General features: G+C 47.2%; 3 protein-coding genes and 1 long non-coding RNA gene across 6 annotated transcripts; 2 read left to right on the forward strand and 2 right to left on the reverse strand.

Annotated features, from left to right (window-relative positions):
- Positions 1 to 38,218: 38,218 nt before the first annotated feature.
- Positions 38,219 to 76,227, forward strand: AHCYL1 (adenosylhomocysteinase like 1). Of its 3 annotated transcripts, none has more exons than XM_044238866.1 (17): positions 38,219 to 38,361; positions 62,192 to 62,303; positions 64,576 to 64,719; positions 65,680 to 65,780; positions 66,200 to 66,302; positions 67,469 to 67,563; positions 68,145 to 68,251; positions 69,066 to 69,182; positions 69,456 to 69,519; positions 70,316 to 70,404; positions 70,771 to 70,841; positions 71,201 to 71,295; positions 71,383 to 71,481; positions 71,860 to 71,928; positions 72,365 to 72,443; positions 73,536 to 73,656; positions 74,162 to 76,227. In XM_044238866.1, exons 1-17 carry the CDS (start codon positions 38,242 to 38,244, stop codon positions 74,166 to 74,168), a joined length of 1,593 nt encoding a protein of 530 aa, XP_044094801.1. In that variant the 5' UTR covers positions 38,219 to 38,241; the 3' UTR covers positions 74,169 to 76,227. The 3 variants fall into 3 exon arrangements, with proteins under 3 accessions (XP_044094801.1, XP_044094802.1, XP_044094804.1); XM_044238869.1 differs by lacking the exon at positions 38,219 to 38,361 and adding an exon at positions 38,936 to 38,999; XM_044238867.1 differs by lacking the exon at positions 74,162 to 76,227 and having other exon boundaries at positions 73,536 to 73,660.
- On the reverse strand, positions 56,546 to 88,564 carry LOC122900304. Its single transcript, XR_006383212.1, has 3 exons — positions 88,342 to 88,564; positions 87,486 to 87,565; positions 56,546 to 56,648 (listed from the first exon to the last, which is right to left on the reverse strand). It is a non-coding gene; the product is annotated as an uncharacterized LOC122900304 (long non-coding RNA).
- Positions 88,565 to 89,130: 566 nt separating this feature from the next.
- On the forward strand, positions 89,131 to 106,539 carry STRIP1 (striatin interacting protein 1). Its single transcript, XM_044238870.1, has 21 exons — positions 89,131 to 89,314; positions 91,831 to 91,900; positions 92,702 to 92,776; positions 93,199 to 93,333; positions 93,432 to 93,552; positions 93,828 to 93,896; positions 94,867 to 94,973; positions 95,086 to 95,213; positions 96,261 to 96,443; positions 96,810 to 97,027; positions 98,173 to 98,238; positions 98,363 to 98,426; positions 99,483 to 99,554; positions 100,048 to 100,122; positions 100,313 to 100,410; positions 101,628 to 101,754; positions 101,967 to 102,067; positions 103,002 to 103,068; positions 103,606 to 103,710; positions 104,288 to 104,492; positions 105,567 to 106,539. Exons 1-21 carry the CDS (start codon positions 89,135 to 89,137, stop codon positions 105,812 to 105,814), a joined length of 2,514 nt encoding a protein of 837 aa, XP_044094805.1. The 5' UTR covers positions 89,131 to 89,134; the 3' UTR covers positions 105,815 to 106,539.
- A 6,191-nt stretch (positions 106,540 to 112,730) lies between these two features.
- On the reverse strand, positions 112,731 to 121,917 carry ALX3 (ALX homeobox 3). Its single transcript, XM_044238871.1, has 4 exons — positions 121,641 to 121,917; positions 116,216 to 116,532; positions 113,426 to 113,554; positions 112,731 to 113,089 (listed from the first exon to the last, which is right to left on the reverse strand). Exons 1-4 carry the CDS (start codon positions 121,915 to 121,917, stop codon positions 112,781 to 112,783), a joined length of 1,032 nt encoding a protein of 343 aa, XP_044094806.1. The 3' UTR covers positions 112,731 to 112,780.
- Positions 121,918 to 141,146: the final 19,229 nt, after the last annotated feature.

Here is a 141,146-nt window from a genome sequence, read left to right on the forward strand (position 1 = left end):
TCTCTAAATAAACAAACAAACGAAAAAACAAATAAATAAATGAAATCATTTAAAAAAAATATTTTATTTATTTATTTGACAAAGAGAGATCACAAGTAGGCAGAGAGGTAGGCGGGGTGGGGGGAAGCAGGCTCCATGCTGAGCAGAGAGCGTGATGCGGGGCTTGATCCCAGGACCCTGAGATCATGACCTGAGCCGAAGGCAGAGGCTTAACCCACTGAGCCACCCAGACACCCCATGAAATCATTTTAAAAACCCACTGTGCAGTCTCAGAAACCTGCTGCAGGTTCATTCCATGGGAACAGAACCCAAATCATTTATGAATTGACCATTTTCAAGGTAAGATGACAGCTGCGTGGGAGTTGGTTTTCATCTAATCTATGCTGTTGCAGATTTTTGAAAATTTTCAGAACAACATTTTAATAAATAGTGTACTCAATTCACTGTTCGTGGCACAATGCTTGAGAAAAAGTAAACATCACAAATATTTTAAAAATTAAGTTTGTGTAATCTAAGCCAGATTGTTCTAAAATGCTGATGGTAATCCTTAGGACAACCACCAAGAAAACAATTCAAAACACACACACACACACACACAACCAAACAAAACAAAATAATTCAACTCCCCCAATAAACAAAAAGAAAATTATTCAAAAGTGTATAATAAAAGAAATAACAAGGGAATTAAAATGGTGCACCTGAGTGTTTTTCTATGAAAGACTCACTCTCAGCTGTCAATGAAAAACTGAGGAGCCTTAACTCCCTGAGGAGGGTAAAGGGGCAGATTCTCCTGGACCTTATGCTCTACTCATCGCTTGAGATAAAATACTCAAATGTTACTTAGGTTTCCAAGCACTTTCTCAGATAAGATCATGTTTCCTCCTCACGACAACCTTATGAGGCAGACTTTATAACATCAGTTTTATAAGTGATGGCTCTGGGGCTCAGAGAGGTTAAGTAAACGTCCAGGGACACACAGCCAGTGTGTGAAAGGTAGGACTAAATGAAGTCTGTCTCATTCAAGCACAGGGCAGTTTCCTCCAGAGCTCAGCTCAGCACTTGGCCTTCAGAGATGCTGGCTTCCTTTTCCTTGGTTCTCCTTTCTAACTTTTAATTCTAGAAAATATCAAACATACACTAAAGTGAAGAGACAGTAAAATGAATCTTCACACACCCATCATTCAGCTTCAACAACTATGGCAAATCTGGACCCACCTCTACCCCATTCACCATCTCCTGCCCCCTTCCCATTATTTTAAAGCAAATCCCAAATACATCCTTTCAAATGTAAAACACTTAGCATGCGTCTTTAAGAGGTAAGGATTGGTTTTTAAAACATAACCACAAAAACTTCTTATCACCTCTGAAAAATTAATAATTCCTTAATATTATCAAATATCTAAGTTGGTGTTTCAATTTTCAGTCTCGTAAAATTTTTTCGGAGTTTGTTTGCATGTGAACCCAAATGTCATTCATACACTGTGAGTGACTGACATGCCTCTGATTTCCTAGATTTCCCTTCGCTCATCTCTTCCCCCACCCCCACCCTGGCAGTTTCAGTCCCTAAAAATCTGGTTCATTTGTCCTATAGTTTCCCTGGAATCCAGATTTTTCTGAATGCGTTGTCAGTGTCACTAATGTGTTTCTCTTTCACTTGTTTCTTATATATTAGAGGTGCTGGTGTGTACTTTGGTCAGGAGATACCCAGGGTTGATGGTCTCTCTTTTTTTTAAAGACATTTAAAATTTTTATTTTATTCTTTTTTCTTTTCTTTTTTTTTTTTAAGATTTTATTTATTTAACAGAGAGAGACACAGTGAGAGAGGGAATACAAGGAGGGAGCTGAGATGGGAGAGGGAGAAGCAGGCTTCCTGCCAAGCAGAGAGCCCAACTTGGGGCTCCATCCTTGGACCCTGGGATCATGACCTGAACCGAAGGCAGATGCTTAACCGACTGAGGCACCCAGGCATCACAACTTTTTTATTTTTAAAACACAGAAACAGTTTCAATGCCTGATACCAGAATGGTTACATAGTGATGGCTTATTGTTACCATGGAATTTTATGCAGTCCTTTGCGATCAAAGTTTTCAAAATATTGAGAGATACGGGGAAAGCTTATCATATTATTTTAAGGGAAAGAAGCAGGAATAAAATATACATACAGTACGTGATGTATCTATACAGAGGGAAAAGGTTAGGAGGAACCACCAATTACAAGAACAGTTATGTTAATAGAGGCTATCACTAAAGTTAGGATTATGGGGGATTTCTTTTCTCTCTTTTTTCTGCGTTTTCTAATTTTTAATAAAATGTTCATATTGCTTTTATAATCGGAAAAAAATGATTCAAAATATTTTGTGAAACTTCTACTTCCATGTGCAAAGTCATGATCTTCCTGAAGCCATCCTTCCCACCACAAAATGTTACCTTCTGAGCCGAAACCTAAACAAACAAAGGCAGTTTGACCAATTGAGCAAATTACTGGTCAGTTGCTGGTTGGTCATAGGTTGTTTGATGTCTCTGAGTGGTCATTTTGGTCACAGACAGCAGTCTGCTGATGTGCACAGGCCTAGAAAAGAGTAGAGAACATATCAGAAAGGCTAACTGAGCTGGACCAATGCAGTAGCCCACCACCAAAGGTGAGCCTGAGCGGCCCTCAGCCAGGACGGCAGGACCAAGCTGCAGGGTTGACCCAGATAGAGCAAGAAGTGAGAATTCCACCTATGATTTCGACCTTCTCCTTCCTGTTGAGATTAACCCACATCAAGTCCCTGAACAAAGTTGGCAATCTACTCTCTTCTAGGACCAGTTTCCTCCAAAGCCCATGGGCCATTTGATCTATATTAAAGGGAGAAATCTTTCACTTTCTCATTCATAAGTAATCATTTACACTATGTTCTCCCGTGTATACCATCAGATTGTAACACAGATGTCACACACACACACACACAAACACACACGCACTCACAAACAGATGCTGTGAAATCCATACCACAACCTAAATTCCACTCAACCCCCGAGGGAGACCACAGATCACCGGGGCAAGCTTCCAGTCATGTTGTTCTTGCTCTCCTTTAAGTGGATGATATATTTGCAAACTTTCATTTTTTTGTTTATGAAGTTCCCATAAGCCAATGATGCATAAATGGAAAAAGACAAAAAGTATACATAAGAAAATAAAAATTTACTCTTAGCTGCACCATTCTGTGACAACTACTATCAACATTCTTCTGTATTTCCTTCCAGTTCAAAATAAAGTACAATGTTTATATTTTTATATGGTTAATATCATGATGTATATTCAGTTTTTTAAATAAGAATTATGTGCTTTTTATTTTTTTATTTTTTTTTAAGATTTTATTTATTCATTTGACAGGCGGAGATCACAAGTAGGCAGAGAGGCAGGCAGAGAGAGAGGAGGAAGCAGGCTCCCTGCTGAACAGAGAGTCCGATGCAGGGCTCCATCCCAGGACCCTGGGATCATGACCTGAGCCAAAGGCAGAGGCTTTAACCCACTGAGCCACCCAGGCGCCCCTATATTCAGTTTTATAGCAATTTTATACTTAATATTATAATCGTGAAATGCCTCCCACATCATTACAACTTTTACAGATTTTCTTTTATTCTTCTAGCTTCTGTATTTTTCTGAGCCAATTCACCTAATCCACAATTATCTACTGAGCATCTGCTATGTACAAGATAGGCAAGGAGGAGCGTTCAAAGGGATGAGCCCATAACGGCACGTGTGTCCATGATGACACAGACGTGCAAAACTTTCAGACAAGGCCAGGGAGAATGGAAGAGACAGAATGCGTGACTGTGAAGACCACATTTTCTGAGCTGGAAATTGGTCCACAAGATCTGTCCAAGGAGACCTGGGTAAGTCATCGAATAGCCCAGTTTCCTCATCTGTAAAGTAGGGATGATAATAGTACCTATCTCTAAACTGTCCTGGGAAATAGCACTATGCCAGTGTTTGCTGTTTTTGTTATTTGGGGGATACAAAAGTATTTCAGAAGCTGTTGCTTAGTTGTCAAAATATTTGCATTTCTAGCACATTCTAACGTAGGGATTGTGGAGGAAATATTTGAACTATGAAGTGTCCTGGGAGATGCAGAGTAAAGGCCATCCTTGGAGAAAAGGGGATGGGGAAGGGAGGGAGAGACAGAGAGAGAGACATAAAGAGACAGAGGCAGAGAAAAAGAGACACAGAGAGACAGAGTTGTTTCAGCTAAGGATCAGTGAAGCTACACAGAGGGAGCAAGATCTGAAATGGGCTCTAGAATCTTCCCGAAAAATTATACCCCTTTGAGTTAAAAGTCCAAATACTGAGGTAGAGGAATCACACCTGATCCATAGCCTCCCCAGGTGTGAATTCCACCCCCAGAGCCTGCCCTTCGCCCAGCACATGGCCGGGCAGAGGAAACACTCGGTTCGCCTCTATGGAGCAGAAAGGAACCAAACAGGAAGTGACGACACATGCAACTTCTAAACTGATGATTTCCCTCTTCAGTTTTCACCAGGAGCCAAACCCTGAGCTGGGACTTTTGTTCCACTGCAAACATTCGTCACCAATTTTTCAGCACGGTATCATCTGATAGGAGAATATCAGCAGAGGGCCAAACAGCATACTTTACACAGCATTTGACTTTCTGGCTTACAGTTACAGATCATCTTTCCCAGAAACTATTCTCTTCATCCTTTCACATATTTGACAATGAGCAACTTCCTCATTTAAAAAAAAAAAAAAAAAAGGGAGAGAGATTTCACCTGAGCAGTATTTTTTATTTATTTTATTTTATTATTTATTATTATTATTTTTTAAGATTTTATTTATTTATTTGAGAGAGAGACAGTGAGAGAGAACATGAGCGAGGAGAAGGTCAGAGGGAGAAGCAGACTTCCCTTGGAGCTGGGAGCCTGATGTGGGACTCGATTCTGGGACTCCAGGATCATGACCTGAGCCGAAGGCAGTCATCCAACCAACTGAGCCACCCAGGCGCCCCTGAGCAGTATTTTTTAAAAGGAAGAAAAAAAAAGTGACTGAAACCCAGTGCTTAAGTCTGCGCCTGTGGTTTAGACGGCTCTGATCGTGAGGTGAGCCCTGATTGCTGTCCCCCAGCCAGGATTCAACTCTGAAGGCCTTATGGAGGAGCTGGGAGCCTCTCTAAGGCGAAGGTGGTGGAAGCAGGGAGATCTGCAGACCCGGAAGGGTAATGGAGAGCCTGGTATTCAGCCCTGCAATATGATTCATAGGTTACAAAACAGCTTTACCCATATTTTATTACTTGGTCCTCACAACATCTGGTGAAGTAGCTCTTTTTATGATTTACCCAGAAAGAACCGAACCCAGAGACTTGAGGGAACTGGTCCACGGTAAGGACACCCCAGGGCTTTCGTGCCAGGTTTTCCTCTGCTGGACCGGAAACTCCTTGAGGACAAGAACTCTGCTATATGTATCCTCAGATCCCCATCGAACTCAACACAAGACCTAGCTCGGAGCAGATAATAAATGTGTACTTGAGGAATGCGCCTGTATAGGCCTAGGCTGATTCCGTCATTTCTCCACACCTCAGAGTGCTGGCTGAATGGTCCTTCTCCACTCGGAAGCATCCGTGGCCAATGCCTCTCCTCTTGGAATTCCCTTCGGACACCTGTATGCTCTGTGTCGACAGCATGATGCAGCCCCCGTTCCGTTCTGTGCTCCTTACTGCCCTGAACCCTGGTGTGTCCATTTCCCATTGCTGTTGTACCAGATTACCACAAACTCGGTGGCTTAGAACAGCACAAACTAATCTTCGTACAGTTTTGGAAAACATTAGTCAGAAATCAGTTTCCAGTTTCAATGGCCTAAAATTCAGTTGTCTTGATTGGGGCTGCTTCCTTCTGGAGCCTCTGAAGGGAGAATCTTTTTCCTGGCTTTCTTCAGTTTCCAGAGGTCCCCCACATTCCTAGCCCTGTCACCCCGCATTCAAAGCACATCCCTCGGCCTCTGCTTCTCCCCTCACATGGCCCTCTTCTCTTTTGGGGTCACATTTCCACCTGCTTCTTTCTTGTAGGGCACCCATGATTCCATTTAGGTTCACCTGGATCAGGTAATATCCTCAGGGAAGACCTTTCATGTGTTGTTAGGAAGTATTATTCAGGCTGCCACTTTTATCATTATTTAATACTGACCATTCTTCACCTTTTAATTTTATATATGCCTGTCTCTCTAGGGTACTGGGAGCAACTTGAGAGCGAGGACTGTACCCTGCTTACCTCCATATTTACAGCTCCTAGTACAGTGCCTCATATCCCATACAGACTTCATAAATGCTTCTGTGAATAAATAATCCCATATCTGGGGATTGCTTCTGCCCTCAGATCATCACAGGACAACATTCCGAAGAAATCTAAATCTGACTTCAAAAAGCCTTAAAAGATGAGTCAGTCTTTAGCAAAATTCTCTTGGGGACAGAGAGGAGGAGGTCACACAGCGCAGTACATAGCAAAGCTTCCTTTAAAAAAATGCCCCGGAGACATTTCTCCCTCCCCTCCAGACCCCTTCACTCAGTCTCTCCCTTCTTCTGCCCATCTGCTGCCCCAAGCAGCAGCCAAATTTGTCATTGTTCCCAGGGAAAATGCAGGAGCATCAGGATTTAATTTTGACACTACCCATGCTCAACCAATGGGCAGGCTCTCACTAGAAGAAGAAGAAGGAAAAAAAAAAACCAAACAAACAAAACACTATCCACTTCCTAAATTCCTGGGTGTGTTCCTGGATCTGTCTTCCCCACAGCAGAGTCTGTGAGGCATTGTGTCTCCTTCCCAGTGATCCCATTTGGACCATATTCGGGACCAGCCCTCTGTCCCAGGAAGAAATTCAAGCAGAAGAGCCTGCAGCCAGGGCCCAGAGGCTGACTCCTAGGGGTGAGGAAGTGAGCTGCCCAGCGGCCTATCTGGCCCCAAGGTTCTGGAACGTGCAACCTGGCCAAGGCAGCCCAGCATCTCCAGTGTGAACGCCTTGAAAGCCTTCCTTCTTCCTCCTTCCAAATTAAAGTCAAAAACCAAAAAATGAGTCTGAGTAAAATCTCACTTGGTTTAGTAACTCTGGGCTATAAATTCCCGATGCTGTCACACGATCTAGCCCGGCCTGATTCTCCAACCAACCCCTGCTTCCAGGCACTTCACTCACGTGGGCAGGTCACTCCAAGGGCATAATAATGACAAGAGCCTCGGTGTTTCATTTACTTCCTTGTGGGTCAGCTTCCGAAAATGGAATAAATAGTCCGGGAGATATGACCAGACAGTATGAAAATTTTTATAGCTTTTGGTACATATCATTTGATTGTTTAAGGAATTACCCGAACATAACATCACCAGCAACATGTAGGTACATACGGCCTTGTAGTCCTGTTAACACGAGATTTATCATTTTTATTTGTTTTTACTAGCTTAATAGTTCCAGAATATTATCTTAAAGTTGTTTAGATATATTTTTCTTTATTGCTTTCAAGGCCGTATATTTTCTATGTGATGTTTTTCTTCCTTTTTATTTGTTAATAAACTACTCGTCTCTGGAAACTTACAAACTGGAATCCAGACACAACTATATATGCACCCATTCTTTCCTATTTTGGGATAAGCTTCCAATAATTATATTTTCACATCTATTTTTTCTATAGCCCATGTCTACCATAAGTTTTTAAATAATCTTTGTTTTTTAAGAATTATCTCTATATATTCCTATTTCTCTATCTCGTCCTCAATATTTGTCATCTCTTCAGTAGTCTGACCTTTATCACTCCTTCAAATACAAGATTTTTTCCTTATTCTTAAAAATACTAGTGCACATTTTACTCTGAAATTTGTTATTTAATGTGATATAAAGTATTTCTCTAAAGTAATACATGGCATAAAGTAATGAACTTCCTTTCTATTATCCCATTGCCTGAACAATTAGTGAGCAATGAATTCTTTCTACATTTTTGTATTGTTTCTCATTTGTTTTAAATTAAGTATATAAAGTAGGACATCTGAGCCACAGGAATTTGTTTTGTTTCATTCACTTGACAAAAACAAAAAAAATTTTTTTGAGCACCTACAATGTGCCAGGCACTGTTCTAGGTGCTAAGAACAAAACAAGCATTTCTACCCTCACGGAGCCAACATTCTGGTGAAGGATTAGGAAGGAGGGAAATAAATTCTTTAAAAATGCATGATAGGCTCCTATGTGGCTCAGTCAGTTAAGCAGCTGCTTTCGGCTCAGGTCATGAGCCCAGGGTCCTGGGATCGAGCCCCATGTCCGGTTCTCTGCTCAGCAGGGAGCCTGCTTCCCCCTCTCTTTCTGCCTGCCTCTCTGCCTACTTGTGATCTTTGTCAAATAAATAAATAAAATCTTTAAATAAATACACGATAGATGGATAAATATATAACAAGTAAGGTAGGAAAAATGTTAAGGAGACTGGCATGGGGTTGAAATTTCCAAAGGGGAACTTAACGACCTCACTGAAAAGATGACATTTGAGCAAAGACAAGAAGGAAGGGGAGGAACAAGCATGCATATATGGGGGCAGGGGGTGGGTACCACCTGTGTGGCTCAGTCCATTGAGCGACTTTGGTTTCTGCTCAGGTCATGACCTCAGCGTGATGGGATTGATGCCCTACTCAGGCTCTATGCTGAGTGTGGAGTGTGCTTGGAGATTCTCTCCCTCTGCCCCACGCATGGACGTGCTGGCTCGAACTCTCTCTCTCAGGTACATAAATAAATCTTTAACACACACACACATATCTGGGGGAAAGCAGGCGCAAGAAGAGAGCAACAGTTGTAAAGGAACATCAAGTTCCTGACGTGCTTTGGCTGGGGTGCTAGAAAGCCCACAAGAGAGAAGGGAAACCAGTGGGTCTGTGAGGAGGCTTCAAGCTATGGTAAGGACAGAAGGCCCGGGGGCCTCCTTCAGGGGCACAGGTGGTGGGCCAGTGAGAACTGGCGGGTTCTGGATTTATTTTTGACTTGAAATAAAGAAGGTCAAAGATGACTTCACTTATTTTGGCCAGACCATTGGAAGGGTGGGTTTATTTGCTTGTTTTTTAAAGATTTTATTTACTTACTTGACAGACAGAGATCACAAGTAGGCCGAGAGGCAGGCAGAGAGAGAAGGGGAAGCAGACTCCCTGCTGAGCAGAGAGCCCGATGTGGGCCTCAATCCCAGGACCCTGAGATCATGACCTGAGCCAGAGGCAGAGGCTTTAACCCAGTGAGCCACCCAGGCACCCCTGGAAGGGTGGTTTTGCCTATACTGAGATGGAAACAGACTGAAGAAGGAACAGTGGGAATTTGGAACTGGTTCTGAACTGGTTCTGCTTTAAGCTTAAGATGCTATACCACGTGGAGGTGTTCCACTGATTTTTTTTTTTTAACTGTTTGGGGACCTCATTTTGATAAATGTGCTTTTTACAATGCATTTTCAATCCTGTGAGAGAGTCCTTGTTTTTTCCCACCGTTCTCTAAGATGGACATCAATTATTCAGCTTCTATAAGTATTTTATAAAACCTTAAACTAATATTGCATTAAATCTATCAACTTTGAAAACACTGTCACATTTATTAGATTTTGTTTTTCAGTAATGATCCAGTATATCTCTCCATTTGTTCACATCCTCCTTTCCTTTTCCTGTTATGGTTTAATAATCTTCTTGGAATATATATTGTGGCTCAAAGAAAACCCTCAACCAAATTTATTTTTGGTTTGTGGTTATAAATGGAATCTTTCTCTCTTCTTTATTTTATCTTTTTATTAATACATGGCTGTATTTCACTAACAGCTCGAAATACAATTGTTCTGTATGGGTTTCTTTTGGCTACATCTTTGCTGGATTCATTTATTATTTCTAGTAATTTAGGCGTTGCTTTTCTTGGAACTTTCAGGTATAGAATCATGTCAACTACAAAAAGTACTATTTTTTTTTTTAAATCTCTGTATTTTTATGTCCTGCGCAAATAGCTATTTCCAGCAATTCCAATACCATGTTGAAAGAACAGCACTGGGTGACACTTCTGCTCCTGTTTTCAACGGGAGGAAACATCCTCAATCGCTAGTAAGTGTGACCTTGACCCTTCAGAAAGAGTACATGGTTCTTCTCCTCAAAGAATAAAAATCTCCACATCTTATTTCAAAGCTTCAATGAGGAATAAATATTAAACTTTATCGACTCTCTTTTCATCAACTGTTAGATAGACGAGTACACACTTAAAAAAATTGGTTTTCTTTTTCACTTCTGATTTAATTTGCTACATTTTCTCTCTTTCTAAAATGGAAATTAAAAATAAATATATAAAAAAAATGGAAATTAACTAATGTAGTGCCAAGGAATCCAGATGCAACTATATTTTTCTTTCCTTCTCTTTAATTTTTACCAGCTTTTGGCTTATGTCTCTACTGTATTATTTAGGACCCAAAACTTGAGAATTGTTAGGCAATTGTTAGTTCGATGTATGTTGTCACCCTTAATGTTTGTGTGTAAAATCTACTTTATTTGACATTCTGCTTTTTACATAGTCAGAACTTAGAATACGCCCATCATTTTGGTCTTTTTTTTTTTGAAAAGTCTTTTTTTAAAAGATTTTATTTATTTATTTGACAGACAGATCACAAGCAGGCAGAGAGGCAGGCAGAGAGAGAGAGGAAGGGAAGCAGGCTTCCTCTGGAGCAGAGAGAAAGCCCAATTTGGGGCTCCATCCCAGGACCCTGGGATCATGACCTGAGCCAAAGGCAGAGGCTTTAACCCACTGAATCACCCAGGTGCCCCAAGTCTTTTGGTTTTAATTAGTTTTCTTATAGGTAAGGAATAGTTGTATTTATTTTATAACCCAGACTTTAAATTTATTTTCTCCTCAAAGGGAGGTTTACTCCCTTGACGTATAATAGAAATTATATACTTGTATGATCTTTTCTTGCCCTTTACATTTATCATTATTTCTTCTTATTTTTACTTGCCTATTTTCTTTTACTTGTCTCTGTGGAGAAACAGAAGCACCAACATTTGTGGTAATATTTTGACAGTCTGGAATCCTTTTTGAGATTCTAGGTTTTTCGGGTAGGATTTGGCAGATATTGGAAAGCAGGTTTTTTTATTTTTTGTTTTTTGCTTTTTTCCCCAGCAGTGTCTCACTGACATGTGGTAATAGATCTGGGAAGCAGGTATTATAATCCTCAATTTGCAGACGTTGAGGCCCAAGGAAGTTAAGTGATGTGTCAATGTTTTACATCTAGTAAGTGATAGAACCATAAAGAAAACTTCCTTATATTGCCAGTGGGTTTTACTTTGATTTGTTAGCCTTGACTTTTAGCAATGTCCTTATAGACTATTTTGTCTTTGGGGTTTCTCTACTTCCTGGTCTTCTTTGTCCCTGGCCGTGGTCTTTGCCTCTGTAGGGCTCCGCTGGTAAGTAGTACCCAGCTCTCCTTCAGTCTTCAAGAAGGAAAGATGGAATTGGCCAATGTCACCGGCTTATGGGCAAAGGGGAGGCTCAGATTCAAGTGTGCTCCCTCGAAAGCCGTGAACTAACCTCCATGACGGCGTTTCTGTAGGTGTGGCCTGGGGACCACCCACTTCAAACATATCTGAGACCTTAACTGCTCACTAAGAAAACACATTCCCGGGCGCCTGGGTGGCTCAGTTGGTTAAGTGATTGCTTTCGGCTCTGGTCATGATCCTGGAATCCCAGGATGGAGTCCCACATTGGGCTCCCTGCTCAGTTCGGAGCGCTGCTTCTCCCTCTGACCCTCCCCCTCTCATGCTCTCTCTCAAATAAATAAATAAAATCTTTAAAAAAACAAACACACACATTCCTAGGCCCCAGCTCAGACTGATAGAGGCAGAAACCCTGCAGATATAGCCCAGGAATCTTAACTTCATCTTAATTGAATGGGCCCCTCTGGGGGTTCTCATACTCACTCAAATCGGATAACCACTGCCTAAGTCTGACACATATGTCAAACAGACGTAGATGTCCCCCTATGCATCCTGTCCCTGTGTAAGCCTCTCCCTTGAGTGTGGGCAGAATGTGTGTGGCAAAGGTAGTGGTAGTGATACTTCTGTGATTATGGTAGGTTTGATAAGACTGTCTTATTAGAGGACTGGAGAGAGAAAGTGTTTCCTACTGGCCTTCAAGGTATGCCGCCATGTTGTGGAAGCCTAGGAGAGGGCCACATGCCAGGAAATGTGGGTGACTTCTGGACGCTAAAAGCAGGCCCCAGATGACAGCCAGCAAGAAATCAGGGAGCTCAGTCCTACAATCAGTGGAACTGAATTCTGCCAACAGCCATGTCTGAAGAGGACTCCAAGCTCCATAAAAGAATGTAGCCCCAGCCAAAACCTTGATTGTAGCCTTGTGTGACCCTGAGCAGAAGGCCCAGCAAAGCCATGCTTGGACTCCTGACCCAGAGAGACTGTGAAATAATAAATGTAGGTTGTTTTTAAGCCAGTATATTGTGGTAATTGGTTACACATCAATAGAAAACTAATACACCTCCCTTCTCAAAATTTCAATACCCGCCTTTCTTATCTCATTATTTATAGATTTGAAGGTAGAGGCTATAAGCTGTTATCTATCTGTTTATTTTAATCTTAAGTGTATCTTTTAAAATAGGTAAAGAGCACCTGGGTGGCTCAGTCAGTTTAGCATCTGACTCTTTCTTGATTTTGGCTCAGGTCACGATCTCAGGGTCATGAGATCGAGCCCCACATCGGGTTCTGCACTGGGCTTGGAGCCTACTTAGGACTCTCTCTCCTCCCTTTGCCCCTCCCTCTCTCTCTCTCTCTCTAATAAAACAATGTTTTAAATTAAGTAAAATAGGTAATACCATTCTACATACATCATAACATTTAAAAGACCAAAGATGCCAAATATTGGCAAGGATGTGGAGCAGTTGGAATTCATGCCCTGGTAGTGGAAATGGAGAAGGGTCCAATCGCTTTGGAAAACCGGCATTTCTTATGAAATTGACATATACACACCTACAATCTAACCTTTCCACTCTGAGGTATTTACTCAAAAGAAAAGAAAACATATTTTCACCCAAGGACGTACAGGTAAAGGTTCACGGCAGCCTTATTCGTGTAACCCAAATCTGCAAACAACCCAAATGTTCACCAACGGTGGCTGGGTAAACAAAATGTGGTACAACCATACAACAAAATACTATTTGGGAACAAGCTCTTAAATACACTAAATAACATGAATAAATCTCTAAGCCATCCTACAGTGTGCGAGAGCCAGATATGAAAGAGATACGGCTCGATTCCCCTTATATAAAATGCAGACCAGCCTCTAGTGACAGAAGGCTCGTCAGGGGTTGCAAGGGACCAGGGTGGGGAGAGAGAGACAGCAAAGGGCATAAGGAATCCGTGGGGGATGACCTAAATGTTCTGTATCCAGCTTGGGATGGTGGTTTCACAAGTGTATACAATTAAATGGATATGGCTTACCTATGCAATAAACAGTAAACTCGGCAAGGAAAGATCCATGTGGTTTAAAATTCAAAAGGTACAAAAGGTGCAAAGTGGCCCTTTTGTTAGTGGCTCTAACAGAGGCAACCTTCTTGGGTAGCTTTTTGCAGATATTTTTACTTAATATGAGGTGAAGATCTTTACATATCAGTACATTAAAAAAAAAAACCTCCTCTTTCTTCTTTATAATAGCTGTATAACTGTCCCTTTATGGTTATACCATAATTTGCTGAACAAGGTTCTAACGAATGGGTGTTAGGTTATTTCCAGACTTTTCACAAAGAAAACAACAATGAGCTCAAACTGGTAGGTTCCAGAGTATGTGAGTTTTCTTTTACTTTTTATTTTTTTGAATTTTCTTTTATTTTTAAAGGTATTACTAAATTACTCTCCAGAGGTCATAGCAATACCTATTTCCATAGTCTCGCTAGCGTACTATGTTATCAAAGTGTTCCACGGGATAGATAAAAAAGTATAGATCATTATAGTTTTACTTCGTATTTCTCTTATCATGAGTAGGGTTGAGGGTCTTTTCAGGTTTTTAAAGAGTTATTTATAGTTGCCTTTGCAGTTACTTTTTTGTGAACTAGTTATTTTTATCTGCCTATTTTTCCTTATCATTGTTGGGCTTTTTCATACTGCCTTCCAATAGTTCTTTATATGTGGTCTTGACTCAGATGGCCTAGGAAACTGGCTGAGACAAAGCTCACATGAAAGTGCTTTATTGGGGGATTGCAATCCCAGGACAGCAAGAATGAAGGGAGAAATGGGAGTGAGGCCAGAGAGTAGGGAAAGCAAATACCAGGTGGGCCATTACCAAGCTGCTCACAGCTTCACAAAGAAACAGACTATCACTCGGTTGTGTGAATATCAGGGGCCAGGCCTGATGAGAATGGGGAGAATGGGATATCCTCTGTCAGTTACCTCCCATCTGCCATCTCTCAGAGGTAATGTTTACCCCACAGGGTGTCCTGCGGCATGGTGTTTTCTAAGTCCAGAAGAGGGGAGAGGCATATCTCCCAGATCTGGGCACTAATGCAATTGTGGCCCTTGCCCAGGCTTCATGTTGGTGGAGGACAAACCAGGCAGTGTGTTGGGGACAAGATAATGAAGACAGTGGCCAAGGGACTCCACTGAGCAAGCAGCTGAGGTCCTGGAGAGCCCCAGGGAGATCCTAGCAATTCTGGAGAAAATTTAATATGTTTACTATATAAAATTATAAATTTTATAGATATATTTCCCCTCTAATTGATTAGATCTACCTGCAATATGAAACAGGATAATTTTATATTTATATGATAAGGACATTATATTTTATTGTATATATAATCTATTACATATAAACAATATTAATATAAATAAATATATATTAATATATATATGATATATTATTATATGTGCTATCCTTTGTGCCATATTCTAAGTTTTGGATACTCCCCCCTGCCCAGTTTGTTATTTGATTTTGACTATTTATGGTGATTTTTTTGCTATGCAGAGAAGTTTTATTTTTATGTGTCTGAATTTATCAGTACTTTCTCTTATGGCTTCAATCCTCTCCTACTTTAAGATTATGAAAGTTAAAAAAGAAAAAAAAACCTTCCCATGTTTTCTTCTGGCACTTTTAGGATTTCATTTTTCAAAGTTGAGATATCTCAGATTCGTCTTGATTTTATTTTCGTATAAAGGCATATAGTATGGCTCCAAGTTTACTTTTGTTCTAAATGGCCATACAGTTGACCGTGATATAAAAGGACAGCTTTATCATCTATTGCATTTCCTTACTTTGGAAGACTTTTTATTGAACCTGCTTTTGCCTACAGGGTCTGAGACTCACTAGGTGGAAGGAATGATTTAGGAGATGAGAGTCACACAGTTAACGGACCTCTACTTTGTACCCCACCATGGTCCACTCCAGAGAGGGCAACCATGGGCAAAGAGCAGGCGGTTTTGGTTTTTTTTTTTTTTAGGATTTTATTTATTTATTTGACAGACAGAGATCACATGTAGTCAGAGAGGCAGGCAGAGAAAGAGGGGGAAGCAGGCTCCCCGCTGAGCAAAGGGCCCGATGCGGGGTTCTATCCCAGGACCCTGAGATAGTGACCTGAGCCGAAGGCAGAGGCTTAACCCACTGAGCCACCCAGGTGCCCCCAGTTATTGTTTTATTATGTTATTTTTTAACATACCTAATACTGCATTTTGTGATATTGCATGTAATAATTTGAACTATGATACATCAAAATGGGCGCTATCTCTATAACTAACAACATCTCGGTTAAACGACATTGGTGGAACTTTGAATTATGGCTTCTTCCCCTGGAGAATGTCGTAAAACATAAATGTAGTTTGGGATATGCTATTTTTACTTGGCATGGTCTGTGGGATATCCTCAAAGGTGTTTAAAGTGCCAAAAGACCAGACAGGAAAAAGGGGGGAAAAAAAACCCAACAACAATTCTTTTAAAAGAAACTTGGCCTCTGTAGCCACCCTTGGCCTAGAGCATTAATTCTTTCCTTGTGCCCCGCAATGCAATTTCAGTGAAGTCAGAGATTTATGATCCATCCCTCCTGGCTAGGCATACATTTCTTAGGGGCGTAGACTGAACCCAGCCCCAGCTATATTTAATCCCAGGGTTTAGCCTAAAGCCTGAACCATAGTTATTGCTTAAAATGTGTTTCTGGGATGAATGAGATAAAGAGCAGGATAATGAATGAACCCAGATCACCTCCTGTGAAAGTTTTCCTGATGCCATCACTGTTCCCTTGAACCCTCCCCCTGGACTCTGGGGGTCCACTGGGCCTTCTTCTTTAATCGCTGACTTCCCCTCTTCTCCTTTTATGGATCCCTCTTCCCCATCACAATATGAACTCTTTAGATCTGTGAACGGTCTTAATCAATTTTACATCCCTAGCACTTAGTAAACACTCAATTAATGTTTGTGGAGTGAATGAGTGAATGGTCTGTAGGCAGACTGTTAGGAAAGGTCTGAAGGGTGCTAAGGGCTAGCCGCTATCTCTGGTCTTCGTGTCCAGAAAGGAGATTATCTTTCCAGAGGAGAAAATAAGGTCAAGTGGGACGAGTATAGACTTTGGACAGAGAACACCTGAGTTATAGACTTTGGACAGAGAACACCTGAGTTCTGAGCCCATCTATCTCCTTTGGACGAGTCAATCTCTCATTTCTCAGCTTCAGGGGCTTGCTCTGAAGCAAGGGGCTATTGAGGATTGGAGATGAGGTTTGCCAAGTGTCCCCCACCCTGCCCGGGGCATGGCATGTCGTAGGCCCACTCTAACAGCTGTTAGGGTTTGTTGCTGTTGTTATTATTTACCACTATGGCTACTTAGAGGTGTGAGGAGAGCACGGAGGAAGCTGTTACATGTGTAGCTTAGGCAGCTTTGGAGGGGAGAGTCTGGGGACAGGATGGTGTGCGGGGAGATGTCTGATAATTGCTATGGTGATAATAACCAGCAGATAATAACCAGCAATTCTGGTAGGCATTCCACACCCAATCTTTCATTAAATCCTCACAACAACCCTTAACCTAGGTGGTATCACCCCATTTGTCAAAAAGAGGAAGTAAAACCACAAAGCCCTTCTCTGAGGTTCAAGGTCATAGGGATAGTAGACGGTTGAACTGGGTTCAACCCAAATCCTTTTCAAAAGCTTTGCTTTAGGTTTGAGCTCCTACCCTATCCTGCGTTACTCAGGAGCTAAGAACATTTTGGGAATAAAACCTAGGTTACAGACCTGCCAAGAACTTTGATATTGAGTTAACTTATGTAGAATTACAAGAACATACACACCCAGGGGCACCTGGGTGGCTCAGTGGTTAAACGTCTGCCTTCGACTCGGGTCATGATCCAGGGTCCTGGGATGGAGCACCGCATTGGGTTCCCTGCTCACAGGGGAGCCTGCTTCCCCATCTCCCTCTCCCTCTTCCCCTGCTTGTGCTCATTCTCTCTTTCTTTCTCAGATAAATAAATAAAAACCAATTTAAAAAAGAGAGAACTTATATACCCATTTGTTTATGAACCCCTGCTTATCACTCCTGCTATCATTAATGATGTCTTAGCATTTAAACAATGGAGCTTCCCTGGACCAAATGGACTGCACTGGGTGTGGGGAGGTGGACTTTGGGGGGGAAAAAAAAAACCCTTCACCTGCACCTGTTCCTTTAGCAGCAGCAAGGTACCAGTGGTTTTAGGGTATCTGCCTTTTAAGAAACTGCCCTGGGCGTGGCTCATCCTCTAATGGAAAATGTCATTGGTTTGCATTTCCCTGGCACACATCAGCTGTTTGCCTTAGCATACCATACATTCTCCAAGCACAGGGGACATGAAGACCCACCCCAGTCATGGCTGTCACAAAGCTTCCTTCTCTGTAGCCTCTTTATCCCCTTCTCTTGTGCACAAGTTCATCCTGGTGAGACTTCTCTTGAGCATCACAGAGTTTAGAACTGGATTCTGGATTCCCAATTGCTGGTGGCCATCTTTGTGTCGGCCTTGTCTCCATCAGCAAGATGGTCTTAAATGTGCTCTGATCCGCCCCCCCCCACTGTCCCCAGTAAGTTGCACCTTGTAGGTACTCAATAAATATGCCCTGATTGGAGAGGTTAGCTGGGCAAGAAGAGTTGAGCAATACCCTCTCTCGGCATTGGTTTCATGTGGCGTCAGGATTCAGGAGGGGTTGAGGGGATGTGGAACAGGACTGACTTGTTTAAAACCTCTTCGTTTGTATATATGTCTCTCCCACAGAGAGGCCTGCTGAAAATAAACAGAGCCTGCCCTGTGTGTCTCCACCACAGGAGGGCTATACAGCACAGATTAGAACGGTCTTCTCTAGGGGAGCTTTTCCAAAGGACGCTATCTATTTACTCAGCAAATATTTACCAAGCAAGATGGGAGGAGGGAGGGCATTCCAGGGAGAGAGAACAGTTTGAACAAAGCTAAAGAGAGGGGAAACCAGGGGGATGCGTTGGGTCCAGTGAGTAGTGAAATTTAGGAAGGAACATTTGAAAGGTAGGAAGGAACAGATCAAGAGCTTTGAATGTTTGGCACAAGAGTTTAGACATATTTCAACAGGCAGGAGGGAGTCAGAGAAAGATTCTGAGCAAGAAGGACGTAATCGAAAGTGCTCATTAGGGAAATTAATTTGACAGTAGTGTCTAAAATGGACTGAGATGAAAGATAATCATACAGAGCAGCCAGCAATGACTGGATACTTACTCTGTACCCAGCACCATGCCAAGATCTTTATACACATTGTCTCATTCGATGAAAGTAACAGATAAGGCATTGAAGACCCAGTGCCTGGCTCCTAGGCTTTTCCAATCTTCACCCTATAGACCTGGGAATTGAGTATTATTCTCGCCTCAATTTTACAGATGATGCCTGAGGAGCAAAGAGATTAAGTATATTACACCCAAGGTCAGAAGTGTTAGGTGCCGGGTGGGGCGGGGGTGGGGAGATTCGGTCCTTGAGCGTCAGACTCTTTTTCTTTTTTTTTAAGATTTTATTTATTTATTTGACAGAGAGATCGCAAGTAGGCAGAGAGGCAGGCAGAGAGAGGGGAGAAGCAGGCTCCCCGCTGAGCAGAAAGCTCCCTGCGGGACTCCCAGGATTCTGAGATCATGACCTGAGCAGAAGGGAGAGGCCCAACCCACTGAGCCACCCAGGCACCCTGAGTGTCAGACTCTTGGTTTCAGCTCAGTGGTGATCTCAGGATCTCAGGGTCATGGAAAGGAGCCCTGCCTAGGGCTCTGTGCTCATCTGGGAGTCTGCTTGGACTTCTCTTTCCCTCTGTTTCTGTCCCTCCCTTTTGCTCCACCACACTTGCTTGCTCACTCTCTCTTCAATAAATAAATTAAAAAAAATTTTTTTAAGTGTTAAAAGCAGTGCCAGGGTTTAAGCTCAGATCAGTTTGACTCTAAAATAAATTCTTAAGGAAGGACATGTTGGAAAGTAATTGCAAAACTGGGACCAGTGGTGATAAACCAGAAGAGGGGCAAGAGGGAAGGAAAAGAGAAAATGGATGTACAACTGAGTTGTGGAAACATAATAGACATGACGTAGCAACTGAATGACTTTTGGAGAGACAGAGTGGTCCAAGATGGCCCAAGGTTTAGAGAAAGGCCCAACAGAAAGGTCGCCATGTAATTGAAAATTAAGAACATGGGAAGTAAAGCAAATTAAAGCAGTTCAAACCATGTCGAGTCAGATGTGTTGATGGCATTATCACGTAGTAGTATCATGCAAGCATTTGGAAAACCCACCTTACTCCTTACACTAATGTCTCATTTTTAAGTGTGTCATTCTTTTCTTTTTTTAAATGTTATTTTAAAAAAATTTCAATGCCATAAAATGCACCTAACATAAAATTTACCCTTTAACCATTTTAAGAGCCTTATTTTTTAAACTAACATTAAGTTGACTTCTGGTTTCCACTCCAGCATGGAAGGACCTTGGAAATCATCAGCCTGTCCACCCAACAAATAAAAAGCTGAACAAACTGAAAAAAATCAACTCTTCTTAGATTCATCAAAAAACTGAAGTTGCAGAGCACACCGCTGTCCCCCAGAATGGAGAGAGAGAGACAGGTACATACGGAGAATGACAGCTCCAACTTCAAGTAGCACAAAGCTCCATGGGAATCAGTCCTGGGGGAGGAGAACCTAAATTGTAGCTGGCAAGTTGCTGGGGAATCAGTGTGGACAAGTCCGAGAGTTAAAAACTCCGGCAGGGGTGGGGGGGGCGCCAATCATGGGGAATGCCCATGCTTTTGTGAGTTTTAGCCCTAGAAGCTGTACCAGGTTCTTGCTGAGGCTATCAGAGAAAAAATCCCCTTGTGCTTCCTTCCAACACAGGAAGGGAAAAAGTGACCATTTTGAAATACGCCAGAGCATTCCATTCTTCTTAACAAAGGCCTGCTCCCAGGAGAAACTATTTTACCACAGCCTAACCTATCCGGGTTTTCCCAGAGCTTAATCCTTGCCAGGGGAAAGGGAAATACCCAATTCCAGCCCCTATTCCACCTTAAGGGAGAAAGAATGGGGAACCCTGTGGGAAGTCCATAGCCCAGGAACACAGCCTCACTAAAAGACTGAGACCTAATCATCAGGCTACAGAATGCTTCCTCTCCCACAACACGTGACCACCACACCACTAAAGCCTATTTTCCAGAGTTCCTTTTACTCAGTACATCAGGTTGGGCTTTCAACAACCAAAACAAACAAACAAAAACTCTGCAAGTCATACTAAAAGGCAAAAACCATAGTTTGAAGAGGGAGAGCAAGCATCAGAACCAGACTCAGATATGGCAGGGGTGTCCTGTTATCAGCCTGGGAATTCAAAACAACTACAATTAATATGCTAATGGCTCCAGTGGAAAAAGGAGCCAACATGCAGGAGCTGACAGTAATGTAAACAGAGAGATGGAAAGTCTTAGAAAGAATCAAAGAGAAATGCTAGAGATTAAAAACAGCAACAACACTGTAACCGAAATAAAGAATGCCTTTGATGGGCTCATTAGTAGACAGGAGACAGCTGAGGAAAAACTCTCAAGCTTGAGGATAAGTCCATAGAAATTTCCAAAACTAAAAATCAGGGAAAAAGAGTGAAGAAGAAGAAGAAAAAAAGGAACAGAACAGCCAAGAACTGGGGGACAGCTAGAGAAGGGGTAACATTTGCATAATGGAGCTACCACAAGAAGAAAAAGAGAAAGGGCGGGGGAAATATTTGGAGCAATTATGACTGAGAATGTCCTCCAAATTCATGTCAGACACCAAAGTACACATTCAGAAAGCTCAGAGAACACTGGGCAGAATAAATGCAAAAAATAAACAAACAAACAACAAAAAATTACACCTAACCATATCATATTGAAACTGCTTAAAATTAAAGAAAAAATCTTGATAAAAGCCAGAAGGGAATGAAAAAACACCCTACCCAAGAGGAGGAAAGATAAGAATGAATTTGGCTTCTCAGAAATCGTGCAAGCAAGAGAACAGAGTGAAATATTTCAAATGGTAAGAGTGAGGGGAAAAAAAAAAAAAACCCACCAACACAGAACTCTGGGCTCTGTGAAATGATCTTCCAAAAGTTAAGGAGAAATAAAGACTTACGCAGACAAACAAAAATTGAGGGAACTGGTTGTCAGGAGGTCCTGACTTGCAAGAAATGTTAGAAGTCCTTCAGAGACAAGGATATGATATAGGTCAGAAACTCAGATTTACATTAAAAAAGGGGAAAAAAAGAGGAAAAGTATTAGAGTAGGTGAAAGCAAAAAAACAAAAACAAAAAAACTTTTACATTTCTTATTCTGAACTAATCCAACAGATTATTGTTTGGAGGGGCAATTTGGAACATTTTGTTGGCACTCACATTACCCATGAAGTGGTACAGCATTATCTGATAATGGACTTGGGTTGGTTGTAAATGTATACTGCAAACTCTAGGGGAATCGCTATAAAAAGTTTAAAAAGGAAGAATTGGGGCGCCTGGGTGGCTCAGTAGGTTGAGCCTCTGCCTTCAGCTCAGGTCATGATCCCAGGGTCCTGGGACTGAACCCCGAATCAGGCTCTCTGCTCAGCGGGGAGCCTGCTTCCCCCTCTCTTTCTGCCTGCCTCTCTGCCTACTTGTGATCTCTGTCTGTCAAATAAATAAATAAAATCTGTAAAAATAAATAAATAAATAAAAAGGAAGAAGAATTGACAGACTGAGGAAAGAAAGAAAACGGAACTCAGTTAAAACTTCAAAAGCCAGAAAGAGTGGAAGACAAAAGTAGGGACAAAGAACAAGGGTAATGAATGGAAAATAGCAACAAATATGGTAGACCCTAAAACAACTATAGCCATAATCACATTAAATGACAAAAATCTATCATGCCATTGAGAAGACAGAAATGTCAGAGTGGATCAGAAAAACAAGACCCAATTAAATGAAACCCGTTTTTTTTTTCCCCAATTTATTTATTTTCAGAAAAACAGTATTCATTATTTTTTCACCACACCCAGTGCTCCATGCAAGCCGTGCCCTCTATAATACCCACCACCTGGTACCCCAGCCTCCCCCCCCCCCCCCCCCCCCCCGCCACTTCAATGAAACCCGTTTTAAATATAATAAAGGCCGGGACGCCTGGGTGGCGCAGTTGGTTAAACGACTGCCTCCGGCTCAGGGCGTGATCCTGGAGTCCCGGGATCGAGTCCCACATCAGGCTCCCAGCTCCATGAGTCTGCTTCTCCCTCTGACCTTCTCCTCGCTCATGCTCTCTCTCACTGTCTCTCTCTCTCAAATAAATAAAATAAAATCTTAAAGAAATATAATAAAGGTCATATATGTGAATAAATATGATTACAGGTAAAGGAACGGGGAAAGATATACCATGCCAATACTAACCAAAAGAGAGTGAGAGTAGCTTCTCTCACTCAGCTTAATACCTTCGGCGGTCACCAAAGTTGTTTTATATAGAAGTAGTTTATTACTTTTTAATCCATTGTATAGACGAACCACAGTTGGTTTTTGTATCCATTCACTTATTGAAGGACATTTGGACTATTTCAGGGTTTGGCAGTTATGAATGAGCTGCTATGAATATTCTTGAACGGGTTTTTATGCAAACATAAACTTTCTTTTTTTTTTTTTTTTTAAGATTTTTTATTTATTTATTTGAGAGAGAGAGACAGTGAGAGAGAGCATGAGCGAGGAGAAGGTCAGAGAGCGAAGCAGACTCCCCATGGAGCTGGGAGCCCGATGTGGGACTCGATCCCGGGACTCCAGGATCACGCCCTGAGCCGAAGGCAGTCGTCCAACCAACTGCGCCACCCAGGCGTCCCCAAACATAAACTTTCATTTCTCTAGTGTAACTACCCATGAGCACAACTACTGGGTCATAAGGTAATTTATGTTTCATTTTATAAGAATTTATCCAATTGTTTCCCAGTGCGGCTGTACCCTTTTTCATTCCTACCATCAGTGTATTGGAACGATGTTCCAATGTATGACACCATCCTCAACAGCACTCAGTATATACTGTCAGGGGTTTTATTTTAGCCATTCTAACATGTATGCTGCTATCTCATTAAGGTTTTTGTTTTTTTTTTCCCCAGATTTTATTTATTTATTTGAGAGACAGAAGAGTGCCTGCATGCACCTGAGCAGGGGGAGGGGCAGAGAGAGAGGGAGAAACGGACTCCCCACTGAGCAAGGGAGCAAGCCTGACAGAGGGGGCTCAGGCTCTAGTCTCAATCCCAGGACACTGGGATCTTGTCCTGAGCTGAAGGCAGGCGCTTGCTTAACTGACAGAGGCACCCAGGAGCCCCTCAAAGTTTTAATGAAGTCCAATATAGTTATGGATCATGTTTTTCTCATCAAATCTCAGAATGCTTTGCCTAACCCCCAGGTCATGAAGATTCTCCTGTTTTCTTCTGAAAGTTTTTTTTTTTTAAGATTTTATTTATTTATAAATAAATTTTTTAAACTTTATAAATTTATATTAAATTTATATAGATTTTTAATATATATATTTATATATTTTAAATATATATATTAATATATATAAATTTATATATAAATATATAAAATATAAAATATATATATTTAAAATATATAATATATATCTTAAAATACATAATATATTATAAAATACATAATATGTTACATATTATATATTTAAAATATTATTTTACATTAAATATTACATTTAATAACATTAATAACATTAAATAAATATAATGTTTATTAAAATAAATAAAATAAACATTAAAATATTATTTTACATATTATATATATAAAATATATATTATGTATATATTTTTATATTTATATATATAAATATATATTTATATATATAAAATATATATAATTTTATATATATTTATATATATTTTATATAAACATAATATATATTATATATTATGTTATATTATATTATATATTATAATATATTATATAAATATAAATTATATTATATGTATTTATAAATTATATAAATATATAACATATATTAATATATATATTAAATATATATAAATATATAACATATTATGTATTTTTAAATATATTATGTATTTTAAATATATATTTATATATTATATTATATAATTTATAAATATAAATAAATAATGTATAAATAAATTTTATAAATTCATAAATTATTTATTTATTTATTTATTTATTTGACACAGAGAGAGGGAGAGAGAGAGAGAGAAAGAGAACACAGGCAGAGGGAGCAGGAGAGGGAGAACCAGGCTCCCCTCTGAGCAGGGAGCCCCATGCGGGGCTCAATCCCAGGACGGTGGGATCATGACCCCAGCCTAATGCAGATGTTCAACTGACTGAGGCCCCCAGGCACCCCTCTTCTGAACGTTTTCTCATCTTGTGTTTTACGTTGGAAATTACAGGAATTAAACATCCATTCTGAGTTAATCTTTGTACGTGGTTTGAGGTTTATTTTTCTGCTTATGACTCTCCAACTGTTTCAGCCCAATTTGTTGGTAAAAAAAATTTTTTTTTTTCCTTTTCTATGCTGGATTGCCTTTGTGCTTGAGACATCAATTAGCCATATTTGTGTATATCTGTTTCTGGATTCTCTATTTCGTTTCACTGACATGTGTCTTTCCTGTTTTGATTACTAAAGCTTTGCAGTAACTCTTCAAATCAGGTTGTGTGATTCTCCCAGCTTTGTTCTTCTTCTGCAAAATTGTCTTAGTTCCTTTGCCTTTCTGTACAATTTTTAAGAAACTGCTTGTCTATATCTACTAAAAATCTTCTGAGGCTTTGATAGGAACTGAGTTAAAATTTATTGATCAAGTTGGAGAGAATCCAATCTATACCCTAGTAAGTCTTCCAGTTCCTGAACATGGCATGACTTTCTATTTTTTTAGATTCTCTTTGGTTTCTTTCATTAGTCTTTTATACTTTTAAGCATATAGATCCTGTATATGTTTTAGAAGGTTTATATCTAAATATTTGATTTTCTTAGCTATTGCAAGTGATATTGGTTTTTTGAATTTAGTTTCCAATTTTTATTGTTAGTATATAGATATGGGATTGATTTTGATTGATTTGTATGGATTGATTTTGATTGATTTATATGGATCTTACCTTTTGCAATCTTGCTAAACTCAGTGCTAGGTGATGTTTTGTGTGTGTATATGAATTCTATGGGGTTATATGAAAACCGAGACAGTTTTATTTCTTCCTTCCAATCCATATGACTTTTATTTCTTTTTTCTAAAATCAGAAATAGATGTGAATTTTGCCAGGTTATTTTTATGCATCAATAGCTGTAATCATTTTTTTTCTTTAAATGGTAAATGTGGGAATTACATTGATTAGCTTTCAAATAATGAACAATTCCTGCACTTCTTGGATAAACCCCATTTGGGCCTGGTGTATTATTCCCTTTTTATTGTATTGTTGGATTTGATTTTCTAATACCCTGCTGAGGATTTGTATCTATGTTCATGAGAATTATTTGTTTTTAATTTTCTGTTCTTGTGATGTCTTTTTCTGGTTTGGGTAAAAAAATGCTCTTCCATTAATAGACCAACCCTTTATTTTAAAAAAGACTGAACCTAAGAAATGATGAGGATTCTACAAACAGCCTATGGAACACAGTTCCTGGATTCTGAACCAGTGCCATTTGCCATGCTGTGAATTGGATATAATTTCTTGTATGTTTTGCTCCTGGATCCAAAATACAGATGCTAGTCATGTTGGCCACAGTGATAACTGACTTTTGTAATCTCAATATCTCCTTGCCAATTACTAAAACTAGTCTTCTCTGCTGACACGTTTTCAATGATTGATATAACGAATGTTTTTACAATTTCCCACAGCTGCCCTGTCAACCTGATCTCTCTTCCTCTTCTGTTTTGCAGTCACCCCTGGAACTGCACAAAATCTCCCGGCCAGGTAAGCCCAGGCCTCTGGGCGATTCACAGCTACACACTCCCTGATTGTACGGTTCCACTTAACAACCTTTCAGCTTTACCATGGTGCAAAAGCAAATACACTTAATAGAAACCATACTTTGAATTTTGAGTTTTGGTCTTTTCTGGGGCTATCTAGACACCCTCCGATCTTCTCTCCAGATGCTGGGCCTTGGGATCCAGCCATGGCTCTTGGCCAGCCATGTGATCAGGAAGGGTAAACAACCCATACACATACAACCATTCTGTACCCATATTCAATGAATTACGTGAGATATTTGACACTTTACAATGAAATAGGCTTATGTTAGATGATTTTGCCCAACTTCAGGCTAATGTAAGTGTTCTGAGCATGTTTAAGGGAGACTCCACTAAGCTATGATATTCAGTGGTTTAATTGTCTTAAAAGCATTTTCAACGTAAACGACTTATTACGGGTTTATTGAGATGTGACCCCATCATAAGTGGAAGATCTGTATACTGATTTCCAGAGGGCTTAGGGAATTTCTGCTTCCTTTTCTCCAGAAAGGGACAAATCGTTCAAATAACCTTAAGCCTCTAGGTAGCATGCATTTGGCTGACTAGATTGCCCATCTGGGGCTCATGATCATTCAGGTCAAGGCCAGCCAGGTCATCAGTGTAAAAGCAGATAAAGGGGGAACTTTCCATTTTGCAGCCCCTTGCCAAGTGATGAACAGAGTAGATGAGAAATCAGCTATTTACTTGTTTTTTTTTTTTCATTTAATTTAATATTTTAAATTTTATTTATTTGAGAGAGAGATAGAGAGAGGAACAAGAGTGTAAGCTGTGGGGGCTGGGGGTGGGGGTGGCAAAGGGAGAGAGAGAAGCAAACTCCCCGCTGAGCAGGGAGCCCAATGTGGGGCTCCATCCAAGGACCCTTGGATCACGACCTGAGCCAAAAGCTGATGCTTCACTGACTGAGCCACCCACATGCCAACGTTTTTGTTTAATTTGGGAAAAGCACCATTCTAAATGTTTTCTGAAGTATTAAGTTTATGTGGAGGGATGTCCATAAAATAGGGTGGGAAATTAAACAACAAATACATTAAAATGTTAAAATTCAGGTAATGCTTTTTATGCAGCAAGCAAAGCTCAAAGCCTTTTACATGTATGAACTCATTGTGACAAAACCCTCAGCAAGGTAGGTCTCCTTGTAATCTCTATTTTATTAGGTAACTGTCTACATGAGGGGCTGTACAATAATATGAATAGCCTTATTTATTTAATAAAAAATCCCACCTATGAAAATACGAAAAATATTCTGTGGAAGTGAGGTTCCCCACTCTAAGCCTGGAATGTGTGTGTGCCCAGGGAGAGAAGATTTTTGCTTTTGTTGCACAATACATCTGTTGGCTTAGATTTGTTTTCACAAGTATACATTACTTTTATAATTTAAAATTACATTTTTTAAAGATTTTATTTATTTGACAGACAGATCACGAGTAGACAGAGAGGCAGGCAGAGAGAGAGGAGGAAGCAGGCTCCCTACTGAGCAAAGAGCCTGATGCAGGGCTTGATCCAGGATCATGACCTGAGCCGAAGGCAGAGGCCCTAACCCACTGAGCCACCCAGGCACCCCTAAAATTACATTTTTGTTCAGATCGCTCACCAAAGGTAATATGCACTTACTATCACATTTTTAGAAAATGAAAATATGCACAAATGAGAAAATAGAAATGACCACTTCTATTTCTCAGAGAGAAATAGCATTTTGGTGTTTATCTTTTCAGTTCTTTTTGCTTTGTATAAATAAGTGATTTTACATTTATCAGAAAGTCGGTTCGTACTTGGGAGATAATGGAAAATATGTATTGGTCTGTGTCCCCCATTCCTGGCTCTTAAACCACTGTGATTTCCCATCTGATAAGAGCCCCAGGGGCATCTCTCATTCCAGTGAGGTGACTATTGGTGGGCTTCTGGTGGGGGCTGGTCACTGGTGAGAGGAAGCCATGATTTGAAGCTCAGAATTTTCAGACTCTTGGAGAAGGAATGGCTGAAAATGGAGTTAATGATCAATCATGCCTGCGTGATACTAAGTCCATCAAATTCTCACAGGTACGGGCTCAGAAAGCTTTCAGGTTGAGAACCATATGGAGGTGTGGAGAAAGTGGTCGCTCCGCGTCCCTGGGCATCACTCCCATCTGGGTGTTCATCCCTTATCATATCCTTTATATAAGAAACTGGCAAATTTAAGTCCTGAGTTCCGTGAGCAGCTCTGGCAAAGTAATCAAACCCAAGGAGGGGTCATTGGAATCTGATCTACAGCTGGCTGCTCAGAAACGCGAGTGTCAGCCTGAGCACGCAACTGGTGTCCGAAGTGGGACTGGGGTTGAGGGTGTCCGTGTTGTGGGACTGAGCCCGGCACCTATGGCATCTGACTCTGTCTCTGATAGATGGCGTAGGAATGCAGTTGAATTGTGAGAACCCAGCTGGAGTCGCAGAGAATTGCTTGTTCTGGGGAAAAACCTCTACACATTGGGAGACCAGAAGTGAGGTGTTCTGTCTGAAAGTAGTGAAGACACACAGAAGAGACACACGGGGGGCAGGAGCTGAGTTTTCCCCATTCATAGGTAGAAAACGGAGTCCTTCCGTACACAGTGCTGTAATGCTGTTTTAAAGAGCTGCCTTTTTCATCTAGTATTTTTATCATGAGCCTCTTTCCAGGTCATTAAGCATTCTTGCATGATATGGCCTTGACCACAGTTTTGGTGGCCTGTGACTATATTTTTCTTTTGCTATTGGAAGTGAGAGAGGATGATTAATTGAACATTTAATGTGGTGGAATAATGTGATTGAGAAATCAGCTATATGTGGTTTTCTTGGCTGTGGACTCTTCAGGAAAGAATGTGAAGTATTTTCCCCACATCCTCCCAGGAGAGTGGGGAGAGCTTCCAGTCCTGGAGGTCAGAGGGGATTAGAGCTGGTTTTCCAAGGCGGGGAACAGGAGCCTCACCTGTGGGGCAGTGACTTCCAGTACCTGAGAAGAAGGTGCATCACAAGTGGCCACAAGAGGCAGATGTTGAGATCCAGCTGGAACACACATCCCCTGACCTCGCTCCCACCAACACCTCCCCGGCCCCACGGGGTGGCAGAACCCGGTATGGGACAGCTATTAGGAGGAAGCAATACTCACAGATGGGAAGGACCAGCGTTCAGCATGTAGTACAAGGAGCAGATGTTACTGTGGCCATTTCCCCTGAATAAGGACCAGCTGCCTCACTTTTATAAGATCAAGCCCTTTGTTTGCTTGTTTGGGGATTTTTGTTTTTTTTGTGGGGTTTTGGTTTTGCTTTTGTATTTTAATCCACTAGGCCAGGGGATGAGGACCTAATGATGATTTTAAACTTCTTACCTACTGTGGATGGGGCTTATGGTCATATTTAAATAAACATGACAAAATAAAAACACTGGCATTTCTTCCCCATCAAGTATCATGGAGTTATTCCTTTTCTTACTTATGAATGACAATATGAGGAACATTCGCGTGGCAAAATCTGTGTTCATCCTTGATTGCTGGCTGTTGATTTCAAACATCTCTTGGCTTGGAAAGTGGGGCAAGGTCTGCTGGGCTGGCCAGCTCCATTGGATTAAGAGACCAAATGGGCAGAGATGGACCAGAGTAGGGGAACCTGACTCCAGTCCTCACTCTGTCGCTACTGTGCTTTATAACACTGAGCAAGTTTCTTGAGCTCTCTGTGTCTCCATTTTCTGGTCTGTAAACTTCTGTAGACCTATAAGTCCTTCCCTCTTGGAACCATCAGGCTGTAGGAAGTCGAGACAACTCACAGTAAAGTAAATGACATATTCATGGATACCGTAAGCAGCTCTGTATCCTCCCACGTGCTCCAGTCAAACTAGATTATGGACCATGTTTCAGAATAAACTCTTTGAGTTTTACACGTCTGTGGTCTTGCTCTTGCTGTTCCCCTAGAATGAGTGGCCCTCACTCCTGCCTGTGGAAATCCCACTAGCCCTTTGAAACTCAACAAAAAAGACTCTCCACTAGCCCACTCACCCTAGGAAACCCTCCTTCTTTCTTCTTCCTGTGGAATCTTACGCCTGTGATCACAGTCTTAGGGTACATTTTGCAAGCTCCCTGAGGGCAGGGGCTGGGCCTCACTCCTCTCCGTGGCCCCCACAGGACCCAGCCCAGGATGCTACACGTTAAGGCGCAGCCAGATGTTTGTGGAACTAAAATTGGGACCTGGGCCTAGGCTTGGCTCAAGTTTCAGGCTATTTCAGGCGCTGGAATGGGTGGGGTGATGAGGGGAATGCTGGGGCTGCGAGATAAAAGGCCTGAGCGGGCATGTGGCCTGAGCTTCACTGCCTGGAAGAGCCTCTCTGCCTCCCATCTCTCCCTGCCACCCAAGCAGGGCACAGGGAAACACTGTGTACTAGAGACTTCCATCGGACTCCTGTGGGCCCCTTAGGGTCCTAGCCCTGCCCACCCCTTCCCTGGGTCCCTAGAGTTGGGGAAGTGTGGGCCAGGGCCCAAGCAGGTCTGCTGGCAATTGTTGGAGGGGCTGTGGGAGAGGTTAATGTCCAAGCTCCTGGTCTCCACTTGGGTCCCACTGTGGCTTTGGGTCGAAAACGTTGTGTTGACCCTTTGTCCAGGCTCTGTTTGGAGTGTGGAAGTGGCATGAGCTCATGGGAGAGGCCGAGGAGACTTTCCTCACTGCTGCAGTATGGGACAGATGCTGAGGGTGGGGACGAGGGAGGTTAACTCTTCTCCTGGGGAAGAGCCCGGGCTTGCCATGCCTAAAGTGGAGCCAGCCTTCAGCCCTCAGATGGACACCTAGGCAGAACTCCTGCGCACCATGGAACAGAAAGCAGGTCTGCAGGAGCAAGACAGGTGGGTGTTAGGGGCAACGCTGCAAATCTAGGTCAGCTATAGGAAGGCCTGGGAGGGTGAAATGGTTAACAGTTTGTTGAAAAACAGGGAGAGTCCCTCCTCCAGGGGCCCAGCTGGCTGCAAAGCCAGGAGCAGAGGCTCCAAGGGTGATGCAATGGGGCCCGCCCTGCGCACCAGAGAGGGTGAGGAAGGCAGGCTCCCACCCAGCAGCAGCCTCCACACCGACCGCTGACCATACTCCTCCAGCTCCAACAAACCAACCTTGGGGCAGGACCTCTGGGGCAAAGGGGGTAGGATCCTAGCCACCAGAGACTTCAAGGAGCTTCTGGCTTTCCTACTGCATCCTGTCCCAGTGCCCTTCCAGCCAAGGCAAATCCCTCTCTGAGTCCCCAACAGCATATCTCATCAACCTGGCCATCTGCTTGTCTCTCCCAAATCCAAGACCATTTTCAGCCCTAGGGGCAGGTAGCTGGCGGCAGGTGGGGAGCCAATGCTGGTGAGAGGCAGAAAGAGGCAATGCAGTCCCTGATCCTAGGAAACCAGTGCCTCCACCCAACCAGCCCACTCTCCATTGTCTTGGGACAGGATATCTGCCAGGGAGAGACATTCTAGAAACTTCTGAGACTCAGGATAAAGCCAAGGGTGGGTATGTCGATGTAGACTCTGGAGATGGATGGCCGTGCTCCTCCCTACCCTGAGGTCTGGCATGGTAGATGCAGTTTACTTCTCAGAAGGACTTTGCATGGTGAGGTACATGGATAGAGGAAGGAGGAGGGCCCCACTCTGAAAAGATATTGTTGGCGGGGGGAGGGGGCAGATTTTGTGACCAAGTTCCACTAATGACTCTAAGCCCCATGAGGCCAGGAACTGTCTGTCTTTGTGACTGCAGGCTCCCTGGCATCCAGCCCAACCCCTGACAAAAAGCCTGGACTTAATAAATAACAGACTGGCAGAGACCTGGACACAGGCTGATGCCTACGGCCAGTTTCATAATTACACACTCACAGGCACAACAAAGTACACAAAGTAGCACAAAGAACCAGCAAAACAGATTCCTTGAACATTGTTTACAATGACTGGAGGCTTGCTCAGCCTTAGCTTTATGGGCTGCAGCTTTGGAAAACGAAAACTGAAGAAAGCCACATCAGACTCTCTGGTCCAACCCAGAAGAAAGCATTTGAGGAAGTCTGGAGGGGCTGCTGGATACACAGTAGCCAGACCCAGGCCAGGCTGGGCCGGGGAGGTGGCAGCAGCTCCTGGCTGGGACGGATCCAGCCTCCCTTCTCAAGGAAGTATGATCCCTGTGTAAACAAGGACTCAGCACCAGCACTGACAAGCAGGTTGCTGTGGCCGCTCCTCATTCTGGGAAGCTGTGCACCGAGAGAATTCCTAATTCTTGCCAATAACACCTTCCCCTCCCGATTTTCAGCTGGAGCCACATTTTGGTAACTTACATTTGCACAATACTTGTAACTTACTCAAAGCTCTTGGATATTTATTATTTTATGAGATTGGATCATCCCAGTCCCCAGATGGAGAGCTATCCCCTTGTTTTGCATGAAGAAATGGAGGCCCAGAAAGGCCCAGGATTCCAGCAGCCAAGTTGGTAGCAAAGTCAAGACTGGAGAGGCCACCTCACCATCTGTCCAGATGCCCGGCTTCCCTCCACGCCACCCAGTCCCCCCTCCGTGTGTCAGCCATTACAAGTTGCAAGCGTTGGGCCTCCCATCCCCTATGTCCGAAAGGTGACTTCCCCCAAGTTTCTATTTATGGCCAGGACAACTGGCCTTTCAGTTTACATTTTTGCTCCTTCTCTCTGGCAGGACCTGGGTGATGTGACCCAAACTTGTCTGTTTTGTTTGAAAGCCTAGCCACTCTGACAAACACTTTATTCAGATGGCAGCAAGCTGGAAACCAGGGCCTAGCCCTGGGAGCGCGACAAAGCCAACTTTTACGGCAAGACAAAGGAGTGCTTGGGAAACACTGACAAGGACAAGCATGTAAGCAATCTCTGTATGTGGTAATGTGTTTTCGAAATATTGTAATCTGATCAAAGCAGAACACAAAGCGACACGCACCTATGGATCACAGGTATGTAAATCTCAGCTTCTGCAAATGGCCAAGAACCAGAAGTGAACTTAGAGAGATGGGAAGAGATTTTTATCTTCGCAGGGTTAGAGGGGGGCACCTGGGTGGTTCAGTGGTTAAGCATCTGCCTTTGGCTCACATCATTATCCCAGGGTCCTGGGATCGAGCCTTGAATTAGGCTTCCTGCTTCTCCCTCTCCCACTCCCCCTCCTTGTGTTCCTTCTCTCACTGTGTCTCTCTCCATCAAATAAATAAATAATCTTTAAAAAAGAAAAAGAAGAAGAAAGAAGAAGGAAGAAGAAGAAGAAGAAGAAGGAGAAGGAGAAGGAGAAGGAGAAGGAGAAGGAGAAGGAGAAGAAGAAGAAGAAGAAAAGAAAGATCTAGAGTTACAAAGTGGGAGGCGGGGGGTACTGGACATGGGGAGTATAAGTGGAAGTGGCCTGCGGAGCCAGTGTCCCGAGAAGCAGAGGTGGAGCTCGGAGCCTCGCCTCTGGGGTCCCTCAGGGCCAAGACGCCAGATCAGCAATCTGGAGTCCTGCTTCAGGAGCCCCTTTCACATCAGTGTTCATGCTGCCCCCCAGAGTTGTGCAACAGGGAGGCCCTGGGACAGAAGGAAGACGGGAGGTGATCCATCGGACGAACGTAGAGCCACTGAGCCTTGCTCCCTTGCTTCTGTGGTCATCCAAGATCTCTTACAATTTTTCTGCACCTTTCATTTCAGAGAGCTAAAAGGACGCCCAAAGGCCTCCAGGGGGAGGTCAGCCTTGCTCTGTGAGGTGCCAGCCCTGCTAGAAGCCAGCAGGCTAGAAGCCAGCAGGTATGAAAGGCACCAACCTAGGCTCCCCCAGGACTCGGGGACAGTGCGCTCCACAGACATACCAAACTCAGACAGGTCTGAAGCTGACTCCTTATCTCAGCAGCCCCTCCGCCCAGATTTGCTTCTCCTCCCATGTTCCCCATCCTGGTGGATGTCACCACCACCCACCCATCCACGGCTTGCCAGGATCTGAAGGATCTGGCTCCACCTTCTGCTCTCACTCTGCTCCATTTTGCACCCCAGGCCCCACCTGCACCGCATTATTGACAGTACCCGTAATACATCACGTTATTTCATTGCCCTGCCTTTTCTCATGCTATCCCTTCCCTACCAGGCCCAGCTGCTTATATGCCAAGTGGCTGCTCAAGGAGCCGCTGCCTCTTACGAAACCTTTCCCCACTCTCTCCCCACCCCTGAATCCCCCACCCTCTGTCCCCCAGTACTACTTTTGTCTCTGTAGCTCCAATGTCTAGTGGTGCTCCTAGCACATCTCCAGCATTCGACGTAAATTTTATGAATTTTTTTAAAAAAAAAGAATGAATGTGGAAGGTAAGTTTGGGGGTAGGAAGAAGAGTGAATTTGATTAACAAGACCAAGTCCAGGTGTGATACCCCGGGGTAGGCACATTTCTGGTGATGGCATCTCCCAGTTCATCTCTACCCTCAAGCTACCCCTTTCTAGAACAGGGTCACTTCTGACCCTGAGGCTCATTGGTATCTTCCATTCACCGCACACAACAGAGGCACCTGTCTTTGGGGGCCCTCAAACGTGGGCCCCTGGTAGTTGTTCTCATCTGTTAAGATTATGCTCTTTGGGGTGGGATGACTGAGGACAGGTCATTTCTTGTAATCCATTAGAGGCAACCCCCTTAGCGGGGCCAAGTGGGGCCACCTAGGAGGGAGAGGGGCGGCGTGCCACAGTTCTCACCTATATTAGGTCATTACACTCCCAGTCTGGGTGAGTTCTTCGGGCTCCAGCCCGCACATGGTGGGGACAATACCAGCCACCATGTCCTTAGCAGCAGGCTGATTTCCAGGAAGGCCCTGGGCTCCTGCCTGACATGAACCACATAGGCCTGCTACCTTTTCAAGGGCAGGGAGTACTGTCCCTCCTGCCTTCCAGTCTAGGCACCCAGATCCCCTTGGTCGGCCTCCCCAGCCTCCCCTTGGGCCCGGCACTCAGGTAGGCAGAGTCAGGCCTGCCAGTCTCCGTCCTGGTTCAAAGTGTAAAGGTACAGCTCTGTCTTCAACATCTTCAGCAGCAGCGGAGGCCAGTTCTGTGAGCAAGGGGTTAGGGAAAACCTGTTACTTTGATTCAGGGGGAGTCTGAGAGACGGGATCTTCCATTTCCAAGAGTCTCCGTCTGATTGCTAACATGCATGGCAGAACTTGGGCTTGGAGAGACAAAGTTCCCAGACAATGGGAGTTTTAAAAATCAGATCCAAAGGACAGACACATCTATGTTTTTTTTGTTTTTCTTTTTTTCTTTTCTTTCTTTCTTTTTTTTTTGTTTTTGTTGTTGTTGTTGTTTTAATAAGCTATCCTAAGTCACATGTTTTCCTATTATAGGGATGTGGCATTTTCACCTCTGTTCCAACTGGCTCTGCCTCTGTTCTCTGAGCAGGCACCTCTGATCCCTGGACTCTGACAACAGTGTGGGCAAACCCACAGGAAACAAGCGACTTTAGGCTGTAAGTCCAAAGACTCCTGGGTGTGCAAGTAAGGCTCCTGGCTCCAGATGAGAGAGAAAGAGGAAGGTACCAGTCTGGCCCCCTTGTGGACGAATGTGCTATTCTGGTCCCCTTGCTCTCTGTCCCTTCTGATAAAGGAATACCGCCCGAGGGAAGTTGGGGGTTTGGAAGAGTGGGCAGATGAGAGAATTCTAACAGTTAAGATGAGGACCTGAGGAAGCATGCAGCCTTTCGGGCACTTTCGCAGCCCGATTCAGACGGCCCCCTGGGGCGGGGTGGTTGGAACATGGGCTTCTGTGACTAAGACTCTAGGGTCCCAGAGGCATGTATTTCATACTCTCCCCAATCTTGAACACAAACCAGTGGAAAAGATGTCATTTCAAACCACAGCTTCCTTCTTGAAAGAGTTGAGCCTGTCAAAGACCTGGTGGGCTTCTGGGTATAAGAAGGTGGGCTTGGTTGGGCATGAGGAATTTGAGACAAGGGTACTGGGAGGACCTGAATTACTCATCAAGGTAGAGAGGAATCTGGATTCTCAGAGTCAATCAAGGAAGAGAGAGGGAGGTGGAAGGATAGAAAGAGAGTAATGGATGGGGTAACTGGGTGACTGGGTATTAAGGAGGACACATGGTGTAACATGCACTGGATGTTATATGGATTGATAAATCATTGATCTCTACCTCTGAAATGGATAATACACTATATGCTAATTAATTGAATTTAAATAAAATAAAACTGAAGGGGAGTAATGGAGAAAGCCACATTAGACAGCACTGGGCTAGGGGAACTTTGTGGGGTGGTGTGACCCATGAGAAACCCCAGGTGACAAGATAGCCAAAATAACTTTGCAGAACATTTCAGAAATGTGATTTTAAATTGTTTGCTGTGTGATGTAATCTCTCCCCTGTGGCCCACAAACCTTCATTAAAAGTTCTGCTACATGTTACAGCATTATTTTTGCCGTTGTTTTGGAATAGGCGTGGGGGTTGAAAGAAGGGGCTGCATTCCATATTTGAATTGACAGCAGAACTAAGGAAACAACCACCACCACCAGAACAGTGAATAAAACTTCAGATGAGGCAGAAATGTAGAGCCAGAGATAACCATGAAAATCTAAGTCATTCCCCCAACCCCACTCACAGACCCAGTAATTCACAGAAATCCCGGGAAGGGCACTGGACTTTCCACAGGACATGGCACTCAGCCAGTGTCCTTTAAATCTCAAAGGACATGCTACCTCAGCTGGCATTAGGTTCCAAATAGGCTTTGCCTCTGCAGCTGGACTGTCTTGCAAAACATAAAATGTTATCACAAACACCTCTACTATCCAGGCCCTTAACCTAGAGCACATTGTAGGGACCAGTAAGAGAATGCCCCAGGTGCCACCGGGAGCTGGCAGAGTCTATGCTTGGGGGAGAGCAGGAAACCCATTCAGGGCAGGACTTCTCTCTACCACCCCCAATGCCCCCTCCTTCTCCGCACTCCCTACCCATTAACCCCATCCCAATGGCCAGATAACATTAGCTCTGCGGTCTTTTAAACAAGCAAGACCTAGCGGAGACGGTGGTGGAGGTCACAAAAGGTTGTACAGAAACCAGCGTGCTGTGAGTCTGTTCCGCAGACCCTTATGGGGTGAGCACAAGGGGAAGACCCAAAGGGTCTGGGGCAGTGAATGGATCGTCTGGGTCCCCGCATATTTCCTGGTACTGGCTGGAGAATGTGTCGCGTAGGACTCCGGTTTTTGCTTCCAAACGTCACCCTTATGCCCCTCTGAGGCCTTGGTGGGGGAACTCCACAGCCCAAAGAAACCCCTTCTCCCCCACGCCGAGTTCCGAGGCGTCCTTGAGGAAACCACGCGCCGCTCACAGGGCTGATGCCGCCACCTGGCGTCGGAAAGTATCTAGCTCACTCTGGGAACGAGCGAGACGGGGAAGAAGAAGGCGTGGTTTCTGCAGCCCGATCCAGCGTGGCGACGTCACGGCAGGGCGCCGTTTCTCCCCGCCTCTTCCCCTGACCCCGCCCCACTCGAAGCTGCCAGTACTTGACGTGGCGTCGCCGCCCTCTACCCTTAGTTTGCGTGCGTGTTTGCGTGCAGCGGAGGTGGCGGCGCGGGCCGGTCGGACCTCGGCGCTGCTGCTCTTGGTGATCCTGTAGCCGCCGTCCCTGTCTGGCTGGTTTAGACTGCCGAGCGGACGAGACGCTGGCCACAGCACCTTAGCATCGGACGCAGCTCCGCGCGGGCTCTGCGGGAGGGTGGGCGAACGCGTGTCTGAGGGTGCCGCGCGGGCGGGCGGGCGCGGGTGAGGGAAAGAGGCGGGGGCGGCGGGTCAGCCGCGGGCCGGGCCGGCCGGGGGATGTCGATGCCTGACGCGATGCCGCTGCCCGGGGTCGGGGAGGAGCTGAAGCAGGCCAAGGAGATTGAGGACGCTGAGAAGTACTCCTTCATGGCCACCGTCACCAAGGCGCCCAAGAAGGTGCGGGGGCTCTGGGTGGCGGCGGGGGCCTGGGATGGGGCCTCGCGGAAGGGGCGCGAGCTAGCCTAGGGCCCGGGCTTCGGCTAGTTCGGGACTTAAGGGGCCAGGTTTGAGGTAGTCCGGGACGACCGAGGTGGTGTGAGGGGTGGCGGGTGAGTGACCCCAGGCCTATCCCGAGCTGGAAAGGCCGCCCCTGACCTCACTTTCCTTTGTCCCTTGGCCCTAGCCCTCCGGTATCTTTCTGAAATCCGAAAGGGCCGGGCCTTAAATTTGCGGCTGACTTTTCCTGGATGAAGGGGCTTTCGAAGACGGGGGTGGGGGGTGGTCGTGGGGGCCGTGGTGAGCCAACTCAGTCGACCCTTGTGACCAGCCCCAGGGGATGGCGCTGTACAGAAAATCACCCCTCAGGTGAGTGGGTAAGTCTGGCAGAGCTGCTTTGGGCAAATCTTTGGGAGCAGTGGCTGGTTTATTCAGCAACTGCGTGCTAGCTTGGAGGCAAGAGGAAAAAATACGTGGAGCCAGCTCTTTTATACAGGTGAAAGCAGCGAGGGCAATATGAGATTGAAAAGGAAAGTATGATTTTCACCTTCTACGCTCGTCCAGTTGCTTCGACATATGTAAGATATTAACGTTTGGAGGTTGGTGACAGCAGACCCTGTCTTGGATACAGGTTGATCGTAGTCATGTGAATAGATCACTTGGGCATCCCTTGAGAAAGGAGCTTGGGTGGGTTGGAGGGGTGGGTGGTAAGGAAGGATTGCTCATTCTTTACCGCACTTAACTGAGGCAGAACAAGTTTAGTCTATTGTGCTGCGGGATGAGCTCAAAGGACACCCTACCAATTCTCTTGTCGTGAAAGATTAAATAGCAACCTTTGGAGATTTTAGCCTAACTAGCTCTCTGAACGGTGGAATTGGGATCCCAAGTGCTTTGTAAGCATTTGCTTTCAACCGCATCTTGACTTTCCACATACCTGGCACCCACTTAACAGTAGACGGGAGAATCTTTGCAGAGAGGTGACCTTTCTGAAACCAGTGAGAAGCAGGATAAATATTTCCCTTCTGTAAAGACAGTGTTTCAAGGCTGCCTCTGCCAGCAGTGTTTGATGGGATGCAGTGCTTGTGTAAGCTGCATTCAAGGTTTGCAGGAATAGTTACAGTCCTTGAGGCTCCTACACCTGATTTAGTTAAGCTGTCATAGTGGGAGGGATGACTTTGTTTTTAAAGTAGATTAATCTACCACTCCAGAAATCAAACGCAAGATTGAAAAGACAGGTCGCCATTGTGTGCTGTAGCTCTTTTTTCCCACAAAATTGAGAAATGTACCAGTAGAATGCCTTTAAAAGGTAGTAGAAGATCTTTTGATTCTGTGGAGTCTGATTAACTTATTTTTAGCACTTTCAGTTCAGTTAACTGCTTTGTTGGGGCAGTAACTGTAATCTGCACTATTTGGAATCACAGGCACAGCCTTTCTAAGAATGCTTAAGGGTAATACCTACAATGAGTTAGGGGAAGACCCTGGTACCCTAATTCCCTGAACTTTTCTCTCCCCATTAGCCTATCCTCTTTTGTCTAATAGCTTCAGGGATTAAGCATCTTTATTCTTACGTGCCTTAATTTTAGTAAGACCGTATTCTTGCAAGTGCTACTTATTAGTAAGGCAAAGTTTGTATTGTAGATTGTAAACTACATAAAGGCTGGGACTCTTGTTCACCCGTGTATGTATTGTGCCTAGCTCTATACCTAGCATGTAGTAGGTATTCAAATATTAATTGCCCACCTAGCTAACTAGTAATTGAGAAGTCTGTAGGACCATCTACTAAGAATAAATATTCCTTTTACTCTTTTTTTCCCAGGAGGAATATTGTTCATGTATACTGTTGTCAAGCCAAATGCTAATGATTTTAAAGACTCATTGCATTAGCTGAAATGAGCAGTCTCTGCCAGGAATGTGGGAAGACCCTATTATAAGTTTCCATTTGTTGGTAAATGTACCCCCGGGTTTCTTATTAATCCTGCTCTGCCTGAGGTTTGTTTAGCATTTAAATAGAACTTTGTATTAAAGTGATTTATGATGACTAATTACCCTTCCCCTAGTGATGATAAAAGGCATTTATTTAGTTAATGAGTTGACTGAGGACTGGTCAAGGTCACATAGCAAGTTCTAGGTGATCCATTTTTTCAGAACTGAATTGGACCTTATGACTTAAGTAACTTTTGTACCTCTGCCATGTGTGGATAATGTGAGAAAGCTTGAAAAAAGAGAAAAAATGCAGTGTGGTGTGTTCTGAGTGATATAAGAAAAAGACCTCTTCGGATGGTGCCGGCCTTACCCTGTGAGGATTCCAGTGTGTCTATAGACTAAGTAATCCTTAGATCATTCCGAGCCCCAGGGCCCCTCAGAAAGTGAGGTGCCAGTCAGGCTATAGGTCACTTTAGGGTGACCTTGATGGTCCTTAGATCAGATTCCAGTGTAACTGGTGAAATTTTGTTCACTTTGGGGGCAGAGTAGATGTCCATCATTTAAGAGCAAAGATTGAGATTCTTCAACGATAATTGTAACTTAGTTTTGAATGCCCCAGGGTCTACCACAGTACTGTGAAGTTAATAGGACGTGTTGGTTTGATTCAAGCTTTGATCTAGGTGTCAGGAAGTCAACTAAATGGGTGCTACCTTAAGCAAGTGAGGTTCTGTATCTCAGTTTCCTCATCTACCAAATGAATGCTTTTCATTTGGAACAGGTAGAGTTAGGTGCATGTTAGGAGATAAGATTGCAAAAGTGGTTTTAAGGAAGTCTGTTGGTGTACTTACTATCTTTTTAGAGAGCATTTGAGATGGCTTGTCACACAAGATACATACAATATAGATAGAAAGTCAAAACAGGGGTGCCTGGGTAGTTCAGTTGGTTAAGCTTCTGCCTTTGGTTCAGGTGGTAGTCTCAGGGTCCTGTGATCAAGTCCTGCACCCACTCTCTGCTCAGTGAGGAGCCTGCTTCTTCCTCTCTCCTCCACCCATGCGCTCACTCGCTGTCTCAAATAAATAGATAAATCTTTAAAAAAGAAAAAGTCAAAAGTGTAGAAGGAAGGGAAAAAATATTAACCCTGAGGACTAAGACAATTGATGAGGCTGATCATCACATGCAACTCTTTCCTCCTAGGAGTCAGATGATAAATGGAATTGCATTAGCAGATGTGGGAGGTAATACATGTACCATTTACCTGGGAGGACAGCTTTGGCCGACCCAGAGTTCTAAAGGAGATTTTCATGGGACAGTATTAACAGCTGTAATATGAGTCACATGGTAAGACTTGTTCATAACTGTTACTGTTGATTTCAGATTGTATTGCCAGGAAAATTGGGGTGGGAAAAGAGGTTCCTTTTTTTTTTTTAAGATTTTATTTATTTATTTGAAGAGATCACAAGCAGGCAGAGAGGCAGGCAGAGAGAGAGGAAGGGAAGCAGGCCCCCTACCAGGCACAGAGCCGGACGAGGGGCTCGATGCCAGGACCCTGGGACCATGACCCAAGCCGAAGGCAGAGGCCCCAACCCACTGAGCCACCCAGGTGCCCGGGAAAAGGGGTTCCTTAGTTGTAAGGGTAGTTTACATTGTGCCGCAACTAAAGAGGATCCTTGTTTAATGTTGGCAGTTATTGGTAGACCCAAATAAATCTGCTAGTTCCCATAATCACTGGGTGTTTAGCCCTCTTTTTGCTACTTTGTATTGCAGGAGTGAGAGCTGTCCTTGGGCTTTGGAAGTAGACATTGTATCGAGTTGATTTTATTTTTTTCTAAGAGTAAACCCAAATCTCCAGCTTGATGAAACTTCCAAAGATCGACTTCTCTGGAAGCCTGTCAGAGCATTTGCTATTCTCTGCACTTCTGAACGTTTATTGGGGGGACACTCTGTACTTCCGAATATTTAAGGGGGGGTACTCTCCAGAGTGATACATTGGGCATTAAACCTAAGATCTATGCAGACAGACTTTTACCACCAGCAGTAGGGGAAAAGAGAAGACACACTACTACTTTTGCTTGTAGGATGTTCTTTATTTGAGTAAAGCACATATAGCAGCCTCAGTTTATCAAAAGGGTGAGCTAGTGAGAGCAAGTAGAGCCCTAGTGAGTCCTACTTAGCTGTTAACCTGTCAGGTGGAATGCAGGTTGCTCCTCTTCTCATCAGGGCTATGTTATGGCTAATTCTTGGTGCGGTGTTACTGAATTTGCACCAGTACTTCTTGGGATTCACCAGGAAGAGGTTTAATAGGTGAATATTTCCTATCTTCTCTACATTATTAGGATCTCTTGATTCTCTTCAGGACAGTTGCTGTTTTAGGGACAGTCTTCAGACAGAAGTCAAGGGTATAAGAAGATCATGTTTGGATTTCTCCACAGATACTGATTATCTCGTTTTCTTATTTGGTTGTTGGACACTAGTTTCCAAATTACTTTGTTCTAAGTTCCTTTACACTTTTATCTTGTAACATAAATCTGTTCATTGTCTAGATCCCTTGCTGGCAAGATTACAGTCTTGTTATGTTTTATTTTATCGGGGGGGGGGTGGGGGGGTGTATCATTTGGGTCCAGTGTGTGTTTCCCTGTGTATTCTTGTGAAGTTACTTACGAAGGATATTTTGATACATAGAATGTTGTAGATTTCTAGTTGCCTGTGACTTCATAAATTTACTCTTCCACCTCAAGTAGTTATGATCTGTAAATAAGATTCTTACCACAAATTGTCTTTCCTACTCTTGTCAGTAAACGATGTCAGCATCTTGAATATAAGCAGTTAAAACTTCACATAAATGTATGGTCACCTTTTTTCTTACAATTCCATATTTCCCTTTGACTCATTCAGGTAGTTCTCTTGCTCTCCCACTCTTGCTTAGCTGTTACATAAGATTTCTTTAACTTCCCCTTTTTGTTCCTAAAACTGAGAAGTACAATGTACATTAAGCACTTGATTTTTGGAGTTGGGTTTACCTTCAGTCCCTAGTGTCCAAAAACCATGTGACTTTGGGCAAGTGACTTAATCTGTGGAGCCTCCATTTTCTTGTCTGTAAAATGAGGAATAATGATAGTACTACAGGATTGCTGAGGGGATTAGCATTTAGTAAATTTACTTAGCGCTTTTGTTCCTTTATAACTAGAGTGACCATGTTTTTCCTTTGCCTGGTGCAGTTCTGGTTTAGATCTGTTGTCCCACCATGCTGTTCAGTGACTGCCTCTGTAAACTTTGAAAAGTACCCTGGTTTATATGGAATTTTGAAATGGTCTTAAAGAGCCAAAACAACGATGTTTCTGTTGGAATGTCTTTTCAACAGGAAAAAATTTTTCCATGAGAAAAATGTTATTTTATGTAGGACTTAAACCTATTGAACACTAAAATAGTGGACTTCTTAGAGGTGCGCAGACAATGGGAGAACCTAGAGTTTGTGATAGAAATGGGGCGTGCTCTACCTGACCCCTCTCCCCCCCCTTCACATCACACAGTGCACCTGTGGAAGGTGGGTGCCACCCGACAGTGGGCTAGCTGAGTCCAGGAGTTTATTTTCTCAAACTGCAATCATCTGGGAGTCTTCCCAAACTAGAATCCCTGAATTACATAAAACAATTCCAAAGACCCTTTGGAGGTGTGATTTTATCTTTTTATATAATCACCATCAGATCCCATCCCTGTGTATTCCAAGTCCCTCCCTCAGGTACTCTTTCTCTTTGCTCTAAACAGCCTGCTGCTAATTACATTTAACTGATTTTCTCCTGCAGAAGTGTGTGGCCTTTGCTCTGAAGCAATTACAGAACTAGGGTGGAACACCCGTGCTTTTGTTGACACTGAGACTGGTCTCATTTTTTTCCTATCTCTGTTCAGTTTTTCCAAAGGATTCAGTCGGGTGCCTTAATCTCAGAATGAGTATAATGATTGGTGCTACTTAGCAATATACAATGGGGCTTAATCATTTACTACTCACACGGGCCACAAAGTGAAAAAGCATAATGAACCACTGGTAAGAGGTAGTATTTGGAATCCTGTGGTTGAGAGGAAGAAAAGACCTTGAAGAAACACAAATGTAGGACTGGCCCAGCATGTTCTTGCTTTCTTGCCACAGAAGTCCCAGTACCTCAGCTGACATGCCTCTGTACTTTACCTGTAGAGCTTAATGGGCTGAAAATGTTCTCCTTCACCAGCCCAAACCAGTTCACTGCTAAAGTGGACACCCGGTACTCAGTCGTGTGGTGGAACGAGGCTTGAACAGGAGGGCTTGGGACTGCCCACTGTTCCATGCTGTTCATCTTGGACCTGCCTCAGGCTTAGTTCTCTGTAAATCTGAAAATCTGCCCCACTAGAAAAGGCCCTTTCTCTTCTTTCTTGAAGAGTGTGCGTGCACATTGGCGTCAGTGGAATCCCGCTGAGCATGCTGTGTGTTCCAGGTGCCAAGGAAAACGCTAATGTGTGAGCTAGATGGGGAATTGGTGAGTGAGTGAGGGAGGGGTTAAAGGCCCAGAGGAGATGAGTGTAACCGTGTTTCATTTCCATCTCCTGAATGAAGCTGTCCATTGCACTGTGGTTTGAATAATGTCAGGATTTTGGAAGTTCTGGGTTTGGTTTTGTCTTGTTTTGTTTGTAAATGTTTCCAGCTCTTGTGGTACTTATTAATTAAGGTGAACCTTTGGGGCACAGATTTCCACAGACATAATGGGAATTACTTTATTCCTTTCCCCCAGGACTGGCTTGACCTCAAGTCAGAGTTTTTGGGGCTATGGCTTGTGTTCATCATGATCTTAAGATCCTGAAACCAAAAAACGGGACCTATTAGAATAAGTAAGTAGGACCATGGTTCTGCTCTGCCTGTTTTGGCCACCTCCCTCCTCAAAGGTCTTAAGAAAGATTTATTTGGGCTCTCAGGATGGTTAGCTTTATTTTGGAGATGTAGAAAAGAGCTCTTCGCCTTGAATTTTCAAAGTGCACACCCTCATCTCTGTTTCTCCTTTTAGGAGAGAGGTCAATAAGTAGGTGAGTCTGTATGGAAACTAGAGAACTGAAATAGGTTTCCCTTTTGCCAGTTTGAGGGATGCTCCTGAGATAGTCAGTGGATTAGAAACTCTAGAACAGTGGTTCTTAATCTTTTGAGTCATAGATCCCTTTAAGAATCTTATGAAAATTACAGTTCTTTGGGAAGATTCAGCAACACAAAAACTTGTGTAAGTTTCAGAGGACTTGCGATACTTCCTGAAACGCATTCGTGGATCCTGGGTTAAAAACCCTGATTTAGAAGCGGAGGTCTTTCAGCTGTAGTGTCTCTTTTCTTTACAGATGCAGAAACTGCTGAGATTGTTTCCAACTTGCAGTTTGTCCTTGAAACAAAGCTGAGGTTGTTGGTGTTCTTTGCCAGCCCCCTCTTTGGGATGCTCCTCAGCTTCCCAAGAGACTCATTATCAGTGCCTCGAGGGTTCAACTCAGGAACTTAGGCATACTGAAACAAGCATTTCAGCAACTTCCAGGGGTTCTTACACTGTCTCATACCCTCTACCCTTCATGTGAAGCGTGGTGCCTCCAAAGCTTCAGAGCTGATTCTCAGGAGTGTTTAGGGAACTCACATGCTACACTATTAAAATTAAACAAAATAACTTGTTCCTCTGTATCTCTCAAAAATAGGTTTGATTTCAGTGTAGTATTTCTCAAAACTATTTTCAGGACTGACTTAATACCTGAATCTGAATTTTCATTTGGTTTCTGTAACCCAGGCATACTGAGGGCAAGAACCATATCTCACATTTATGTATAGCAGTGCCTGGCATAGGAGTACTGTCAGTACTTGTTTATGGAGGAAAATATTGTGAGATGATTATCACTGGGAGAAAGTGAGTTGGACTCACTTGGTTGCTTTGGCTCCCTGTCCCTTTCAGTTGGCAAAAGGTTGTTTTTTTAACTCGATCCCTCTCATGTGGGTGATAATGGAAATACCAAAAACTGCAGGTGAGAAATTGATAATTTCCAACAGCCTAGTAGATCTCTTTATAATGCCTGAAATAGGAGGTAAGGGAGGAGGCTGTTGAGATACAAATCCTCCAGCTTCTTAGCTGAGTAGCCAAGAACCAGAGGGCAGTAAGCTAGAAGCTTAGGGATATCCTTACATGTAATGGGAAGGTAATTTGATGTCCCACCAAGTTTTGAACCACAGGGCAGTAGGCTAGAAGCTTAGGGATATCCTTACATGTAATGAGAAGGTAATTTGATGTCCCACCAAGCTTTAAACCCTTAGCATTAAGGACACTGCCCTAAGTTGAAAGTGGTGTTCTGGTTTACACATGCTCTTGATTTAAGGAGCAGAGGCTTACTCTTAGGATGTTTGGGATTTGAGGGCCAGCAGTGAGTTGAACGGTTTCATTTTGGAGTTTGTGTTGGAGTCCTAAAAGTAATAAACAACAGTGGGCAAACTTCTGATACTTCTCCTTCTGCAACGCTAGCTGCCTCTTCTGAACCAATGGCTGAGCTCCATGTTCAAAAGCTTTATATGCCCTTGTCTTTGAAAGACACCTTCTTCAGAGTTACAGTCTTCTGGGAACTGGGCCAGTGCTTGTCCTAACCAGGAATCAGGCTCTAGTTGGCACAGAGGATTTTGTGGGTTTTGTTTCCCTAAGTATGTGATGTAAGCAGGATTCAGGGGAAAGGGAGACCTTCAGACTTTTGTAGTTTGGGAGGTAGAAATAGGCACTTCGTAAAGAAGACAGATGTGTGTGTTTGTTCTGGTAACTAATTCAGTTCCCTGTGGGTGACCAGGTAGTCTCCTACAAGTTTTTAGGGCCCAGCTTCAGACCACCAGACTTCTTAGCACGCAAGACATGAAGATTCCCAGTGTTCAGTTCTTATGGAGAGTAGCCCAGCTGGCTTGTCATGCTGGACTAGATGAATTGTGAATGTTAATTATACTGATCAATACAGTGGCCTTGGTAACAGACTTGTAGCTGCTGTAGAATCTGTTTACTTCAGATTTATAACAGAAAAGAGACCAAGCTGGTTGGGAACATGATGTTCTAAATGTAATAAGCTGTATTGTAAGTCCAGGGAAAACGCATGCTGGAGGCACTGACCTTATTGCACCCCTTCCCCAGGATTTCCCCGAGGAAAACATTACTCTGGGGGTGGTTTCTGCTCTTATTTGCCAGTTGAAAATAAATTGAGGTTGGCTGAGGCATGACTTTTGTGAGATGGGGTAAAGAATATTTACAAATCATAAAGGTTAGATGGAGAGCACCCACGTTGAGAGGTATCTCATTTGTCTACCTAGTTTGTAATTAGGAGTGGAGAGTTGATGAGATTAGTTTCAAGCCTTGCATTCAGAAGAAGGAACCCCTCCTATTTGAGGAATAGAGGGTTCAGAATTCTGCACATTCTTTTTTGACTCCACAGGGAGGGGATTAGCTGAACACTGGGCATGTTTGGAATGAGAGCACCTTGCCAATTCTTACTGATTTTGGACCAAGCCATTGTAAAAACAGTCTGTCTTCCTACGACAAGCTCTTTGTCATGTTCTCCTAAACCCTGTAGATCTGTTTAATGGATTGGCTGTACCTGACAGATGGAGTTGGTATTAAAGAGGCAGATTTTCTTCTTCCTTTGCCGTATTTGTTTTATCTCTGAACGAATTGTGTCTAACCCAGTTGTTCCCTGTGTGCCTTCAGTTGCTTTAAGAGCCTGGTGAACTCACTGTGCTTGGGTTTGCTTTTTCGGATCCTGCTTAGGTTGTCTTCGATGAGTACTTCTTGTGGAGTGAAAGTCACCTAGGGAGCTTTTCAAAACATTCATTTCAGGACCCTAACCTAGATCTCCTTATTCAGAATAGCTAAGAGTTGAGGGATAGGGGCAAGTGGAGAATAGGATAGTATATGCTTTTTGAAACCACTTAAGCTTGAAAGATCCCATATTTAGAACCAGTCTTTTATATTATCTAGCAAGACTGGCCAAAATTGTTATGAAATCTAATACTGGGATGGTAATGTAGCTCCCACCTACCTTGAATGACTTTGGCCCTGAGGAAAAATCTTGTGCCCCATGTGAGGGATCCTGAAAATAGCCTAAGGTTACTCTTCTTTTCCAAAATATTCAGCATAGACTGTGACCAGAAATCATTCAGCTCAATCAGCTCAGGGTTGAGCATCTACTGTTATATCTGAGGACCTGTGCTGGGCACTTGGGATTCAACAGTGAACAAGACAAAGATCCATATCCTCTGGAGTTTACATTCTTGAGAGGTTATTATTCGGGTCACATAAGTCAAGTGTAGTGGTTCTTAACCATCTGGGGTTTGGAGCCCTATCAGAACTGTGTTTATCTTCCAGAAAAATAAACACACATTTTAATGTAAATATTATGTGTATATATGAGACAATTCACATATAAGGGGAGTTGGCAGCCTGGCGCCCATCCATAAACCCAGGCTAAAAACCTAGAACGCTTGTCTAGAATGGAGAACCTGGTGGTTAGGATCAGGCCAGGTCATGAGTTGGATATTTGGGATTGTTCTGTCCTAGCCACATTGGGTTGTAGTTTCTTCTTATGCATAGCCAAGGCCATTTGTAAAGAACTTGAGGGTGCCTCTAAAAAAGCAAGTGCAAGGAATTTCTAAGCCTCCACTACACCAATAGCATTTCTTGAGTCTGCGCTCTTTGAATGATTTTGACACTGTTCCCATTCCCACCTCTTGATTTCTGGTTGACTGAGCTTCTTGGACTCAGTGGATTAAAAGTTGGGTCAGAAGATGAGAATTTTCTTAACATGATAATTTATATTATCAATTCCTAGACTAAGAGGGTAGTAAAATTGTAAAGATCATGGGAGGACGTTTTAGCGAAATTCTGGCTTCAGCATACAGCCTCACAGAAGGAGCTGATTGATGAGGGGCTGAGGAAGTAGCCAAGGAGCAGAAAGACTGGAGAGAGATGAGAGGAAACAAGGTAGAACCTTGTTTGGGTGGAACCCAGAAAGGTGTTTGAGCTGGCAAGCCAGGTAGCCTTAAGCCAAAGGGAGTAGATTTGAGACCCACGCCAAAAAAAAAAAAAGGAAAAAGAAGATTGTTTTTTACTCCATAAGGGTCTGCCACTATTCCTTTATTACCAAACAGAACTCAGGATAAAAAGGGGAGGGCAGACAAAGCTTTGCTTTATGTATACCAATATTAATATGTCTCTATCCTTGGAAGACTTGGTGTTTGACTTGAATGAATGGCTAAACGCTGCCTTAGAGTTAGTACCATGTATAACATATACTGCAGAAGTATGAATGAAATTTCATTTGGGACACTGGGAAAAGAATTTTGTAGAAAGGACACAGCCAAAATAGAGGTTGGAGCACAGTGAGCACCCAGAGCCCTGTGCCAGTTCTACCTTTACCTCCCTGGAATCTGATCATTAGCATAACTACAGATCAAGACCTCTTGAAGGGTGATCTTTACAGGGAATTCTTGTTTCTCTTTCCAGAGATCTAAGGGGAACTTTCCAGACCCACACTGAGAAAGTGCTGTATTCAAGGCCTTCTAAGCCAAACTGCTATACATTCAGAGCCTATTAAAGAACAGACCCCACAGGCCCCCGCCAAAGGAGACTGGAGGCTCTAGATGATTCAGTTGTAACTGCTCCAGTTTGTCCAGCATATGGAAAAGCTGATCTGCTTTGAAACCTTCCAACCTGCTGTTAATATATGGATGTCTCGATGTTTGCTCAATGATCCATTAAAAACCAAAGCTCCCTAATCTAGGGGAATAGAATCATACCACCAATTTATTTTCTATTTTTAAAAAAGCCCTTTGAATGATCAGAGGAATTTCAGACCTCACTTCTGGGACTGTTTAAGGTTCTATTCAGCATGTAAGCTATATAGTTAAAACCTGCTACTCAGTTTTTGGAAAAATTATCCTAAACCATATAGCCAGAATGTTTTCTTCATTCATTAAATGAGTAGTTTAAATACCTACCATAGATATGAAATCAAAATTCAATAATCATATTGCTTAAATCCAGAATACTTCAATAAAATTAATAACCATATAAGAACTATTTTTTAGTTGTTGTAGTCAGAGAACTTGTTTTGTATTGGAAAAATCTGAAAGATTTACAGAAAGATCTGTAAATGTGCCAGATCTTTCAGACACATTAGAAGATGCAAGGTGACTTGGAGTAGATAGTTTGAATACCACACCAGAGGTGAGAAAGGGACCTGGTGGAGTTCTCAGTTTAGGGTCATATACTCTAATTGTGCTGTGTGTGATAGGTAAAACACCCATGCTCCCATTGTGCACAACATAAATAAGTTGCCTTAAAAAACACATTTAAAATGTATTCTCTGTTGCATGTTTTAAAGTATGGTCATTTTTTTTTTTAAGAGTTTATTTATTTATTTGACAGAGACAGATCACAAGTAGGCAGAACAGCAGGCAGAGAAGGAGAAGCAGGCACCCAGCAGAGCAGAGAGCCTGATGGGGGCTGGATCCCAGGACCCTGAGATCAAGACTTGAGCTGAAGGCAGAGGCTTAACCCACTGGGCCACCCTGGTGCCCCTCAAGTATGGTCATTTCTTATGAAAATAGCAGGTTTCCCGGATGATGGAAAAAAAAAAAATCATTGGTTGGTTTTGACCATACCAGATTTGAAAATCTCCTTGTGTAATAAACACAGATGAAATTTCTACATTGCTCGTGATGCCTATAAGACATTTTGGGGTTATTTCTCTCATCCTAGTGGTCAGGGTTAGATTGCCTGTGCATTCTCCTCCTCCCCATTCTGCCACCAGAAGACAGTGGACATACATGCCAGCACAGAACTTTTTGCTTCCACAATGTTTGGTCTCTTACTCTCTCCTCACCCTTTCCAGCCCAAGGAACCATACTCCTCAAGGCAATTCGTTGGCAACTTTAATATATTTCTTTGCATCATTGTACTTCTCCCAAAATCAATGTAGATTTTGGAACAGAAAGAATTTTTTTCCATCCCTAGATTCACAAGTGTTCATCTGGAAGCTCAGAGAGCTTCCGTGCAATAGTAGACTATTCTGTAACTGACTTCTTGAAAATACAGGGGAAAGCTGCTATTCCAGCCTATTCCAAAAGAAGGATAATAGTACTGGACCCGTAGGGATTTTTGTCTCCCTTGCTTTTTCCTTTTTTTTTTTTAATCTCAGCATTGTTAGCAAATTTGCCTTCAGCAAGTCACTTAATCCCCACTCCTTTTCTTTTTTTTTTTTTTCATCTATGAAGAGTAAATCCTGCACTCAAAGATTCTAAAATATTTTGAAAATACAGATCCTCTGTAAGGAATCCTCTATAAAGAAGTCATATCTGTGGGCCACTGATGTTGAAGCAGAGTGCTTAAACTAGAACGTCATAGAAATCTAGGCATTCAGATGATGCCAGAGTGGCTTAGTTGGTTAAGCCTCTGCCTTTGGCTCAGGTCATGATCCCAGGGTCCTGGGAGTATCACATCGGGCTCCTTTCTCAGCAGGGAACCTGCCACTCTCCCTGCTCGTACTTTCTATCTTCTCTCTCTCTGCAAATAAATAAAATAAAAATATTTTTAAAAAGAATACAGGCGTTCACAGGACCTTTGTTTTTACAGTACTGGTTTAAATGTGGATTTCAAATTTATGATCAGCAGTAAGTAAAAGTCCTGATGTGATGCTTACAGGTGGTTTTACTTGTTCTTTGTATGCCAACATTTAAACAAAAATGGTTTGAAAAATACTGAGATCAGTGATGTTCTGGCATTGTTACTTACTGATAAAACGTGCTGAGTAACTCCTCCTATAGCAGATTTGATTTTGACTTTTAGTTTGCGCTACAACATAAAGCAAGAGATCTTTATCCTTGTGCGTCTATCCACTTTACTCATTAGAAAATGACCGATAAGAAAGTCATGGGTCAGGAAAGCTCCACTTTTGTATTCTGGTCTGGGAAATAGAGTGAGGGGATTATCCTGTATTCATTCTGGAGTAAATAGGTAGTTTTGTTTTGGGGTTTTTTGGTGTGTGTTTGGAGTTTTTGGTTTGCTTTTTGTTTGCTTTTTGTTTGTTTGTTTTGAGAGAGAGAGAGACTGAGCGAGTGCATGGGGTGGCGGGGAAAGTGGGGGGGAGAGCAAGAGAATCTTAAGCAGCCTCCACAGCCAGCAAAGAGCCAATGTAGGGTCTGATCCCTGAGGTCATGACCTGAGCCAGAATCTAGTCAGACAGTTAACCAACTGAGCTACCCAGGTATCTGGGTAGTACTTATTTTTAAATAGCCCCAGAGACATTACAGCCAACAATTCTTTTCACCATTTTCTTTCTTACAGGTTTATCTGAGGTCATGATCTCATCCTGAGACTTTTATCTAAAAATGAACATACACATCTCAAGTTAGAAAGCCAGGAAGAGATGGCAAACGTTACTGCTCTAGAATGAAAAAAATATAGTTATGTTTTTGATGTAACCGTTGGTCAGATTCTTGTCCTTATGTCTCTAGTCTCCTAGAAGTTTAATATTTTTTGTTTTGTTAACAGCTGTGGAAGCTAAAGCCACCTGCAGCTGAATCTTTAAAAAGTGATTTTACCTTGTGCTTTGAAATTGAAACTCTGTCTGCAGAGTGGTTCTGAAAGGTCCCATTAACCCACCCACATTTGGATACAATACCTGTTACTACATAGTCACTGTTCAGTATTAGGGCTTTAATGACTTTTTACTCCCTTGAGCCTATACTTTATGGGAAGCAATGGATGGTAACTAAAAAACTGATAGGGTTTCTGTCTTATTAACCTTGGCTGGGTGTTAGTCTCAAGTTTAGAAAGCACATCTAGGTAAACTCAGCTACTGCTTTTATGGAACTGCTTGTAGTTCTTCTGCTGTAAACTGTTTGGCAAGGATTTGCATGTCTTGCACCTCTCAGTGGATATAGCTTTCCTCAAAGTTGCTCTGACTTACAGGTGGGACTCATTCACTCAAACAAGTATGTGTAGAGGCTTTGAATTTTCAGATGTAGTAGGTTTTCACTTTCATGTAAGCTAAACTTCCAGATCAAGGAAGGAAGAATTGTTTTTATACATCTCCAATCTTGTTCCTTCTTGGCAGGCTAAGAAATTATACAGATGGCATTTACTCAGTCTGTGTGGCCACCTTCCAAAATGTCAGAAACTCCATCTTCCTTCTAGATCTGTCCATTGATAAGATTGCTTGCATTTGCTATTAACTTTTCTTTGCATAAAAATTCATTTGACGTGTACACCTTTACCTATTTATAAGCATTTGACAAATTTTCATCTTAAAGAATACCCCAGCATACCATGCAGTGAGGTTTGCCAGTTTAATTTCTTTGAGCTCTATTTAAAGTCAAGGTTGACTTTAGGTTAATGACTTTTTATTAAAAACATATAAGGCGAATAGTAGTAACCTGCAGTCCTTCCCAGCATTTAAGAATTACTGATTCTTGGGGCACCTGGGTGGCTCAGTGGGTTAAAGCCTCTGCCTTCAGCTCAGGTCATGATCCCAGGGTCCTGGGATTGATCCCCACATCGGGCTCTCTGCTCAGTGGGGAGCCTGCTTCCTCGTCTCACTCTGCCTGCCTCTCTGCCTACTTGTGATCTCTGTCTGTCAAAAAAAATTTTTTTCATTAAATAAATAAATAAATAAAATTTAAAAACCTTAAAAAAAATAAAAGAAGAATTACTGATTCTTCTACGCTGAACCAATTCAAAGTGAATTCCTAAGTGGAAAAAACAAACAAAAAAACCAAGGTGCAGAATATTTTAGCATTCTGCTTTTTGGGTAAGAAAAGGAAAATAAGAGTATAAATATGCTTTTTTTCTATCTCCAGAAATGAACATAAACCAGAAACCAATGAAAATGGTTATGGGGGAGTGGGGTGGAGTTGGAAATGGCAGAGAGACATCTCTGACTATACCTTTAAAACTTTGAGATGTGTGTTTCATAAAATATCAAAAAATTAAAGAGAAAAAAGGAAACCTTATAATTGCTTGTTTATAGAAACAAATGAATCTAACTACATATCAAATTGATTATATAATCACCTAGGAAATCATACTTGAACTATACATCCTTTGAGGTATTTTCTAAAGACAAAAAGAACTTCAGTGAAATATTGATACTTCACTGTGTAGCATGTTGTTAGTAATATTACTCTTAAGATTTTGAAATTGTTTTAGATGTATTACAGAATAAAACAAGTAAGTGTATGATTGCTATTAGAGACCAAGACTGTCATCATAAGAGGAAAGAAATACAAATAGGAAAATTAAAAGTTTTAAAAAGACAATGTTAAATTTGAAATGGAAATATCAATATAAACTCATGAGTAAACAAAAAGATTTCTCTGTCCCCTCTAATAACAACTAGCTCAATTTATATACTCAGAAACTAGTTTCAATATAACATTCCTCACTGAAAGAAATATGGGCTTTTTGGAGAAATGGCTGATTCCAGGTCTGAAGCAGAGAAAGAACAAGGTGAATCTGGTGTATCTTATGCCAGAAAGGAAGGAAGCACTTAAACAGAAGAGTCAGCTTGAAGGAGACTCCCACTGGCCTAGTTTGGGACAACTGGAGCATTGAGTGTACTCATTGTATAATTTAGTGTAACAGTTTGAATAAATAAAAATATGAATGACAAATAAAAAAGTAAAAGAGGAGAAGAAAAACTTTTCTTTACAAAAGTAATGCCAGTTAATGTATGTGCAAAGAATGATAGGGAAAAAACCATGATTCTGTAACAACCCCCCCCCAATATAATTGGTTCAGGCGAGGATTATGAACAGATGGTAGAGTCACTAGGGAACAGGATATTCACAGGCTGAAAAATAACACCCCACAATTTAACCTTTACTTGCAAAGGAGAAAATATACCTTTCAGAGACTGATGGTCTCACTTTAACCCAGGGTTCAGCTTGGTGTCACTGATCATGGCACAACCTGATGTTATGTGCTGCCTGATACGATGCAAAGTATACAATGTTAGCTATGAAATATTCTTGCCAAAATTTTAATCTCTTCCAAGTCAAACTTCAAAACTGAACTTCCAATTTACAGGAAAGAACTAATCTGAAAAATTCAGAATAAGGGAGATTCCATAAGGCAACTGGCCTGTACTCTTCCAGGAAAAAAAATACCACAGAGGGGAATAAAATAAAAGCAGGAGAGCTGTTCTAGATTACCAGATACTAAAGGAACCTAACAGCCAAATGCATTTAGTGAACCTTGATTCCATCCTGGTTGGAAGAGTTGGGGAGGCATTTGAGTCTATAACTATGAAAGATTCTTTTTTCTTTAATTGCTCAAGTGTGAATAACACAGTGTTATATTAATTTCAGGTGTACAGTGATATAACAGTTCTATACATTACTCAGTGCTCATCAAGAGAAGTCTTCATCTTCTTTATTTCCCTGTTCTCCTCCCATCCACTTCTCTTGTCCACCACCAGTTTGTTCTCTGTACTTAAGAGTGTGTTTTTTGTTTGTCTCTTTTTTTTTTTTAAAGATTTTATTTATTTATTTGAAAGACAGAGATCACAAGTAGGCAGAGAAGCAGCCAGAGAGGAGGAAGCAGGCTCCCTGCCGAGCAGAGAGCCTGATGCAGGGCTGGATCCCAGGACCCTGGGATCATGACCTGAGCCGAAGGCAGAGGCTTTAACCCACTGAGCCACCCAGGTGCCCCTGTCTCTTTTTTCTTGTTTGCTTTTTAAAATTCCACTTACGAGTGAAATTGTATGGTATTTGTCTTTCTCTGACTCATTTCACTTAGCATAATACGCTGTGGTTGCTGCAGATGGCAAGGTGTTGTTCTTTGTTATGACCATGTAATAGTCCCTTGTGCACATACCATATCTTCATGAAAGGTATTCTTGAGATAATTGGAGAAATTTGACCACAGCCTGGATGACATAGGCTTATTAATATTCTTAAAAGTATGAGAATGTTACTGTGGTTCTGTAAGAGAATATCCTTATTCTTAGAAGATTCATTCTGAAGAATTGATTGGTGAGTTTTCAGGTTTGCAATCTTTTTTGGCAGGATCACTTGAAAGGATGCATATGGATGTGTGTGCATATATACAGAGGTAGAAACTTGTGGAAATGGGAGGATTCAGTGTAGAGAGAGGGTATACAGGTGTTTATTATACTATTCTTTTGAAGTGTTTACATGTAGAAAATGAGAATAAAGTTGGGAAAATGGGACAGTGGGGGTGGAGAGTGAGTTGAAAGGGAACTTGCGTGTATCACTGAAGTCATGGTTATGTCCCAGGAATCTAGATTTCTTCAGTCACCTGTACAAAAAAAATAAAATAAAATAGAAATAAAAATATATATACACACACACAATTTATATTTATACTTAATGTATATATTAAAAATACATATGTTGTATCCTACTCGTTATGCGAGTAGGATACAACATAACGAGTAGGATACAACATAGGAGCTAATAGAAATCCATGAGGTACATTGTCTCATAAGAAGGGTGGGGGGTGGGGGAGTAGTTGATAAGGGTTAAGACTGCTCTTTGGCAGAGGTTTTCAAGCTTTATGTTCCTTCCTCACCGGTTAAGTGACTAGGCAGTGTGAGCCCTGGTGTTGCCTCACCCCTTCCTCCCACCAGCACTGATGAAAGATCAAGTTAAGTCCCATTTTTGAAAACACTGTTTCTTCTAGAAGTGTATTCTGGCAGTGTGTGTGTGTGTGTACACGTGCGTGTGCATGTGCATGTGCATTTATATCCTGTTACCCTTGAGACAGAGATAGGTGGAGTGGTGGAGGGAGATATGTGCTGTGATTAGTCAGCTTGCCGTCACCCTCCCCCGCCCCCCACCCAGCTCAGACCCCATCTGGGGAAACTGAGAACTTAAGAAACTTGAGACAGGGAAGGAGGACAGGGAGCAGCCAAACCCTGCTGAGTCTCAGAAGACTGGTTTCTGCACTAGGGAGTGGATTCTGCACTGAAGTGGGTGGCTCCAGTGGGTTAAGCCTCCTTCTGCACTGAAGGAGGCTGTGGATTCAACTCAGTGGCCTGAGATTGAGTCCCTTGAGATAAATTATTTTCTGGTGGTGTACCTGGGAGCAGCATGTTGGGAAGAGGATACCCTTCTTCTTTGGGAAATTTCTTTTACCTAATTGAACGTGTGATAGATGTGCAGACTTACATAGTTCTTGTACCAAAATATTGGTGTTTATTGATAACTATTTCTTTGGATTCATCCGAAATGGAATCAGACTGATCAGTGGTAAGTATCGAGGCAAGATCTTGCACCTGTTTTGTTTAGGCTGATAGCCATACCCTCTTCCTTCCCTTTGAAAAGAGAGCAAAGGAGAGTAGATTCTATAGAAGAAGGAATCAATTAGCCAGAAGATGTGTGGAAGAGGGATTAGAAAAGATGTAGGAATCCTGGAAGGTGTTACAACACCTTAGTAATTGACCTTATTAAAATTTCTACCTTCTGATAGTCATCTTTTTGCTCAGTTGCTAGTATTAGCTGAGAAATATGCAGAAAATTCTGCACATACAGTATGCTGGAGGAGACAGTGGGACAGATCATATAAATTTGGGAATGCCTCAGAAGATCAGTCGTGTACCAGAAGGGGGGATACTGGCCCTTCACATACTCCCCAGCAGAAAGATAGACCAGTCCCTCTACTCACTTCTAAGCTGTGCTTTCTTAATGGTTTGTTTTCCTAATGATTGCTATTTACCTTTGAGTCTATCCTTCACCCTTAGGAGGAAACCTTTCTGAGGAAATTAAAAGCTGCTAGATAGCATGTGAAATCACAAGTTTCTTAAGATGTCTGGCCTAACCTCTGAATTTTGGAGCCCTAAGCTGAACAATATCCAGATAAGACTGTTAAGACTGCAATATCTAGGGGTGTCTGGGTGGCTCCAGTGGGTTAAGCCTCTGCCTTTGGGTCAGGTCATGAACCCAGGGTCCTGGGATCAAGCCCTGCATTGGGCTCCCTGTTCAGTAGGGAGCCTGCTTCCTCCTCTCTCTCTGTCTCTCTGCCTGCCTCTCTGCCTACTTGTGATCTCTGTCTGTCAAATAAATAAATAAAATCTTAAAAAAAAAAAAAAAAAAAGAAGAAGACTGCAATATCTAGGCTCTAACTCAAGAAGCAGTAAAATTCTATGACGGCCATTTTTGTTACAGTTACCCTCTCAGTAGACGAAATCTATGGACTGTAAGGGCCCTTATTTCCTTTCATAGATCTTCCCTGGGATAGCGCTGGGTACTTAGTCGGTGCCTCCCAAATGTGTTGACTAAAAGAATGTAACACTCCATGAGTATTATCCTGATCATCATCCCTTGGCTATACATAGTGCAATTCTGATGGCTTTCAGTTCTCGGGGATTTAGGAGCTAGACAGCAAGATTGGGTGGGACCTGGGAAGGCAGTGTGGCTAAGCTATTATTTAACATCTGGGTAGGTAGAACATGTGTTTGTGGAAGTAAACTTTTCAGCTTCTGATGGTAAAAACCAGTTGGGATAAATTGAATGAATAGTGTTAAACAGTTTGTCTTCCCTGGAGGCTGATAACTGTTTTGGGTTGCCTGTGATCCCTTTTTCTTCATAAATTATAAACAGCAGTTCTTTCAGCTCACTTGTCACCACACTTACCCACCAGGTGGTGGGTGCACCAGATCCCAGATTCTTTGGAAAGCTTCTTTTCATCCTTTTCAGTGTCACATGGAAGAGAGTCAACCATTGTACCCACTGAGCCCTTCGAATGGGTGCTTTAAAATAGCACATTGAATTGGCCTGATATTTGATTGAGTTTTTAAGGCACGCCAAATAGACTTCTGTATTTGGATGTGCTATTTGGAGAATGGGTCAATCTGACCTTCTAACTTTTCTCAGTTGTAATATTAGTTCAAGAATAAAACACTGGCATGCTTGGTGTGGGTAAGTCTGTTTATGGGATGGTGAGTATTCAAACACAAAATAGTTCTTTAACATAGGACTTTTTGATTTTCAGATACTTTTTGAAGTTCCAGCTACCTTTTCTCTTTTTCCCTTTCCCTTTCCCATTCCACATCCTATTTAGAACTAGCCTTCCTTAAAGATAACAGCTTTGAAGAAGCACTGAGGTACACCAGTGGAGACTTAATTATGATGGGAAGAAATGATGATAATAGGAAGTAATGTAAACAGAACAGCTTCACAGCCATCTTCAGATTTTGTTTTTACCTAAATGATCATATTTGTGTAAGTGGAGTGAAGCCATCCCAACTTAGAGGGCTGTTGCTGAGATCTGGTTTCACTAGAGGGAAAAATGGGTAATATTCAAAACCTGCTCTTGACTGCAGTGTCTTTGTTTATAATGCGAAGGTGAAGAGCTCCAGGCCGTACTTCAAAAGAAAAACAGAGCTGCAGGCTGTCAGGCCGCCCTGGAGCAAGCAGGCCTGGTGGGCATTGGCAGAGCATAAGTTGTGATCTGGGTTCTCCTCAGCATGCAGTTGGGGGGAGCAGGGGCGGGGGGGGGGGGCGGGACACGGTGATCAGGCATCTTCGTATAGCTGGACCACCTTACCTGTAAGCAGTGAAAATATCAGAGAGCTCCAAGAATAGACAGCTACCCATCCATGCCATGGCTTGAATGAACAGTCTGCCCACTTCAAATATGGACCATATTCATTATTTGAGAGGTGGGGCACCGCACTGATCAGTAAGCTGCTTGCAACACAGCCTAATATTTTTAGATGGGAAAGATTTTGCTAAGCTGTAGACTACTGATGAGCTTTGTTAATACAAGGTAGGATTACGACTATTAAATCAGTTCTTCGGTTGCTGCAGAAACATTTCTGTCTTGCCACAGCCACCTCTCTCTCCCGCTCTCTCCTTTTTTTTTTTTATTTAAGAAACTGCGAATGTTACTGCATTTCCCTCCCCCACCCCCGCCACCACCAGGTAGGTGGTGTCTGGGAATGTGCCCAGAGCCTTTTGAAAAAAGATGAACAAGGGAGGGAATTATAACAGCCAAGAGAAAAGAGTAGCTTCCGACCAGACTGCCTATGCCAGGAACAAGGAGGCTGATGGAGGAAGGGCTGCCTCTGCAGGGTGTTAAAAAGCATTGATGGTCTCTTGACTGTATTTTTTCTCCCACCAAAAGAACTGCTTGTTGGTTTTGAAAGTCATTACCTTGGTCCTGGATAAATCTCTTCAGTAAAACTGGCTTTGCTGACTGCAGAAGTCATGTGAACATGCAGTGGGAAATCCGCTCTTGAAGGGCAAATGCTGACCTGTGGCCACTTCAACGAGTGGGTTTGTTGTTTTGTTTTTAGATTGATTTATTTGAGAGAAGGAGTGCATGTGGTGGGAGGGGCAGAGGGAGAGAGAAACTTAAGCAGGCTCCATGCTGAGCATGGAGCCAGGGCTCCATCTCATGACCCTGACATGACCCCTGAGGTCACGACCTGAGCCGAAAGCAAGAGTTGGTTGCTTAACCAAATGTGCCACACAGGTGCTCCCAAAGAGTGGGGTGGGTTGGTTGGTTGGTTGGTTGTTTTGAAAGGCACTGTGCTTTTGGCATTTAAATTATTTAAGTTTTAGCAACTAAACTAAAAAAGCTGCTTAGGATGTATAAAGATACTTGTTAATCAAGTTCTGGTGCCATGTATGTTGTTTAGACTGAGTGCTTTTTATTTACTGAGTTCTTTTTCTGTGTTGCACTTTTACGCCTGATTCTTATACTGCCGCTGTAACAAACAAGCAGTTTACTGTTCTGGCTTCAGAGTGGCTATAACCATGTTGCTAGTATTATGGGGAGAAGATTTTAATCTGTAATAGCTTTTATATTTCCAGAGTTATCCGCTAAAGACTTAGCTTAATGAATTCTCCATGGGAACCTTTTCAGATTTAGTCAGATTGTGAGGAGAATCTCAATTCATAGTCTCAAACTGTTCTGTTTTGCAGGAGGCTGAAGTTTATTTTGTATTTTAAAGGGTTTATCAGCATTCAGGAGGAAGGTTTAAACCATTTAATAGAAAAAATGTTTTCATACATTTTAGAAGCATCCATTAAATTTCTGAGTTACATTAACTATAAGGTATTTGCCATTTATTAAAGCCCATTTTCCAAGTATCCTTCAAACAATTACCTACTTCTGGTGTATTTCATTTAATGAAGTTTTTAATAGAGATTTTACCAAGTCATTTATTTTCTGCTTCAAATTTGTCCTAATTAATTAGATTTTACTGTGGAGTGCATATATTTTTTTGAATTTTGCATGCTTTGTCGTATGCCAGTATTTTATTGGATGTGGAAAGTTCTGGGCATACTGCATGGCTTTGTGAAGTATAACTATCATTGGACTCTGACTTGGCACCCCAGTGCCTGTCACCATTTCAAGACAACTCCATAATTTTCTTCAAACAACAAGACCATTGCTAATTTCAGGATGAGAATGTGCTTCAAGAGAATCCTTTGGGGGGAAAAAGAAAAAGCAGAAGCACTATGACATTGTGTATTTTTTTGGTAGAGTTGGGAGGAAGGGTAAGAGCCTGTCAAGTTTGTAAGAGGAAAGAAAACTTCATGGAATGTGAGAAGAAAGGTTTGTGAAATTTGGACAGATGCTAAAAAAAGTTCGGTCTTGAGCTTCCCCCCCCACCCCAAAATTCTACAACAATTGGAAAGAAGCGTAATTGGCATTTGGGGAGGAGTCAGCAAGTAACTTCCGCCCACCCTCACTCTAGTCTGAGAATTGCTGGCTTGTAGGAACTATGTAATAACATTGGGTTTTAGGGAAGGAAATACATGGCCTTAAAAAATGGAACATTTCATAGAATTCCTGTTGTAAATTTTCAACTGTTCGTCTTCCTCTTACAGCAAATCCAGTTTGCTGATGACATGCAGGAGTTCACCAAATTCCCCACCAAGACAGGCCGCCGATCTTTGTCTCGCTCCATCTCCCAGTCTTCCACGGACAGCTACAGTTCAGGTAGGTGTGAACTTATTTCCACACTGATCTCCCTTCCCAGTTCCAGAGTCTTAAGCTAGTTCTCTGCCCACTGCACTTTACTTATCTAGAATCTGAAAGTACTTCCCATCTTTGTGCTGAGAGCTGATAATTAGCACTTGGGCAATGGGAATGTCCCCAGTCAGGCTTGTAGCTGGAGAGGCTTTTGTCATCCAGAGACTTCTCTTCCCCTGGCTGTCTCTGCGTGTGGTCTGTGGCCAGTGCCTGCTTGGTAGTGCTGGGCCAGTTCCCATTCCCACGTTTCTCCACCCACATCACAAAGGGAGAAAATCAATTCTATTTTGGCTGATCGAACTGGCCTTGAAAAAGAGGTGTACTTTGGAAGCATAATTTCCAACTCTGTTGTTTAAGATATACCCTGCCACCTGTCTTTTACTTTCTTGGCTCTAAGACTGCTTGAATGGTAACAAGAAGAGTGAGTATTTTAGCTCCTTTTTATTTGCTAGGTTACCCTTTATGTTGAAGTGCCCTCCTCTGTTCACCTCTGAAGTAGGAGAGGTTCAACTATGATAATGTGGCTCCAGCTCTGTTTCTTTTTAGTCCTCTCCTAATTTGATCCTATATAAGTAGGCTTTTTTTTTTTTTTTTTTTTAATTGTGTCCTCAACTTTTCATGGAGTACTGGAAAGTTAGCGTGGTTTGGGATGTAGAAGTTATGATTTGAGTACTAGCAGAGTAGACACTGGAAGATCCACAGGGGTGTCTGATATAACCCCACCCCCATTGTTCAACTGAGGAAACATTTAAGAGTTTAAGAGGCTTGCCCAAGGTCATAGATTGCTATTAGTTTCAGTAAAGATAATTGCCATCTCCATAAATGACTTTGCCAGAATACTGTTTATATGGTGTTATTAACATTAAGGACTAGACTTGAGGGGAAAGGATTGTTTTTGTTTTTGTTTTTAAAAGTAAATGCATTTTTTTAAAAAAGTGTCTTCTGCCCCATGCCACTGATAACCCAGCTTGGATAAGATAAGCAGATAAGAGCAAATGGTGGTCTACAGGGTTAAGTATTGAAATAAGTGAATATTCAGAGTCACTGTGGCATGTGTGCAAGAAGAGGTTCAAAACATAATGGCTGTCAAAAATAAAAGGTGTTTTGAAGTGACAGATACGAAAGAGTAGGAGTGATAAGCAGACCGATTCCAGCAAAGAGAATTCATTGTGAAAAGCTGGGCTCTAAGAGGAAGATGGAAGGAGGGAGTGAAGAAAGCTTTAGCAAAGTTCTCAAAAATCTTGATGTACATGTATTAACAGGAGCTTATCAGAGCATTTTTTTTTTTTAATTTTGTGATCTAGTTCATTTGGTGAGACAGATACCTTTGGGAGTATTTGTGTTGGCTAGCAATGTGTGGAAGACAGTGAGAGAGACCTGATACACTGGCAGAGACAGTTCGGGAACCACTTGTTGATCCAGAGAGAAAAGAAGTGATTTGAGAGTAGGGGAGTGTTTACTCTATGTCCCCCTACACATCTATCTGAAAGGACATTTTTAGCCTTTATGTGAAGCTGGTTTTTTTAAAGTTGAACATACCGAGTGATCTCAGCGCTGGCAGTAGAACCAGAGCTACTCACTCACCTTTTGAGTCCTTTCTTTCCATCTCTGTATTCCTTGAGCACAGCCTAGTGTAAAATCCCTTATAAGATTCTCTTAGCACCCTCATCCGTGTTACTAGTTCTCAGAGTGCAGTCTTCTGAACAACAGCAGCAACAGCTGGGGACTTGTTAGAAATGCTAATTCTTGGGTGCCACCCGAGATCTGCTGATTGGGAACCTCTGGTGGTGGGGCCTAGCCGTTTGTATTTTAACAAACCTTCCACATGATTCTGATGAATGCTGTAGATGTAGAACCAGTGTTCTACAGCAGTGGTGTTCCTTACATGCCCTAAAGTATTCTTCCATCTTTGCCATGTCTCGTTCCAATCCATATTGGGACCTAGTGCCCTATTAGCTGGGATCCGTAGAGCTGGTGCAGGAATGAGCTCTGTAGCTTCCCGTTACAGGGACTAAGAGTAGGGTATCCTCAGGGGGAAAGAAAGGGTTCCAACACTGGGAGATCCACAACAATGTCATTCATCCGTTAGACTCTGAGGAGGGAGACCTGGGAGTAGTGTGGAAGGGGGCTCCGGTTCTGAGTCTGCTTAACTTAAATGAGAGTCCTTTGGGGAGTACACTTTGTGGCGTTAGGGCCATTGAGGATTTTCTGTCCTTGTTTTTTTCTCTCCTGGCTCTAGCTGCGTCCTACACAGATAGCTCTGATGATGAGGTTTCCCCCCGAGAGAAACAGCAGACCAACTCCAAGGGCAGCAGCAATTTCTGTGTGAAGAACATCAAGCAGGCAGAATTTGGACGCCGGGAGATTGAGATTGCAGAGCAAGGTAAAGAAAGGGAGTGGGTAGGGGACCAGAAGCAACCCACTTGCAGGTCATCAGGATCCACAAACAACTTGACACTTGAAAGTCACCTTGAAAAATTCAACATTCTGGGCTCTTATATAAGCAGATCTCTCTGCGTGCAGCTTGAGCCTCAGGGTTCTTGTTCTTGTTCTCCTCGCTTCCTGTTCTCAGCACGTAGTAATTACACAGAGTAGTTTCTGTTTTCCTCCCCCATGACACCATATTCGGAGATCTCCTTGTGGACTCAGCAAGTCCTGGATCACTACATGGTGGTTAGTTCTGCGGGATTCTACCACAGCTGCCAATCTCAGAGACCCACATTTTCCAGAAGCAGCAGATGTGGGAGGGTTTTCAGCTAAGGATATGGTGACCAGTGTCTCTTTGGTCTTTGGTCCTTAGCACCCTCTGCTGGAGCAAGAGTGAAAGTGACTGAAATCTTGGTTTTCCCCACCCACCCCACTCCTGATAAGGTCTTTTTACTCTTGTTACTTTCACAAGAGGTGTGCTCTCTGTTGGGGGTAAGTACAAAACCAAACAGACTGACAGAATGGGGTTAGGATGCATAGAAAAAAAGCAAGTGCTCTTCTGCTGAGGGTGAAGACTTCCTTCCTGGTTTGATGATTAGGAGTCCTTTAGCCAATGCAATAACAACTTCCCTCCTCCCAAATGAAAGATGAGACTCACTCTCCATTTTGACCAGATGTGAGAATTCATTCTCTGTTCAGTCCTCTGTAGGAAGACAGAAATTTCCAAGCGGTTGGATAACAACTCCCCAACTGTCTTTCTGCTGTTGAAGCTGCCAGTCATCATGGAAATTTATTTGGTGTTTCTACCTTATCTTGCAATATCTCAACAGATCTAGACCACCCCTAGATGTTGCTGGGGCAGAAATTGGTAATACTGCTAGTGCAGACCTAGCTCAAATCCTCTGTTCTTTCACAGACATGTCTGCTCTGATTTCACTCAGGAAACGTGCTCAGGGGGAGAAGCCCTTGGCTGGTGCTAAAATAGTGGGCTGTACACACATCACAGCCCAGACAGCGGTGAGTTTGCTGGGAGACTAAAGAGGGACTTTTGATGAGGGGGAAAAATAAACTTTTTATAAAATTTGCTTTTCCTTCCCTATCTATCCAATCCAAATGCTAATGACTATTAGGTGGGACCTCCTGTTACACAGTAATGGGGTTTTCCACTCTGTGTATAGTTACAATGTATGTTTACAGACCTGACTCAGGGAGAGCTAGATCTGCAAAAATACGATTGTTAGGAAGATGTTAAGACTTTTAGGAACACATCTTTGGGGTAAAGTTAAATAGCAGTAGGCTCCCTCACTGGACCATACCCTTTTACAACTTCCCAGTGTAGCACTAGTTGCTGCAGAGTTGCTGGGCATGGTCCCCTTGTGTGCTGCTTCCACCTGGCCCTCCTCTCTCTCACTCCGTCCTCCCGTATGTCTACGCAGGTGTTGATTGAGACACTCTGTGCCCTGGGGGCTCAGTGCCGCTGGTCTGCTTGCAACATCTATTCCACTCAGAACGAAGTGGCTGCGGCCCTGGCCGAGGCTGGTAAGTTTAGCCTTTTTCACCAACTGTGCTTCAAAATAATTATTTAAGTAAAATATTTATGTATCAAAACTGTCTTATGGTTACATGTTTGTCTAGAGGCTATAAAACTTTGGAGGGTAATAAGGATAGCAACAGGAAGAAAATGGGTAATAAAAGGAAGGTCCATATCCCTGATACGATCATAAAGAATGACCTTTGAAAAGAATCTTAATTATATGGGGAGATGCTTAATTCTAATGGTAAGTGAACAAGGAGGAATATTAAACTGTATGAGGTATAGGAGTTCAGCTGATCTCTTTTCACCAAAGGCTCATTGCTTTTGAGGGCACACAAGTAAGAAGTGCCTTTAGTACTAGTAGCTCATTAGATAATTTGGTGTTCCATATTGTATTGAAACTATATGGACTACTTATAAGTTCAGCTCAGCTTGAAACAGTTTTTACTGTAAGAATGTTCAGAAGAAAATCGTTGTGAGGTTTCTTAAAGGACTTACCATCATCTCCCTGGGATCCTCAGAGAGCAACTTTATAATGCTCTTGATTTTCTTGTTCTTTTCTGGTGTTCATTACAGAAAATTTAGGGATTTCCAAATAATAATAATAATCCTACTGCACAGGGATAATATTTTACACATTTTTCCTTTTTTCTATTCACTGTTTACAGAAATAAATAAGTCTCAATATATAATTTATAACCTAAAACATAACACTTTCAGAAGTAGTTTTCCATGTCCCTGAAAACTTCTTGAAAGCATCATTTGTAATAATCATACGGCCACATGATTTTTCTTCATTGTTTTACTCATGTTGACCATTTAGGTTGTTCCAAGATTCTTGCTAATACAAATAATGTTCTAGTGAACAACTTTATTTTGATTCCCATTTCACTTTATCTCCTTAGGTTGTTAAGAGTTCCAAGTATAAAACTGACGAAAGAGAGTAACAATTTAAGGTTCCAAAATACTTCTAAAAAAAACAAAAATCTCTTAAATTTGGTTCCAATTTCTGAACTACAGGTGCCATTTTGACTTTTTGCCCTTTCAGAGTTGTTTCCTGTCCAGCATAGTTCCTGTAGCCCTTTTCCTCTTCACATGGATCTCAGAAAGTGGTATTGGTATAGCAGACTCCCAGAAGGAGGAATGAGCTGATTTGTTCCTATCCCCACAGGAGTTGCCGTGTTTGCCTGGAAGGGCGAGTCAGAAGATGACTTCTGGTGGTGTATTGACCGCTGTGTGAACATGGATGGTTGGCAAGCTAACATGGTAATGATGTATATTCATTCCACACTTTGACCATAGATTGGTTTCCTTTTTTCCCTCAAAGCATGGTTCCCTAAATATGTTTTGGATGTATGTTCTGATACACTTACTTTGTTGTCAGAGTGTTTAGCTCAATACCTATTCAGAATGGGTCTGAGTACTGAATGGAAAGGTGGGGGAAGGGTAAAACTAAAGTGAACACTTGTGGCTCAAACACAGCAGAATGAAATAGAAAGAAATAATGTGGTTCCTCTTTGGAGTAGAATTCTGGTTTCTTTCCTTCCTGCCCCAGCTCGCCTTTTGCATCCCACAGAGCTATATATTTCAAGACTCTAGACTAAAAACGAGTCTATGATTAGCCTAATACTCTTCACTATAGCCAAGAACAAACTTAGGAATCCTTTTAACCATTCTACACCAACAGATTTGACTGTGTTTCCACTGTCTAAACCTTTTCTAAGGAGCTCTGAGGAGTGCTCCTCCAAAACATACAGGGCTCTCTTACTAGAACAGAAAGTGGGTTCAAAGTTCCCCCCAGCTCTAGCAGCCTGAATGCCCATAGAAGTCTTCTGGCTGTTCTGTAGATCCTGGATGATGGGGGAGACTTAACCCACTGGGTTTATAAGAAGTATCCAAACGTGTTTAAGAAGATCCGAGGCATTGTGGAAGAGAGCGTGACTGGTGTTCACAGGTAACAGATTCTGGAGTAGCTGCCCCTTGTGTCCTTGCCTCAGCAAACTCTCCTGGTCTCCGTTAGGCCTGAGGGCTATGTTTCAGACGTGTAACTAAATGGGAGTACCTTCATTAGATAACACTCTGTTTTTACTTCTGAAGAATCCAGGAGATCCTAAAAGGCAGTTATTTCAGGTTCTAGTTCACACATTTTTCTTTCCCACTTATTCCACTGTGAGTCTCAACCAGTGTTGGGAGGTTAGGGAATGAATGTATCTGGAAAACTGTATTCAATATTGTATTAAAATTTTATATTTGAAATATGAAAAAAAATCCTATTGTAAAACTATATATTATACATACTACAAAAAGTAAAACTGGGCAAAGTATTCTTGGCTTGTCAAAAACCCTAAAAGATCTCTTTCTGGAAGAGTGTTTCTCCGTTGTGTGCACACTGCACACGCTCACACAAGCACACATAGGCAACTGAATCAGAGTCATTGATAATCTTTGTTTATCAGAAATAGGCATGTTTGTTTGTTTTTTTATCAAGAAAATGCTGGTCTAAGGAAATACATCCCCTTTTATGGAAGAGAAGTCAATTTCTTCTGTTGAAAGGGGGTTTTTTCCCCTTCCAAGAAAAGGGCGGGGGGCCCAGGGGGAGAGAAAATGAAAAGAGGTGAGGACAAGGAAATGCTCTTGCTTACTGATATCCTTGGGCAATAAATACAGCTGGTGGGGGGCGGGAAGCATGGAGCTCGAAGAGAATTAGGCAGATTTTGCCGTGTAGTAATTTCGGTTTTGTTTGTTTTTGTGGCTTCTTTTCCCTTTAGGCTGTATCAGCTCTCCAAAGCTGGGAAGCTCTGTGTTCCGGCCATGAATGTCAATGACTCTGTTACCAAACAGAAGTTTGATAACTTGTACTGCTGCCGAGAGTCCATTTTGGATGGGTAGGTTGAAATGTATAGATATTCAGACTCCTAGGGGACAGGTTTGGGTTGGGTCGCAGTGTTATTCTGATACCACTCCTGGTCTTCTCCCGTGGTCTTCCCATTGTCTTCCTTTGGCGTTAAAGGTTCGTTAGAGGGGTTCATGTCATACTGGGCCCAGCCGGCTTCCAGCTGGAGTTCTCATGGGGCGTTGCCTCACACTTTTGCTTTTGTGCACAGGGACTGTGTCTGGGCTAATAATGTTTAAGTTGAGCCCTTATCTGTTTTCCACAGCCTGAAGAGGACCACAGATGTGATGTTTGGTGGGAAACAAGTGGTGGTGTGTGGCTATGGTGAGGTAAATAGCTGGGTCTCAGTGTCTTTTCATAGACTTTCTAGAAATGTGGAGTGAAGGCAATCCATGCTGTCAGTGTGGTCACTGACACAGGGTTAAAAACGCTTCGAGATAATGTATCTCAGTAGCAGAAGTGCTTTATTCAGAATTATGAATAGAGACGTACAAAATCCATAGAGTTTTCAGATCTCACCACACTGTCTTGTGGAACGGCCTGTTGGCAGCCACGCCCCTCCCTCCACCATGATAAAAGTTACCTTTCATGAGACTGACTTCAAGTGAACACGTGGCATTTTAGCCACACAAGTGACCTGGGACTGGAGTGAAGGGTGGGACCCGAATTGGTACATAGTTGATGATCCCTGAACTAGACTAGGTGAAGGAGACTGTTGTCATCAGTGACCCATGGAGGTTCTTGAACTGCTGGGGTGTCCTTGAGTTCGATGCATCTTAAATGAGAGTTAATCAGGTTTTTCTGGAATAAGCTATGAGAGGTTACAATTGCTCTTCCTTGGTCTTGTTTTCCTCATGGTAACACTTATCCGATCTCCCAGTTTCTTTCACTATTCCGAGCCCCAGCCCTTGCTGTGAAATATGAATGTCAGATCATCTCTCTGGCTGAGGGTCACAGCATAATCTGGATCTGTTTATGCTCTGCCTGGCTTGGAGCATCCCTGCAAGGGCTCACTAGAGCATTGGTGATCTCAGGGAGGTTAATTCCCATCTCCCGAATAGCCACATACCCCCTACCCATCCCTTAAATGACCTGACACCCCTACTTCTTTCTTATGCTCTGCAGGTGGGAAAGGGCTGCTGTGCTGCTCTCAAGGCCCTTGGAGCAATTGTCTACATCACAGAAATCGACCCCATCTGTGCTCTGCAGGCCTGGTAAGAACAGGATGGTAATACTGTTAGATTCATCCCTGGTACTTTTAGTGTTTCTGAGAGTTTATGATTGATTATATTAACCGTTCCTTGCAGAAATCTCTCTAAAGGAAGAGAAAGCTAGGAGGATGGCTCTTCCCTCCACTGTAAGCCCAGGGCACTCCTAGAGCTTCTTGGCATTTTCCCTTCCTGATTAGAATATCAGGGAGTCCAAAGAGGCCAGTGTGTAGCTTAGAACAGCTTGCCACTTACCCGTGAGATAGCACTGGACCCGACTTAAGAAGGGAATTTCACTGGTCTCATTTTGTGACCAGCCTCTGTGCCCCTGCCTCCTTGCTTTGCTCATTGTGTTCCTTCCTTTCCTTCCAGCATGGATGGGTTCAGGGTGGTAAAGCTAAATGAAGTCATCCGGCAAGTTGATGTCGTAATAACTTGCACGGGTAAGTATCAGTGCTTTGGTGTACATGGAGGACTGGTAACTCTGAGGCCAAATCTTGAAAGTGGTCTTTCAGATAAAGTAGGTGAGACCTGTGCTTGGTGTAAAAGTCTCAGAACCAGAATAAGCTATCGGAACCTTAACATGTTTTCCAGAACCAAGAGCCTTTTTTCTTGAAGGTGATTTATACTGTTGAATCTTAAAACCAAATCACTGAGTGTAAAAAGCTGTTACACAGTGTACTTGTTTCTCATAAAGGATGCATTCCCTTCAGTGCAGCAGGCGTCCTCTTTTCCCATGTCCTCACTGGAAGCCTGGTACCTTTGTCCCCCAGCATCTTTGGCTGCTCTCCTTTACCTTTAGGAAATAAGAATGTAGTGACACGGGAGCATTTGGACCGCATGAAAAACAGCTGTATCGTATGCAATATGGGGCACTCCAACACAGAAATTGACGTGGTAAGGTTTCCCTCATTGATTTGCTGCAAGGCCTTTTTCCCCTCCTTTCCACTATAGCTGCCATCACCTGTGCCATCTTCTTTTCAGACCAGCCTGCGCACTCCAGAGCTGACATGGGAGCGCGTGCGCTCTCAGGTGGACCATGTCATCTGGCCAGATGGCAAACGCGTTGTCCTCCTGGCAGAGGTACACACACAGGAGGGCAATGTCGTTAGATCCATGGCGGAGGAGGGGAGATAGGGAGAAAGCATTGGGCCCAGGTTTTCCTGAATTCCATCTCTGGATAGAGATCTAGTTCTTAAACTTTCTGGTCCCTAAAATAGAACCACTCAAAAAAAGATCTACCTTTTACCAAGTACTACACTATTTCCTGACTCCCGTGGCTGTTTCAGCTTGTCATACTCACACGGGCTTACGGGAGATAAGATAAAATCTAGAAGCCTGATGTGGAACTGTAATTCTTTCTGTACCGACTGAGTCCTGTCCTGCTCTGCTTCACTTGTATGACACTGGAATCAGACGGAGGGGGAGCACAGCTCACCCGGGGCTCTCTTACCTTTTCAGGGTCGTCTTCTCAACCTGAGCTGCTCCACAGTTCCCACCTTTGTTCTGTCCATCACAGCTACAACACAGGTATGTGGCCAAATGCCTGCCTCTCTTGCCCTGAGATTAGTGGAACCAGACCTAAGCCAGAGTTCAATGAGAGTGTGCCGTGCTTGGTTCTTTTCAACCTGTTTCAGGCCACAAGGGGCCAAGATGGGCTTTCTCAAGCGTAGAAAAGAGTCCTCAGGCAGAGTCAGTGTCTGTGCCCCTTTGAGTTGGCTATGTTAGTTGAGAAGGTAGGGTTCCAGCCTAGTTGTATTTAGTCTGTTCTTTTATTAGGAACTAAACAAAAACAGCAGCAAATCCTCTTATGATGTGTGGTGGTGTTTACTGCAGGCCAAGTCCTGGGTACTGTCATCATGATAGATCACTGTGGTACTTACCTCAAGACCCTGTTAGATTGTGTTGTATTTTTAGGTCCCTAAGAAGTGTTTTTGTGTCTTCTGACCCTCTTTTCCCAACTTAGGCTTTGGCACTGATAGAGCTGTATAATGCACCTGAGGGACGATACAAACAAGATGTATACCTGCTTCCTAAGAAAATGGGTGAGTGAGAAACAGTAGGAGCCTGTACCGAGCCCCAGATGTTTGCATGGTTTGGTAAAATGAAAGTATTGGATTTAGAGTCAGAGTTCTAATCTGCATCCTAGCATTTCATGGTTTCTGGGCGTCAGGACCAATTCTAATCTCCTCAATATCTTTATCAATAATGTGAGAGTAATAGTTACATTGTAGGATTGTAGTAAGAATTAGAGCTAATGAGTAAAAGTGCTTAGCATAGTGGTTTAAGGTAGATGTTCTTATTCTTAGTAGCCATATGGAGTTCAGTGAACTTCCCACCACCAGTGACTACAGCCTGTGACCAAGATGAGAGAAACAGAAACAATTCTAGGTTTTATCATCCATCTTCTGTAAATATGGAACCTCCTGATAATCTGGGGGACAGGATGTTGGCATACTACATCCTTTCTGGTTCTTTGCCCTTCTGGAATAGTGGCACCCACCTCCCAACTATAACTGGTCAGCCCCTCACGCCTTCTTTAAAGCTGAAAGACTCATTCTCATCTCCTCCAACCAGCTTATCTCAGATTATTTTTTTTCTTTAATTCGTATTCATAAAAGAAAAGCCTGGGAAGTTTTATCTATGGAAGAGTAATCAGTTTGCATCAACTGCCTTAGAAATCAGTGATCCTAAGATTTGAGGCCTTTATGGGTATTACTCTAAAGAAATCGTAATGATACAAAGCACTTTTGAGCTATTGGTATCTACTTTGTTTCATAGTTTGAATGTAATTCAGTTAAGGAAGTTGCTACAGGAAGGTGAGAGTCATGTAGCATGTTAGCCACTGGGCTAAAGCCAAAAGCTTTGCCAGAGAAGGATGGGGAGGTACAAGTCTACCCCATTTTGTCACCCTAGCAAATGGCTTTCCAAATGCATTCTGGATATACAGAGAGAAGTACCCTCCCAGAAAGGCAACTTTGAGGGTTCTTTAAGCAAATATTTCAAGTTACAGGTGCTTTCACAGTGATTCCATTCCTTGTCCTCCTCAAAAAGCTTCAGATGAAAATAGGGGGAGGGTGTGCCCTGAGAGGCAGATTGAAACGGAGTGAGCTCCCCTGCCACTGTGTTCTTCCTAGATGAGTACGTTGCCAGCTTGCACCTGCCATCATTTGATGCCCACCTGACAGAGCTGACAGATGACCAAGCAAAATATCTGGGACTCAACAAAAATGGGCCATTCAAACCCAATTATTACAGGTAACTTGGGGGAAAACAAGTGAGATATTCTTTTACCCAATATTAAACAAAGCATGTTAACCAGCTTTCTTAAATAAAGTGGTGTGCCTGATTTTGAAGAGTACCAGAACTCTGCTCCAGACTAACATGGTAGCAAAGAAATTGTATATCTAGTAGTAGATGTAAGGGGTGAGGGTTTTCTAGAATTTTGAAGCAGGAAGCTTGGCCTCACCCCCAGAGATTCTAATACAGTTGGTCTGGCATGTTGCCCAGACTTACTTTGTAAAAGCTCCCTGGATTAATGTATAGACAGGGTTAAAAACCACTGGCTTATATTATCAGGGAGCAGGAAATGAAACCAGAGATGGCATTGCCAGAAGCCCCATGGAAGCAGAGGGAAGAATGATCCATGAGGAATGGCTGTAGGGATCCCGCCAGGGCCGGGAGAGACCCTCTGTTTCTGATTTTTCTCTTGGATCTCTCGTGGAAGACCCAAGTGCTAACTAAGCAGTCTCTTCCTTTACAGATACTAATGGACCATGTTACCAAGGACCAGTCCACGTGTACCACACAACTCTAAAAGAAATATTTTTTAAGATAATGTTTATTTTCTTCTTATTCCTTTCCTGTTGATTTTTTTTTTTTCTGTAATTTCATTTTCGTCTTCTTCATCTCATTGTCCAAGTTCTGCAGACCACACAGGAACTTGCTTCATGGCTCTTTAGATGAAACTGAGGTTCAAGGTTCCTCACCCTAGTCACTAAAGAAGGATTTTACTCTCCCAGCCCAGAAAGGTGATTCTTTCTTTCCCATTTCTGGGGACTTTAGTCTTAATTGGGTACCTTATTAACAGGAAATGCTAAGGTACCTTCTTTGTTGAATAATCTGCAATGTCTAAATTGCCTTAAAAGAGCCCATTTCTTAGCTGCTGAAATCAGTGCTCTTTCACTTTGTCAGAGGAGCAGGGATGGCACCCACTAGCCAGGTAGGTTAGATGTTAGGTGGTGCATGCTCATTTCTCCAGGTGTTCCAAGCCCTGTTTCCTGTGTGCAGGCGGTGTGTCTGGTTCAGAGATGTGTACTGTTAAGATCCAGTTGGTCCACTTGGATTTAGTACAACCCTTCCTCCACTCCCACCAGACCTTCTCATTTTTTCAAGTTTTTAACCAGACTGCACTCTATTAAGTTTAATTTTGTCCCCTGGCATTGATTTCCGTTGTACAAAAAAAAAAAAAAAAAAAGAGAGAGAGAGAGAGAGAAAGAAAAAAAAGGTAAGATAAATGTTGAGTGTTAACACTGAGGAACTGCTTGGGTGATTAGTCATTCCCAGTTTCTCTTTTGAACCTTTGGAGCTGAGAATGCAGAGTTGAGTCTGGAGAAAACTGGCCTCAAACTCTGATAAGTCCCTCTGTTTCTAGCCCTTAGTTTATAGCTTCAATGAACTGGGGCCATAAAGGCAAATTCTGTCAGCTCTGCCCCATACAGCTTGTGCTGAAGGCGAATTTCTTGAGCCATTACTCAGTCTAAAACACTGAGCTCTATCTTTAGGATTTATCCTTTAGGAGCAAATTTCTGGTCAGCTGTGCTTCTGCAACCTAAAATATTTAAAGGGAGGTAGATGTGAATGGGAGGGAAAGGATAAATTGGGCCAGAGTGAGGGAAATGTAGTTCCATATAACTGGTCTGGGACTTTAGGCCCCATGTATAACGTTAGTTTTACAGAAGTGGTACCTCTTTTAATTGACACGTGTCACAAAAAGTTTATGAACCAAGATCTTAAGGGGCAGAGAAGGTAATCAGTGTGTCCTGGCTCATGCTCGGAAAGAATCCCTAGAAAGGCCCTCAAAGATTGGAGAGGTATGTATTCCCATGCCATGCACCCTGCTTACCAGCATTTCTGCATGGTCCGATGAGCTTTATGCTCACGAGCTTTAAGTATATAATTATCCAGGATTCTAAATCTTCAACTTGTTCTAGATGGTGATCCTTCAAAGTTGGGTCAGGCATTAGTGCTGGGTACTAACAATGTTCATTTCTCTGTTGCCGTTGATCAGAGAGACAGACATAAAAACATAAGAAAGGAAAGCTTTCACTCTGCGGCCTTCTAGCAGAGTCTTGCCAAAACATTTTTCCTTTTCCTCTCCCGGTTCTCCCCTCCCCAGCCCCTTCCCACTTCTTTTCAGTGTGACCATGCTTTCTTCTCTGTAGATGCTAAGGGTTCAAGCCCTTTTTCCCAGGGCATTGAACCAGCCAATCAGAATACCCCATCCTGGAGGGGCGGTAACCTGGCCAACAGTGGTATCCATGACATCAGCTCTGCTGGAGGCAAGGGGCTCAGGTCCTGCTGCCCTCTGGCCTGCCCCCTGCTCCCAATCTATTACTGTGTCCATAGGAATAATAGGTAAGGGCTCCATCTCTGTCAAGCCATGTAACAAAGGGCAGTGTGGGAAAATGTCTGGCATCAGAGGGAGCATGTGGAGAGCAACTCGGGAAGAACAAGTTTATTTTGTATTGAATGATTTTTAATGAATGCAATATTAATCCTTGCAGATGAGCAATAATCATTAAAGTCAATTAAAATGATAAGACCTTATTGGGATTCTGTGTCATTCTTGCCTGAACAGCAGAACGTCATTAGAACTTGTTTTCTAGGGTGGGATGAGTCAGAGGTCAGTCAGCAGTCTCTAACAGATGTGCTGAGGACCTGGTACGGAGAGGAACAGGCTGGATGCAGAGTTTTTCCCGAGTACCTTAAGTTGTGTGTGCCTGCTCTGTGCCAAAGCACTTGCACTCAGAATTTCTTCAAGAAACAAATCTGCAAGGAACCTGGCCGGCTCAGTAGGTGGAGTGTGCAGTTCTTAATCTCAGGGCTGGGAATTTGAGCCTTGTGTTGGGTGTGGAGATTACTTAAAAATAAAATCTAGAAAAGAAAAACCTGAAACTTCAGGGCCCCTCACTTGCATAGTCCCCCTTCAAGACCCCGTACCTAATTCTTTTCCTTAAAGAATGTCTCCGGGGTGCCTGGATGGCTCAGTCAGTTAAGCGGCTGACTCTTGGTTTCAGCTCAGGTCATGATCTCAGGGTCATGAGATCGAGCCCCACGTTGGGTTCTGTGCTTACCATGGAGTCTTCTTGAGATTCTCTCCCTCACCCTCTGCCACTCCCCACTGCTTGCTTGCTTGCTCTCAAATAAATAAATCTTAAAAAAAAAAAGAATGTCTCCAAAATTAGGAAAGCTTCAGCCCCTCCCACAACTGTATCCAACTCTGGAGTTGTCCCCTGTTTTCTGATGTAACAATATATCTATTAATAATACTCAAAAGTAATACCTTTTCTGTTTTGTTAAATTGGTCCCAGATGATGTTTATGATTTCTGTGCAGACTGGTAAAATGAGTGTTTTTAATGCTGGGAGGCTTTATCCATGCACATAAATCCAGATTTAAGATAAACTTCATATTGCCTAATTAGAGATTTAAACTTTAACTGTCTCAGGAGTCTCTTTGATAACTTTTAAGATTATAAAAAGTTGCCTCTTGTGGTGGGAAAATACCACGTGTTTGTGCATGCGCAAACACTCCCTAGCTCTGTCAACTAAATGAGCCTTGGAGCAGTCTCATTCCCCTGATACAATGTACACATCTAGCATCCAGATTTAGGCATTACATTCTCCACTTAAAGGAACCAGGACTGTTTGGAGAAAGGGCTGATTCCATGGCTGGGCAGGAAAAGTACACGATGAGCCAGAAAGAAGGAAGGTAGTTAAAAAGTGATGGGAGCATGTCAAAAGGACACAGAAGCCAGCTTTAAAGGAATTGGCAAATCTGAGACAACCTGACATCAAAATAAGGGCTTATAAATCATTAAATAAAAGTGCAACTGTAAGTTTATGCTGATTATGAATGAATGGTTAAATAAGGAATTGGCTATGTACATAGTTTCAAAGTACCTTCCTATAAAATAGTATAAGGGGGAAAGGAATAGTTTTAAACTAGAGAAGCTGGCAGACCACCTTAATTGAACAAAATAAAAATCAGTAATGGGGGTCGCCTGAGTGGCTCGGTGGGTTAAAGTGTCTGCCTTCCGATCGGGTCATGATCTCAGGGTCCTTTGATGGAGCCCCACATCGGGCTCTCTGCGCAGCGGGGAGCCTGTTCTCCCTCTCTCTGTCTGCATCTCTGTCTACTTGTGAGCTCTCTGTCAAATAAATAAATAAAATCTTTTAAAAAAAAATCAGTAATGGGAGGATTCTCACCTCCCATTTCAATCCTCCACCCCTGGAATGCATTGAAAAGGAACAGCATCCCTCTGTGATATTTCTGCCAAAGATGTAAAATCTGAATGTAATCATGAGGAAGCATCAGACAAATCCAAATCGTTTTACAAAATTACTGGCCTATAGTCAGGCTTCCAAAGTGCCAAGGTCACCAAAGGCAAAGAATGACCAAAAAACTGCAGAGACTAATAAAACAACTAAATAAACTGAACTGGATCATTTTTACTGTAAACATTACTGGGACAACTGGTGAAACCTGAAAGGAGGCCAAGGACTAGGTAGTGGGAACTTCTTTTGATTTCCTGATGTTAACAACTGAACTGTTGTTTATAGAGTGTCCTTGTTTGGAGGAAATAAGGACTCAAATATTAGGGGGTGATGTGTCATCAGGAAAATGACTCATTCCCAGACAGGCTAGGAAATGTTATTTGTAATGTACTTGCTACTATTTTGTAAGTTTTATTGCAAAGTTAAAGAATTTTAATTTAAAAAAAAAAAAAAAGAACTTCAATGAGAGTTCAAGGACACCTCTCCCCCCAAAAATCACACTTTAATTTCATCAATTGAGAAAAGTTTTTTAATTCTATTGGCTCTATTTAGGAACATCTTAGACCAGATAATAAAGTTTAAAACTCCTGGGTTAGCAAAGGAAAAGAAATTGACAAAGAAATAGTATTTTACCTGTCTACACAAAACCGTATTTCACTGATAAATCCCAGTGAAGGTAATACACAGACCCGGACAGTTCAACAAAAGTGTGGACATCCCTGTGTGGGCTCAGCGTGGTGTAACCGCTCCAGAGTGCTCCCTGGACAAAGTCTTAGCTGCCAAATAACTTTGAATGAGGAAAAATTTCAGAGAAATGTGTGAGTTTCCAAAGAGCATAGAACAAGAATTGACATCAGTACTTAACCTGCTAACTGCGTGCAAAACTCGGTTAGAGCAGGGGTCAGTAAGTGAGCCAAACCTGGCCCACTGCCTGTGGTAGTTCAGCTCACAAGCTAAAGAATGGTTTTCACATTTTTAAATGTCTTTTTAAACCGTGACTGCTATTTTGTGACACATGAAAATGACATGAAATTCAAATTTCAGTGTCCATGAATGAAGTTTTATACACAGGCACACTTACTTATGTGATGTGTATGACTCCTTTCACGATGGCAGTTCAGTAGGTGCACCAAAGAGCTCACAAAGTGCAAAGTATTTACCGGCCTTTTACGGAAAGAGTTGCTGACCACAGGCATAAAGGTGGTGTGATAGGTACAAAGGGGAAGATGCGTTGAAAGGCTTTGCATTTGCATTCTATTAGGTAAGAAGAGGGAGTCTGAGAGCAGAAGTTGACAGAATGAAAGCACTGAAACGTAATGGATATTAAACAGAGTATTCTAGTCGGCTAGCAGATCCACAATCCATCTGCATCCTGGCCAGGATTCCCTTTGGTACTAGGAAATCTCAGCAAACTGATAAAGCAACTTAAAAATTAACTTGGGGAAGATAATTTGTGATTCCAGTCTGGAGTGTGTGAGTGAGTAATCAATTTAGACTTAGTAATCAGTTTTAAATTGCAATCATTTCTCTCTATATGGTATTGGAAACTATATATATACTACAGGAACTTTTAATAGTATTTTGTTTTGAGTTTGGTTGGCCAGATAATTAAAGTACTCTGAAAAGGAAATCGAATATATTAAATACAAAAATGCAATAGGAAATGTTTAAAGGAGTTTGTTTATAAATTGGATATTCAAATTTCCCCTAATTAAAAGTAATTAACATTTGTTAGCTTTATAAATATAAGATCTAGAAACCGAACTTTAAAAAGCTGATGTAGGGGCCCCTGGGTGGCTCAGTGGGTTAAGCCGCTGCCTTCGGCTCAGGTCATGATCTCAGGGTCCTGGGATCGAGTCCCGAGTCGGGCTCTCTGCTCAGCGGGGAGCCTGCTACCCTCTCTCTCTCTCTGCCTGCCTCTCTGCCTACTTGTGATCTCTCTCTGTCAAATAAATAAATAAAATCTTTAAAAATAAATAAAATTTTTTTAAAAAGCTGATGTAATGTTTTTGTTACTTCAGTAAATTGAACATTAATTTTTTTGACTGAAGTGATGTCTTCTCTGCCCATACAGCAGCCCTTGAAGACATTTAAGAAATGTCCTCTAGGGACGCCTGGGTGGCTCAGTTGGTTAAGCAGCTGCCTTCAGCTCAGGTCATGATCCCAGCGTCCTGGGATCGAGTCCCGCATCGGGCTCCTTGCTCGGCAGGGAGCCTGCTTCTCCCTCTACCTCTGCCTGCCATTCTGTCCGCCTGTGCTCGCTCTCTCTCCCTCTCTCTCTGATAAATAAATAAATAAAATCTTTAAAAAAAAAAAAAAAACTTAAAAAAAAAAAAAAAAAAAAAGAAATGTCCTCTAAAAAGAATTTTTCTTCTGAATTGTGGGCCAGAGGATGAGTCTCTGATGAGGCTTTTCCTTCTCCTCTGGCCCTCCTGTGGTGTGGTTCTCCACTGCAACCACCAGAGGGCGAGTTTTCCCACATTGTCTGGTTATCCCAAGTTGTCTCTGGCCAAGGAAAGATAATGAGCTGTAGCTCCGAGTTCCCTTCTCAGCAACCCCTGTGTTTTGAGGTTGAGAGTATTTCAGATTTTTAGGAAATACACAAATACACAGTATATCATGTAATACCTACTGGGGCTGTGAGGCAGCATTCCATAAACAAATGTGTTGCTATTTCTTCAATTAAATTTTAATGCACAGAATAAGGGATAAAGACTATCAGTAGCCTCCCATCAGTTCAGATCAGGTTTCGCTGCCACATTGATTTGTGCCAAACTTCAGGGAAAAACTGTTTTAAGATTTATCTGGCAGAGAGAGAGAGCGTGCATGAGCACAGGAACAGGGGGGGACAGCAGACAGGGAGAAGCAGGCTCCTCGCTGAGCAGGGAGCCTGATGGTGGGGCTCGATCCCTGGGATCATGACCTGAGCTGAACCAAGGCAGACGCTTAACCGACCAAGCCACCCAGGCATCCCAAGGAAAAACTTTTTGATAGAATTTGTTTAAATTTTGGACTTGTGGATAATGGTCTGTGGCTCTGGAATATTAAGAGGAACACACAGTGTTTGCTGTAACTGGCTCCATGCTAAAGGCGTTCCACAATTAGCATACTTGGTCTTCACAATAACCCCGTAAGACAGTAGTACCTACTACTATTCTCCCCATGGTACAAATGGGGAAATTGAGACAGGGAGGTGAAATAACTTGCCCAAGGATACACAAATCCCAAGCTGGTGGAGCTGGAAGTAACCCAGACAGTCTGTCTCCAGGGTCCATGCGTAACAAACACGAGCCAATACGGCTTATAGGAAAGAGGCTCATACCAGGTTTCTAGTATGAGTCACATATGGGGCTGGTTAAAAATATAGATTCCCAATCCTGTCCCAGGCCCATTGAAACAAACTTAGGGCCAGGAGGAAATCAAGCATCTCGAGTATTAGGGCAGTTGATAGGTAGACCTAGGATTTGACCTTCATGCTTTCTGGCTCCCTGAGGCCTTTCTTCTGAGTCACCTTGAAGCTCCTCAAGGGTACCTGGAGGCAGTTTCCTTGTGGTTCTCATTTCTTAAAAAAGATCCTTTCAGCAGAAGAAACGGCCTGGCCATGAAGCCCCACGCCGCAGATGCCATGACTTTGCAGATGTTTCCTGAATAGCAAGCCCCGGTCACCTAGGGAATCTGCTGTCTCCGGGGGCACAGAATACTTGCTTCCCAGAGCCAGAGCCAAACTGGGTCAAAGTCACCCACTCCTGGGGCCCCACAGATCCCCTGATGACCCATTGGGCCCTTGTGCTCTGCATTGGGTTGTCAATCACAGAAGTTCACACACATAATCTACCCACCCCACTGTTTCCTTGCACAAACACCAAGTGAAAGGGGCATTCTCTTCAATGATTCCCTTGCCTTTGTATTTCTTTCTGGGAAAAATGCTTCTGAAGGGCCACTTAGAGGTGTCTTCCTGTCAAGGAAAGTGTGACAAGGAGCTTGAACTGGACAAATACAGGCTTGCAACTCTCCCGAGAGTCAACTGAGCACAGCCTTCCCTGAGGGGCACTAGCTCTTACAGCTTGCTTTCAGGCAAATCTGTGGACAGAGGGGATAGCTGTGCGTGAATATTCTTCCAAGCAAAGATGGCTTTGTATCAGATCTAATGGTAAGATAAAGAAGGGTATTCTCTTTCTCTGTCACACATACAATGGGGAACAACCATTTGTGTGGCTTTTTCCTATCTCTGCTGTGGGCTTACTAATGTGTGCGCTTTGGCTGTTGGATAGTGCTCTGTGTGTCTGTTAGCTCTAGTTGGTTTATTGTTTTAAGTCCTCTCTTTCCTTGCTTACCTTCTGTCTGGTTCTATCCATTATCATGAGTGCGGTATTGAAGTCTCCAACTGTTATTGTATAACTATCCATTTCTCCCTTCAATTCTATCGGTGTTTGCTTCATATATTTCGACGGTCTTCATTAGATGCCATACATGTTTATAATTATTAGAGCTTTGTGCTGTTTTGAGCCTATTCTTATTACATAAACCCTCCTTTGGGGTGCCTGAATGGCTTAGTCAGTTAAGCTACTGACTCTCGGTTTCAGCTCAGGTCGTGATTGCAGGGTGGTGAGACGGAGTCCTGTGTCGGGCTCTGCATTCAGCATGGAGTCTGCTTAAGATGCTCTTTTCCTCTCCCTCTGCCCCTGCCCTCATGCTCACACTTGTGCACACTCTCTCAAGTAAATAAATAAATCTTTATAAATAAGTGAATAAATGAATGAGTAAATAAATAAAATCAAATGATATTAATATGGCCACCTCTGCTCTCTCCTGGCGACTATTGCTTGGAATATCTTTTTCGATCCTCCCCTTTCCACTTGATAGTGCCTTTGGATCTCAAGTGAGTCTTCCAGATAGCATGTGTTTGCCCATTTTGCCAATCTTTGTCTTTTGAATGGCAAGTTAAATTTATTACACTTAATTACTTATCAAGAGGGACTTACTCCTGGCATAGTGCTATTTGTATTCCATATGTCCTGAAATTTTTGTCTCTCATTTCCTGCATTACTGTCTTCTTTTGTGTTTAGTTTATTTTTTGTAGTGAGTTGTTTAAATTCCTTTCCCATTTCCTTTTGTGTATATTATACAGCTATTTTCTTTGTGGTTCCCATGGGATTACATTTAAGATTCTAAATTTATAATGCTCTCGTTTGAATTTATACCTTTATAACATACAAAAACTCTGCTCCTTTATAGCTCTGTCCTTACCCCTTTTGATTGCTGATGTTACAAAATATCATCTTTATACATTGTGTGCCCCAAAACAAATGAATAATTCTTTTAAATTCACTATTCTCCTAAATTATATAGAAAACAAAGTGTGGAGTCACAAACCGAAGATACAGTAATACTAGTTTTCACACTAACAGTCTTTTTCTTTAAACGTATCAGTCTCACGCAGAAAACTAAAGGTACAGTTACAAGTCTTTGTGGGATGGGTAATTGCTATGGTGTCTAACAGCTGAAATTGATCAAAGTGAAGGTAATTTACTCTCCAGGTCTTCCCTGCAGAGCCTTCAGCAAACTTCAGAGTTCCAAAACAGTTAAGGCAGACACATTCTGACAGTACAATTGTCCACTAAATGGGGAGACAGATTTCCTGGTGCTTCTTACTCTGCCTTCTTCCTAGAATCCTTCTCCTTCTTCAGGTCAAGCTGTCAGGTAAGACCACCGCCCTGGCCAACAGCTTTGACCATAACCTCATGAGAGACCTTGACAAAGACGCTCTGCTTGTACAAACTGCAGTCAGCCTCCTCTGAGCCCTTTCCTTGGTGAGGCCTTGACCTTGGCTCCCTGTCCTTGCCGGGCCTGCATAGCCCAAGTATAATAAGAATTCTACTAAGTAAGTTTAGCAAGAATCTCCTCACCCTTGGTGCCTCCTCTTAGTAATATCTTTTTTTTCATCCCACTTGTTGGCTACAAATTCCCAGCAGTCTTTGCTGGATTTGGAGTTAAGCCCAAGCTTTCTCACCTAGGGATAGTCCTGATGCCTATTACAAGAGTCTGGACTGAAGTCTTCCTTACCACGTTAACAGGTGCTAGAACAATTTATGCTTTAACATCCTGAGCTAGAGGCACTCAGCAAAGCCACCCCCGGATTGCTGACCCACAGAAACGATGAGATAATAACTATTTGTTATTTTGATCCTTAAATGTGAGGCTGGCTTGTTATGCAGAACTAGAAACTAAGGTATGGTGTGTCCTGGGGACGGTGACCCGCTGCTCAAACTCTCCTTTCGGGGATGGGGCTTTCATAATTCTGGTGCCCGAAGTGTTGGATGCTTAGCAGTTGCAGTTTCCAGAAGTCCTTCTCCAGTCAAGAGAGCTCCCTTAGCTTAAAAATACACCCCTCGCCCATGCAGTCTGGCAGCTGAGGATTCATCCATGCAGGAATAGAAAGGTCTGACTCCTTGGCCTCCAATGCGGGACAACTCCGCTCTCCAGGGCCTTGAAGGGTCCACCGAGATCGCTATGGCAACCGCGTCACAGTTCAACTTCTCCCTCCCCCAGTCCTGGTGCTCTCACCTGCCTAAGGGGGTTTTTACCAGGGTCAGTCTCCAACACACCTGCCAGATGCAGATCTCTGCCTCAGAGCTTGCTTTCGGGGAAGCTGGTCTCAGATAGGATGTGACCTTTAGCAAATACTTCACCTCTCTTTATCCCGGTTTATCCCAGCAAACAACAGCCCAGAGGCGTTGGTGTGAGGATTAAATGAGTTTAGGTCCTTGGCACGGTGCCTGGCATAAACTAAGGATATATACATAGTTGCTGTTATTATTATTACTGTTATCTATAGAAAGAAGACTCCAAGCTCCCTGCTCCCATCACTTCAACAAACCAGCTAGTGCCAAGGTCTTGAAGTAGCAGCAAACTTGACCTGCTAGAGAGATAGAGCCTGGGGCGGAGGGCAAGAGGCAAGGGGCATGAGGGCCAGAGGAGGAGAGCGGCAGGAGATGAGGTCAGAGAAACAGGCAGGGCCCTCTGGGGGCCCACGTGAGCCTTGGATGTTAGGGTAAAGAGTTAGGATTTAAAAAAAAAAAAAAAGAGGATTTAAATCTAAGGGAGGTGGGGGGCACCTGGATGACTCAGTGGGTTAGGCCTCTGCCTCCGGCTCAAGACATAATTGCAGGGTCCTGGGATTGAGCCCCGCATCAGGCTCTCTTCTCAGCAGGGAGCCTGCTTCCCCCACCACCCCCACCTTCCTCTCTGCCTGCTTGTGATCTCTCTCTCTCTGTCAAATAAATAAATAAAATCTTTAAAAAAATAAAAATAATAAAAAAAAATAAATCTAAGGGAAGTGGGAAGCCATGGGAGCTTGGGAGCAAGTCAGTTATACAAGTTGCTTTGGGGTTCTAAAAGCCCAGCCTGGGAGCACCTGGGTGGCTCAGTTGATTGGGTGTGCGTCTGCCTCGGCTCAGGTCATGATCCTGGGGTCTTGGGATCGAGGCCCGAGTCAGGCTGCCTGCTCAGCGGGGAGTCAGCTTCTTCCTCTCCCTCTGCCCCTCCTCTCCAGTCATGTTCTCTATCAAATAAATAAATAAAATATTTTTAAAATAATAATAAAAGCCCAGCCTGGCTTGCTGGTAGAGTCAGGCAAACAGCAGGGAGGGAAGGAAGGCAGACTATAGTAGTGATGTTCATGAAATGGGAGCGTGGGGACACTTTGGGTGGGAGAGCCACTGGTAGGTACAGGTACAAGGTGAAGCAGGGAGGAGTTAAGGGTGTGTCCTAGGTCTTGGCTTGTGAAAAGTGGACGGGGTTGGGAACATCATCTATCCAGAGAAGGAAAAACAAGAGAAGAGCCAGTTTGCAAAAAGGGAGGGAGAATTCAGAGTTCTGTCTGTAACGTGCTAAGTTTGAAATGCCTGTTAGACATCTGAGTGAGATGTCAAATCAGCCATCAGATGTATGTTTGGGTCCTCTCTTGACTAAGCCATCAAGTAGGTAAGAAGGCTAGGACAGAGTTAAGCTGCTTGATTCCTTTGGAAGACAGGATTAATGTTATTTGCTCTATTAACTAACTAACTAACTAACTAACTGTCACATTATCCACTTTTTCTTCTTCTCATGGCCATTAGTGGAGAAAATGCCACACAGCACTACAACTAGAGGTTTAGACCTGGCCCACAGATGCTCTACAAGTCACAACTTTAATATTGAGCATTTCAGGGACTGGTAATAACCTGATCAAGGCTAAGATGGAAAGTGCCTCCCGGCATGCAGTTAGGTGTGTATGGATGTGAAGCATCTTGCCTGGTAGATAACACCATGAAGGCACATAGTTTGTGCTGACTTCCTACTACGGAGCCCACCCAGGACCACCACCATGTTCTTGGCAACCCCCCCACTCCCCCGCAATGCTGTAACAGCTTGAATATGCAATTCGCCTTCCTCCAGTCTCTGGAACCAAAACTACTTGTGGTGAAAGAAGTGCCTTCTCACCTTAGGCTTCACCTCTTGGCCATAATATTCTTTTTCTTTTAAAGATTTTATTTGAGAGAAAAACAAAGGCAGAGACAGAGTGAGTATGGGCAGGGCGAAGGGCGAGGGGGGCGGAGGGAGAGGGAGCAGCAGACTCTCCACTGAGAAGGGAACCTGACATGGGGTTCAGTCCCAGGACCCTGAGCTCACGACCTCAACCGAAGGCAGACGCTTAACCAACCGAGCCACCCAGGTGCCCCAAAATTCTTTTTTAAAAAACGCTTTATAAAAACAAAACAAAACAAAACGCTTCATAGTTTTCAGAATGATTTCACATAAATGAGTTCATTTGATCTATAGCCTCATAGGACAGATGGGATTATCACCATTTTACAGATGAGGAAAGAAGGAAGTCTTAACCATTCCCCAAAGTGTCATTAAAAGTTCTTTTTAATATTAAACACAAATATTCCTGGCTTCTGTATATTCAATTTTATCCATGCCCTCATTTTTAGTTAGTCATTTTCTTGTTGGCTATTCCTCAAATTAGGTTGGTTCCAACTTTACACAATTGAAAATACCACTGGCATCATCATACATATATCTTTGTCTAAGTCTTTGTTTCTTTAGGATCTATTACTAGAAGTGGAATTACTGAACTAAAACCTTAAATCCTCCCTATCCTGAATGGAGTTGAAACAGTACAGGATACTTAAAGCTCTATTTTGCCCCCACCCCCACTCCCCCAGGTGATAAGAGCTGTGGTAGGTCAGTCTTAGAACTTGGCCAAACTGGTAAGCAAAACTAGAGAGGTGTTATGTTTTGGGTTTTGTGGGACCTGCTGGTTTTATCCAAGAAGACTTGCTGCATTAGTCCTTTTCTTGAAAATTCCTTAGTTTTTCCTATCACCTTGGCCTCGCCCAGCTTGGATGAAATGCTAATTTACAAAGTAGACTACTGGATTTGAGAAGAAATGGGCAAAGGACAGGATCATCAGTAGAAGTAAGTAGCAACATAGTGGCTTTAGATTTGTTCATTAGTTTACAACAAAGACTTTGAAAGCACTTACTGGTTGGGTGATGGAAATTTCGCCGAAGTTGCCTCATTGGGACTTTCTGAGAATTGAGCTGGAGTAGCCAAGATGGAGCTCTGGAGAGACAAAGATGGAGGAAATGTCTTTAAGGACTTCAAAGTATAGTAACAGGTAATTATCAAACATTACCTCTAAGAAGTTTAATGGGCATCTCAAAACAGAAATCTTGATCTTCCTAAACCTGTTTTTCTTTCTCCCAGACTTCCCTATTTAATTTTATTTATTTTTTTAAAGATTTATTTTATTTATTTATTTGACGGACAGAGATCAGAAGTTGGCGAGAGGCAGGCAGAGAGAGAGGAGGAAGCAGGTTCCCCACAGAGCAGAGAGCCCGACTCGGGGCTTGATCCCAGGACCCTGGGATCATGACCCGAGCGGAAGGCAGCGGCCCAATCCACTGAGCCACCCAGGCGCCCCTCCTATTTTAATAAGCAATACAATCACTCATCTAGTTTCTCCAGCCAAAATCTACTCCACTCTATTCTGCCAGGAGGATTCCAGCCTTTCACTAAATCCTGTTGAATCTACCTACATGGTATAGAAATATCTTAACTCCATCCTCGTGCAAGCATCGTCATTGTCACATGAAGTGTCCTAACCTGCCTACCCTCTTCCACTCTCAATTCTCCAATCCCTTCTCCAAAACGCAGTCACATTGGTCTTGTAAACATCAGACCATGTCAGCTCCCTGGGTTAACACCCTCTGATGGTTTTCTTTTTCACTAAGAATAAAATTCCAATTTTTTTTTCATGCCCTTCACGGCTCTAAATTTATTTGTCTGGGGGATGATCTAGCCCTAACCTCTTCCTGTTCTTTCCCTGGCTCACTCACCTGCCAACCAACTTCAGGTCCCTTTGCTTAAGCTGCTCATTGGCAGTTTGCAGGATTCTCACTTCTTCAGAACTCATTTAAAATCGTACTTTCAGGCTCACCTCCCTGGGCATCCGACCTAACATAGCCAGGTGTCCCATCACCACTGCCACTTCCTAATCCCTTACACTTCCTTTTGTTTCTTCTCAACACTTAGCTTTCTAGTAGCTTATCGCTCATCGCGTCTCTCTCCCACTCGGTATTATGTTAGGTACCATTAGCGCAGGAACTTGATTTGTTCCTCATTCATTCGCACTGCCTGGAAGCACAGACACATTTATTGTTTGTTGAATGAATGATGAATGCATGCTTGTCACAACTCTGTTTTACTGATTTATCCATTTGTTTAGCGTAACGCCCCCATGTGAGCATAAACTCCGTGAAGGCTGGGATCGTTTCCATTGTGTTAACTGTTATATCCCCTAAGCTTTGAACAGAGCTAGAACACTCACAAGTGCAAAGCCATATTAAAGCAAGGTGGGGGCAACTAAACTGACCTAAGGAGCTATGGGAGTACTCACAGATCCAAACTGCACCTAAACAAGTACGGAAAAGGGGTGAAAACTAAAAAGACAGAGAAAGGTAGAGTCCCGGCAGAAGCAATCTCGCGAGGTCATGGGCAGCCAAGATGGCTTCCAGTACTTACCGCCACACCTAATATGGCGACCCCAGCGAAGGTTCCTGGACGAAATCACGCGAGAGTTGCATCACGGCTACAGTCCGTGAATTGAGCTGGGGGTGTGGAGCAGCCAAGATGGAGCCGGCAGCCGGCGGTCCCGGCCCGCTGATCATGAACAACAAACAGCCTCAGCCGCCACCACCTCCGCCACCGGCAACCGCGCAGCCTCCACCCGGAGCCCCGCGGGCCGGCGGGGGCCTCCTGCCCGGGGGGAAAGCCCGAGAGTTCAACCGCAACCAGCGCAAAGACTCGGAGGTAAGGAGCTTCGGGGGGCGAGTGTAGCACCGGGCGGGTGACGGCGGGGGACCCGGGCCCGGGGCCGCTTTCGGGTTCCAGCTGGGCTTCCGGAGGGTTGGAGAGAGCCCGGTGGGAGAGTTGTCATTCTACAGTGAAAGGAACAGGAAGCAAGGTTGGCACCCGTGGGGCCGGGGGCGTTAAGCCGGGGTCCCATCCCCGAGCTCCGTCGTTAGCCAGAACCTCCCGGAGCCAGCGACTCCTCGTGTGCTTTTCTGGGGCCGGGGCTAAGGGTGCGGCCTCCAGGCCCCAGCCCCTGGGGAAGCCGCACCCGGTCCCAGTTCGGGGGTGAGGAATCAGTGGTCTACTGGAGTGAGTGCGCTCCAGGGGTGGGCGGTGTGTGTGGGCATGGAAGGGAGCTGGAAGCCGGACGGAGTTAATTATCACTAATAGTACTACTCGTCCGGAGATTTGAGAGTAGGCGGAGGTAACATTCCCAGTTCGGTCTGACCTTAGCTATTTACAGGTCCAGGCCATAGTTTCACAGTGCCTAGTGCGCCAGATGCTGAAGTGTTAACGATCACAAATATACATTGTAAACAGGCATTAGGGCTCAGCATTCCCTTTCTTGCTAGAGGGCTGTTCCTCCGGTTCCGGAGACACCTTAGTCTGAAGCTGACTAGTCACCTCACCCCGAGTTAAAGAATTCCTCCCACTCCCTCCCAATGTAGATTTCATGAATGAAGACACGCACGTCGCAGCATTTTAGGGCTTCTTAATCAGTACGTTCCCAGAGTATTTACTGTGAGGTCGTCTTTACGAGAGAACTCAGAGGCTGATCAGCAGTAAAGCTCTTAATACTGAGAGGGAATTCCTCCTTGTCCAGACGCAGTATACCAGTCATACCAAAGGCTGAAGATAAGTGAAATCAGTTCCTCTCAAGCTTTTTTATTTTGTTGTCAAGTACAAATCTCTGGCAAAGCGTGTCAAAATTTGGCAAGTCCAAAAGAGAGGTGCACTGAGCTTGATGGGAATTATTTGAAAAAGCAGTGAAGCTGAGTTTTTAGGAGTCTTTGCCTGGTGGGGTGGGAGGATTATGAAAGTGGTGGGGGTGAGCCCACCCTTATCAGGAGAGGAGTTACGGTTTAAAATTTTTCTAGGTTGTCTTGAAAGATCAAATAAATAACCTTTGATGCATTTGAATTTCTCCTTCTATACTTTAATTTCCATATAGACTCAACACGTGGAAGGCCAGTCAGTGAACACTTAAGCTGAGAGATCTGTTTCAATTTATTTTCTTAGAGATGTCTGTGCTGCTCTCTCTCTTGGGGCAAAGCTGGAATCAGTAGCCTGGTAGCCTGAGCAATGCCTGGAGGACAGGGAGGACATCACTTGATGAGAGCCCACTGTGTGCTACATAATTTTGATTAGTCCTTAAAAACCTTCAAGATAGATTTTTGTCATCCCCATTCCATAAATGAACTGAAGCTCAGGAACTTGTGAAAGTGTGCAGTCTGTTGCCTCTGACAGAGTAGAGTTCTTCATGTTTTTCAGTGTCTGGGTTTGTTATGTCATTCTGTAGGTGGTCTTTGTCTTCCTAAGTAGCTTATAATTAGGCCTGAAGACTTTACTTTGTCACCTCTTCTCTCTTCCCAGCACAAGGTGTGTTCTCAGTGATCACCTATCCCCACCAGTGAAAAGATTCTCTGTCACATTCTCTCCTGTGTGTGTGGGAGGGAAACCATTGTTAGACTGCGCCTTCTCTGTCTGTCAGTTCTCACTGAAATTTGAGAAAAGGGCAGGAAAACTGAGGGTATCAATACTCATTTTGTCCTGAGCTGTTGATGGCCTACTACTAGCCAGAAAGAAGCGAGGCTTCCGGAATCTTAGCATTGTATGGAAGGGGTCATTCACTGCACAGAACACTTAGAAGTTCTGTGTTCATTTATCTCACAAGATTTTATTTGACTATAAACTCTTCATTCAGGGCACCTGGGTGGCTCAGTGGGTTAAGCCTCTACCTTAGGCTCCGGTCATGATCCCAGAGTCCTGGGATCGAGCCCTGCTTCTGGCTCTCTGCCCAGCAGGGAGTCTGCCCCCCCTACCCTTTCTGCCCACCTCTCTGCCTACTTGTGATTTCTGTCAAATAAATAAATAAAATCTTTTAAAAAAACTTCATTCATTCATTCATTCAGGCAAGGTAGTATGCTGGGCATTGTGAAGTCGCTGGTGAACAGAGTGGACAAAGTTCTCCTTCTCAAGGAATGGAACTTGCATATTGTGGAGAGACAGACACAAAACAAATACACATGCTGGCATATAATTAGAAGTTGTGCTCTTAAGGGAAAGTGGAAGGTGCTCTGCAAGGGCCCAATAGGGAAACCTGAGCTAGCCCCGGAGACAAAATGTGATAAAACCCCAGCAAATTGGAGGCAGTGGTGTCTTGTAACACAGCAGTGTCTCTAGACGCATATTATTTCCTCCTTCAGAAAGCACTCACTGTGGTCTTTTGCATTACTGTCTCCTCTCCTCCTCAGGGCTATTCCGAGTCACCAGATCTCGAGTTTGAATATGCTGACACAGACAAGTGGGCTGCAGAGCTCTCGGGTAAAGCACAGACCTTCTTATTATTTAGGATTTTTTTTTCTGTATTGATCTTTAATAAAATTAAGAATGAATGTCATTTTGGAGTTCATTTTTTCCTTTGGTTACCTAGTGATATATATACGTATATATCAGTTGTATAAACTTGCATATATACACACACACACACATATATATATACACATACATGTTAATTATGGGGTTCCAGCTATGTGTATCTCATAACTTTGGTTTTTCCTTTGCTTTGGTGAAGCCTCTCTGCTGTGGTCCGCTAAGCTGGCTGTGGCCTAGTCGCAGACAGTGGTGCTCCTGGGCCATACACTATCTGCCTGACAGTGGTTTCTCCTGGAGCAGTAGATGTGCATGAGGTCTGCCAACAGGTGTGCCTGCATCTGTGCACATGTGTTGCCGCCACTGCTACTCACATGTAACATTAGGCTAGCCTGAGCTGCTTCTCAGGCCTCCATAGTACAGGTCCTAGTTAGGAGATCATAGCCATTTGAGAGGCACATGTCCATGACGGCAGTCCGCCTTGTGTGGCATGGTGGGATTGAAGTGCACCAGACTGGAAATGCCTGGACTTTTGTGTAACCAGCATTCTGATTGTGTGCTGCAAGGGGAATCTGCATTCTTTCCACTGTGCACGTCAGAGCACTAAGACCCCCTTAGTAACTGGATAGTCCAAGAGTCACTGTGACTCAGGGAGAGAGTGGAGCCTAGAGGCAAATGCCTTATAGTCTCTGCTATGGACAAGACCTGCTGTGGCATGTGGACATGGAGCTGATGAGACTTTGTTCTTGATAGAGCTGTACAGCTACACAGAAGGGCCAGAATTCCTGATGAATCGAAAATGCTTTGAGGAGGACTTCCGGATCCATGGTGAGATGATTCTCCACACTTCTTGGTTTCTTTGACCCAGAGTCCTGAGAGCTGCAGAGCTTCTCTTAGTCATCTGAGTGACTTGAGTCATCCTGGACTGGCCCAAGAAACCTGCCAAACCATGATTGTGCCAGGCCCCATGTGACCTTTAGGGTGGGCTTGCTGGTGTTCTGGTGGTGGCTTTGCAGAGTGTGAGTACTGGGGGGAAATCTTTATGTGATTAAAATTGCATCAAAAAACAGCAGTGTTTTAGTCTGGAAATTTGTAGAGCAGTACATGATCTTCTGCCTTACCTAGAGAGTTAACTTCTCTCTCTGAGTGTTCTGGCTTTGTGACAGTCTTGAATGTGGTGAGTTAACATAGGTTCATTCCATCGTGAGGATTTTTCTGGGCTCAAGTGCGCCTGGTCTCTTGCCCCACAGTAACAGATAAGAAATGGACCGAGCTGGATACCAACCAGCACCGTACCCATGCCATGAGGCTCCTGGATGGCCTGGAAGTCACTGCCAGGGAGAAAAGACTCAAGGTGGCTCGAGCAATTCTCTATGTTGCCCAAGGTACTGAGCGGGCCCCCCAGGCACCCTGCAACAGCTTTCAGTGATGCCGTCCAGTGCGATCCTGGGAGGGCCCCTGCGAGCTGTGCCTGTGTTTGCAGGCACGTTTGGAGAGTGCAGCTCGGAGGCAGAGGTGCAGTCCTGGATGCGCTACAACATCTTTCTGCTCCTGGAGGTGGGCACGTTCAATGCATTGGTGGAGCTTCTGAACATGGAGATAGAGTGAGTTCTTCTGAGGAGCTGGAGTAGGGAAGGGGAGGCAGGGGCTGAGGGGACAGGGATGACAGAGCTCAGTGGTTTTGAGAAGGGGGAATGGGCCAAGTGGGGCTGACGGGGTGGTCCCAGGCTCTGTTCTGACTAGTCGGGTTGAACCGTGGGCTCTTCTGCAGTCGAAGCACTTATCGTAGCATTTCATTCCCCCACTGGGCGGCCCTTGTCCGGGCAACTCCTTGTCTTCCTTCCTGGGGGAGGGCCTGACTCCCAGATGTCTCCTGCAGCAACAGTGCGGCCTGCAGCAGCGCAGTGAGGAAGCCAGCCATCTCCCTGGCAGACAGCACAGACCTGAGGTGAGGCAAGCAGCTGGCTTGGGCTCCCTAAGAATGAGATCAGAGCCGGGAACGGGAGGATGTCTTTGGGAGCCCTTGCTATGGGTGTGATCCTTCTGTGCTCGCCCATCTCCATGTGTCCTGAGTCGGCCATGCGGGTTGGGGGCGGGGGCTCTCCCTTGGTGGGACTCGGCTGAGAACTGCTCCAGCAGGAAATCTAGGGTAAGGCCACTTACTAGAGCCCAAGTGACATGTGGCCTCCTGCCCACACTGCTGCTGACAACTTGCTGGTGTGATGCTTTGTGCTTGGTGGAATGCACGCCGTGTGGCTCCTTGGGCTCCACCCTCTGGTGCGCAGCTTGACCCCCATCTCCCTCACGATGTCCTGCCCACAGGCAGTAATAGCAGCTGCTGAACAATGGGGTCACCTTCCCATTTTGTGAGGCCTAGCATCTGTCTCTGTGAGCTTGGTAGTTTTCAGACTGGGTGTTCATGGTGTTCCCCACTGTGGTCCCGTCCCTGGGTACTACCCCTGGCTCCCAGTTTCCACTCCAGCACGGTAGCACTTGCGTGGTCTTGTTTTTGCTTTGACCCTGTGCTGCTTTGTCTGACCTGGCATCTACTTCCACAGCTCGCTCCCAACTCTGAGCTCTTCTTGCTCAGGGGAGCTTAGGGCCAGAAATGCTTTGGGCCATTCTTGTTCATATTCATCCAGTCAGCAACCATTGATGAAGTGCCTGCTTGGATGAACACCTAGCTCGATGCTGGCATGCAAAGCAGAGTAAGATCTGTTATGCCCTTAACAGCAGAGGACAAGAAAGGCCACCCCAAGGGGCATTCTGTGGGACTCTAAGTTTGCTCTGTGTCACAGCCCTCCGCCACCAACTAGCCTTTGTGCACATGCTTTCCTCACATTAGCTGGACCAGGAGAAGCCAGGACGCTCCCTTGCTTTACAATTGTGCAACATTATGAGCTGGCTCTTGTTCCCAGGGTCCTGCTTAACATCATGTACCTGATTGTGGAGACTGTTCATCAGGAGTGTGAGGGTGATAAGGCTGAGTGGAGGACCATGCGACAGACCTTCAGGGCTGAGCTGGGTAGGGCCCTGGAAACCCTGGGGTGTTGAGGCCCTGCCTGGGAGCCGAGGCTGCTGGCCTTTGGGAGGGTCCTGTTCTGCTGGTGGTCCTGATCCCTCTGTGTTGCCTCTAGGTTCCCCCCTGTACAACAATGAACCATTTGCCATCATGCTGTTTGGGATGGTGACCAAATTTTGCAGCGGCCATGCCCCTCACTTCCCCATGAAGAAAGTTCTCTTGCTGCTCTGGAAAACAGTATTGGTGAGTACCTCCTTGAAGGGGAACTCAGCTGGTAGGGGTCAGGCCAGGAGACAGACTTTTCACTATATATCCTTTTAAACATTGAATTATGTGATAAACTCTATATAAATTGATAAATAACTAAACTATAAAACTTAGGTTTAAAACAAAACAGCACTTTTGTCTCACTGTAGCTGAAGAGGACTTGGCCCTTTGGTCAGAACAGATTGTTGGCTCCCTGACACCTACAAGCTGCTCCTCTAGTCATAAAACACCTTCTCCCCAGACAGGCTGCTTCCGAACCTAGAGTGTATGAAGTGATTGGAGACAGAACTAGAGCTGGTGTAATTGGGTCCCCTCGGTCAGAGGTCCCTTGAGGGAAGCAAGAGCAAGCCTTGTGCTAGTGCTCTCTTCCTCAGGGGGTTGGGTAGAACTTGTTTCTGGCTGGGGGAGGAATGGCCAGCAACCTGCCCAGTGCCCTTCTGCACCCAGTGGAGCTGCAGATGGGGTTCCTCCTTACCCCTGGGGCTCACCTCCTCCTTCCAGAGCAGACCAGCTCTGCAGAGCCGGGCTCAGGGAGGTTAGGGCCTCTTTAGAACGGTGTGCACATTTTATTTTGGTCAGAGGTCAAAGCCTCACTGAAGCCAGAGACGAAAGCTGAATACCACTGGGGTCTGTCTTCTAGGGGCATGATGAGAGGGAGCCTGGGTTTTTTTGTTGGGGAGTATGTAACAGTGTATCACCATTTTGAAAGACTGGCATGTATAGCCTTTGAAGCATTTGACTCTCACAGTCTCTTCTAGGAACCTGAAGGCATAGGCTCTTCAGTCTGCCCTCCTGATATGATGAGTGTATCATATGGAGCAAAGCATGGCCACTAGCTCAGTCAGCCTGCATGTCTCCTTCCCTTGGTCTGACTGCTCTACTCCCACGTTGGTGTTGCTAGATCCTCGTGTGAATGGGTTTAGTCCCTTGTTCAGAGATTGGTGCAGGTTGTGGTGTCACGCAGGGCTTGGGGACCCACTCGTGGAGGTGTTGAGCTTGGCCCTGCCCTTGTCCGTGATACAGTGCACCCTGGGTGGCTTTGAGGAGCTCCAGAGCATGAAGGCTGAGAAGCGCATGGTCCTGGGTCTCCCCCCGCTGCCTGAGGACAGCATCAAGGTGATCCGCAACATGAGGGCTGCGTCTCCGCCAGCGTCTGCCTCAGACCTGATTGAGCAGCAGCAGAAGCGGGGCCGTCGGGAGCACAAGGTGAGGGTGACGGATGTCCCCTGTGAGTCCCAAGGGTCCCAAGGTGCAGAGCACATGGCAGCATGCTCCCTGGGTAAGCGGGCTTGTTGGAAATCCTCTCTGACCAGCTAGTCCAAATGAAGGCCTCTGGGCCGGGGACACTGTGTCTCTAACCCAGGGTCTGGTTGACCGTGGGTACTCACAGCATGGCACTTTTGAGACACTGGGGCAAGAAAAGCCTTTCGGGCCCAGCCTGGCCTTCCTCTCAGGTTTTTCCCCTGCGCTTGGCTCCACCTGCCACTTTTCTTTGTTATAGCCTCTCTAGCCTTCTTGCCCTTACAGTTGCTCGGTTGGCGCTTGTCTGATTCCCCTTCCCTCTCTTTTCAGGCACTGATAAAACAGGACAACTTGGATGCCTTCAACGAGCGGGATCCCTACAAGGCTGATGACTCTCGGGAAGAGGAAGAGGAGAATGATGATGACAACAGTCTGGAGGGGGAGACATTCCCCCTTGAGCGGGATGAAGTGATGCCTCCCCCGTTACAGCAGCCTCAGACTGACAGGCTCACCTGCCCAAAGGGGCTTCCGTGGGCTCCCAAGGTCAGGTGAGGCTCAGATGTCTGGCACACTCGTGGCTTCTAAAACCAGAGGCCTCCCAGCCCCAGCAGGAGGTCCTCTACAGGGCCAGGCTGACTGGCTCCGGGATGAAGCTCCTTAAAGTACTCTGTGTTGGCGCAGAGGTCTCAGGGCGCTGGCCTTGCTCAGAGAAACCTGTGTATGGCTCTTAAATCAGTAATGTGAGTTAGCTTTTGGCTAGCCGTACTAATGAAGGGGAGAATCAGGATAGGTAACTGAACCCATCTCCACTTACCCTGGGGTTGTATGTGTTTTTAACAGAAAAATTAAAGAATAAGGAAGAGTTTTTAGAATCATAATTAAGGTGTTTGAGATATGTGTGAATGAATCAATAGGTGGGAAGGTGCCTGGGTGTGTAGAAATGGTATCTGTTTGAAAAGGTGCCAGCTAGGGGCGCCTGGGTGGCTCAGTTAGTTAAGCATCTCTCTGGCTCAGGTCCTGCTTCTGGAGTCCTGGGATTGAGCCCAGGCATCGGGCTTTCTTGTTCAGCGGGGAGTCTGCTTCCCCCTCTCCCTTTGCCCCTCCCCTGCCTGTGCTCTCGCTCACTCACTCTCTAATGGAGAAATAAAGTCTTTTTTAAAAAGCCACCAACTTATGAAATTGGTGGACATGTGAAAGGATACAGAAGTCAGTTTCTTGATCTGAAACTCCAGTTTTCAGTGATATCTGATAGCAATGTAGAGCTAGTCGTCAGGAAATGCAAGACGTGGCAGTTGTTTAAGATGGACCCAGGACGCATAGGAAAATAGCTGTATTTGATAGATCTAATGGTTGTAATAACTTTAGATATTTGAGAAACTCTTTTGACAGACTCACTAGCTGAATAAAGTGGCCTTTTCAGTTTGATGTAGCACCTTAATTTTACCGGTAAACTAGTTACACATAATATTTTCAGGTTATAGATCCAACAACATTATAAAGGACTTTAAAATAGTCTGAAGATTTTAGTTGATTTGTTCGTTTTCTTTCTTTTCTTTTTTTCTTCCCCCTAAAAAGAAAAATAATGGTGGGATACCATTTTTCCTGGCTTCACAATTTTTGTGCATTCTATGTTCTATTGACCATGACACCTTGAGATAACATTTTGTAAAAACCTTGTCTTTGTCTTTGGCAGAGAGAAGGACATTGAGATGTTCCTCGAGTCCAGCCGCAGCAAGTTTATAGGTTACACTCTAGGCAGGTGAGTGTGATCTGACTTCCTTTTGAAGAAAGAGGTAATGGGAGTTCTTTCTCCTGGCTTTTGGTGTTTAGGGATCGAGGCAAATTGCTGTCTAGGCTTAACACAGGTTTTCTTTATTCTCCAGTGATACAAACACAGTGGTGGGGCTGCCCAGGCCAATCCACGAAAGCATCAAGACTCTGAAACAGGTAGGTGGCTTTGAATGAGCTTTTGACCTACTTTGGTCCCAAGGGAGTAAAGTGAGAGCAGTCCCTTGGGAGAAACCTTTTGAAGAGTGTTGTTTGCCTGAAGGAACCTGGAGTGGAGGCATGGGTGGGCTGTGGCAATGCCCTTTAATACAGCTCTTTTTAGTTTTACTTATTTTAGCTGAGTTTTTGTTGGGGGCTTGACTGGGAGTTTATGAGAGATATTCCTTGATAGTTGGCGTTTTAAAGGGCCCAATAAATTGCCCTCCCTTTTCTGAGTCCAAGTTCTAAACAGTTGAGATAGAGGAGTAGAGAGATGGCAGTTGAAACACCAGCTTTATTGCCAATAGAGCGACTGGACAGTGAGGCATGAGAACAGAGCAGTGATATGCACTCTATGTTTTACTTCCAGAATTAGGCAGACTCACTACCCAGGGCCAGGTGGTGCTGGAACCCTCCTAATAAGCCTGATTGAGGAACAGAAGTGAATATAGGCTTTTCTTTTTTCTAAAGAGAAAAGAGTAGTTGGCTGGGCTCAAAGTCCTATACCTCCCCTAATACTCACCAGTTGGCAAAAGGAGGAGGGAGTATGTGGAACGGGTTGGGAGAATAGGGGTTTTTGACACTCTCCATGTGGGAGGAAGCATCAAGAGTGGGGAAGAGGTGTCTCCCCTGACAACATATCAGGAGTGGAAATGTTGATGTCGTTTTTTGAAGTGTATTTTTGAGATTTATAGTATAAGTGGGCTAAGTAGGTCCTGTGCTGCTTGGTTTTTCTGAATCCTTGACTCCCCCTCTGATAGTTTTCTTTTGGCTCTATAGTTATCTGAAAGCCCCTTTCTCCTTTGTTGTTTTCTAATCTGTCATGTGGGTTTTAGGCTGGGTTTAAGAAAACGTGCCCACTTAGAAAAATATTTCAGGTTTTGAGTTAGGGATCTTTGTGGTGACTTAGCCCTCTTTGAGAAGATTGTGTTTGAAGAAAATTGAGTAGGATCTTTGCCAGGGTGTGGGGCTTCGGCCAGAGAATGAGAGGTGTTTCTCTGCTCTCTCTCTCTCCAGCACAAGTACACATCGATTGCAGAGGTCCAGGCCCAGATGGAGGAGGAGTACCTTCGCTCTCCCCTCTCAGGGGTGAGTCTGAGGCTTTCTCTGGCCACCGGACCCCCAGCTGTTCCTAGGCACTAGGAACAGTGCTGGGCCCAGACCGCAAAGCTGCCCCAGGCCCTGCCCTCAAAGCTCCCAGTCTTACTCCCGCTGCAGGGGTGGCATGTGTCTAGTGTGGGGGTCAAGAGCACCGACTCTGAGTCTGTCACCTGCCTCTGACTCCCGCTCCACCACTCAGTAGGTGGCCACTCAGGCAAGTTACTGGATCTTACTATGCTTTGGTTTGCTTGCCCGTAGAATGGGAATAGTAATAGTACCTTCTTCACAAGAGTTGCAGAAAGGATTAAATGAGTTAGTACAGGTAAAGTGCCTCACATGTTGTATTATTCAAGGTTTGCTATCATGATCAATGTCATTATTTACATTGCTACTTACATATGCTCCTCTAGCTGTCTAGCGAGCTGGCTCAGGAGACCAGTCGGGACGGGGGGATCTCTATTTGTACCTGTTGTGTTAAAAGGGAGAAGAGGAAGTAGAGCAAGTACCTGCAGAAACCCTGTACCAAGGCTTGCTTCCCAGCCTGCCTCAGTACATGGTGAGTGCTCCTGCTCTTAGGCTCTTACCTCCTGCTCAGGAGGGCTCTCTATCTGGGGCCCCTTTGGTGTCCCTGCCCACTACACTGGCCTTGAGAGTGCACCCTGCCAGTGTCCTTCAGCCCCTTTTGCCGCCCACCTGCGCTCCTCCAGAAGGACCGCCTCTCAGGGCTCAGGTCTGCCTCTCCCCAGATCGCACTGCTGAAGATCCTGCTGGCTGCGGCCCCCACCTCAAAGGCCAAAACGGACTCAATCAACATCTTAGCAGATGTCCTGCCTGAGGAGATGCCGTGAGTGGTGTTCCTGTGAATGGCGTGGGTCGGGGACCCCCGGGTAGAGGAGAAAGGGGAGTGTTTTCCTCTCAGCCCCAGTCTTGCTAGGTTGTTTCTCTCTTTGGCTCAGTTTCTCTGTAGGTTAAGTTTAGGGTATTCCTGGCTCAGAAGAAAGAAACTATATCAGATTAAATATTTAGTTCTACTGGTTGGGGAAGTGGTTTAGTGTGGTGGGCCTGGATTCTGATGTGGACTCTGCCACTGAGTGAAGTGGGGAAACGTCCTTTCCTTCCCTATAAAGTGAATCAGGCTGTGTTTGACATTTCCTGAAACCCTCCCTCGAAAGTGGTGTGATCAGGACAGCCAGGACATGTAGGTTTAGCTTCTGGACACTTTACCAGCCAACAGCCGAACCTGAGTGGGGTGCGGGTTCTTTCCTATTCACCGGTGATTTGGCAAACAAAGTATTTATCGGTTATCTCAGGGCGCTGGTGAAATCCTTAGGGGTTCTTTTTCTCTGGGGCACTGACCTCATCGCTTTGATACGAGAGTACAAACCGAGATCATTTTATGCTTTGAGAAGGACCTGGGCCTTGATCTGACCTCCTGCCAGCCTGCCAGTACCTCCCAGCTCTCTGGGGTTTGGGCCCCTTGAGTGATGGCCCTGTGAGGGAGGAGGCAGGGATTGGCTAATACCAAAGGGAGTGTCCCAGAACACAAGGCCATCGTGATGATCCTTGGAAGAAAGGTTCCCGAGTCAAATACTAAACCTCCTTTTACAGTGAGAAGCCCTGAATGAAGAAACTGATTGAACTCAGTGCTTTTTCAATTTATCTGACGCCAAAGCCCTTTTTTCTCCATAGTGTGAAATGTCTCAATGTACTAGTGTTCCACAGAATACACTTTGAGGCACCTAAGTTCATATGGTAGCAAAAACTTAGGAAGAACTTGAAAAGGAGAAGTTCATTTTGCGAGGAAATCAGGGAAACAGGCTAAGAATGTGTTTGTGGCCTCACAGGAAATAAATTGTGCTGAGCTGGACTGTCTGCAAGGTGGGTGGGAGGAGCCTGGGGACTGATCTCTCAGGTGTCTGGGGTGAGGGTGGGGGGGGTGGGGGGGGAATGGGGTGCGGAGGCCTCTGCCCAGGGAAGGCTCAGGAATCCCGTGTCTCCTGTGAGCACCAGGAAAGGCAGTGCTGTACACTCTGGTGGCTCACCGGGGAACTGTGTTTCCAGCACCACGGTGTTGCAGAGCATGAAGCTGGGTGTGGATGTGAACCGCCACAAGGAGGTCATTGTTAAGGCCATTTCCGCTGTCCTGCTGTTGCTGCTCAAACATTTTAAGTTGAACCACGTCTACCAGGTACTTCCAGGGCCTGCCTGCCTTATTCACTGGGCCAGGGCCTCAGACAGTGCTGCTCTTCCAGCCCTGAAGAACCCAGGCCTTGACCTTCAAACCCCCTTGAGCTCTGCATGAATGTTTTTAGACACAATTCTCCGACCAAGGCCTTTTATCATGGAAGGAAGGAGGGTGAGGTCCTAAAGGGCATGCTTAGTTTTTTCTGTTGGTTTCAGTTTGAATACATGGCCCAGCACCTGGTGTTTGCCAACTGCATCCCTTTGATCCTGAAGTTCTTCAATCAAAACATCATGTCCTACATCACCGCCAAGAACAGGTGATAAGGATGAGGGAGCAGGAAGGGGTGGGTATGGCCAGATGGCAGGGCTCCCTGCTGGCCTCGCCTCCTGAGTCTGCTCAAGCCTGACAAGCCAGCACTCCTCCAGGCCCCCCGGACACAAAGATGAGTGAGACATGGTTCCTGCTGTGGAGAATGCCAGTGTGTCCAGTCTGAGTCTAAGCTACTCTAGTGACAGGTGGCTCAGTCTGTGCTGGGTAGGAAGGTTCTCATCCTGGGCTCCAGTGCTGTCCTCAGTGTTTGGTGCTTTTTTTTTCTTTTTTTAAAGATTTTATTTATTTATTTGAAAGAGATCACAAGTAGGCGCAGAGAGAGGAAGGAAAGCAGGTTCCCCGCTGAGCAGAGAGCCTGATAAAGACTCAATCCCAGGACCCTGGGATCACGACCTAAGCCAAAGGCAGAGGCTTCAACCCACTGACCCATCCAGGTGCCCCTGTTCGGTGCTTTTTTGAGGAGACTGACTGGGCTTCCTGATCTCTCAGGGGCTCTGCCATGTGCACCGTGAGGCCCTGTCTGCTCTTACCCCTGCCACCCCTTGCCTGGGGCCAGCAGATTTGACAATTTGCCGCAGGGTGAGCTCTCATCTGGACACTGTCTCCACGAGGGGTTTGGCATACATTGATTACCTTGAGAAATCTTCCCCCTCCTCAGGCCCCAGGCTCATTGCTTTGAGGAAAGCAGGGACTCTGGACCTTACAAGATGGCAGGCTTGTCTCTGGCCATAGAGGGGCCCTACAAGCTCTCTGATAGTAGGGATTTCATCTTCCTATAACTGGGGGAACCAAGGGGTGTAGATAAGGCAGAGTCCTACTTCCACTCCCAAGTGAGGGAGGAAGGCCAGAAGCCAGCCCTGTTGTAGCTGCTTCACCAGCCCCTAGCCTTTGCTCAGGATGGGGGCCCTGGCTCTCTGCAGCATCTCTGTCCTGGATTACCCCCACTGCGTGGTGCACGAGCTGCCGGAGCTGACCGCCGAGAGTCTGGTGAGTGGCTGTGCTCTTCCCCAGCTGTTCCTTTGGCGTGAGGGGTGCTGATGGAGGGCCTGCCTCCCCCGACACGGGGATGGAGGTGTGCACAAGTGTGAGGTCACTGTTGAGTGCTGGCTTTTAAAGCACCGAGAGGGCATAGAAGGGCCAGAGGAGGGAGCTTGCCGAAGGGAAAGATGTGGATGTAGGGAATAGTTGGTCAGGGGCATGGTCTTCAGGGGCGGTGGACCCCGAGCTCCCCTGGCCTGGCTGCGTCCCTCTCCCACGCTGGATCTCTGTGGGGTACAGCTCTGAGGTGGGTGCCAGTGCCCCAGGTGTGGGGGCTAAGGGCACAGTCTCCAAAATCCACATGCTCCATGTGTCCTGCAGAAAATTTCTAGGGAGCTTCCATACCCCTGCCAAGCTCTGGGATAGCAGTCCTCCAGGGCTGAGGAGAGGAAGACCCGGCAGTTCTGAGAGAGGCATGCGGGCCTTGGCCACTGCTGAGCCCCTGCAGCTGTGAGGGTTATAACTGTTCTCGGATTCTCCCTGCAGGAGGCAGGTGACAATAACCAGTTTTGCTGGAGGAACCTCTTTTCCTGTATCAATCTGCTTCGGATCTTGAACAAGCTGACAAAGTGGAAGCACTCGAGGACCATGGTGAGCTAGTATAGTCAGCAGGCACACAACTTGGAAGTCTAGGCAGAGGGCCACACCCCGTGCTGTCCCCTCCCAGGGTGTCCCCAGGGCGGGCTCGCTGCTGCCCCTACATCCTTCTCACCGCCTGTAGCCATGTCCTTGCATTTAAAGGGCTCATTCCTGGTTCCTTGCTGAGTTGAACTGGAAGCTAGAAGAGGCTCAGTTGTGCCCTGATGCCGGTGGACACATAGAGAAGGGATTTTTCTATGTCCTCTTAATCTCCAGTGGTACCACAACCACAATTCTGGGAGTCTCCCTTAACCCTGAGTCAGGATGCCTTTGGGGTGGGGATGTCTGTGAGTCCTTGGAAATTTTACATATGTGCACGTAGGAACGTTGGCAGTGAGAGGGTTCACGGCTTGCCTCAGATTTCGCGATGACCCGTGATTTAAGTGGTGGGAGTGTCCCGGGAAACCCCTTAGTCTGGGGAGACGGAGATGGTCAGTTCCCCTGCCTGTAACCCCAGAAGCAGTGAGTGGAGGGCATGGCGCAGGTGTTAATCTCTGCCCGCAACCCGGCCCTCCATGGCCCTTCCCAGATGCTGGTGGTGTTCAAGTCGGCCCCCATCCTGAAGCGCGCCCTCAAGGTGAAGCAAGCCATGATGCAGCTGTATGTGCTCAAGCTGCTCAAGGTGCAGACCAAGTACCTGGGGCGGCAGTGGCGGAAGAGCAACATGAAGACCATGTCTGCCATCTACCAGAAGGTGCGGCATCGGCTGAACGACGACTGGGCGTATGGCAACGGTAAGCTCTGGTGCGAAGCTGGAGATCGCCTTTCCCTCTGAGGGACCCGCAGAGTCCAGGTCCTGCCTCTGTACCATCCCGCTGGGAGCTCCAGGAAAGATGTTGAGAAACTGCCTGGGATTGGCACATGTGATCACCCCCCATTCCTCTGTCCCCCTGAAGGAGTTCCTTTTCCAGAAACTGTCACAAGACGCTTACCCATCTTTTCTCTCCCCACGACCACTGCCTCGGTTCTGACCACTGAAATTCTCACAGACCCAGATGGTTTCCTTGCCCTCCTTTTCTTCCCCTCTATCAGTGCCTCAAACTGAGCCCCTGTGATCTTTTTAAAAAGCAGGTCCTGTGGCACTAACTCCCTAAGTAAAATCCTTCATTAGCTTCTGAACTCTTAAGCAAGGCTTGTGAGGCTGGCCCGGTGTCTCTGCGTAACCTGATCCAGCTTCTCTTCAGCTCAGCCTCTGTCCCACACAGGGATCTTGGCCCATTAGCCTCATTGTCCCCTATGTTCCTTGCTCCCAGCAGGGTACCTCCCTCATACCTGTAGCTGTCGGGTATCCACATGTGTGCTTCCTGTTTGGGCGGCCACCTCGGAGTGGAGTGGGCTCTTCCTGGGCTTTCCTGAGCATGCTGCCACCCTATTCGGTTTCTAGCCCACAGACCCATGGCCAGGTGACCACATCAGCGCCCCAGTGCCCTGTGAATTTGTGCGGAGCCAGAGTGGCCCCTGGGGCCCTGGCCAGGGAACTGAGACAATGAGCTTCCTGCCATCCATCCCAGAGATCCAGAGAGAATGTGACTTCCAGAGAAGTGTATCATTCCGTGGCCCTCCCTAGCTGGGTCCCCACTAGCTGCAACATGGCCTCTTTATAGATATGGTCTCTCTCTTTTTACCTGGTTTTCTTTTGTATCCAAGTAAAAAGTCCTGTCAGTCTTCCTGAGGATGGGGATTGGAAGTCTTCTGCTCTGGGCTGACAGCATTGCAAGCCAGAGTCAGCCTGGCCCCGAGCTTCAGTGAACCCGGGAGAGCTGCCACAAGGGCTTGGCTCCTAAACATGTCTTCCTGCTTTGTCCCAGATCTTGATGCCCGGCCTTGGGACTTCCAGGCAGAGGAATGTGCCCTCCGTGCCAATATCGAACGCTTCAACGCCCGGCGGTACGACCGGGCCCATAGCAACCCGGACTTCCTGCCTGTGGACAACTGCCTACAGAGTGTCCTGGGCCAGCGGGTGGACCTCCCTGAGGACTTCCAGATGAACTATGACCTCTGGTTAGAAAGGGAGGTCTTCTCCAAGCCCATTTCTTGGGAGGAGCTGCTGCAGTGAGGCTCCTGGGCAGGGGACTGACAAGGAAAGGCGGAGTGACCTTGGAGGTGCCCCAGGGGCTGTCCCAGTCCGTGGGTGCAGTGCTCCCACCTTCCTCCAGGTGGCAGCATGGCCCCACAGTGCCCTCCCTAGGCCGCGCTGGGCTGGTGGGGGAGGCCACATTTGGCCCCTCATTGATTCCCAGCGTCCTGCTCTGAGTGCAGTCTGCTCTCAGCTTGGGATCCCCTCTTCCTTCACTCCTCCCTACCCTCTTCTCTTGGACATGGTTGGTTGCAGCTCATTTCTCATTCAGCCCAAGGCTGGGAAAAGCTGGAGTGGGCTGGGAAGCCATTGCATCTGAATCGCAGGGGTCACGCTGACTCTTCCCAAGATGCACAGATTCTTGGCATGTCAGCCTACCAAGGAGGAGGGCTTAGGGTATGGGCCAGGGCCAGAAAGTTGGAATCTTGGTTTTGCTTTGGGGGTTTCTGATGTCATTCCAGCCTTCTGCTAAGTTTCGTCCAGAAGCGTTGGAGAGGCTCCTGCATCTGCCTCAATGCTTTGATTTGGGACGGGGTTAGGGGGTAGGAAGGGAAGCTGAGCTTCGCCAGAGATGCCACTTCTCCTCTGGGTTTGCGAGGGTCTGTAAATACCTATATATATATATCTCTGTGTATTCTCTCGTGTCCTGTGGGGTTTTTAACGTGTTTGTGTATTCTGTTTACATTAAAAAGAAGCGAAACCAATCCCCATTGCGGTGTCTGCAGGAAGTATGGCCCCTATCTCCTCCCATCTAGAAAGTAGCTTTTCCTGCCAGCATTGATGGGTCACCCACTTGTTCCCTGCCAGGCTACCTGCCTTTCCCACCTGAGAGGGAGAAATGGGGGAGTTGACACTTACCCAGAGTGTTTTTCCCCACGTCAATCTGGAATCGCTTCAGCCCAACTCCAGGGCTCCGGGCTGCTGGGGTGACCCGTAGTCCTGTGTGCCTGGGTTTGATGTGATCGCAGTAGAAGCCCCAGGCATCTCTGGATCACACTTCTGAGTTGGCTTCCACCAAACCAGTTGGTAGTGCCAGCGAGGGAGCGGCTGAGTCAGCGAGGGCTCAGCTGCTCTGGGCCCTCACAAGGGTGGGTGGTTGGGAGCGAGAGGAAACCTCTGTGCCCAGAGCCTGGGGAAGCAGTCAGCCTCACAGGGGGAAGGTGTGTGTTTGGGGAGCAGAGGAGCCCACATTGCTGGGGAAGAGGCAAGGGGATTCTCCGTGGTAGGTGTCGGTTGGAGGCCTCCTAGAGCCTGCACCTGGCCTCTAATCCCTGGACACATGTGCTTCCACCTACTTCCATCTCCGCTTCTACCTCCTTCCATCTTGAGGTTCTGTTTCTGGTGCAAGTGATACCATAGGACCGTTCTCTTTTCAGAATTACTTGAAGGTCCCTTCTCTTTTCTGGTGCAAGTGATACCATAGGACCATTCTCTTTTCAGAATTACTTGAAGGTCCCTTCTCTTACCTGTAGGCCATGTGTATTGGATCTTAAGTCTCTGAGGGGTCTTGACTTACAAAGGAAATGTACTCTGGGGAGAATCTCCCTTTTGCTGGTTCAGTGCCTTCCTGGCCTGGGTCTTGGCTGAGCCCCAGTGCAGGCCCCAAGCTGGGCTTCCAGGGTAAGCCTGCATGATTTGGAGCAGCAAGGGTGAAGCCAACACTGTCCTTTTTCTGTAAGCCTCTGAGGTGGGAAGTTCCCTGCGACTGATTGCATTTCTGCTCCTCGGTAACTTGCACCAGACAAGGGAAACAGACACCATTCATGTGTGTGGGATGGATTTTCTTCTGTTCCTAGCCAGGACCAATAGGAAGTATGTATCTTGAGATTTTAGTTCAGGTAAGACAGATTTTCACTTTCCTACTCCACCAGGCAGCCTGGATCACTGAACCAACCTGTCTGAAGTTTTGCTTCCTTCCCCTTTTTATGATCTCCCCAGTCTCTTCTGAAGTTTCCCTTAACCAGAGGTGCCCTTTTTTTCCCCTCTTGGTTTGCAAAGGTCTGTAAATACTTAACATATCTAACTTATCTATAAGTTTGTGCAAACAAGAATGCAGAATATCAACGCTGCAGCTTCATGAAGCCGGAATGGGCAAGTGAATGCCTGCATCTGTGGGCCCAGGGGCTGGCCCAGAGAGGCAGAGCCATATCCTAGCCACAGAGTGCTAGTGCTGGGCTGGCCATTCAGATCCAGGCTTTTGTACAAAAACAGCTTTTGGAACAAGTGGGCCATGTTCTCTTCACAGTTTTCTTTCTCATCTGGGCCCTGAGATGGGCAGGGTACATGCAGGCCCTTTGTAAATGGTTGAGTTACACAAAATGTTGATGATTGCTACCACACTGAAGGTCTAGGGCTCCTTCCATCCACTGACAGATGGGTTACCTGGTGGCCTTATCACCTGAGGGAACTGGCCCTTGTTAATCAAAAGCGTTTACCACTTGGTGCCACATAGGTACCAGGTCCAGTCCCCATGCTTCTTGAAAGCTTGTTCCCCACACAGGAGCCAGCCAGTGTTCAGTGCTTGCTGTATGCTAGCCGCTACTCTGAGTACTTTGTATGTAATATCTTACTGCTTTTAATAACTCTGAAAGGTACCAGCATTACATGAGAAACTGGCACAGAAAGGGTAAGGAACTTGCCCATGGTCACAGAATAGTGAGAGCCAGGGCCTGGATACAAACCGAAGTCTCTGCAAAGTGTGTAGGTCAATGCCGTGGTCCCCCCTCCCTGCCCCCCACCGCCCCCGCCCCTAGCATTTACCACCAGTGCATTCATTTGCTCTTTTATTCCCTTTAGTCCGTCAGTACTTAGTATTTGCTTAAGCATGGTCCTTGGCAAGAAGATTTTTGGCAGATGTCCACTAGGCCTTGCTCTGGCTTCTCATGTGCCCCAAATGTGCCTTCGTTGAGGTAATTCGGGGGCTGTCACTACTATCTTCCTCTTCGGCCTGAGCTGGGTTGTCTTTCTGTCCCGAGTCCCAGAGGTCTTGCGTGTGGCTACCCCACTGTTGCTGTCAGGCTCCTGTCCCGGGAGGCTGGCTCTCTCCGTCCTCTCAGAAGCCCACTGTTCCAGGAAGCCGTAGTGGGGCCATTTCACTTGTCACTTGGCACGATCAGCCTCAGACTGCAGAGGACCTGGAGCTTAGTGAGCTCAACCCTCAGCTGGCTCATTTGTAAAAATCGGTTTAATAATAACAGGTGGTCATGAGGGCTAAATAAGATGATGGATAATGGCTTCCATGCCTGGCTGTGGGGGGACAGCACAGCTCATAAGTGACAGCTCTTCGTAGTCCTGCTAAGGGCCCTTCCAACTCTAGCCCACTCTGAATTTGCTTCCACTTCCTGAATCCCTTGGAAAAAGCTTCCTGCCCCCTTCAAGAGCCAGAACAATGTCTCAGGCCTCCACCTGTCCCTCCTCCTAAACTCACTGCTCTGTACACAGAAGGCCTCCAAAAGTCAGCCATTGCCGGGCCACCCTGCCACCCTCCCTTGAAGGCGTCTTCTCTGGGCCAGGCCTCGTTCTAGGTGCCCTGGGCATCCAGGTGAACAGAACACCACACTACCTTTCCTTGACAAGCTGTCAGTCGTTAGGTGCCTCCAACAGCAAGTGAGAGCAGTAGCATGGTGGACCCCAAGACATACCCTTGGGGCCATCTGGGCCCCACCGGCCCCAGCCAATGCCCTGGAGAAGACACTGGGTAGAGGAGCCTGCCGTGGGGTTGTGGGGAGGGTGGGGGCTCCAGCGTCCGGACCATGGTTCCTGAGAGCATTGCCCCTGGGGAAAGTGGCCAGGATGAGGCTGGAGTGGGAGTGCAGTGTGTGCTCCCTCCGTCTGACAGGGGGTAAATACCCGGCTCCTGGCCAGGCTGGGCTCAGTTCCTGTCTGGGGCTGCAGAAGGTCTGCTCCTAAGGGCTGTAATTCAGGTTGATGTGTAAATGCTTGGGGGGAAGGTGGGGAAGGAAGATTGAATGCCTCTAATGAGAAGCATTTCCTCATGCCTGACTGAGACCAGAAGCCTGGACCGAAGGGCCCGCTAACAAGGGCTCTGTGCTCCGGACCTGGGATCTGTGTCCCTGCCAGCACCAAGATTTAGGGCAGGGTGGGTGGGCCTCACTAGGGCAGAGAGGGGCCTTAGCAAAGGGGCACTGAGCCTAGCAACTCTCTTAAATTTTGGATTCCAGGTGGGGCCACTTCCCCTTTCTTTTTCCAGAAGGGGTTAGCGTAGCCCCCAGCCTGGCCTGGGGACTAGGCTGAGAGCTGAGGTCACCTCTGGAGTGAGGCTGGGGGCAGGGGCATCTGAAGATGGGGGGGAGGGGAGCTGTGTCTTAGGGGTGAGGTGCCTAGGGTGTGGAGGAGGGGAGGATAGGAGGATGGCTAATGGGAAGCAGGTGGAAGGGCTGCCTGTGTCCTAGCCAGGGGACAGGCCGGCTGGGATGGCCCAGTCGGTGGGAGAAGCCATCAGCTCACAGATAATCCTAGGGAACAGGCTCCGGGATGCCCATTCATATTCATTATGTGTGAAGTGGGCGGTTGTAAAGTTAGCTTTCTCTTCATTTAGCTGTCACTGGCCAGAAAAATATGAGCTGTGGGCAGATGCCCCTGGATGGGAGCCAGTAGCTGGTCTCTGGCCTCCCCATGCCCTCCCCCACCAGGGCCTCCCTCCTGCACGGTTTGCTCCCAGCCTCGGCCTGCCTCCTCCACTCTTGCTGCGTGGATCTCTGTTGGCTCTACTCTGTTGGCTTCTCTCATCCCTCCCTTTTGCTTCCTTTGCTTTCGCGGATCCCTTCCTCTCCATGTACTGCCACCCCCGACCCCCTGCAGAGCTATGTGAGAGAGGGAATTGTGGTTTTTTTCTTGACCATTGTTCTGTTTCTGGCACCCAGCACAATGCCTGGCACAGAGTGGCCACTCAATAAATATTTGTAGAACAAACTAATCTTTCTGCATCTTTCTGACTTTGTGACACAGAATTCCAGAATTTTGCTGGCCACTCCTTGGGTACAGAAACTTCGAGTGTAGTGGTCTTAGCCCTGAGTTAGAAATTTGGGTTTGAGCCCAGTCATTATTGACCAGCTTTGTGAAGGGCAGGGTGGGGGGGTTGTTGGGGAGGGGGGGGTTGTGTTCCTCGGAGGTGCTGGGGCTGCCTGTCCCTACTACTTCAGCTCTTCCCTTCCTGATGGCTACACAGCTCTCATGTGGACCTCAGAGCCAGCGTCAGTACAGAGAGGAGAGAAATCACCGGCAGCCTGGCCCTTGAATGAAGGGAAGGGAAGGAAGACACTGGTTTCTTCTGAAGGGTGCTTGAACCTAGCCACACTGTTAGAGGAAGGTCTGGTCCTGATGGGGACTTGCTGCCTCTTTGGGAATGAGCATAGCACTGGTGTCTTTGTGTGCTCGGGTTTCTCTGTGCCTGGAAGAGGAGGCCTGGGGTGTGGTGGCTGGGCTCCTGGCTGAGGCTGAGCTCTTCTGAGCAATGTGGTTGTGTTTACTGGGAGGGTGGGAGGGCCAGGCCCGCTTTCTTCCTGCCTTCCAGGCTGTGGAGATAAGGCAGAAAGTGGGGATGAAGGATAGAATGGCTAATACTCTGAAACCACAAGAAAGAGTCCTGGCTTTCGTCTCTGCCCCACAGCTTAGACAAGCTCCTGGGGCTTCTGGGAGAAGGGGGCTGCCCCACCCCCATGGTTCTGGCCCAGGAGAGCCCAGAGCCCTCAGTGGGCTCCCTCATCTTTCATTCCACCCCCCACTTCCACTGCCAGTTCAGCCACAAGTTTATCTCCACCTTCCCACTCACCTTCCCACTCCCAGTCCCCCATTTTCCCTTCCACATGGGCCCAACTGCCCTAGAGCTGGGCTCTTCTTCCTGCCACCCACAACAGCTGATCCTGAGCAAGTGACAGGGCCAGGCATGGCATCGCTCAGCCTTGGGGGCCCTGCTGCAGGCCTACCTTCCCCTAGTCCCCAGGATCCCTGCTGGCCCCTCAGGAGGGCCTGGCCCAGCCACAACCCTGGGCACAGACCAGCTAAACCAAGTGCCAAAGCCCGACACAATTGCCTGTTCCAAAAAATACTGCCATCTTTATTAGTATGCTGGGCAGCACATTTTTTTTTTAATTTTTTTTTTTTTTTACAAAAGAGGGTGTTGAGATCTCAGGGGCTTAGACTCTGTGGAAATCTCTTTTATTCTTACCAACATCTAATGAGTAAACCAAGGGAGCCTACAGTTTCCATGGCATAGCTCTGGCCTTATCCCATTGAAGAGAATCCAAATATTTGGTGGTGTCTGGGGGACTTTCTGCCCCCTTGCAGGGGGAGAGGACTCCGTGGCATGTTGGGAGAGGGAGCACAGGGCAGGAGTTAAGGGGTAGGCTGGATCAGGAGTGCCAGGCACCATTTCCAGGGACAGCCTATGCACCCTTGTGAGCTCCAGATGCTGAGCGCTCGCCCCCTAGTGGTGGATGGGGGAAGTAAGGCTGGCCCCAGATGCTCACGCAAGCCGGGTTTCCCCTAAGTCACAGAGAGCTTTTCCAGCTTCAACCTTTACCATCCTCTTATTCTCCTGGGTTCCCTGAATGAGGAACCAATTCAGCCATTTCAGCTGGTGGGGTGACACTTAAACTCAGACAAAGTCTGAAGGAAGCAGGGCAAATGTCTTCCTCGAGCCCAGAGTTGGATGAAGGGACCCAGTGTGTAGTAGGAAGAGTCCTACCTGCTTTGCAGCCCCCTTTGTCCTGGGCAGCCCCACCTTATTTTAAGAGAAAAAAAAAAAAAAACTCTAGCTTGTCCCCTGCAGGAGGCTGAGTATCCCAGCCCCAGGAACCATCTCTGGGGGAGACATCTCTGGAGACAGAGGTATGTCCTCTCTAGCCCCCAGGCTGGAATGGGGTGGGAGCTGCTGGGAACAGAAAAGCGGGGTGGGCAGCTTAGTCTGCATGTCTACACAACCAATCACGTGGTCCAGTTCAGTAGGGTGGGTGGCTCCTTGGACTTCACCCTGAGCGAGATGAGGCTTGGAGACTTATAGTCGCCATCTGGGGGAGGCTCAAAGCCGTGGCCCCCCAGGGCTGGGGAGAAGCCATGGATGGAGTATATGCCAGGGTGGGCTCCAGGGGAAGCTGGCACCCCCATGAAGCCGGCCACATTCCCGTGAGAGTGGGAATACGGAGACATGCACGGCGAGGGCATGCCCTCTGGAGACACGAGGCAGGGGCCGGGGGGGCTCCCAGACCCTGGAGTGGGCCACAGGGAGTTCTGTAGCTGAAAAGAGAGAAAAGAAGGCCCATGAATCAATAGCCCAGGGGCTGCCTCCCTTACTTGGGGGTTCTGTCTCTGCCCTTAGGACTCCAGAAACTTACTGGTCTGGAATCTGCTCCCTCCTACCCCTGACCCTCAAAATGGAACCCAGGAGACCCCTGCCACTGTGCCAAGTGAGGTTTCCTGCGGTGCCTGCTGTTAGGCACGCATCATTCATGAGACAGGGAGGAGCCCTGCTTGGTGGAGAACGAGTGATTTACCCACAGTTCCACAGAGCCCTAATGCTGCTTCTGGTCTCCTGGGGGCCAGGCCCTGATGCGGGGCCGGGTGGGGTGTCACCTGCGGGTGGCTGTCAGTTCGGGGCAGCACAGAGATGTCGTAGGCAGATGTGAAAGGGTTCCGCCCCTCCTGGATCTTCCCGTATCGCTCACGCTTCCGCCACTTTGCTCTGCGGTTCTGGAACCACACCTGGGGATGGAGGGGAGAGGCTGAGGGAGTGACACAGTGGCCCTGAGGTGGGTGGTAGTGTCCTTCTGGAAGGTATGGAGCTGGCTCCCGCCTGGAGGACATTGAGCCGCCTATAAATTCCTATTGTTCTCAGGGCTGGGGAGCCCGGAATGAGGTCTAGGAAAGATCTGACTTTGGAGGGAGATTCTTGGTCCCTTGGGTCCCCATTACCCTCAGACACCAGGCTAAGTCACTCTCTTGGTTCTCCTGCCTGCTTGGGCCACTAAGGGTATCATGGGATCTGTGGCCTCAGAGGCTCTGGGCCCCACCTAGGCCTCCCTTACCTCATCTCCAGTCCCAGGCCATCTGCCCCGGGCAGCTCCGTAAGAAGACCCCTGGGCCCTGAGCCTGCTCTTCCCTACAGCCTCATCCCCAACGAGGCAGTATCACTGGATTCTCCCCACTTGCTTCCCATGCCTGGTTGCCTTTGAACCCATCCACCACCTTGAGAGTCCCGTCTTGGCTTGGGCTCCCCTGCCAAGGCTGCCCAACTCACCCTGACACACACACGTACATCTCCTGGGTGTCACACGGGCATCTCTTTCATACTCACCCCACCCAATTACCATTGTCTGCTTTGTAATCTGTGCCTCCCCTCATCTGCGAGCGCCTGGCAGGTGAGGGGCGCCCACCCGTGTGCTGGGCGCTTATGTGTGCATCTGCAATGGATCTGTGGGCCCTGCGGCTCTATGTTTATGGTCCCCATGCATGTGTTTTGTGTTTCTATCATTTAATAAACATTTCTGTGTCAGACTCTGGGCTGGATGTTGGCAATATCAAAACCGAACCAAACCATCCCCTTGCTTTCTAGGGATCTAGCTGGGAGCCACAACAAATTCTATGTGTGTGTGTGTGTGTGTGAGTGTGTAAGGAGCCCCACCTCGGCCCCTCATACATAACCCCATGGTGGCCGTTCCTACCCGCACAGGCGAAGCCACGACAGTTAAGAAGCTTGGCAGACCCCCAGCCCACCAAGCCTCAGAGGCAGAGAGCCCAGAGCAGGCCTGGGGCAAGGTCAGGGAGGGACCATCCTGCCTGCCCAGCTGCTGGGCCTTCCCTTCTCTATCCTCCCTGCCCCACAGGCAACTGAAAGAGTCTGGAGTGAGTGAAGGGGGCTGCTTCATTGGGCGTTCTTCCCCACCATCCCTGATTGTCTCTACAGACCCCACCGTAGCCTTCTACCTGCACTTGGGCCTGGCCCTCTGCTCTGTTGTGTGTGGTGGCTTACTGCTCTCTGTGGTGCAGGGCCAACAGGTGGCTGTCACTTTCCTGTCAGAGAAAAGAGCCCTCCTCTGGGGCCTCAAGCGTCAGTCTGGGGGCCTACAGCCGCCCCAGCACCCCCTCGGGGTTCAGAAGGCCTGGGAGAGGAGTACGGGGATGTACTCCAGCTCTCCAAGGAGTGCCACGGCCATGGCCTTTGGGACCCTACCCCAGAGGCTCGCTGAGGGTCTGGAGACTTGATGTTCTGGACTTCGGTGGCTCAAGGGCTCTGGGACTGTTGTGAATGCTCGGCCTCTTACCCTGCTGGCCCCGGCCCTGGGTACTCTATGAGCACAGTCCTAGAAGTGTGTTTTGGGTGCCACATGGGGTGCGGTGGGGGGAATGAAAGCAGGAAGACCCAGAAGAGAAGGGGGAAAGAGCCCAAACACCTCTGGTCCTATGCTGAAACCCGCTGCGGGGCCTTCTCTGCTAGAAGGCAGCTGGCCTCTTTGGGAGGTCCCATACAGGGTGTGCTATGTATGAGCTCTGTCCCTATGAGGTCTCTTCTGCAGGGGGAAAGAGAATTTGTCTAGAGGTCACTTCCTCACCTCTCCCAAGAAGCCCAAATCCCACCCCTCTCCCAGTGACTCCTGCCTGGCCTCAGAGAGCCTGCTGGACACCAGACGGAAACAACCACCATCTTCCTTTTGGGCCAAGCTTTTCCTGAAGCCTCCTTCCCCATCCCCACCCTCTGCTTGCCATCTGCCTGTTCTTTCCCACCTCCGATGTGTCTTGGAAATGGACTTTCCTTCTCCCTTTCCCTTGTTCCCAGCATCCCTCCATCCCCTCACCCCCAACAGGAAGCTGGCCACAGCCCTACCCAGGAAGCCCTGGGGCCTGATCTCTGCTGGGGAGAGTTGGTTGGGTGGGGAAGGTGTCTGGGAGCTGGGGGGCCTGAAAATCGCTGGGTCGGGATAGCTTTGAGCATCACTAAACCTCAGGACCTCCCCCCCAGTTGGGGACCCTCCTGCTCTGGGCAGCTGCCTCAGGAGCTGCCGGATGTGTTCAGCCTTTCACTGCTTCTGAAAGGCTGCTGCATCTTGATGCTCAAAGACTATCCAAAGTGAGATCGAGAGATCCAACGACATGCACTAAGTCACCTGGTCAGCTAGAAAGTGGCAGATCTAGGGCTCCCAGACAGGTAGGTCTTTGAACTGCCAGAGGCAACTACCCCATGAGGCACTTGGGCTGCAGCGGAGCTGGGCATGGAGGGGGAGCCGAGGGGTGGCAGGCCAGGGGCAGGCACCAGGGAAAGGCGGCTCTGCATGGCACCAGCACCCACCTCTCCCAGCCCTTCCATGGCCTGCCCACGGTCGGGGTGGTCGAGGCAGCCAGAGAGGCCCACGGCCGGGGTGCCCTCACCTGTACCCGGGCCTCAGTTAGATCCGTTCGCAGAGCCAGCTGCTCCCGGGCGTACACATCTGGGTAGTGGGTTTTCTGGAAGACTTTCTCCAGCTCTTCCAGCTGGAACGTGCTGAAGGTCGTGCGGTTCCGGCGCTTCTTGCTCTTATTCTTGGCCAGCTCCATGGAGTCCGGGAGCCCCGGGGACAGAGGGACACGCAGGCTGGCCAGACAAGGGCCCGGGGAGCCTTGCAAGCTAGAGGGCCCGTCTCTGGGGCCCCCTCGGCAGTCCAAGGGCAGCTGGGGGAAGCTGGCAGCTTTGGAGGCCTTCTCCTCAGCTGCAATGGAAAACACAAAAAGGAGGATGGAAACCGAACCAGGAGGTTTTGTGGGTGGACTGGGGGAGGGGGCAGAACGTTTGACGCTTCAGTCCCCGCCTCCCCCTTCCTTTCTCTTCCCTCGTCCCAGCAGCCACCCTGCATGGGAGCCTGGCATTTGGAGGCCTGTGTGCTGAGCCTCCAGCTCAGGGGGCCCTGGGGAACCATGTGCTCTGTGGTCGGGCGGATCTGCTGGGGCCAGAAGAGGGTTCATTTTGGGGAAGCGCTTTGTGGTGGCGTGGCCCACAGGGCGTGGGGGTGCCAGGACTGGCCCCCTGGGCAGGGCCTAGCACAGAGGCAGCAGGAGGGGGTGAGCCCCCCGGGTGGCTGGCATCTCCTGCCCCTGCCAGGAAGTGCCTCCTTGGCCCTGACTGTGGGGGCTGTGGTTCCCAGGTCCTCATTGCCCCTGCCTCTGGTCCCAGGTCCAGGCAGGCAACAGACAGGGACAATCAGATCCCCTTTGGCTGGTCTGGTTGTGCCTCATTGCCCAAATCTCAGGGCAATGACAAATCCCCCAGCTCCAGGACATGAAGGACAAGATGGGGCAAAGAAGCATCCAAAAGACATTGTCTCATTCCTCCAGAAATTGTGATGTTTGACCCAACATTTGAGCTCCAGCATTAGAGAGCAGGAGGGTGAAGGCTTGGGGGACCAGTGTCGAAAGAGGACTCAGTTCCCAACCCCATCACTCTGGTCAGTGACTGCCCCTCCCTCCTCGGCAGTTTCCAATGGCTCCCCCATTGCCCAGGATGAGCAAGCAGGGAGGGGTGACCTGACTGCTGCTGGGCATAGTTCCCAGCAGCCCCCACTCTGTCACGCTAACCCGCACATGAGAGGCTTGGTGGAGCCCTGCCACAACCCGGTCATGGTGAAAAATAGGTCACCCCGATCGCTCTGCCCACTCCTCTGGCAAGCGGCATTGCCATGAAATCTCGAGAGCCTGCTGGGACAGCAGGAGCACAGCCACAAAGGCACCCCACTGACTCACAGGGTCCTGGCCTGGCCCTGGCCCATCCCAGGCAGGGGTCTGAGCCCCAGGAGACCCAGAAGGCTGGCACCAAGAGGCAGTTTCCTCCTTGGGACTTGGTGTCAGGATCACAGTTGTCATCAGGGAAAGATGGGACCAGAGAGATGGGATTTTTGGGTTCTGGCTCTGATGATTCCCCATCTGCATTATGGAGGACAAGTTGGGCAGGGTCCCCCTCAGCTGGAAGGTGGTCAGGGACCTCCCAGGACACCCGGGCTATGCAGGAAGCTCCAGGCTGTGCAAGGATCCTGGTGGCCTGGCAGGGTCAGGGGCCTGCCCTCGGGTACCAGGCTCATAGCTCAGGCAGAGCATCAAGGAGAAAGTGCTCCAGCCACTAACTTCCGTTCTTGGCCAACATATTTTGGTTCTAGAGATAGCTCCATGGGCAGCCGCTTAAGAAGAAGGACTCATGGAAGCTGAGCCAAATAATTGAAAATGGTCAGGGGGAGTGGGAGACTGGAAAGGGACACCCTGCCTCTAGCAGGTTTGAGAGGGAGTTCTTGGAGTCCTGGGTTCAGAGGGAGGTCCTGCTGGACTCTAGGCAAAAAAAGGTGAGGATGGCGAGGGGATGGGGGCGAGGGGAGCAATGACATCACTGTAGGGGTTTCTCCAAAGTTCTGAGGCTTTGCTCACCTGGCTCTTGGGCCTTCCGAGTCTGTCGGAACAGGATCTGCCCAAAGGAAGTGACCAGCTCTGGCCTCTGAGCTGCCAGAGTGAGAGATAAAACTGTGGCAGGACTTTTCAGAACAGTCACCCAGAAAAGGGGCCAAGCCTGCTGGCCTCTGCTGGCCTCCTATGCCGGCCCATTCTAGAGCCCTCCCAGGGGACTAGGGTATTTCTCCCCTCTTCATCGCCATGGGCCTGAAAGCTCTATCTACCTAGAGATCTCTGGGGAGAAGCAGGCACCCCCCCCTTTGGGGGGACAGGGCACACCTCCTAGAATCACTCCTGAAGAGCAAGGCTCTGGGGAGAAGAGGGGAGGTGGGATCCGGAAGAGCAGCAGTCAAGAAAAGAGAGGCAGCCCCAAGTTTTGAGTCTGCAGTTGCAAGGAGTAGGGTGCCTGGTGAGGCCTCAAGCACTTTCAAGGTGTACTGGCAGTGTATGGGGGTCACCTGCACCTGGTGGGGGCCCTGGGTGGTTAAAGGGGGAGTGTTCATGGCAGAGATTGGAATCCTGGGGCCCAGCACCAGGGGGTCCACAGCCTGCACAACCGCAACACCACAGCAGAAGTCTGTGGGGCCTGAAAGAGAGAAGCCAGGAAAAAAACCTCTGACCGTGCTCCCTCCAGCTCCCTCGCTGGGCTGCTCTCCCGCACCCTGCCAGCCCCAGAGCCCCAGCTTCCCCACGCCAGCCGCCAGCCACAGCCTCACTGCCCTCTCAGCCAGCGTCCACTGAGGCCTCCAGACCGAGCACCTGGTTTTCGACCACGGTGGGAGTCTTGCTCTGCGCTGTTTCCCACGCCATCCGCAGAGCTTGCAGAGGCCCGGGCTCTGGCAGCTCCCGCTGGTAACCTGAAGCGGTTGTGGGCATAAACCCCCGGCGCGGGACCCCAGTGGGCCCTTGTGCTCTCGACAGAGTTTCCACCTTTGGCCTAGACGCCTCAGCTTGGGGCCCTCCCCAACTTGGAATCCTTCACGAGGTCTGCGACCCGTGCGGTGAGCGAGGCCTTCGGTGCTCCGCTCAGGGCCTCCAAAGTGGCGGGCGCGTTCCCCGGTCAGAGAGCCAAGCCAGGGAACGGACCGGGCGGCCCCCGGTGGAGCGGGAAGGAACGGCCGGGCACTTCTCCGGTCCTCTGAGCAGCCGCGCGCACGGGGCTCAAAGGGTGGTCGGCACCGCCGGGACGCGGCCCGGGTCTAGGGCAGGGCTGGGCGCTCTCCGCCAAGGGCACCCAAAGAGCGGGAGAGGAGCTCCAGGCTCTCCAGCGCGCGACTGCCCGGGCCTCCGCAAGATCGCGCCGCAGATGGGGCGCAGCTGCGCGCTCACTGGTCTGAACTGGAAACGCTCGTAGCCCGTCAATTGAGAAGCCGGGAAATAAGGCGGTTTCCCCCTTTGCCGCCACTTCCCACTTGGTAGACTGCGTGGCCCTAGCCCCCGGGGCCGGTCCTCCCCAGCAGCCCTGCTCCGCCGCAGGGACGCAAGGGGACCGCGCCTGCCGAGTTCGGGCCACGGCACCCGGGAGGCGAGCGGCGGCCGGCGTCCCAGGCTGCGCTCCTGTTTTTTCGTTTGGACGGTCCTCCGCTCCACTTGAATCGTTCATTTTCCTCTTCCACTTGATCTCATTTTGCAGCTTTCTGCTCTTTTAAGATCTCCCTGTTTTTCCTTTCATTTTTTCTGCTTCTACTCTTCTTCGTCCCTTCCCTCCTTCTCCATTTACCCGCTTCGTTCGATCGTTCTTCGATCCTCCGCTTGCTTTTTTCCTTCTGTTCTTCCGTTCGCTCTGTTTATTTCTTAACATTCTGCACTGCTTGCCGACTTTGTCTACCTCTCCTTCTCCGTTGTTTTGTTCAATTTCCTTTTCCTTATTTTTGGTGGTTGTTCACACTCTTCGGTTTTAGTTCTACGCATTTCGTTGTTGACATCCTCGCCATCGCCGGGTCGCCATCACCGGGTCCCTCCGCGCCCCGCCGCTCCTTGTGCCCCAGCGCTCTCCACAGTGTGCCAGTCCCGGCCTTCCCACGGTGCCTGCGGGATCCGGCGCGCCCAGCTGGACTCGGGCCTGTGGGGTGAGTCCTGCCGAATGCAGCGAGCCCAGCCAGCCAGGGTACCTGTCCCCAGCGTGCTCATGGCGCTGCGGGGCCGCCGCCGTCTGGCTGGGATCAGAGGAGCCAGGCCAACTGCTTCTCATTAAGTCCCAACTATGGTTTTTATCAGGAGAGCCTCTTTCAAAGGGCACAGACACGAAGCTCTGCGGACTCGCTCATTTCCTCCGCTGACCCCCACACACCTCCCCGCCCTTCCCGACACATTCCCACTGCCCCGGCTGGGCGAAGGCCTGAGCTGCCTGGCCATTCGGTGGAGGCCGGCCAGGCGCCAACGGGCTGAGGCCGACCTCAGAACATTCAGCTCTGGGCCTATGGTGCGGGCCGTGGCAGCACAGATGGGGCGGGCGCCCAGACTCCTTACAGGTCAACAAGTGCAGCGGTGGCTGCCGGGCTGCCGGCCCGTGTGGCAGGCCCCGGAGTTCAGGCGCGTTCTCCGGAGTTGGCGCGGTCCAGCTGGCCTTGGCGCATGGGGCACCGGCCCAGGAACCCGAGGCGCCCAGGGAATAGGCCCGCCCGGGCTGCTCTCGACGGCCCCAGCCGTGACGATCCAGGGCCAGCAAGCCAAGACTGCGAGAAAGGCGGCCATCACCGTGCTTAACGACGGGGAGGCCAGGTTAGTCTGAGAAATAAGAACACAGTTATTCCGTATTGAGAACGGCCCCGGCGCTGCCGCTGCCGACCGGCCGCGGCCGCGCCGCCGAATGCCTAACGTGCAGGCAGCGCCTTCCCCACCGAGGCTGCGCCTGGGGAGGAGAAGCCGGCGGCGTCCAGGCCGCAGCCCTCGGCTGAGTCCTGCTTGGCCACTCCAGGTCGGGGCCCAAGCTCAGGGCCCTGAACGGGCGCCGCACACAAAAGGCGCGCTTCTCTCACCGCATCGGGACGGAGGGCTCAGGGTGGCGCCCAGGCCCTTGGCCCCGTCCGGGCTTCTGGGTCGGTGGCAGTTCCAGGCCAACTCCGGCCAAGCGTGATTTCTCCTTCCCGCCTCCGGTCCCCTTCGGGTCTCACTGGGCCCGGGGCCGTCGCCGCTCCACCCTCGCGCGACCTCCCGCCTCCCATTCCAGCCACGGGAGACACTGGGGGCTCTGCCTCACTCGGGGCGCTGGCTTTGCCCGGCCGGGACCGGCACCGGTGGGGCTTCCGAGGGGGCCGTGGCGGGGTGCTAGAGGGTCAAAGAGTCGAGAGCTGGGCGAGCGGGCGAGGGGAGAGGGAAGGCCCGGGCCAGCCGGGGAAGGGAAGGAGAGCGGGTCGGGGCTGCGCGCTGCGCCCGCGCCGCGCGTTACCTTCCGCGGGGCCCTCGTAGAAGTGGCTGCCGTTGAGCGCCGGGCCGGGCCCGAGGTCCTGCAGGTACTTGGCGGGCGGCTTTGCCGGCTCGGGGAGATAGGGCTCCAGGGGCCCGCAGGCTGGAAAACGGGTCAGGCGGGGGCCGCGGGGCGGCGCGGGGTGCAGGTGAGGCGCGCCGGCGGGGGTCCCCTGCGGGCCGGGTGGCTCGTCCCCCGCGGCCGCGTAGGGGCCGGGCCCGGGCCCCACGCCGAAAGGCGCGCAGCGCTCGGGGTCCATGCCGGCTCCCGGCGCACAGGCCGCGGGGGCTCCGGGGCTAGCGCTGCCCGTGCGGCCTGTGAGCGCCCGCCAAGGGGGAGGGACCTGGGCGCGGGGGCGCGGAGCCCCCGGGAGCGGCGCGCGCCGCGGGGGGCGGGGGACAGGGGAGGGGGCCGCGCCTCTGACTTAATGCTGGAACCATCCACGTCACGTGCGGCCCCGCGCGGGTTAACCCCTAGGAGCCCGGGAGCCCCCTGGATTCACCCCAGCCCGCGTTCATCAGAGGCAGTTCGAGCAGAGGGAGGAAGCCACCTTCTCTCGACGGCAGGGTCCGTTTTATCTGCCCATCTTGGTGAGTCCCTTGCTCAGAGCAGCACCCTAGGTCCTGACATCCAGCTTGGAGCTTCTCGCCCCTAGAGGCGTGATGCACTCCCAGCAAACGCTCTTAGGCCTGGTCTCCCGACAGAAGCCTCGGATAAGGGCGGTCTGGGGGAGGGGCTGGGCTGGGACTTTACCTCTTTGCTGGGAGCTGGAAAAACCTTGCCTCGGGCAGAAACACCTCCCTTGGGGATCCCTTGTTTCTCCCTGGTACAAGGGTCCTTGGGGAGAGGTGTGTGGAAACAGCTCTAATCTGGGAATGGGGTCTGGAAAGTTTGGGCCAGGGCGCTGTCATTAATTAGCTGTGGGACCTTGAACTGTGGCTAGTGTCTTCATCTGACTCTGGAGCATTTCTGTGTATTCCTGGTGGGTTTGAGAAGCAGAGGCTGAACCAGAAGGGGCAGGGAGACTTGCAGGGGCCGCTCAAGACTGGACAGGGCCTAGCAGAGGCTGTCTTTGGAGCAGGTGAGAGGGTACATAGAAGGTTTGGGGTTGAAAAGCAGGCACGAAGTGAGTACCTTTCCAGTGATCTGAAAGTGCATGGGGATCTACTGGAGAGGCTGCCTGCAGCTCAGACCCCAAGGCTCTACTGCCCCAGGCCTGCCCTTTTACAGGGAGGTGAGGGTAGGGTTTCATCTTGTAGGAGCTGAGTCTCTCCCTACACCCCCCTCCGCCCCCACCAACAAAAGGATGCATAGGACTAGGGAAGTAGCTTGGAATTTCTGAGAAGAGAAATAACCCCCACCCTAAGATCTGAGAAGACATTCCTGACCCGGGACCCTGCTCCCTTCTGTGGATTGAGGAGTCCCCAAGTCTGGGTTACACCGCTTTTTATTTTCAGTGCCTCCAGAGACTAGTGAGTGGGACAGGGAGTTAAACATCGTTTGTATTTCATTTGAATTCTCAATTTTTAAAGGAATCCAAGAGGCCTGGTGTGAACACCTCCCTCTTCCGCTGGGGGCTTAGAGGGGGTTTCTTGGCTGTCCTCAGCCAGAGTTGGGCTGTAAATCAAGGCCAAACAGGAACCAGAAGCCTTGCATCTCACAAGTAGTCATTAAGCCATTATTAAACATACCGTAACTTCTCTGAAGCCTTATTGGTTTAAACACCACATTGGAGGCATTATGGCCATTAGGGCCCCTGATCACAGGCTGCAGACTGGGCTAGTGAGGTGGGAGCACCTGGGGCTGGTATTTCCAGCCAAGAGGGAGGTTCAGCTCAGAATTAAGCTTTCCTCTCTGGCCTCACCAGGAGCATCAATTCTCCAGGACCCAGTGGCTCGCAGCTTTGGGCAATCAATTTGCCTCAATCCCTTTCACTTATTAGGAAGGTTTTCCGATCGTTCTTGGGCTTGGGGCTGTGGATATTTTGACTCTTTCGGGACGATGTTCGCGTCCACGCAGGATGCCACTTCTGTTCCACAAAGGAATGGAGCAGCTTAGTGAGAGAGATGCACAGAGGATGCAGGAAAAACATCACCAACAGTTTAAGCCGGGCTTAAAGGCCAAGTGTTTTGCCTCAGGTGATAAAACTTTCTCAGCCTCAGTTTCCTTGTTGTAAAAAATGGGCTGTGCACGTGGACAAAGGATGTTGGAGAGACTTGCTGATGTTTTGATGGGTGTTAGTTCATGAGATTATTATTGCCATTATGATATCCAAGAGCCGGCAATTGGTGGAAGGTTCCTGACCCCGGGGACTGAGTGGGCTAGAGGCTGGGGCTGATCAGACAGACCTAGAGACCCATAGCCCTGCCCAAGCCCAGAAGCTCCTCCTGCCATTCCCCGCTCTCTGACCAGAACCATTTTCCATGCTGCCGGTTGAACTGAGGCTGAAGAAAACCCCAGCTTTCATTCAGATCAGATGGGTAGATAGAATTGCCCTCTGGATGGGTTTTTCTCCCAGGATCATTCGAGGCAGGGTACGCTTTCTTGTTCCCGTTTCAAACCACTAGTGCAAACTCTTTACCTCTATGAGATCTGGGGAGAGTTTGATGGGGCAGAGGCACATAGAAAACACAAAAGTGGCACTCGTGGAATTGCCCCTTACAAGGGCTGAGAGATCCTGGAGTACCACAGGGGCCCTCATCTTACAGATAAAAACAATGGCTGATACGTCTTCCTGCATGTCAGCCACTCTCTCATGTATCCTACAGACCCGGGTTCATTTAATCCTCCTCAATCCAAGAAGCAGGCACAATTATTATCCCCATTTTACAGAGAAGAGACTGAGGCCACAGAAGGGAGCCATTTGTCTAGGGTGGCCAAGGCCACTTCATGGCAGAACCAGAGTTGATGCCCATATCTGTGGTCCCGCACCTGACACCGAGCACCTCTTGGTCCTTCTTCTTTGGCTAATATGACAAAGTTGAAATCATCCAGTGCACACCCTCATGTTCCTGGAGGAAGGTTGGGACTTTTCCCTGAAAAGGAAGTCAAGGCCAGAGTGGACTAGGGACAGAGGTGGTCCAAGGTGGAACCACAGCGCCACCTTCCTGCCCACAGAGTGGCACTTTACTGAGACACCCCACCCCTCATGCGGGGGTAGCCAGGGTGGCTGGGACAGTAGGTACAGGGTGGTTTCTGCTAAGCTGAGACCAAACGAAACAGAGCAGCGAGCACCCGAGAGCTTTTACAACCCACTGGTGCGGCCAGATGTGGGGCAGTGTCTTAAGAGAATGTGTGAGTTCCCCATGCCTGCTGTTTGATGGCCGCGTGCATTGTGGTAGCATCTGTCACTGCTGTATGACCCGTGGAGTAAGTGAGAACTGACGCGATGATCCCGATCACATGAAAAACCTTAAAAGCAGCAACACCAACTAACTTCCCACCTGCTGAGAAAAACCACTCCTAAAATAACAACGGTACTTACTGTGTCTAGGCAGCTGTTCTTCACCAGCCAATTGCCTCATTTATTCATTCCCTGGGAGGACCTACTGTGTGGCAGGCACGTGTGCGGGCACTGAGATACTAGACGTGCCTCCTGCCTTTGTGGGGCAGACACTTGGAAATGTCTCCTCCCCCATGACAAAATCGGCATTGGGGTTTGAGTTAGGATGGAACCTGGTCTCAAGAGTGGAGTTCCTGATGTCTAGCCTCACCTGGGAGATGGATTCTAGAATCAGAGAAGGAGCCCCAACTCCCGCTCTCTCATTTTCGACATCCCTCAGCCTACACCACATCTCGTTTCCCCAGTGGATATCCGAAAGGGGTTGGAACAATGGGAAAAATGTCACCTCAGATCTGTCATAGACAAACCTTCCTTTCAGACAGGAAAGACTCAGTTGCTTCTTTTTTTTTTTCCCCCTCAAAGGGAAGACCGTTGGTACTGCCCTTGTCCTGTTTAGGCTCTGAAATCCTAGACTGATCCCTATGAAAATTCTGGGTTTGGGAGCCCAAGGAGATTGTTTCTCATTAGTGACATTCTTCCTGGAAGGTCAGGCTAAGGAATGGTAAATAAACCCTCAGATCCGCTGCTTCCTCCTCACCCATGATATTTAAAAGAAAGAAGGAAGGGGGTGGGGAGATTTGTGCTGCGGAGACCCAGAATCCTGGGCTGACAATCCAGGCTGCAGTCTGGGCTTAGGGGTGAAATTTCTGGGACATTAGGAAGCTATTTTCGCTCTTCTGTTCATTTGATCCCTTTCCTTGGGACAGTCACTTAACCTGTCCATACCTCAGTTTCTCCCCTGGAAGACGAGAGCAGTGATTTTGTAGTTTAGCTTTGCTGGAATGAACAGAACTGTGTTTAGACAGATGGTGTTTGAGCCTGACTCCACCCTGAACCTATATTTCTCTGCTTACGCTCTCTGCCCACCTCCCTGGGGTTGGGTTCGGATGGGGGCAGTGAACGGAGTGGGGGGGGGGTCTGTGTCTGGGATGTGTCCTGAGTGCCTGGTCTGGCCTGATGGCTGCCTTACTGCCTTTGTGTGAAGGTAAACAGGGTCTGTGGCAAATGCCAACACAGGCCAGGAGTCATTTTATGGGAGAGTTTCTGATGAACTCTTTCTTGGTGTAAAGCAGAAGGAGGCAGATTTGGACTTCTTGGCAATTCTAGCACGCTGATAAGTTGACACGCTGCCTCTTTATTTGTTGAGCCTGTACTGAGTGTCTGCCTTGTGCCAGACAGGAGGGCTGCACAGCGAGGACTGAGTCAGAGGACAGGAGCCTTACTCCTGTCCTCTGACAAGGAGGATAAGGCTTTTCCAGGCTGGCAGGGGACACACAGAGCAATGGGCACTTAGATCACAGGCTGTGTTGTGCTGGCAGGAAGCACAGGGGCCATGGAGGCCATGAAATGGGCACCTGTCCCAGCTTTGGGCTGGGGGCAGCTGGTCACGGGACACTTCCAGGTAGAAAGTCAAGTGGGGCTTAGCAGGGAAGGGGGTGCGGAGCGGGCAGGGAGAGAGGGCATCCAGAGAGAACAGCCCTGTGGTGGGAAAGAGGAAGAAGCCACATTTGCAAAGGAACATGCATTTGTTGAATTTCTGGGGCCAGGGCAGGAAGAGTCTGGGCTGAAGTGGGAGAAAGAGAGACAGAGGGGAGGTGTCCACCCGAATCAAGAGAGACTGCAGGGGGAGGGCAAGATGGTTCCAGAGACATCCACCGTGCACCGTGTCTGTCTGCTAAGCCCGGTTTTAAGCATTGGGTCTGCAAGTGGCAGATGAGAGGGAGCAAGCCCTAGGGCCCAGAATTTCCCTGACTTTAGGGGGGCACACAACCCATATCTAGCAGGCAGGCAGTAAGAAAGCCTGCAGAGAAGCAGCAGAACAACAATGCCCATCTGACTGCTGGGCGCCCTGAGGTTGGAGAGTTGGCGGAGGGCGGAGGAGCTGTGTGCGGCAGGTTGAGCGCCGCGATCCCTGAGACCCTTCCGTAGCAGAGCTCTGGCTCTTCCTGGGAATGCTGGCCGGGGCACCTCTTGAACTCATTTCAGCAGGAAATCCATTGGTTCCAGAGTGTAGATTCCAGATTTGTTGTTTTTACGGGGCTAACAAGTATGTAATTAGCACATCTGGGGCCCTTCAAAGGAAATGCAAACATACACCACTGAACACCCTTAGAGATGTGAGTGGGACCCACCCCAGAGTTCTGGAAGGAGCTCACCACCATGTCACAGAGACACCCACTCCAGTCCAGGGTGTGCTTCTGCGCTGGGAGGAGAGAGAGTGTGCGAACACTGGGTCTGAGCTTTAGGAGGGACTGGGAGAAAAGCGAGTGTCAAGGCTCAAACAGCCTCTGCCTGGCCTCCTCTGGAGTCAGCTGGAGAGGAGAGGGGGTGGGCTGGGTAATAACAACGCCCACCGCTCACCGAGCACCTACAGTGTGCCAGGAAAACACCACCTCCTCACATCTTCACGTTGTTACGCAGCTGGCATTAACATTCCCATTTTAACAAATGAAGAAATGGAGATTGGCCTCTGTGTCAGTTTTCTTTCTTTCTTTTTTTTTTTTTTAAAGATTTTATTTATTTATTTGATAGACAGAGATCACAAGTAGGCAGAGAGGCAGGCAGAGAGAGAGGAAGGGAAGCAGGCTCCCCGCTTAACAGAGAGCCCGACGCGGGGCTCGATCCCAGGACCCTGGGATCATGACCTGGGCTGAAGGCAGAGGCTTAACCCACTGAGCCACCCAGGTGCCCCAAGTTTTCTAATACTACTTAGCAAATCACCCCAAAACTCGCTGGGCTTAGCACAACAATAGTCAGGAGCAGCTTGGGTGAATGGTGTGTCTTGGGGAGTCTCACAAGCCCAACTCAGATACTGGTTGGGCTGCAGGACTCTGGGGTTTGGTGTGGGCTGCAGGATGGATTTCCGTGGTGGCTCGCTCCCACAGTGGGCAGGTAGGTATTGGGTATTGATGGGAGGCCCCAGTTCCACCCGTTGGGGGGGCCTCTCCCCCTGGCTGCTTGGGTGTCCTCACAACCTGGCAGCTGGCTTTCCCCAAGCCAACGATCAAGGTGCAGTGTCGTTTACGACCCAGCCTTGGGATACACGCACGCGCGCACGCACGCATGCTTTGGCCATATTGGACTGACTACACAGTTCTGATTGGTTTTGACTGAGAGGATCCCACCAGCGTGGGGCCGTCGTGGGGGCTGCTGACCACAGACAAGCTCAGAAAACTGCCCGGATCCCACAGCTGTGGAGCACGGCTGGGATTTACACACGAGACTCTGTGGGGAGGCTCGAAGGCCACATGTTGGCTCAGAAAGACTGTCTACATCAATGAGCTAAGAAGAGGCTCTTGGGGAGCAGGGAGCCTGGCAGGCAAGTGGCAAAGCCCAGTGGGTAGGGAGAGCCATACTCACTGCCTGTCCTGAGGGAGACTGAAGGATATGGGGATGAGGTATACCCTGGTCTTTTCTGTACCCTGGGCGCCAGTGGCCACAGCACACAGACTCCTAGGGGCTCCCTTAGAACAGCGAGCTGATCTCCGAGCTCCCCCAGGCTCTTCGTTCATGTGGGTGAAGGAAGGAAGCAGGCTCACCTTTTCCCTGAGCAGGGTACTAGAATATCCTGTTTGCATTGCTCTCTGCTTAGCAAGGGGAACACTGACCTTCGACCTTGAACTGAATGATCAGGAGCTGGGGGCAGTGGTCAGAGCCCACTATGACTTAAGCCTGAGCCGGACAGTCTACTCTTTAAAACGGCATAGAACGCACCTGGGAGGTAGATGCTATCATTTCTACTTCCTAATTAATAATATGGAACTCCGAGAATGAAGTCAGTTGTCCAAGGTGTCAAACACCTCCTCAATGATGGAACCAGGAGGGACTCCCAGGCAGGTGCCCTAATCAGCTTGCGCCCTCCCCAGCATGCTAGGCTGCCTTGAGTCACCTTGGACAGATGAGGGCTGTGCTTGCTTTCCCTCTGGCTGTTCGGTGGATCTGAGCACTGATGGGGTAGACACCACACTGGGCAAAATTGGAGGGTGCGGGGCTAAAAATGCACCCCACTCCAAATTCTGGGTGAATCCTTCTTACTAGCTTTATTTTCTTCAGGGGAGACGAGATTGGGACACATGACCAATTACCCAGGAATATGAGGATGTTTGCTAAGTGTGAGACAGGCTGTCCTGGCGGAGGACCAGACATGAGCAGGAAGGCGTGGTGTACTCCGAGCCCCTTCCTGGTGGAGAAGAAAACCACTGCATGGTCGCGAGCATATCAGCACCCTGGGCCGGACTCTCAGCTGCACAACCCTGGGGACCATTGCAAATGGACATTCCCCCGTGCAGAGAGCCCTTAGAGAGTTCAGAGCTCAGCCTGAGAAGATGTGAAGGATCTGGACAGATGGAGGGGAGGGCAGTTGCTGAGGCCAGGTCAAGTGGACACTGTGCGTCTGAGCACGTGGCACTTGGCTGCCTCCAGCAGAAGGCTGTGTGAAGGAGCAGCAGGTGTGACAGAGATGGGCTGGGCAAGACCAGAATGTGGCAGGTGTGGAAAAGGGAGCCTTCTTTCTTTACAGATAGCGGGAGCCAGTGGATAGTAGGGAGAAGACCTTGCAGGAGGCCTGGCCCTGAATAAGTGTTTGGTAAGTGTTAGTATTATTATAATTGCTGTTATTTAGCAGGAGAAGGAGAGCTGTGTTGTGGGAAGAGAATTTTGGTGGCCTGAGCAGAATGATAATAGTAGCGATGCTATCTAACATTTATTGAGCAGTTACTATGGGCTAGGCTCTTTAAGCACACTGTCTTAGTGAAGTCTAACCCTCTTCTTTTTTTTTTTTTAAAGGTTTTATTTATTTATTTGAGAGAGAGAGAGAGCATGAGAGGAGGGAGGGTCAGAAGGAGAAGCAGACTCCCCGATGAGCAAGGAGCCCAATGTGGGCCTCGATCCCGTTGTCCCGGGGTCATGACCTGAGCCAAAGGCAGACACCCAAACAACTGAGCCACCCAGGCACCCAAAGTCTAACCTTCTTATGAGCTAAGTACTGCTGTCTCTATTTTACAGCTGAGAAAACTCTGGCACTGAGAGAGTCAGTCACTTGCCCAAGGTAGCAGTGGCACATAGGACAAGGGGACACAGCGTGTCGTGTAAGAGAGTGGTCTTGGCATGAGATGCCTAAGGCCTGAACTGAGGTGTGGCTGAGGGGAAGAATGTGGCTGAGGGGAAGAAGAGGGATGGCTGAGGGAAGAGGTGTTTTTAGTGAGAAGAAGTGACAGACATATTGCCGTTGGGACGGGGGTGTGGTGTCTGGACAACCAGCAGCTGCAGAGAGGAGGGCACAGGGATATATCTTCAGGGGACATGTGGAACCCCTGAGGCAGACGTCCATCCTGAAAGGGGCCCTTCACTCCCTACACGTTGTCGACTGCAAAGTCAAGGCTACTCTCTGGACTTCGGGGGCTGAGGGAGGAAGTCTCTCCGTGGGCTTGCCAGGCCCTGGAATCCTGTGATCGGCACCCTCCTGGGGACAGCACTAGGCATACACAGGACATAGGCATGCTGGGGTGGGCATGATTCCCAGGGAACGAGCAGGATGCTTTGGGCGCTGGGTAGAGGACAGTGGAGAAGACCAGGCCTGCAGCTGTTTTGAGTCAATCTGGACAGATTATGAAACACTTGGTCCCTTTAAATGGGAGTGGAGAGCCCAAGCCCTCGGCTTTGGGGAAGGTGGCTCTCTCCAAAGAGGTCTTTGGGATTGAGGTGACAGTAATGATTTTAGAAGCAGCTCCTGCCTTTGGGGGGTGGGGGTGCTGTGCCAGGCCTGGGGTCTGGTGGGGGACATTGGGGGGTGTTGGTCTGCTGTGGGAGTCGGAGGCTCTGCTGGTGGGGTGTGAACACAGGGCGTGCATGTGTGGAATATGTGTGACTGGGTATCCCTATTTGGGAGAGGCCTCAAAGCCCTGCATCTGCTTTGGGGGCCCCTTGCAGCCGAAACAGGCAAGCCCTGGATTTGGCGGGGTCCATGCAAGGGAGGGCGTCTGTAACCACACGCAGACCCCAGGACGTCTGGGAAAAGCAGCTCTGTAAGCACATTCACACCAGATCCATTGGACAAAGAGACCGGATATTTTGCTGTTTGATAAACTCCGTAAAACAGTGGAGCTGAGTGATTTTGCTGCTGCCTGAATGGAAGGATTCTAAGAACCCATGCCAAGAAGATAAATAAGGCCGTGGCTCCAGGAGAGGAGCTGAAACAAATGTGCAGCGAGAGGTACATCAAAGTAAAACTAGTTCTCCTGACGACCGGGGGTTCCGCGTGTGGCAAACTGTGTGCGTGTGCGTGTGCGTGTGCGTGTGTGTGTTGGGGCAAGTGTTTCGCAGATACCAGCCTGTCTCGGGGGGCCGGAGATGTACCCTGGGCTCCTGCCAGCCCCTCCAAAGGCAGCCCTCTACACAACAGGCCTGCTTGGGATTTGGTTAGGATTAGGCCCAGCCCAGCTTGGTACAAAGGGAAATCAGTGTTAGCCACCGTGGGGAGAGTGAGGCCCTGCAGTCAGGCAGCTGGGGTTAATTCAGACTGGAATACAGGCGCCGCTCGGAGGGGTCAGGAATCCCTCAGGGGGCAGGACCATCAGCCAGTTGAAAGATTTATTCTGTCCCCATGACGGGGTACAAGCTTGAGAATATAGAAACATCAAGCCTCTCGTATTTGATTCCCAACAGGTAAGGGGGACGGACAGGGGTGTTGTGATAGAACAGAATGCTAGATCAGGATGGGCATCACCTAAACCTTACGATGGTCCTTGGCCCGGCAGCAACAGCATCAGGGAACTTGCTAGAAAGGCAAATGATCGGCCTTGCCCCAGATCTCCCAAGCCAGAAAGTCCTGGGGGTGCGACCCAGCAAACTTTGTTTTGACACTTTTTTTTTTTCCTGCCGATACTGATGGCGTCTTCAGCGTGACCGCGGCTGATCTAGGCTGTCATCTTCATTTAAAAATGAGGGAGGCCGAGAGAGAGAACCTTTGCCCAAGAGCATATAGCTAATTAGGACACAGCCACTTCCCCCCTCACCCATATGTTCTCAGCTATTTATTTTGCAAATAACGTGGGGGGTGTTTAATAAATTTTTTCTTAGAGGCAATTGTTATGTTTATATATTTTCCATTTGTTAATAAGCTATTTAGATCAGTGGTGTTGCCGGGGCTCAGACCATGGAGTTATTTGCTATAAAGTTCAGGTTCTGGGAAGTGGACTCTCCAGTGGGGCCTCAAACTCAGACAGCCCAGCCATGTCCCCCCCACCACCACCAAGTCACCAGCACCTTCTTCCCCTCTCTGTCCCCAGATGCTCTGTCTGTAACTACACCACCAGCCCCACAGGCTTGCTCCCTGCAGATGTTTTGGTCAATAATCCCTCCCTCTGTCTGCAGGGCCAAGTGCGGGTGGAGGTGGTAGGATTAGTTTCGCCCACTGGCCTTCACTGGCTGCCCTGGGAAGACTTGCCTCCCCTTCCCAGCAGCTCCTGCACTGGGCCCAGCATGTTTCCAATATTGCCTCCTTGTTTTCCCCAACGGAGTAACGCTTTAATGGGGCAGATTTGTTCTCTGTACGGGAAACATGTGGGCTCCTGTCAGACACCGGGAGAGTGAGCTGCCCTCCGTCACAGCCATCTGGTCACCTCTTGGGGCTCCCATCCCTGAGCTCAGGAGAAGGGCAGTGTTCTGAAGCCAGTGGTGTGAGGAGTGAGGAGGTCTTGGAGACTTCTGGGTGAGTAACTCTTCTACAAGAGCAGAACCTTGACAGTGTGTTTGTATCGGCCTCAGTTCCTGGAAAGTCCGTGTAAGACTTCTGTTGTGGTCTGAATTCAAACGGTCAAAGAACCGCAGTGTCCAGGGTCAATTAGACCTTGGGGCAGAATTGTAGGTGGCATTAGAGTGGGGAGAAACGCGCTCCCTTCCTCCTGCAAGGGCCTACGTGGAGATGGTTGGCTAGATGGTGGGGGGAGGAGCCCACCTTCAGTCAGAGAGAGCCTTCCCTGGCTCCAAACCTTGCTTAAACTAAGGCCGTGACCTCCTGGGAGCTTGCTTTTCTTTGCCTGCATCCAGGATCCTTTCTTGAGCCCTGAAGTTTTTGAAGCTGGAATTCCTAAGCTTCAAGAGAGCAGGGTGGTTTGCTTGATTCCCCAACATCCTCCTCAGCTTCTCCTGCCCAACTAGGGGTCCGTAACCTGCAGTTAAGTAATTAAAGTTAATTGAAGTTTATTTCATTTTGAGCATTTCACAAAGCCCTAGAGATAATTGGAGTTTCCCTGGGGTGTTGCAAAACTGGATTTGGAAATCTCAGATCAAGAGAACCATTGGGCAATGGATGATGGAGACAAGGGAGAAAAGGAGAGAGAAAGAAGTGAGGGAGAGGAAGACAGCTTTCTGTTTCCACTGGGTCTTCCCGCTGCACGGGAGGGCTCTGGCGGTTACACGGTGATTTGATCCCAAGATGGTTGATTCGGTTCCCAAGTACTGAGCGAGAAGAGGGCTAGAGCCCAAGGAGCAACTGGGAAAGAGACAAAGAGAGCACCCCCCTGGGTCCCACCCAGTTAAGCACAGTATTGGCCCAGGAAGAGACACCCTGTGTTCCTGAACCTCCTTTCCTCCTGCTCCACAAAAAGCTTAGTGGATTTTAGGGAAGCCCTTCTTTCTAAATGTGAAGTCTGCTGATTTGAGTTGGGACCCTGGAAACTTGCCTCCTGACCCGGAAGATTTATTTTATTAAGTGGTCCACACCTGAAAGTAATTCAGTCTCTCAGCATGGGTCTGGGGGCTGCGGAGGGAGGACCGAGGCGCGGCGGCGGCGCCCAGTCCCTCGGCAGCAGCGCGCAGTCCTGCGCCCCCCGCCCCAGACGTGTTCTGTCCATCACTCCTGCACCCGGCGCTGGCCTCCCGCACTGGCCTTGCGGAGAGCGGTGGGGCGCACGAGCGGGGCAGGGGTGGGTGTACTCCAAGCGAGAGGGTGGGTGTGGGTGTGGGTGGGGGCTGTGCCCAGCATCACACCCCCACCCCCACCCCCGCCCCCTGCACCCTCGTGCCTCTGGACCTGCTGATCCCGGTGCCCGAGTCCCGCCCGCGGAGATTGCCGCGGGCCCAGGAATCCCCTCCCAAAATGAAAATGAGAGAGAGATTGAAATAGATAAAAGCATTCAAAGTTTAATGTCAACATCAAATCTCTATAAAACCAGATCAAAGGGAACAGGCGCTTGGTTTCTTCCGGGACCGCGGCGGGCCCCGGGGCTCGGGGAGCCCCGAAGATGGAGCCCCAGGCTGCCCGGCGCGTTCTTCTCTCCAGCCGGGGCCTCGGACTCCGGCACGGCGGCCCAGGGCCGAGCGCGGCCAGGGCGCACGCGGGCCGGACGGATGCAGTGCCCGTGAACTTGAGGCCTGGTAAGCTGACCGCAGCTCACAGGTTGTCTGCCGCGCGGCGCGAGGGGCCGGGAGCCGAGCCGGAGGCGGCGGGCCGAGGAAACGCGCTAGCAGAGAGCGCAGCTCGCCGGGGTCCGCGACGGACACGTGGCCCGACGGGCGGCCGCTGCCCGCTGCTCCGAACCCGCCGCTGCGGCTCGCGTCCCGGCCGCCTCTCAGGGCCGTGGGTCCCCCCCCCCCCCGGCCCCCGGGTGGCCGCGTCGCATTGGACGTCCGCCCCCTGCCCTGCAAGCTCCCGCGGCGGCTGCCCAGCCTCTGCTTTCGTTTTCTCCTGCCCTTTCGCAGTTCCATTTTTTCGAGAAACAGACGGGTGCGTTCCCCTTTCCGTTCCCGAAACGATTCTTCTAAGGTGAATGACTCAAAATGGAGCTTTCTTCTCCTGGTCCCTGGGAGACTCTGCAGGAGTGAATCTCCCGGCTGTTTTCCAGCCAGACGCGCGCCTTGGGCTCTCGTGGGATCACAAACCTGCAATCTAACAGAGGCTTCCGAGGTCAGGGCCACAGGAAATGTGCGATAAACCCTCACATCTCGAAGATAAATACGGAGAACTGTATTAGTAGCAAAATTACAGTCTTTTTCTCTCATCCCAAATAAAAAACCATTGTAAATTAAGGAAGTGTTCTGCGTGTATCAGTTTTATGCGCTGTAGTATTCTGCCCCTCCAGACATAGATTTCCATGTCTAGAGAGCCAGCTCCTAGGTAAAGCCACATGTCTATTCCGGGTGCCTGTATGTGCTGGCCCAGTTCTATGGCAGCAACACAGGGTTCCTGGTGCTGGGAGATGGGAGAAGAGTCCATACGTGGGCTCGCATGGAGGGCTGGTGTGTGTTTGGAGACCTGGGGGAAATACCCAGGACTTGCGCTCGTAACTATGGATCAAAGAGGATTTCACCTCATGCGTAGTCTGAAATTACAGGAAATCTATTGGCAGAAAAAGGGGCCGAAAAATTAAAGAGAGGCCAAGGAAATGAGGTGGTTGTTGTGGAGGAAAGGGAGGGAGGGAGAGAGAGAAAGAAAAAAGAAAGAGAAGAGTGAAGACGCATTGTAAGGAGACAGATGCTGAAAGACACAAAAAAGATGGAAATGTCACGAGAAGACAGATGACAAAGGGGAGCCTTAGAGAGAAGAAGAGAGAGAGACAAACACTCTTAGAAAAAAATGTAGAAAGAGAGATGAAGAAGAGAGACAGACGGAAGGAGAAAGAAACTCAAAATGTCTAGGAAGAAGAGAATATTCGGGAGGGACGGAGACAAAGAGCCAGAGAGCCTGAGCCCAGGCTGGGGGTGGGGTAGGTGGGGAGGAGGAGATAGAAGCTCTGGAAGTTGGGAGCCTTCCCAGGGCTAGGCGCCTCCCCAGGGCCTCCCTTCTCAGATTTCCCCAATGCAAGGGAAATCCAGGGAAGCCTTTGTGGGCGCCGTTTGTTTGCTCCAGACCCGGATCTGATGATGCTGTTGATTTGGTTTTTAAACAGTGGGTTTGCAGCCTTCTGGGCTGGGGCAGGGGTCTGCTAGCCGTCCCCAACCCCGCAGATTGGATTGAATTTCGGCCACTTTGATGGTCCTGTGATTGTCTCCCAGTTTTCCAATTTCCAATCCTCTCCACTGGGCTGGGGGCTGAAGAGGGACTTTAAAGACGCCTTTGATAACGTCTCACCGTTACATATTTCCATAACAATTTTCTTTACCAGACCGTTATGTCTGATGCAGCCCCAGATGTTCTGTGGGAGAGAAAGGGAACCAGTCCCCTATGTCCCAGCCTGCCAGGCCCTGGGGAGCAGCGCAGGGAGGCCAACTCTGCTGCTGGACCCAAGGCGTCATGCCCCTACCCCCAACCCTTCCTTGGCCACACTCTCTGAATCCTTCTCAGGGCCAGAGACCCATCCTCTGTGCATAGCTCTGGCACTGCTGTGGCTCTAAATATCTCTTTTCTACCCAAACTTCCCTATCCTGGATCTCTTCCATGAGCTCTGCTTGGTGACACTTTGTCAAGTGGATAAAACACTCCGTGCTCATGTCTTAGTAGGGCAAATTGATTCCAGGTGCCCCTTCTGGAGAATTTTAACAGGACTTTCTGGAGACACAGTGCCCTGAGGAGCATGGGGAGACTTGACTTCTTTCTCAAACATATTTTTTGAGTATTACTGAGTGAAGGCCGTGGGATGGACGCAAGAGGCAATCAAACATGCCTGGCTCTTAGGGAGTGCGGCGTCCGCATTGCTGGGGAAATGAGATGTGCCTGCCCATAACTTGAGCGGAAGCCTGAGTGCATGTGAAGAATGCGGGAAAGAGGTGTGATGAGGTGGCTTTGGCGCTTGGGGCCAACAAAATGACTGGCTGACGACATCTGGGAAAGCTTCATGGAGGAGGCGGCACCTCTCTGGATTCCAGAAGATGTGCAAGGCTAGGCTGTGTGGTGATGGGGAATGGTAGGCACTGTGATGGGCGGATGGGCAAGACTTTGGGAGGCAGAAGCATTTTTTTGGTGCTTCCCTCCCACACCAGACCTGGGTAGTTGTTGGAGCAAATGTCTCTCATTCAATTCGTTTCACCCAACATGCGTTGAAGTGGGACACCAAACTGGGCATGTGCTGGGCACTGGGGCACAAAGGTGGAGGAGACAGGCTCCTGCCCTCCTGGGCACTGTTGGTATAGATCATGTTCTACAGAATTCCAAGGAGCTGCTCAGGGCTGTGGGGCAGAGAAAGGGGAAGTCAAGCAGTTAGTGGCCATCTTCCACTGCCACTGCAGCAGAACAGTTCCACTTTTCCACTGGGGTTCCATGCAGAATTTCCTTTGGGATAAAAGGGGGTCTATATTGCTTCAAAGGAAAGAAAATCCCTCGTTCATAGGAACTTGTGCATAATGAAAAAATAGGTAAGCAAACCAGTCAGTGAAAGTGTGAGAGTGCATCAGGAACCAAAGATGGTGATTAAGCCAGAATCTGATCCTGGACACTTGAGTTTCCATGAAAAAACGTGCCAAGTCCCTTCTATACATTCCCTGTCTGTCCATAGCCTATGGCTAGAGCGTATATCAAGTCCCAGGCTGCCGTTTTCTTTAGCCTTCTCTTCCCACATCCTGCTCTTTTCTCCCACTCCCCAGCTGGTTGAGAGTGGCTGGGTTCCAGCTGTTCCCAGAACACCCAGGGGCCCTATCCTAGTGATACCTCAAGACCATTTCAAAGATGGGGGTGTCCAGGGGGCTGAGCTCAGCGGCTGTCAGAAACCCCCCTAGCTTGTTAGATCCTGTGAGTTGCAATACAATAAACTGCCACCAGGGGGCAGGACAGAAACATGGGGTCCTGTTCTCTGAGGACCAGGCTTGATTCTGGCCATCCTCTGGCTCTAAGCAGTGCCCTATTGGGAAGACTATGTATGAGTGCATACAGCCCCTGCCTCCGAGAAGCCTACTGTCCCATGGTGACTTCAGTGGTACAGATCCCTGCTCCTTAAGTGGGCAGCTGAGTCTGTTGGTGTTGTAGCTGGAACCCCTAACCTCTTCCAGCACCTCCCCCAGCAGTCCTTGATGCCTGGCCTCCCCTCAGGGTCCCCACTGGCTTCTCTGGCTGCAAGGACCGAGGCCAAAGGGGTCTAGGCTTGGCTCTGCCTTCTCATGATGCCCCCAGACACTCGTGGGGCACATTGCTGTGGGCTCCCTGCAGGTGGGGCCCCTGAGGGAAGAGGATGGCAGAGCCCAAGAGGAAGTCCTCTCAGCTGGGGGAAAAGCCAGCTCTGATCCTCCCACCTTTTATCTCAGGGACCACCCTGCCCCAACCTGGGCTGGGTCTTCCCTCAGGCTGCCTGTGTTTCCCCCTCCCACTCTCCAGCTGGGAAGGGTGGGGCCTCCTTGTGCTGGGGGGTATGCCCCCATAGGCTAGGTGTGCCCCAGGTGCATCTGTGGGTGGCATGGTTGGGCTGTGGGCGTTTAGGCTGCTGAGGTGTCCCCACTTCCAGCTGCCTTCAGTACCTCAGCCCCTCCATCCAAAGACATGTCTTAAGCCCCCGTCTGCACAGGACACTATGCGGGGCCCAGCCAGGAGCTAGGTACAGTCCCCACCCTGGGGGGTTTGGAGGGGTAGACAGAAAAGATGTTTCCCAGAAACGTGCCCGGGAGGCACTCTGTGGTGGGCTGGCTGGGCAGGTGGGGGAGGGGGAGTGGGCATAACCGACAAGTTCGGGACGGCAGGGGGCATGTCCTTTCGTGGCCAAACCCACAGTGCCCGCCAGCAGGCCTGGCGTGGAGCAGGTGCTCATTAGCACTGGATGAGTAAAGGTGTCGCTGGGGAGTGAGAAGGTGGTGGGGAGAGCCTGGGATGGTGTGCAATGTGGGGGACTCTGACAGTCCCCTGGCTGGGGCTGCTCCAGGGGTGCCCAACCATCTGGTTTCCAGCGTGGAAGCCCCGTATGGCAGGAAGGTGGAGCTGGATGGTTGGCCACCGTAGTTGCTCCTCCCCTTGGCAAAGGGCCTTGCGGTTGGTTCCTCCCTCCATCCTCCCTTTCTCTCTCTCCCCCACCCAGTGGGTCTCTTCTCAGGTCTCCTGGGTTGGGCCCTGTCCCCGCCATGGCCCCCAACCTGACCTCCAGGGCGGCCTGCTTCCCTTTCAGTCGGCTGTTCTTGATAAGAAGACTGGAAACAGGTTTGCCCTTTCACCTTTGCATATCTTTCCCCTCTGAATGCTCAGGTCCCCACATCCTGGGTCACCTCCAAGAGTCCCTGTGCCGCCCCTGGACCTATGGGCCACCAGCCCTAGGCTCTAGGCAGCAGCAGAACTTTGGGATCAGGGGTCCACCTGGGCCACGGTCCACAGGAGGTGGGTCTCTCCCCATCCGGCCGAGGACAGTCCAGGCACCCGCTCCCTGAATGCAGGCGTGGCTGGACAGGACGGCTGAACTGACTGATTCCTTCCCTGCATGGTGACTGACATTCTTGATGGAATTGGCCGGATGTTTCTCCTTTGCAAGAGACACAGCCTCGGGCAAGACAGCTGTGCCTCCCTCAGCACAGCCGCAGCTGGAGGTGCTGAGAACCCAGGACCCACACTTCCTCCTTACGGGATAATATCGCTAGACCCAAAAGGCTCCAGGGAAGGGGGGTGTCGGCTTCTACAGGGTCCCCAGGGGTCAGCAGGACTGGCTTCTGAGTACCTTCCATCCATGTTTGAGCTGGTTCACACAGTCGCCGTCCTCTGACTCACAGCTGTGCACAGAGACCTGACGCACAGAGATCCCTTAGGTCTGGCCTGGCCCCGGCCAGCCTCTGCAGAAGGCCCCGAGTCACACTCGAACCCACTCCTGAATTTCGCCCTGCTTACGGATGTTATCGTCTAGAGCGGCTGTCGCCATCACTTAGAAGTGTGACCAGATGTTGCTGTTACTTAGAGGGTGTGTCGTAAGATTTGCCGATTCATTTTTTAAATTTTTTAAAGATTCTGTTTATTTATTTGAGAGAGAGAGCATGAGCAGGGGGAAGGGCAGGGGGAGGCAGAGGGAGAAGCAGGCTTCCCTGGGGAGCAGGGAGCCCGATGCGGGGCTCGATCCCAGTACCCCGGGATAATGACCTGAGCTGAAGGCAGACGTTTAACGATTGAGCCACCCAGCTTTGCTGATTCAAAGGGCATTTCATGAATTTGCAACACTTGGAGGGCGGCTATCATTGGGAACAACATCAATTTTATGGCCTTGAGATGGTGAGAATTGTATGTTCTGTGACTTTTCCCCTTTGGTGAACCCCCTTGGTGGCAAATACCAAACACAACAAGGAAGAGGGAGTGTTATCCCCCTAAGGCTTGCTGGGGCTATGAAGGGAAACAAGAATGTTCCCACCCTTGATCTTAGGGTGGCTTGGGGGGATTATAACCTCTGTGGATGAGCATGAGGCTCAGGGCTCTCATTCCCATTACTGCACCTTTGAGAGCCATGTTTTTTCAGACTTCAGTCACAGAAGTAGGACCTTCATGATTTGGGTCCACATTTGTACTATTTGTACTATTAACGGTTTTCTTTACAGTAACTCACGACCCACACAGGCGTGTATATGCGTAGAGCCTGTAGAAGGCTCTGAGTCCAAACGTTTGCTTTCTTTCCTACAACAAGAATGTTAGCAAGGATAGAGGGCAGTGCCCCACTGGTCATTGTAAGTGACTAGATGCCACTGTCATGTAAAGGACACGTTGTGATCAGAAATGAAAGGGGATTGGAGAGCTCTGATGTTCTCGCTCGCTCTTCTGGGCATCATCAAAGATTACTGCAAATTCCCTCCAGGGGCATGGAGCGGGCGTGGCTCAGAGGAATCGAAGCATCCCTCTCAGCTTGTTCGACCGTATCTTCCCAGATGTGCCGCAGAGCCATGTTCTTCGGGCCACAGGGAGAGGACCAATGGGGTTGCTGGAGACAAAGGCTGCTGGTCTCGCCTCCTCTGACTTTTAACGAGACAGCCCTAGAAAGACTGTTCCCACTTTCCTTAGCAGAACTACAGGGAATTTTCCACAATGAGAAAACCCCAAGCATGAGAAC

Source organism: Neovison vison, chromosome 2 (assembly GCF_020171115.1).
Source record: "Neovison vison isolate M4711 chromosome 2, ASM_NN_V1, whole genome shotgun sequence".
In the NCBI taxonomy this organism is placed as follows: domain Eukaryota; kingdom Metazoa; phylum Chordata; class Mammalia; order Carnivora; family Mustelidae; genus Neogale; species Neogale vison.

What these genes read in the sequence shown, in the direction of transcription:
- AHCYL1 (XM_044238866.1), top strand. Translation starts at nt 38,242, where the DNA reads ATGTCGATGCCTGACGCGATGCCGCTGCCCGGGGTCGGGGAGGAGCTG. An exon ending in TCACCAAGGCGCCCAAGAAG is followed by an intron (nt 38,362 to 62,191) that starts GTGCGGGGGCTC and finishes TTCCTCTTACAG; the next exon opens with CAAATCCAGTTTGCTGATGA. An exon ending in ATGGTTGGCAAGCTAACATG is followed by an intron (nt 67,564 to 68,144) that starts GTAATGATGTAT and finishes GCTGTTCTGTAG; the next exon opens with ATCCTGGATGATGGGGGAGA.
- STRIP1 (XM_044238870.1), top strand. Translation starts at nt 89,135, where the DNA reads ATGGAGCCGGCAGCCGGCGGTCCCGGCCCGCTGATCATGAACAACAAA. An exon ending in ACCAGCGCAAAGACTCGGAG is followed by an intron (nt 89,315 to 91,830) that starts GTAAGGAGCTTC and finishes TCTCCTCCTCAG; the next exon opens with GGCTATTCCGAGTCACCAGA. An exon ending in AGTTGAACCACGTCTACCAG is followed by an intron (nt 101,755 to 101,966) that starts GTACTTCCAGGG and finishes TGTTGGTTTCAG; the next exon opens with TTTGAATACATGGCCCAGCA.
- ALX3 (XM_044238871.1), bottom strand. Translation starts at nt 121,917, where the DNA reads ATGGACCCCGAGCGCTGCGCGCCTTTCGGCGTGGGGCCCGGGCCCGGC. An exon ending in TAACTGAGGCCCGGGTACAG is followed by an intron (nt 113,555 to 116,215) that starts GTGAGGGCACCC and finishes CTCCATCCCCAG; the next exon opens with GTGTGGTTCCAGAACCGCAG. An exon ending in GAACTGACAGCCACCCGCAG is followed by an intron (nt 113,090 to 113,425) that starts GTGACACCCCAC and finishes CTCTCTTTTCAG; the next exon opens with CTACAGAACTCCCTGTGGCC.